Below are 124871 nucleotides of genomic sequence, written 5' to 3' on the forward strand. Positions count from 1 at the left end.
AGCGGATGATAAAATTGTGTCACACATTTGTTAGATAGGTTTTCATCCCTGGGATAAAAATATCCAACAAGAATGACATAGAGAAGGAAAAGTTTAGTTGGGTTCATAGTTTCAGATGTTCAGTCCATTGTCCACTGACCATTGCTCTGGGCCTGAGGTGAGGCAGAAAATCATGGTGGAAGGGTGTGGCAGAGTATATCTCCTCACCTCATGGCAGCCTGGCAGCAGAGACAGTGGGAGGAACCAGGGACAAAATATATGATCCCAAAGGCAAAATATATAATCCCCAGTGAAACACTCCAGGCATACTCCACCTGCCCATCTGCCTATAGTTATCACCCAGTTATCCTTTCAAATTATTAATCATTTAATTACGTCATTACTCATAATCTAATCATTTCCCACATTAACAGAGGAGTTTTGAGTGACACCTCAGAGGCAAACCATAACAGTCATATAGATGTCCACAGTAGAGTTCTAATCTCTGAAAGGATCAAGTCAATTGTTGATCAACCCTGAATCTCTTTCTGATGGAAATTCTACCATGACATGTCAGATTTATAATCGCCATTTAAAGTTGACCTTTTTATCTCAAAATACAAGAGAACATGGACATGGCCTCCAGCCTGTTCCTAGCAAATATATTATAAAATATAATACATCAGATCATAGATCCCTTCAAGACTAATATAGTGGTGGTGTCTTACCACGTTTGATATTTTCAGGTAGAGGTAAATTGATTCCAGCCACACTACTGTGGTCCTTGAGGTTCATCTATGTCATATATTCTGGTTTCTATACAATTTTCAATGTAACAAATTGCACTTTCTATTGAAATTTTTGCTATAATCAATTATGAACTTAGTCTACCTTAGATCTCCTCCTGATCCACACACCTTAATAAAACAGAGGAAATAATCTTGGGGTGTAATGCCTCAAGGATTTACTGAGGCATATTCCTACTCTTCATGAAAACCTAAAGGACTTTAAATTTCCATGGGATTCTATTAACAAAATATGTGGACGACATTTTGTTGTGTATAAAGATGAAGCGATTTGTTATACTTTGGATCTTAAATGTCTTCCAAAACTTCCTGTCTTAAAATCTTGGTATCCATGGCTGAGACTGTGGCTCAGTGGTAGAGTGTTCGTCTAGCACATGTGAGGCCCTGGGTTCGATCCTCAGCACCACATAAAAATAAATAAATAAAAATAATACTAAAAAAACTGAACAACTGAAAAATAAATATTTTAAAAAAAAATCTTGGTCTTCAACCCAGTTGTGTTCCGAGGTAGGGCCTTTGGGAGGTGTTTGATTCATAAGAGTTCTGACCTCATGAATGGAGTAACCCATTTATTGATTCATAACTTGATGCAAGTGGTGTAAAGTTTAGGAGGTAAAACCTAGTTGGAGGAAGTTTGTCATTGAGGGAAGGCCCTATAGGATATATTTTGTCATCTCCCCCTTTCCTCTATCTCTCTTTGTTTCCTGGCTCCCATGAGCTGAGCAGCTTTGCTTCACCACATACTCCCTGCAATGATGTTTGCCTCACCACAAGTCTAAATCAATGCAGGCAGTCAACCATGGATTGAAATCACCAAAAGCATGAGCCAAAATAAATATTTCCTCCTTTTAAGTTGATCTGCTCAGATATTTTGTCATGGTGACAGAAAGCGGACTCACGTACCATGCATCTGATCAATGTTTTAGCTCAGAAGGAACCTAAGGCTTCCAAACAGAAGTTATAATTTTGTCAAAATAAAGTATTTTGTCAAAAATGCATATCTAGTATATGATTTATCTCATAAATCCTTTACTTCTAACATATAATATGTCAGAAATATAAAAAAGAACATTTTTAGATCAATAAAAGAAATAATTAATAGGATTTCTAGGTTTCACTGTGTTGGTCAGCTTTGCATCACTGTGACCAAAATACTGACAAGAAAAACTTACAGGAGTAAAGTTACTTTGGCTCATAGCTTCAGAGGATTAAGTTTGTTGTTGGTTGGTTTCATCATTCTGGCCCTGTAGTTAGGCAGAACATTATAGGAAGAAGACAAGATGGAAGAAAGCTTCTCCTCTCTTGACAGACAGAAAGCAGAGAAAGAGAGATAGGAAGAATTAAGGGAGAAATATAGGCCCCTGTGCCATGCCCCCAGTGACTTATTTTATCCAGCCATGTCCCACCTGCCTACAGTTTTCACCATCTCCCAGCAGTCCATTCAAATTATATTCTACTTTCTCCATTACCTTTCCTTCTCTTATTTTAAAATAATATTCTTTTTAATTTGTCATAAGATTATTCCTTAAACAATTGCCCCATTGTTTTAGTGTTAATTCTATAATTAAATATATTAAATATGTATCATAAATTATTTGCCAAAGTTCCATTAGTTATTTATTAGTTAGACAAATTTCATATTCTAGAAGATTCCTCATGTTTTTCTACACTCTTGGTAACTGAACAACCACCTGCATTTTCATTCCTGGAGTTTCTTGGAATGCTACCCCTCTGACATGTACATTCTTCTTGAGAAATAAGATTCTCAAAGACATGAGTCATATGTGATTTTAGTTGCATTCCTTTGATGTTGATATTTTGTTTAAGGTTGCATGGAAGAATTTAGATTCAGGTGTTTATTAATATCAAAATACAATGATTCTTTTCAAATTTATATCATAACTCACAATATAATTGTTAACTAATCAAAAGATCTCTACTGTGTAATACATTTTCAGTAATAGATCAAAGAATGTGGTTGAATAGCTTTCTCTTATATTAGCTGTATATATTTCAAGAAATCATTCATGTTCTTTATATTTGTGGTACTGTTCTACTATAAATGAAAATATCTGATATTATACATTATTTTTTACCAATTTTATTAACATATATTCATATTCCTTGGCATTTACAATTTGGTTTTAGTTTATTCACAGATAAACATTGGCACAATCAAACAAAATTTGGTTCTGGATATTGAAACCAGAGCCTTATATATGCCAAGCAGGTGCTCTACCACTGAGCTACACCTTCAGTTGTCATAATCTAATTTCAGGGTATTTTTGCAACCCCCAAAGAAATCCAGTAGCTATTAGGATTACCGTTTTCCCTCCATGCCTCAGCCCTAGGTAACCCCTAATCTATCTTTCATCTCTATAGATTTGCCTATTGGGGGTATTTCATATAAGTGGAATCAAATGCTATGGAAACATTTGTGGCTGGGTTCTTTAAGTGATCATACTGTTGTGACTGTTCATTCATGTTGTATCATAAATCAGTCTTCATTCTCTTTTATTGCCAAATAATATTCCATTAAATGTACATAACAAGCTTTGTTGATCTATTCATCATTTGGTGGACATTTTTGTTGTTTCCACATTGTAGCTAACATAAGTTCATAAGCTGCTATGAATATTTGAACACAAATCTTTGTGTGCATATATTTTAATTTCTCTTATGTAAATAACTAAGAGTGGAATTACCAAGTCATATAGTATTTCTACATTTAACAATTTGAGGCACTCTCAAATTGTTTTCCAAAGGATCTGCACCATTTCACAACATCATCAGCAGTTTAGAAGGATTCTAATTACTGCATTTTGACACCAATCATTACTATTGTCTATCTTTTTGGTTATAGTTAATCAAAAGTAGATGGGAAGCAGTCTTTTATTGTAGTTTGGATATGCATTTAGCTAATGTGGTTTAACTATTTTTCATGTGTTTATTGGCCATTTGTATATCACCTTTGTAAAAATATCTATTTGGATCCTTTGTCCATTATCAATTGGGTTATGTTTATTATTGAGTTGAAAGTTAGTTACATATTATAGATACAAATCTAGTTTGAGACATATGGTTTGCAAATATTTTCTCTTATTCTGTACTTTACCATTCACTTTCCTGATGCTATGCTTTGAAGTGCAAGAGTTTTAAAATTTCATAAAATAACCAGATGCAGTGGCACACACCAGTGATACCAGATACTAGGGAGGCAGAGGTATAAGAATCACAAGTTCAAGACCAGCCTCACCAACTTAGATACTCTCTCAATTTTTAAAAAAAAATTAATTAATTTTAAGGGTTGTGGTTGTAGCTCAGTGGTACTACACCCCAGGGTTTGATCTCCAGTACCACAGAAATTGATTAAGAGCAATGTATACTTTTTTATGACATGTGTTTTTCCTATTTTATCTAAGAAACAATTATCTAACATAAGTTCATGAAGATATAGCATGCATGAATTCCTTGTACAATTGTTCTGTTACATTGCATATACTTTGGCTACTATGAAGTACCTAAGAGTGTGGTTTCCTAAAGGAATTTTACCAATAGTTTTTCCTCTGTAAAAATGGCTAGTAGCTAGATTTACACAGTGTTATGTTTAGGTAATAGGTGTCACCCAAGTGCTCTTATGTGGTATAGTGCAAGAAAATTTAGAGTTGAAATGATTGGAATATGAAAGTTTTAACCTGATCTATGGATTAATTCACTGATCAGGGTGGTACAGTTACAGGTTGGTAACTGTAGGCAGGTAGAATGTGACTGGAAGAAGTAGGTCACTGGGGATATACTTTTGGGTTTTATATGTTGTCTCTGATGAGTGAAGCTCTATCTGTTCCTTGTTGTCACGTCCTGAGCTGCTTTCCTCTGCCCCACCTCAGGCCCAGATCAGTGGAGTCAGCTATTTTTGCTCTGGGGCCTTCAAAACCACAAGACTCTCCTCTAATTGTTCCCATTGGTTGGAATGTTGGAAATGCTGACTAAAACACACAGTTATTAGCAATAGCATATCTTTTTCTGCTTTTCCTAGGATAAGTATAAACTTGAATACCATTTTTATAAAAATCTGTTCTCAACATTTAGAGAACTAATAAATTCTATTCCACAAAACATTATTTTTTATTTGTTTTAGGAAAACTCAGTTGGTTTAATAAGAAGATGACTATGAACATGGCACAAAAGTCTCAGTAAATTCAATCCATTATTTTCTTAATTCTCATAATGGACAGCATCCTAGGGGTTTGAAATTAATAGATCACTTGTCCAATAAAAATCTAATTTTTTCAGTTATTTATCATTGTAGTTTCTAATTTCATTTTTCTTCATCTTTTCAATTTTTTAGTACTCAGGCAAAATTTTCACTACCCTGTTTCCTTTTTCCAAGCACATAATGACTAATAATCTATATTTATAATGGATTATTGATCACTGCTTTTTTCCCTTATAGTTACTGGTCTGTTTCACCTCTGTTTATAAGAAAAGGGTTGTTTATTCTCATTTCTCTAATTCTTCATTAACAATTTCCCCTTTTATATCTCTGAGTAACCAATCACTATTAAGAATATAATGGAATTTTTGCAAATATATTAATTTTATTTCAAATTAATGAAAAATATGGACAAACTATTTCTTTTCATTTTCCTTCTGCAGTGCTATTCAGAATAGCAAAGAAATGGATATTATCTATGTGTTCATCAACTGAAGAATAAAGAAAATATGGTGTGATTATATAATGAAATACTGTTCAACCATTCAGATAATTCATTCAGACAACGCAATCCTGTCATATGTTATTGCCGCAGTCTGGCTGGGCACAAATCACGAGCCACTGAAGCAGGAACAAACTTTATTTCTGAGCAGCCTGACTGCAGCATGTTATAACATGGATGAAACTGGAAATCATTATGTTAAGTTAAATAAGTCAACATAAATAGACAAGTACAGCTTGAGCTCACTCATATATGGGATTTAAAAAAGTTGATCTCACTGGAAGTTGAGAGTGAAATGGGTGTTACCAGAGGCTGAGAAGAGTGAGGAAAAAGGAGGGATGGGGAATGGTTGATGAATAGTTACTATTACTATAGAAATAAGAAGTTCTGATATACTATTTCTCAGTATTGTGACTATAGAAAACAATAATGTATACATATTGTAAAAAGCTAGAAAAAAGAATTTTTGGTGTTTTCACCATAATGGAGTGATAGATATTTGAGGAGGTAGATATGTTCAACCTGATTCAAATAGCACACAACATATTCATTTATGGAACCATGTTGTGGTATTTTATTAGTATACACAATTTTTATGTTTTATGTACCAGTTAAAATAAATTTTATTTAAACAAAAATTAAATTAATAAATAAATTTTTCTTAGATCATATTTGTAAGAATCAGAAGCCTACTCAAGTTTGTTCAACAATATTAAAAACATAAAACCCAGTTGCAGAGCATAATAGTTATAGGACTTTGTTTTTGTGATTTAAGGCTCATCTCCTCTTTTTTCCTAAATTGAAGGACATTAATGGCAAAAATATTAAACCTTTCTTCCTTCATTACAGTGAAGGAAAATTATGTATATTTCCAAGAACTTGAGGGAAGATTTTTTTATTTACTATTTCAGGGCTTCAGATGTAGCTCAGTAGTAGAATCCTTGCCTAGTATACAAGAGGCCCTGGGTCTGATACCCAGTGCTGTAAAAAAGAAGAAGTATAAAGAGGATATATAGAAGGAGAAGGAGAAGAAGAGGAGGGAGAAAGGGGAGAAAACAAAAGGAGATCACATAAGCACCACAGCCCAGAGAAGACTCACCTGCATAGGGCATACAATCTGAGTAGGAACCTTGTTCAATAGTGCATCAAGGTGTTACAATCCAAAATGATTACAAGACTTATGACTTTTTGTCATTACCTATCTGAAGCTCAGAGATAGCTTTAAACAGAAGAAACAGATTTCGGAATCTACTTTACAGTGTTACTAGTTGAAGTCATAGGTAGGATGAAATTATCCAGTGTATGAAGTTAAAAAAAAAGTAAAGCACTGTGAAGTAGATTCCTTTATTCTTTCTCTCTTTCTTCTGTACTGACAGAACCAAGTTTTTCTTTTTTAATATGGAAATATCACTGTTTCAGTTACAGACTTAATTTCTTACCCTACCTTCCTATTAAGTTTAGACATGTAACTAGGTTCTGGCCAACTGAATCTGAGCAGCAGCAGTTATGTCTTGAACTGTTGAGTTCCCTTAATGTAGAGAGTGAATTCTTCTTGTTCCCCTTTTCTCCTTCCTGCTTATTGGAAAACAAGTGTAATGACTGGAACTGTAGAAACCATTTTGAACCAGGTTGTAGATGTATATGTTGAAGATGCAAGAACAAGAAGATAAGAGGGGGTTTGGGTTCCCCCAAATCAGGAAGTCTTCATATAATCCCTGAACTGCCCATGTGAGAAGGAAATATATAATAAATTATTATTGATGTGTAGAATTTTCTGTTCCATTTAACTCAACCTAACCAAGAAATAGTGAATGGGAAAACAAGAAGTTCCCCAGAGAGAATGCAACAGCAACCAGTTTAAGTTTACTGAGAGATTTAAAATAGCCACCATATAGAAGAGAATGAGCTATGAAAGTTCAACTAAATTGAGTGACAATGTAAGTTTATTTTTTTAGGTGGTAAAATGAAGCTGTTTCAATGAGGCTGAGTAGTTGAGTTTATTGATAAAAAATGACTGAAGAGATGTACCACAGAGTCTATGCTGGTTAGAAAAGATATTAAGATGAGCGTTGCCAATAGTAGAAAACAAGGAAAGATGTTTTAAGGCTTTTAAAGATGTATAAAAAGCCTTTGGTAATCTTCCTTTTAAAACCAAGTACATACTTCCCCTCCTCCTGAATATGGGGTTTATTTGTGACTCACTGCTAATGAATAGAAGAATGTGGCTGAAGTGAAAACATGTGACATTAAGATTGGGACATAAAGGGCAAATTAGCTTCCTCATTGTTCTTTCTCTCCTATCACTCATTCTGGAGGAAACTAATTATCATGTCATGAAAATAATTTCCTATGGAAAGATTTACATGGTAAATAACTGATGTCTCCTTCCAATAATGTTGAGTGAACAAACTTGGAAGTGCATCCTACAGATCTAATCCAACTTCTGATAACTGTAGCTCTAACCAGTGCATTGTGCATAGTGCATTGACTATAGCTTCATGAAATCCCAAGAGGAAAAGTTGTCCATCTGAGTCATCCCACAAAACTATGAGATAATAATGTTTGTTTTTTATATTGCTATATTTGAGATAAATTGTCATAGATAGCTTGTACAGACATTATGGCCTAAATATCTAAAGAAAACCAAAGAATATGTGTGGGTCAAATAATTCAAAAAATAATAATTGAAGTCAGATAAAAAGAATGTTTAAATTTAAATTTTCAGAGGTTATTAGGTCTTCTAATGAAAACACAGTTAAAGATATGGTCATCATTGTGTATGGTAAAGTGAAGTGGGGAGTTAAAGTCATTTAACTTAATGTATACAAAATTATACTGAAGTTGCCCAAGATCACCAAATAAAATTAAATATGGGCCCTTATAAAAGCTTAGAATGTCAATGCTAGAACCAACAGACCATTGGAAACCATGGATTCCATCTGAGTGAACCTGTTTATTATCTCAAAATGTGACTAAAAGAATACCCATCATTAGTTTGAGTCCATCCCATTTATTGATTCTTGATTTTAATTCTTGCACCAAAGGAGTCTTATTAAGGAAGTTGGGGCCTAATCCTATATGATGGAGATTAGGGCCTACGTTTTCTTCTATTAGATGCAGGGTCACTGGTTGTATTCCTAAGTCCTTGATCCATTTTGAGTTGAGTTTTGTGCATAGTGAGAGATAGGGGTTTAATTTCATTTAGTTGCATAAGGATTTCCAGTTTTCCCAGCACTAGTTATGGATTTCCAGTTTTCCTAGCACTAGTTGTTAAAGAGGCTATCTTTTCGCCAATGCATGTTTTTGGCACCTTTGTCTAATATAAGATAATTGTAATTTTGTGGGTTAATCTCTGTGTCTTCTATTCTGTAACATTGGTCTATCAGTCTGTTTTGGTGCAAATGCCATGTCATTTTTGTTACTATTGCTCTGTAGTATAGTTTAAGGTCTGGTATAGTGATGCCACCTGCTTCACTCTTCCTGCTAAGGATTGCTTTAGCTATTCTGCTTCCAGATGCATTTCATGATTGCTTTTTCTATTTCTATTAGGAATGTCAAAAAGTTTCTTCTCAGCAAAAGAAACAATCTGTGAGGTGAATAGAGAGCCTACATCTTGGTAGCAGATCTTTATCCCTCACAAATCAGATAGAGCACTGATCTCTAGGGTATATAAAGAACTCAAAAAGTGAAGCAAAAAAAAATACAAATAACCCAATCAATAAATGGGCCAAGGACCTAAACAGACATTTCTCAGAAGATGATATACAATCAATCAACAAATATATGAAAAATGTTCATCATCACTAGCAATTAAAGAAATGCAAATCAAAACCACTCTAAGATTTCACCTCACTCCAGTCAGAATGCCAGCTATCATGAATAAAAAGAACAATAAGTGTTGGCAAGGATGTGGGGAAAAAGGTACACTCATACACTGCTGGTGGGACTGCAAATTGGTGCAGCCAATATGGAAAGCAGTATGGAGATTCCTTGGGAAACTGGGAATGGAACCACCATTTGACTCAGGGATCCTCTTCTCGGTCTATACCCAAAGGACGTAAAAACAGCATACTACAGGGACACAGCCACATCAATGTTTATAGGAGCACAATTCACAATAGCTAAACTGTGGAACCAACCTAGAAGCCCTTCAATAGATAAACGGATAAAAAAATGTGGCATATATACACACCGGAATATTACTCAGCAATAAAAGAGAACAAAATCATGGCATTTGCAGGTAAATGGATGGAGTTAGAGAAGATAATGCTAAGTGAATTTAGCCAATCCCAAAATAACCAAATGCCAAATGTTTTATTTGATATAAGAGGCTGATTCACAGTGGGATAGGGAGAGGGAGCATGGAAGGAATAGACAAACTCTAGATAGGGCAGAGGGGTCGGAGGGGAAGGGAGGGGGCATGGGGTTATTAATAATGTGATGATCATTATTATCCAAAGTACATGTATGAAGACATGGATTGGTGTGAATGTACTTTGTATACAACCAGAGATATGAAAAATTGTGCTCTATATGTGTAATAAGAATTGTAATGCATTCCGCTGTCATATATAAATAAATAAAAAGTCTGATCCTTGAAGAGGTTCTTTGTCCTCCTAAAGTAACTTTCCTCTCAACTCAGTCATACTCTATACTATTTGTCAGTATTTAAAATTATCTTGTTTCTTTATTGAAAAATGTATGCTTAAGTTCCCCCATAGTAGAGATTGTGTCTGTTTTGTAGAACAATGCCAATTAGTAGTGTATCATGGGCAGAACTGGGAGTATTCATATCTGAGTGAAGGCAATAAAAGGAAGCAGTATGTGTAGAGAATTTTTCAAAAATATAATAAAAAATCATTCTGGGTGCTGGGATTGTGGCTCAGCAGTAGAGCACTTGCCTAGCACAGGCAGGGCCCAGGATCGATCCTCAGCACCACATAAAAGTAAAGGTATTGTGCTGTGTCCATCTACACCTAAAAAATGAATATTTAAAAAAATCATTCTATTTTTTATTATCACTATTCCTTGGTGATTCTAAACAAATGTCAGTGATAAAATAATCCTTCCTTCCCTTACACCTTCTTTTTGTCTAAGTTCTAGAGAATTTTTGTGGATAGAGTTGAGTTTTAATTATATATATATATATATATATATATATATATATATATATATATATATATATATATATAAAACCTTAAAAGTAACAAATTTTATGATTTTTTAGCAGACATGTCACTCTTCATAAAGATTGGAGAATCCCCAGTTAAATATGCAGTTGGTCTCTAGCACATATTGATCAAACTACATGCATTCATGTAGAGAATAATTTCACAAAATTTATGATTGCTCAAGCTCATCTTTGGTGTAATTTTTGTCTCCATTCCCTGTGATACTACATATCCCTGCATTTTACCAGTAGATAACTAAGTAAACAATGATAGCACAGTGATTGTAAAAGACAGAGAAACAGAACCTAGGTTCCTTCAGTTATGCCATATTATGTGATCACTTGGAATGACTTGTGTTTAAGATTTAAAAGAGTAAGTCAGAAGATGACAGAATAGAGTCAACCAGCATTATTCTGTTTCTCCACAGGATAGAAACAAAGAAACAGAGGAGGTGAGTGGCTATGGGTGACCACAGAAATTGACAGCAGAGAAAATGGATCCTGGTGAAATCCAGAGTATAGGAAGAATAACAAAGCAAGAGAAGAAGAATATTCCAGCATCTGGCATTTGGTACCTCAGTCAGGAAAAGGGTACACTTCCCTCCAGGAGAGTAAAAGTGAATGAGAAAGAATCATAGTGTGATTCAGAAGGCTGTACACACAAGCAGCTTAAATAAATAAGTGAACCGGATCCTACACAGCAAGCTAGGTTTAGGAAAACTTTTCATTGCATCTTTCATATACTTTTATAGTGCTGTAGCCAGGAGCCATACTAAGAACAGTATTATTGTTTGAGACTATATTGCTGTGAGATGGGAGGTCAGAAAACCCAGCATAATCACATCTCAGGGTCCAGATGGAATCCCCGCTACATTGACTGCACAGACCACAGCCACAGGAGACACTCTTGGCTTGAGCAAATGTCTCTAACAATCCATTAAGAGTTTTATGTTGCAGAGAACACAGGCTGAAATGAGAAGGGAAGAGGAGGGCACTGCCTTCTGGAATCAGTTGTTAAAATGAACCTGCCCTCTGTGACTGGGTGCAACATGAGTAGCTTATGGTTTCACATGGAGGCCAGGTCTGAATGTGGTGGGTTGAGGGTAATAGCCTGTTTGGTTCCCACAAACCCACTCTAACACAGAGCTTAGTGGTTCAGTTCCTCTCCCTGCCTTCAGAAACTTCCACTTGTGACAAGGCAGAGTCTAAAAATCTCTGGAGTGAATATAGGTCTGAAATGGGTCACATTATACCCAAATTCAATTGGCCTGAAGATCTTGTGAACTGCAGCCCTACCACTTGCCACACTACTCAGTGCACACATTAAAAACCTCTGGAGAGAATATATCCCTGGTATGCCTAATATTTTGCGTTTATGTGTTGGGCAAGGAATGCCTGGCGTGGCCTACATTACACCTCAGCTAGTTTGTCAGGTACTTGTAGGAATTTCAACAAATTGTAGCTGTGACCCACTACCTACTTCCCCATACCTATGAGATTCCAACTTTAGAAAGACATGGAGAGAAAATTAGACTGGTATAGGCTGTAATCAGCCTACTTCTTGTGGTTCTGATCACCTTGGCTAGGAAGAAATCTTGACTGATTATTTTATTCGTCTATTCTTTCATTTTTATTGTTATCTGATTTTAATTTTTCCTGTTATTTTCATTTAATTTTTTTTCAATTTGATACTTCTTCCCATTTTCCTTTTTTGTTTCACTTTTTATCATTTTATTCTTTGTCCTCCTTATTATTTTTTAACTATTCTTTTAATTTTCTCTCTTTTCTTCTGGTGCTAGGGATCCATCCCAGGATTTCATGCACATTTGGCAGACACTCAATCTTTGAGCTATACTCCCACATCAGTGGAAAGTTAAACCCAGTCCTGCTCAAACCCTGACAGATACTTCTGATTAAAGAAAAGTGGGGATATAAATGCCCAGCTGTTGATCCATAACCAAATGGGCACAACTAGGGGTAAGCTGAGATCAGGACCCTGGGCAGGCACACTACAATAACTGCAAAGAGAAAAACACAATAGATGCAGACACTACATCTGTGTGGGTTCTCTGTATCAACTGCAGCCATACTTGGTCTGATTGCATAGTGCTGGTTTTCCAGGAAGGGAAATGTGATTCTATACACTGACCCACCCCATAAGGCACCTAGATCCACACCAGTCTCCAATTGGAGGATAATAATTTTAAGCCCTGTTTCATGGCTAAAGCAACCATCATCAGAATTACTTTCAAGTAACAGCTACTATCAGCAGTGCCTATGGAAATCTCTAATTCCTGATAGAGACTCACACTTCCATAATAGGAGTAACTACAGAGGGTGCATTTCACATAATCTGTTGCTTACAAAACATCTGCCTGAATTACCAGAGTGTCTTCATCTTGCAAGGTTTGTAGAGACCTAAGGTTTCTCAGACACCAGTAGGATAGATTCTGTGCCCTAATCCATGAATTGCAACAAAAAAATAATGACATGGAGATTAAACAACTGAGTCAAATTGAAAATAAACTCAGTAATACACAACAAACTGATATCCTGAGTCATAATTGAGGTAGAAAGCCACATACTGTGAAAGACACAGCATAATAATGGAGAAGTTATCCATCTCAACATATGCATAAATATCAACATAAAAACACAAGGAATATGAAACAACAAAGTAGTATGTCACTTCATCAAGTTCATAATACTACAGTAACAGAGTCTAAAGATTTTGAAATGGATTAAATTCAAAATAATTCAAAAGAATAATTTTTGAAAAGTTCAATGGAATCCAAGGGAATACAAAGAATCATTTGAATCAATTGAGGATGACAATGCAGGATATTAATGAAAAATTCACTAAAGAGAGATTTTGACAAATAATCAACCATAAATGTTAAAAATAAGGAGTTTGATTAGACAGATAAAAATATCAGTTGAAGATCTCAATATCAGACCAAATCAAGCAGAAAAATAGAGTATCAGGGCTGGAAGAAAACTCTGCCATATTATCACACTCAATAGAAATTTTTAAAAATAAGAATGCAGAGAACACTATCTCTGGAACACCATTAATAAATTAAATGTCTAGATAAACACTGAACAGATGGAGAAGAACAACATGCTGAGGCAGAAAAAAATTATTGAGTAAAATAACAGAAGAAGCTTTCCAAAATTGTGGGAAAGATATGGACCTCCAGGTGTAGGAGGCATTTAGAAGCTCAAATAGGCATAACTAGAAAAAGAACCTTTTCACAACATATTACACTTAAATTGCCAAAAGCAATAAAGATATAAAGATGTTAAAAGTTGAAACAAAGAAGTGTCAAATCACATTTGCAGACAAACCCATTAGACTAACCACAGAGTTGTTAGAAGAAATTTTGAGGACCAGGTGGGCATATAATAATGTAGTACAAGATCTGACACAAAATTACTAACTGAGATTATTATAATCATGAAGGTTATTCTTCACTATTGAGGGTAAATAAAAATCGCCCAAGATAAACATAAACTTAGAGAATTCAAGACCACTAGGCCAGAATTAAAGAAGATGACAAAAGGAATCTTAAACTTGGGAAAGGAAGAAAGATAAACACTATCATGAGAACACATGAAAGAAAAATATTAGAAAAGGAGGCATGCAAATGAAAAATAGGAAATAATCAAAAGAATCAAACATTAATGCAGTAAACCATCAAAATCCTAAAATGATAAAGAGAGGAAGAGACATACGCCTAATAATTAAAGAAACCAGAAGAAAATCAACAAAATGACAGGAACAAGCACACACCTTTCAAAAATAACTCTAAAAGTAAATTGAAAGTAAATTGTCTTAATTATCCAGTTAGAAGACAAAGACTGTATGAATGGATTAAAAAATAACACCCACCCATATATTGAATATAAGAAATTTATGTCCTGTGCAAAGATATACACAGCCTGAAATCGAAAGGATGGAAAACGATATTCCAAGGAAATGGAATCTGAAAGCAAGGAGGAATAGGTATAGTTACATCTGACAATAGACTTTAAAACAAAATTGTTTAAAAGAAATAAAGAAGGTCACAATGTTTTGATAAAGGGAAGAATAAAACCAAGAAGACAGATCAATTATAAATATATATGCACTGAACATCAGAACACCCAACTTTGTAAAACAAATGCTACTAGACTAAAGTGGGAAAGAGGATCCAATATAATAATAGTGGGTTATTCAAATCACACATTTACCAATATGCAAATCATCCAGATAAAACATCAATAAAGAAATGTCAGAAACAAATTATACTACAGATAAAATGAACTATATTGGTGTCTACAGAATATTCCCTTCAACAGTTTCAGAATACACATTCTTTTCATGAACACATGAAACTTTTTGAAAAGTAGACCATATGTTAGACCTAAAAACAAGTTTATTTATTTTTTAATTGTAGATCCTGGGGTTGAATCCAGGGGCTCATGCATGTTAGGCAACTGCTCTATCACTAAACTATATATTCAGTCCATCAAAACAAATATTAATAGTCTCAAAAATATCTTGCAACTTATTAGATCACAATGGAATGAAATTAGAAATCAACAAGAGAAACTATAAAAATTATTCAAATACATGGAGAGAAAGTAAAGTAAAAGTGATACTAAGAGAAAGATTTCTAGAAATGAGTGCCCACATTAAAAAAAATCTAATGATGCATCTCAAGGTCTTAGAAAAAAAAATGACAAAAATCCTACAAAATCAAGATGAGGAAAGAAATAACAAAGACATAGCAGAACTAAATGAAAGAGAATAAAAAGTACAATTCAAAGGATAAATGAAAGAAGTAATTGTTTCTTTGAAAAAATAAACAAAATTAACAGACCTTTAGCTAAACTAACTAGAAGACAGAAAAGATCCAAATACATAAAATGTCAGGTGAAAAAGGAGACATTCCAACAGATATCACTGAGATTCAAAGAATTATTAGGGAACATTTTGAATAACTATATGCCAAAAAATTGGAGAAATCTAGAAATGACTGACAATTTCTGGACATGTATGACATAAAAAACTGAACCAAGAGGATAAAAAAACTAAAAACATTGGTAAGAATTAATGAAATTGAAGCAGTGACAAAAAAAAAAAATCTCCCAATAAAAAAGCACAGAACTGTAGGAATTCACTGATAAATTTTACCAGATTTTTTATTTATTTATTTATTTTTAGGTGTAGATGGACACAACAGAATGCCTTTATTTTTATGTGGTGCTGAGGATCGAACCCGGGCCCCACCCATGCTAGGAACAAGCTCTAATGCTGAGCCACAATCCCAGCCCCTTAACAGATTTTTAAAGAGCTAACACCAATGCTTCTCAAAATATTTTACAAAATAGAAAGGGAAGGAAACCTTTCCAAATCATTGTGCAAAGTCAATATTATGCTGCTACCACAATCTGAAAAGGAGAAAGAAAGAAAGAAAGAAATTAATAAAAAAGGAAAGAAAACTATTGTTCAATACCCTGATAAATAGATGCGAAATCCTGAACAAAATTCTTGCAAATAGAATTTAAAAGCACATTAGTAAAATCACACAACAAGAACAAGTTGTTTACATTCCAGTGGTGAAGTTCAATGTATAGAAATCAATAATTGTAATATAGCACATAAATATAATAAAGGATGAATATCACATGCTCATTTCAATGGATGCAGAAAAATCTTTAATAAAATCCAACATCCCTTCATGATAAAGCCTTGAATAACATGGGTATAGAGTGATCATATAAAGGTAATAAAGAGTATATATGACAAACCCAAAGCCAACATCATACTAAATGAAGAAAACCTGAAAGCATTTCCTCTAAGACCAGAAACAGGACAAGGGTGTCCACTGTCACTACTTTTATTCAATATAATACTAGGAATTTTAGCACAATTGATTAAAGAGAAAGAAATAAATTGGATACAAATAAGAAAGACAAAATCAAATCATCACTGTTTGCAGATGATGATTCTATACATAGAAAGAATATTTAGGAATGATAACAAAATTAGTGAAGTAGCAGAATATAAAAATCAACATAAGGTCTGGGGTTGTGACACAGTGGTAGAGTGCTTGCCTGGCACATGTTAGGCAGTGGGTTCGATACTCAGCACCACATAAAAATACATAAACAAGATAAAGGTATTGTGCCCATCTACAACTAAAATATATTTAAGTAATCAACATAAAAATCAGTATCGTTTCTATATACCATTAGTGAATTCACTAAGAAATAATTCATAAAAGCAATCTCATCCCCAATACACACACACACACACACACACAAATACCTAGTAATAATCCTAACTATGGATGTGAGAGGTCTCTACAATGAAAATTAGAAAATACTGAAAGAAGAAAGTGAAGAAAACAATAGAAGTTGGAACCACCTCCCACACTCATGGACTGGAAGAATTAATATAAGTTGAACTATCTATCTACCCTGAACTATCTACTGATTCAATGCAATTCCCATCAAAATACTAATGACATTCCTTACATATAGGAATAGAATATTACATATAGGAAAAGAAATAGCCATCTTAAAATTGATATGGAAACCTAAAAGATATAGAATAGTCAAAGCAATCCTAAGCAAAAATGAGAAATGTTGGAGACATCAAAATATTTGATTTAAAAACATACTACAGAGTCATATTTAAATAACAGCATAGCATTGGCATAAAAATATACAGGAAGGATAATTGAACAGAATAGAGGACTCAGAAATAAACCCACACATCTTCAAGCAAATGATTTTTGATAAAGGTGCCAAAAACATACATTGGAGAAAGGATAGCCTCATCAACAAATGGTGCTGGCAAAACTTAATATTCACATGTAGAGATTGAAACTATACCCCTAACTTCCACTCTGTACAAAATTAACTAAAAATGAACCTCAGACTTTAATGTAAAACCTGAAACTTTGAAACTAGTGGAAGAAATTATAGGGGAAACATTTCAAGATATTGACACAGGCAATTATTTTCTGGATAGAACTCAAGTAGCTCAGTAAACAAAAATAAGAATTGACACATGGGATTACATCAAATTAAAAAGTTCTTCATAGCCAAGGAAACAATCAACAGAATGGCATAAAATCTTTGCCAGCTATTTATTTAACAAACGATTAATATCCAGAATATATAAAGTACCCCTAAAACTTCTTGGGAAAACCAACTCATCTAATTAATAAGTGGGAATATGATCTCAGTAGACACCTGACAAAGAGAGAGTTCAAATGAACAATAAATATATGAAAAATGATTAATATCTTTAGTCGTTAGGGAAATGGAAATTAAAACTGCTTTGAGATTCCACTTCACACCATTAAAATAGCTATTATCAAAACATCAAAAACAGGGGCTGGGATTGTGGCTCAGAGTAGAGGGCTAACCTAGCATGCATGAGGCCCTGGGTTCGATCCTCAGCACCACATAAAAAAAATAAAATAAAGATATGTGTTCACATATAAGTAAAAAATAAATATTAAAAAAACCATCAAAAACAAACAAAACAAATGCAGTTGAGATTGTGAGGGAAAAAGAACCTTTATATGCTGTTAGTAAAAATGTAAATTAGTACAGCCACTATAGAAAACCATTAAAAATTAAAAATAGGGCAACTTTATGATCCAGATATACTACTCCTGTTTATATATTCAAAGGAAATTAAGTAATCATATAAAAGAGATATTTGCATACCCATGTTTAATCTGGCACTAATCACAATAGCCAATATATAGAATCAGTCTATTTGCCTATCAACAGATGAATGGATAAAAAAAATGGTACACACACACATGTAATGTATTATTCAACCATAATGAAGAATGAAATCATGTCATTTATAGGAAAATGAATGAAATTGGAAGACATTCTGTTAAGTAAAATTAATCAAATGTAGAAAGACAAGTATCACATATTTTTCTCTCATATTTTGAAGCTAAAAAAGATGATCTGCTAAAATCAGCATACTATAGGGATACAGCAACATCAATATTTATAGCGGCATAATTCAAAATAGTCAAGATATGTGATTAGGTACCTGTCAGCAGATAAATGGTTAAATAAAATATTGTATATATACACAATGGAGAATTACTGAGTCATAAAGAAGAATGGAATTATAGCTTTTGCTTGTAAATGGATGGAACTGGAGATTATCATGCTAAGTGAAATGAGCTAGACCCAAAAAGTCAAGAGTTAAAAGTTGTCTCTAATATTCAGAAGCTAGACCAAAATAAGGAAGGAAGGAAGAAATGAATAAAGGAAGAAAAGAAAGGGGGGAGGGAGAGAGAGAAAGAAAGGGAGAACATGGGGCAATTCCATGAAAATAGAAGAGAGATCAGTGGAGTAGAGGGAGGATAATAGACAGGAAAAGGGAAGAATTGTGGAATGCATCTGACCAAACTTTTCTATATACATATATGATAATACCACAGTGAATCTCACTCTTCTGTATATCCACAAGGCACTAATTAAAAAAAAAACTATAAGTAAATAGAAAGATCAGTAAAATAAAGGGAAGAGAACTGGGACAGGGAAGAGAAGAGGGAAAGAGGAAGTACTGGGAACTGAAGGAGAGCAAATTATTTTTCACAATACTATAACTATGTTATAGTATATATAACTAATATTACATATAACTAAATGAAATAATAAAAAGTGCAGAAAAATAGATGATGTGAGTGCACCCTCATTCATTAGGAATTTGGGGGAACTTGGGTTGCTGGTGAGGGGGTAGGAAAAGGGTGAATGGACACAATCAAAGCTTGTTATGTGCACAGACAGAAATGTCACAGTGAAACCCCTTGGTTTCTACATTTAATATATGCTAATAATTATATTAATAAACAAGTTTTTAAAAATATTTAAAACAATGTAAATTTAGAAGTGTAATATTTTTGTTGGAAAGTGAAACTTTTATTTCATAAGTGAAAAATTTTACTGAATTTGAATTTTTCTATTGTAAATTTTTAATGAGATTTATCAGAAAAAATATTTGAAAAAATAGTCAGCCTTGAAAAGTACTCAGAGAAAAAATAAGTTTTAAATGTTCCTTTAAAGATTGGGATACAGAAATTGTGAACAAAACCATTTACTAGCACTAACATAATGTAAAGAAATGAATGCTTAAATTCTAAGAAATCAATTTTTACAGAAAAATAGGATAAATGAGAGAAGATTCTTGTTTGATATTAGAAGAAATAAGAAGGACTGTAGTTTAATATTTTTGTCGTTTACATCAAGAATTGGACCTTTTTTCTAAGCAATCAATCAAATGATGTCAAAGTTTCATTCAGACATTTTCAATGATTTTGAGGGTAGCAGGAAATTAGGTTTATTCAAAACCAGCTTTGAAGGTAAATGCAGATTTTTTGTCTCAAATCATTTTTGAGAATTTGAGGTTGAGAAAAGCTTTAATAAGGGAAAAGAAGGCAAAGTGAGACAAAAGGCAGTAAATATGCATATGGAGATTCAGTTAGCTATAGAACCTGTCTCAATTTCCAGGGCATCTGCCCTCAGTAGGAGTAAGATTTTATTGTAAGTATGAGGAAGTTCTGAAGATAAAACAATTGGGAGCTTTAATTTCAAAGGGGCTGTTTCAAATCCTTCAGAGAAACAAGATATTAAGTAGTTGCCCTTATTTTCAGAGGGGGATCTGTTTCAACCTCCCCACACCAACCTCATTTAGTTTATCCCTCAACCTTTTGTTTTTGTTTTGTTTTATTTTGTTAGTACCAGTGATTGAACCCAGGGGTGTTCAACCACTGCTGAGCTAACATCCCCAGAGTTTTTTAAATTATGATACAGGGCCTCACTAAATTGCTGAAGCTGGCTTTGAAATTGTGATCCTCCTGCCTTCGTCTCTCAGAGCCACTGGAATTACAGGTATGTGCCACTGCATCTGCCTCATCCCTCAGTCTTGATGGAGCTGGGGCTCCATATCATATGACTGACCATTGTTGCATATGTGTACATATCCCATTAAGGAACTTTAATAAAAGGAGTCAGATGCTTATTGCTGAAGGAGGCACAGTCTGAAGAAATAGTAGCTCTATTAAGGTGAAGGATTTTAGTGTTATGTCCTTTAAGAACTCTCTTTCCATAGCCTTCCAACTGTTTATTTTTGGTGTGTATGACAAATGGCTCCATGTATATTCGCTCCCATCTTTGAGTGTTTTTCTCTGAAGATATTTCTGATTATTTTCTAAGCACATTATTTGCCCCATACCATAGGAACTTGTCCAATGACTCAGGAGACTGAATCAGAAGTATCCTAAGTTCAAAGCCACCCTCAGCAACTAGCAATGTTCTCAATTACTTGGTCAGACCCTGATATAACTTTAAACACTATTTATATCTTATTTTTCTTTAAGAATTTAACCTTTTTTAATGTGGTGTTGAGGCCCATGTGCCAGCACTCTAACACTGAGCTACAACCCCAGGCCAGCAGCCTGTAAATCTTACATTTGCATTTAGTTGAGACCAAATATAAAACTGAGATCTCAAATACTCAGACCAAGAAGCACATGAAGTATTTCATTTCCATAAACAGTTCATGGAGCATGCCTATAATCCTAGTGACTAGGAATATTCAGCAGGAGGATTGATAGTTGAAAGCCAGCCTGGGAAATGTAGCAAGACTTTTAATTTTTTTTTCTACTTCAGTTAAAATGCAAATTCCTTTGGGTTAAAGACTCTCTATTCACAGCAGTCTATCAGTATTGGTTTCAAAGGTTCAGTACATGGTCAGCTTACTCCATAGCTCTGGGTCCAAAATGAGGCATAACACCATGGCAGAAGGCATGGTGGCAGAGGAAAGCACCTCAGAACATTGCAACCAGGAAACAAAGCTTGCTGATTTTTAAAGAAGAAAAACTTCTGAAGTTGTTACCAAGCATGACAGAATTTCTGATTAATTTCTGGTGAAGAAATTTTGTTAGAAATTTTCCATTGTGGAAAATTTGAATGACTTCATATCTGATTCTGAAGAAACAATAATATGGGTGGTATTGTAATTCCTGGAGTTTGGAGATAACAGTTTTTTTTTTTTAATGAATCATTCACAAACTCATTCAAAAATTTTTTTTTCCATTTTTTATACCGGGGACGGAACACAAGGGCACTCTATCACTTAGGTACATCCCCAACACTTTTCTGTTTTTTTGTTTTGTTTTCATTTTATTATTTGTTTGGTACTGGGGACTGAACCCAGGGGCATTTGATCACTCTGCTACAGTCCCATCCCTTTTTATCATTTTTAAAAAATTTTGAGATAGGTTTTTGCTAAGTTATTTAGGGCCTCACTAATTTGCTGAAGCTGGCCTTGAACTTGAGAACTTCCAGGGCTGCTGAGATTATAGGTGAGTGCTATCACTCTCAGCTCATCAAAATTTTAAGACTTTTATTATTTGTATATCTGTTCCTTAATGGGAAGAAACTTTACTGATTTAAAATTTATAAAAAAGTGTTCATCAATCAACAGTCAAGTATGAACAAAAATAAATTAACAAAGCTATCTAAAGTATTAAATATTCATAAATATTAAAATTTGATGAAGTCATTAGCAAATATGCAGATGTTAATGCTCAAAAACATAACTGTACTATTATTATTCATTACTCTGGTAGAATGTATATAGATAGATATAAGGGGTTTTTTTTTCTCCTGTAAAATGCATTAATGCAATTTTAAAAATTATTATCTTTCCTGTATTCTTGGTGTTGTACTACTTGCTTTATTGTGTGTTTTATTTTTGTATTGTCTTTTTATTACATGTGAATATATGTACATATATACATGAAGTTTAATAAAAGAAAATTTTAACTCTGAATTTTTGTGGCCATTGTTATTAATTTAAATCATTATTTCTTTTTTTTAAAAATATTTTATTTAGTTGTAGATGGACACAATACCTTTATATATTTATTTATTTTTATGTGGTGCTGAGGATCGAACCCAGTGGGTCATACATACTAGGCAAGCGCTCTACCACTGAGCCACAGCCCCAAGCCTCATCATTATTTCTTAAAATAATTTTGTCATGTGGAAGAACATCTATTAAAAAAATAATCTTCTTTAAATACAAATGTTCTAGATACACCACTAAGCTTGGTATATAGTTTGTACCTAATAAATATTTGTTAAACAAATGAATTAACTAATTAACATTGAAGATATTGATGGACACATTATAAGTATATTATTTTCTCAGAATAATTCACAGGAGATTTTAGAGAGACCTTGCCCCTATTGAGAATGTTGTACCACCCATAGTATTGTCTCCTGACAATACCCAACTCATCCTTTCAGAATGTAACAGCTCATGTCACACATTGCTCAAAATCCTCCAATGACTTCCCATGTAACTCAGAATAAAATTCAAGATCCTTATGGTGACACAAGTCCATATGTAGTATGCTTTTTTTCTCTACTTCTGAATTCATTACTTAAGTCAGGCTGACCTTTTTCTTTCTTTCTTTTTTTTTAAGAGAGAGACAGAATTTTATATATATATATATATTTTAGTTTTGGGCGGACACAACATCTTTGTTTGTATGTGGTGCTGATGACCCAACCCGGGCCGCACGCATGCCAGGCGAGCGCGCTACCGCTTGAGCCACATCCCCAGCCCAGGCTGACCTTTTTCATTGCTATTCTGTCTGCAGGGAATACTCTTTCCTAAATTCCTTCCAGAATTTTTCCAAATCACCTTATCAGAGATTCTTTATCTAATCTATATAAATCAGCAAACACTCATTCCATCTGCATATTGTTTTATTTTCTTCTGTAGCATTTGGCACTATGTGGTGTTTGTTTTTCTTTCGCTCCTGTAAGCATATGCTTCCTGAGAAGCCACTAAGTTTGGATCTGTACTCTGAAGACCTGCCTGGCATAGAGTTGGTGCTCAGTGAACATGCTCATGTATGGGAAACATAACATGTTCTTCATATGACTATATAGTTATTTTTAAGGCATTGGAGTTGGATATTAAGTTCATGTCTAAAAACTCATGTATGCCTGAAAACAAAAATAACGAAAAGCTCTGCACTCAAGGAAACAATTTTCAACTGGGCTATGGAGAATTCTGAAAGGCTTTATTTGGGATCTGGGTGGTCAATTGCAAGGATAAAACTTATCTCTGAAAGACAGGTCACAATCTAATTGCATCAGCTGCCAAAGCGTTGGTCTGAGGGCGGAGAAAGGGCGGGAGCCTGCTAGAAAAGGGCGTAGCGGGGCGCGGTTCTCGCGAGAGAAGTCTAGTTGAACTGCTTTGTCCCTCTGCGTTCTCCGTATGAAAACTGGAGCCGAGAGGGCCCTAGAGATGGCGGTCGTTAGGGTGAGTGAGAATAAACTTGCTTAGTTTCCTTTTACTTTTTCTTCCTTTTTTTGTTTTCTTTTTTTAGTGCCGGCAACATTCTAGTAACTCTAGAAAGTCTCCTTCTAACTTCCGAAGGGAGTCCCGCAGAAAGCAGCGGGGTGGAGGCGTGGGCGCGAAAGACTTGGTAACATTAACATTTGAAAGTTCAAGACACCTGCCTCTCCAGAGTTTCCGCAGCCCTGGACACAGCACTCTCCTTAGTTCCCAGTGGTTGATAGTTTATACAGCAGCATGGTACATTCTGGGAGACCGCTGGGTGAAATTGGCCAGGCAACGAGCTGCTTGCAATAAAGAGAAAACAATCCTTGGCAGTTGTCTGGGCGCCCATAGCGTAGTCTCATGACTCTGTAGAGTTTGTTCAAATATTATTTGAGGTTAAAACATAAAACAGTCCAGTACAGAGATGCCCCAGAGTCTGGCAGAGTGCAAGTTTATACATGGTGTTGTTAATCTCAGTGTTCTAATAACAAATCTATTTCTTTTGAGTTTTATAGTGAGAAAAGTGCTTTTACTTAGGAATCCGAGCACAGGAAGTGACGCAGCTGGCTGCAGTTCCCTACGAAGGTTTCATTAAAGGTTTCAAATATTTACGTAGCGTATTTCCAGTGTAAAATATTTTTGCTAGACTTGAAGATACAAATACACATAACTAAGTTCAGCCGAACCTGATTTTTAAGTCAGCCTAGTATCCATCCTGATTTACCATTCTCACTTCATTTCTGCAGTTCTAGCACTCATACTTCATCTGAATTATCACAACATCCTCCTAACTGAATTCTGCCTCTGGTCTGGCTCTTGTGGAATCCATTTTCCCCAGTGCTGCCAGAGTACTTCTACCAAAATGCAAATCTGAATATGCTCCTCTGCTAAAAAGTCTTTATGGATACTTTTTTACCAGCCTTGTGGGGTCAAATCACACTCCTATGTCTAGAATATCTCACCCTGCCTTGACTTTCCAGCTTCATCTCCAGACATTTGGAAAACTTCCTTTTTTTCAATACTGAACTACTTGCTTCATCCCTCCTTGTCATTTTTATCTCCTCTTTTCTGCTGGCTCTTAAGTGTCCTTTTCCATCCTCATCCAATTACTTTCTACTCATAGGTCATGTATTCATTTGACAGATATTTGTGAGCAGCCTCCCCATTTGCTATGCACAAAATGCCTTTTATAAGAGAGTGTCTCTGTTCTCCCCAGCATAGTTTAAATATTTCCTCTCTGTGCTCTCAGAGACTCTCAGCATACTCCTGCCATAGTATTTCTTACACTACAAAAGTAGACTATTTACCTGTCTTTTCTACTGTCCTAAACGAAAATTTCTTACAGACAATAGTTATAGCATGTTAGTCTTTATATTCTCAATAGCCAGCACAGGTCAGGTTTATATTGCATATTCAAAAGTTATACATGATTTAATAAGTACTTGGCAAAGAGAATAAAAGAGACTAAACAGTGGAGATGCAACATAGTACAAATGACTATGATTTCAGAGTAAGGGAAATGCCTTACATCAAGAGAAGTATAAGGTGCTCTTAAGGTTCAAAGGAGAAAAAGTTCACACAGAGTTTGAGTAGAATATAAAATGGCTTCATGGAGGAGGTTCATAGACAGAAGGAATGGTCAGGGGTTATCAGAGCAAATCAGAAAAGTGTTCTATTAGTGAAAGCTAGAGAAAGAAAGTCTTTCAATTTGATCATTAGTTCATGACCAGGCCCTGTGCTAAAACACTTTATATGTTAATTCATTTATTCTCAAGACAACTTTATGTGGTAGAGATTTATCTTTTTTTACAGATAAAAAACTAATGTTTAGAGTAGTCAAATGGCCAAAGTCATAATGCTAATAAGAGCTGAAGTGAGATGAAAAGGTATTAGAGTAATAGAGATCCTAGATTGTAGGAAGTTAAAGAAAGGATAAGAGATGGAGAAATGGTATTCATTTAGCACCCAATTTGGCTATTTGCTTTACATGTATTTTCAGTTTAATCTATTTGATGGCCCTAAGAAAGGGTCATTAACCCATTTTAAAGATGAAAAACTGATGCTTAGGAAAAGTGCTTGTTGCAGGTCTTATAGCTGATAAGTGGAAGAGCCAGACCCAAACACAAGGTTTTTTGGCTTCAAAGTCTTCCTGCTACTCCCTGCTTTATATGGAAACAAAATGTATATTTAGAGAAGTTTAGTGGTTAAAGGAAGGAAAGAAATTTGGGATGGGGGAGCAAATTCCAGATGAGTCTTATAGTTAAAAACAGGAGACTTGTTGCAAATTTGAAGACGAGGACAATGTGCCAAGAGCTAGTGTAGATTGCAAGATAATAACATTAATCACTGCCATTATGTTATTTAACATTTAATATAAGGTATATATTTCACTAATCACATTCCTGTGACTTTCTCATTTATATTTCACAGTGGCCCATTGATTATATACTGTTACTTATCATCTTTAGTTTTTTTTTTTTTTTGGTAGTTGTAGATGGACAGAATGCCTTTATTTATTTTTATGTGGTGCTAAGGATTGGACCCAGTGCCTCACACATGCTAGGCAAGCACTCTGCCACTGAGCTACAGCCCTAGCCCCCTTTTTAAGTAAAATAATGGTGTCACATTTGTAAAAAAAAAAAAAAAAAATTAAAAAAAAATCTTTTTAGTTATGATTTGATGCCAGAATATACCTTGACATTATCACAAAAGCATGGAACCCAACCCTCTCCAATACATTACCCAACACTTCACTCCCAAACGAAGTGTTGGGCCTTCATTTTCTTCTAGTAGGTGCAGGGTTTCTAGTCTAATGTCCTTGATCCATATTGAATTAACTTCTGTGCAGGGTGAGAGGTAGGGGTGAAATTTCATTCTTCTACATATGGATTTCCAGTTTTCCCAGCACCATTTGTTAAAAAGGTTATCTTTTCTCCAACATATGCTTTTGGAACCTTTGCCTAGTATCAGATAACTGTACTTACATGTCTGTGTCCTCTGTTGTCTTCATTAGTCTTCATGCCTGTTTTGGTGACAATTCTATGCTGATTTTGTTACTGTAGCTCTATAGTGTAATTTGGGGTCTGGTATTCTGATTACCCTGCTTGACTTTTTAAAAAATATTTTTAGTTATAGATGCACACAATGCCTTTATTTTATTTATTTATTTTTATATGGTGCTGAGGATCAAACCCAGTGCCTCACATAAGCTAGGAAAGTGCTCCACCACTGAACCACAACCCAGCCTTACTGCTTCACTTTTCTCACTAAGGATTGCATTGGCTATTCTGGTTCTCTTATCCACATGAATTTCATAATTGCCTTTTCTAGTTCTTTGAAGAATGTCATTGGAATATTGATGGGAATTGCATTGAATCTGCATAGTGCTTTTGATAATATGGCCATTTTGATAATATTCATTCTGCCTATCTAAGAACATGGGAGGTCTATCCACCTTGTAAGGTCTCCTTCAATTGCTTTCTTTAAAGTTCTATAGTTTTCATTGTAGAGGTTCTTCACATCTTTTGTTAGATTGATTCCCAAGTAATTTATTTTTTGAGGTATTGTAAATGGGATAGTTTTCCTAATTTTTCTTTCAGCAGATTCATCATTGGAAAACAAGAACACAATTGATTTATGGGTGTTGATTTTATATCCTACTTTGGAAAATTCATTTATGAGCTCTAGAAGTCTTTTAGTGGATTTTTTTTTTTTTTTGGTTCTTCTAAATTGAGAATCATGTCATCAGCAAACAGATTATTTAAGCTCTTTTCCTATTTTTATCCCTTTAATGTCTTTCTTTTGCCTGATTCCTCCAGCTAGAGTTTCAAAGAATATGTTGAGTAGGAGTGATGGAAGTGGGAATCCTTGTCTTGTTGCTTTCTTTAGAAGAAATAATTTTGTTTTTTGACCACTCAGTATAATGTTAGCCTTGAATTTGTTACATATAGCTTTTCCAATGTTGATGTAAGTTACTTCTATCCCAAGTTTTTCTATTGTTGTGTAATCATGAATGGGTACTGTAATTTTTCTAATATTTTATGTATCTATTGAGGTAATCATGTAATTCTTTTCCTAAAGTTAGTTATGTGGTGAATTACATTTGGTTTCTGCATGTTGAACCCAACTTGCATCCCTAAAATGAAAAACACTTTATCCTGATGCACTTTTTAATGTGCTTTTGAATGCTGTTTGCCAATATTTTAACAGGTATGGAAACTAAAACTTAAAATGGTTAAGTAACTTCCTTAGTAGTAAGTGGTAGAAGTAGATCTGAAGTAGTATGATCTAAATCCAGAAGCTGCACTCAACTTTATTTCATAAAGAGGTGGTAAATTTGAAAGGACAGATGGAGGGATTACCCCTGGCCAAAAGGATCCTTGGCTTTGTAGGCCAGGATAGGTAGATCAAAGGTGAAGAAAATAACAGAAAGATTTAAAAGAACAGAGAAGGGAAATGGGAGACCTCATGTTGGATGTCTGTGTCTTCCCAGTGTAAGTTCATCTAAGAAAGGAAAAGTAGAACGTGTCTTTAGGAGTTCAAGAATGGAAAAGGCTTGGATATGGCATTGTAGGCAATTTATTAAGGCTCAGTAGACATCAAATAAAATACTTGCATAGAAGTGAGGGCCTAGCTGATGTTATCTTTACTGTTGTGACTTTCTCCAGAACTACGCAATCCCAAAAAAGCAAAAGGAGAAAATGGGTATGCACAAGTGCTGAGTGTTGGCAAGGTAGGAGTAATAAATGACCTGGGGAATTTATCCAAATTGTTGTCCAGACTGAATAAAGATACAAATGAAAAAGGATCGAAATGATGGCCTAGAGTACTAGGAGATTATCAGACATAGCGAGAAAGATGAACAAGCTCCAAGAACAAGGGAGATGCAAATGGCATTTAATTTTAGTGGGAAATTTTCAAGTACTGAAGATCTTGGAAATGAAAGCATATCTAAATTGTAGGGTAAGGTGCTACCAGTGGTGCATGCTTGTAATCCCAGTGGCTTGGGAGGCTGAAGCAGGAGGGTCATGAGTTCGAAGCCAGCCCCAGCAATGAGAGGTGCTAAGCAACTCAGTGAGACTATGTCTCTAAATAAATTACAAAATAGGGCTGGGGATGTGGTTCAGTGGTTGAGTGCCCCTGAGTTCAATCCCCTGTACCAAAACAAAAAAAGAAAAGAAAAGAAATGGCTAAGGTTTGTTCAGCTCTTGGGGTTGAAGAAGCTTAAGGAAGCATCTGTGATCCAAACTTCAACTTATAGTTGGACATCAGCAAGATGGCAGAATATGACTCTCCAGTGTTTATCCTTCCACAGATATATCAATTCAAACAATTGTCCATGTATGAAAGTAACTTCATAAGTGCTTTGGGAACCAGGTGAATTAAGACAAATTTAAGAGGGTGGAAGGTCAGTTTTACAACACCTACAAAATCCCTTCTCCAACTCAAGGCAATACGAGGAGAGAGATACCCTCTGCTTGTGCTATAGTGTGGATCCTAAATGTCCTCTAAAAGCCCATGTGCTTTGTTGCCATCCTGTGGTGCTATTGAAAGGTGGTTAAACTTTTAGGAGATGGGCCAAGATAGGCCAAGTAGGTCATGTGTGGTGTACTCTTGATGGATATATTGGGACCTTGGACCCTTTCTTTTGTCTTTATGTCTGTTATGAGGTGACAGACTTTCTTTTCCACAAGCTCTAGCCATGATATACTTGGCTACCATAGACCCAAAGCAGCAGGACCAAGCAAACTTAGACTAAAACCTCTGAAACTGTCTATCATCTTTTTTTATTCATTCAAATTGAAGTCTTTCTCATTCTTGGTATGCTGTGTAGTTTTCAGTTAATACCTGTAAGTTTCGGGTATTGTGTTATAGAGCTCTGTATCTTATTCAACACTTCTGATTCCTGGTAAAGAAAAGAACAGTAGTGCCTTGTTAATTCCAGTAGTTTATAAGTCAAAGGTTCCTTCCAACCTCTATTGACATACCTGAACAAGGATGGCGTTTAAGAGGCCTACTGGCAGGCCTCTGATCTTACTACCCTGGCTTGGAGGGGTAGGGGTATTTCCTTACCGCTCCCCTCATGGCTTCCATTAATAACACAAGGCTGGGTGGGAGGCTTTTTACCACCAATAGTGGTGAAAATTTTGACTATCCACTAAGTCTTCTCTGGTACCCTAGTGGGGAGTTGGAAGAATGCTTCATTACCACTGAGAGTTCATAGATGCCCAGGCCCCCTATATGGTTTATACTGACATATTGTGGGATAGGACTCATTACTGCCTTGTAGAGATAAAAGTCTCAGATTCTCTAAATTCTCTAACATGAACCTAGATTCATGGGGAGTGTTAGAATACCTTGTTTCAGTCTTCCCAGGATGGATATCTCTGCTTTCCACTCAACCTTTGCTTGTGGAGGTGACTGTATGCTTTCAATTTTGTCTGTTGTATCTGGCTATAGTAGAGTTGAAGTTTTCAGTCTTGCTAGGGTGCTTCTTTCCTGGTCTTTTGGCTATAAAGAATAGATTTTTTCTTGGGTATTTGTGAACACTGATTGCCATTTCAATGTTACTGGCTTCTCCAGCACCCAACCCAAGATATATGGGACAAATAGAAACCCAGGGACCTTTTAGCGACCAGGGAAGCCAAGGCAGGAGGATTGTAAATTCAAGGTCAGCCTCAGAAACTTAATGAGACCCTGTCACAAAAAATAAAAGGGTTGGGGATATGGCTTAGTGGTTAAGCACCCCTGGCTTCAATCCCTGGCACCACAAAAAAAAAAGAAACAAAACCCTAGGACTTCATTGCCACACCATTCCTCAGATATCGAGGTCCCTTTCTGGTCCATCTTCTTTTCTCCAATTTTCAGTGTCTACATAAATTTGTTTTCTCTCTAATGTTCTGGGTTTTGAGCTATAATGAATGGGAAGAATTGGAAAAATATATTGACTGCATATTTTCAGAAGTAGAAATCCTCCATCATGTCTGTCTTTTTTTTTTATAATAATTCTGTTTATTTGGAAGCAAGGACAGTTTTCCACTACAGTCTGTTTATCATATAATGTAACTTTTAAAGGGTAAAAAGGAAGATCTCTATTTCTGGAGTTTTTTTCAAATCCTGAATTTCTTCTCAATCTATAATGAACCAAACACAAGATCAACACTTCTTATTGGAACTATTTTACTTATTTGAGGTTTTTTTTTCAGATCCTGAATTTCTTCTAAATCTACAATGAAATAGCCATGGGATTTGGAACATTGCTTCTGAGATAGACCCATTTGCCAATGAGAAAATCCAGTTCCAACTGGGGAAATTTAATGAGTCTCAGCCTTTTCAATTTAACATTATACCTACCTTGTAGAAAAATAAATCCAAGTATCCATCTGGTTTGAAGGAAAAGAGTTATTTATGACTTTATAAAAAAATGGAACTATGTAATGTAAAATTCCAAAAAAGTCAAATGGTGCTACATAAGACATTTTTGTTTCTTTTTCTTAGGAGAAAGAAGTTATATGGAAACTTCCATGTTTTCTTCTACTCCTCTATGTATAAAGTTGAAGGCAGGTCATGTTATAGGGTACATCACACCTTCTTAACTAAAAAAACTACTCATGCTACTTTTCTTTCAGCTTTGGCCACATAGAAAACATAATATCCTCTATGACTCCACAAAACAGAATGAATAAAACTGTAACACAGCAGCCTCTCATTTACGAAGGTGAATAGGGTTGCATCACTGGACTCAAACTGGATTGTTTGCTTTTTACCATTCTTTCAACTAAATGTAAGCATGCATTTAGCTGCTATACAATCTGGTGCTTCCGCAGAAGAATGAAAAAATTTAAAATAGTAAATGTTCCAAGGCTTGAAAAAATAAAAAAAACAGTCTCTTTCTCTAGAACAATCCCTCCTTTCATCCAAACGTGGATTTACACATGTAAAAATATGCATTTGTACAGGATCTTCTTAGGTATATCATATATGAAATCAATCTTGTTTTTTGTCTTTATGCTTTTTATCACATCAAAGGCTTAACTGCAAAACTGGATCTTTGTTTCTGTCCAGTAAATCTATGTCACAAGATGAACCAGAATTTAGAGATATATGTAACTTTCTAACATCTCTTTATTTTCAAATTACAACAAATATTTGGAATTTACTGCTGCTGTCTCAAATGTGCTTATCATAATAGTGGCTAAAACTGGAAGACTTTATTTTTTTAAAAAAACCCTTGAAGTCATCTTTACTTGTCAGTTATTAGTCTTCTTGTTTGTAGCAAAAGGCAAAGAATTTTTAAAAAATCATGATTTAATCATCTATTTCAAATTAAACAGCCTTCAGCTTGTAAAATAATTCTTGATAATGAAGCAATAATTCTTGATAATTGCAACAGAAGACTCATATCAGTTTCTTTTTTCTTCCTGGAGAAGTCAGCAGGATAACTGCATCCTGAGGGCTGATTTCTGTGTTAAATCTGAAAGGGGGAACAAAAGAAAAGTAGTCTTTTCCATTCCAAATCATTGAGGAAATGTATATAAAAGTGTCCATATTTCAGTAGGGAAAGTGGCCAGATAAAAGAAGCAGGACTAGCCTCTATAGAAGATAACAGAAATACCTGCCATGTCCTGAGTCCATAATTTTGTTTTGAGGTGAATATAAAAGCACCTAAATATCAGGAAATTGTTTGATGTCCTGTGTGATAAGTATTCTTGACTGGTCCAGTAGAGCAATTGGCTTACTGCCTGCCCTCGCCCCCACCCAAGGCCCAAATGGCCAGATGGCCAAGGAGCTTCTCACTCTGCCATCTTCACTTCTCACATCTCCCCTCCATCATGTCTTTTTAGCATCCTTTTCTTGTAATATTTGTCTGAGTCCCACCCTAGAGGGTTATGTAATCCTTGAGAGTAGGAGCAACCTTTTTTTTATATTTGTATCCCACATGCCTAAATACATCACCTGCCTAGAGCATAATGTTTAGGAAGTATTTGTTGAATAAGTTAAAACTTTGAATAACTTTAGACCTCTCATCCATAAGAAGTAATAGCTTTGTTAAAGAATAATGAATTAAATTAATAGTTCAGAATATGTTTAAATCTTGAGGGCTAATGATATAACTCAGTTGGTAGAGTGCTTGCCTCACATGCACAAGGCCCTGGGGTCAATCCCCAGCACCACACACACACACAAATCTTGAATTATTCTGGGCTTTTGTAGATTGACTCACTCATATTCTTTGTAGGTAAATTTTTCCAGTTGTTTGGAAAAAAATTTTGGGGGTTACTAGAGATTGAACTCAGGAATGGGCACTCGACCACTGAGCCACATCCCCAGCCCTATTTTGTATTTTATTTAGAGACAGGGTCTTGCTGAGTTGCTTAATCAGCCTTTTGCTGAGGCTGGCTTTGAACTTGTGATCCTCCTGCCTCAACCTCCCAAGCCACTGGGATTACAGGCGTGCACCACTTCACTGGCCCCTGGAAAACCTGAAAATGGGGCTATACTCTATCTCTGCCCTGCAGGTAGAATAGATCAATTCGTTCTTTGTGTCACCACAGTACATACCTCTTTTATGCTGCTTAGAACTATATATTACATATATTTTTATGTTTTTATTGCTGAATAAACTGAGATGTTCCTTAGAAACACAGACCATGTTTCATTCACTTTTGTAACTCAGACTTTGGAAATATAGTATATAGCAGACACTAATATTTGTTGAATGAATGAATGAGTGCATTCTGTGATGCCACTATAAACAAGTATAGAATTTAGATTTGAATATTTGTATTTAAATGTATTTAGAAGGAAAGTTTACTGTAATTACAGATTTTAAAATATATTAATTTCTAAAACCAGGATAATATTAAAGTGTAATATACCTATTTTTTTTCAAAATTCCATTTGAATAGTTTACTTTTTAAAATGGCTTTTGCTAGTGTTTTAAAATTTGAGCATTTATTTCATATTAATCAATAATGTATTTGTAGGAAGAAACATTAGAGCAAATAATTACAATTTTCTAAAAATAATGAAATACATCAAATCACAGATGTAAGAAGCAAAGAGAAAACCACCTAGAATATACTACACACATCACACACACACACACACACACACACACACACACACATCCTATTCCACACTACACATTTTGTTCAAACTGATGGAAAAAAAAATAAGTCTAGAAAACATCCACAAGAAAAAGATGCATTACATAAAGGGGTGCAGAAATGAAAAATACAGCATGCTTTCAGAAACACAAGTCAGAAAATGTATCTAAAGGAGAGTATTCTTTGTAATTGTGCTGTAACTAAGGGTTGTTAAATTGTACTTCTTTTTTTTTAATTTTTAGATGTATGGAACTTTATTTTTTTCATTTATTTATATGTGGTGCTGAGAATCAAACCCAGTGCCTCACACATGCTAGGTAAGCACTCTACCACTGAGCCACAGCATCAGCCCCAAATTGTACTTCTTACTTGCTTTTCTTTTGAACAGTTGAGGTATCTTTCAAAACAAAAATAAACTCCAATACCAAAATCTCCACTTATGCTAGTAGAGGAAATATTTGACTACGATCTATACTGTATTTTATATAATATTTACACTAATGTTTGGCTTCAAATAGTGGCATACAGTTACTTCTTTAGGATTTTATCTTTGATATTATTTTAAGATAAGTGTTTGATTTATCCTGAATTGGCTATCTCTGGTATTCATTTATATGCAAGAATTCTTTATTGTATTAAGACTGAATTATCTAAAGATTCTAGCTCTATGAAAGGCTTCTTCTGTTCAATAATTTAATGATACTGGTTAAATAACAAGTACAGTAAGGATGCAAACATTTTACAATATAACTTTTGCTCTAAGGAAACAAAGTTTTGTTTCTAAAGAGGACATAAACTTATGAAAGGGATGATGTTTTAAAATCATGTCCATTTTAATACTATAATATATACCAAAAAACTTAGCAATTCGAGTGAGAAGAGATGTATATATTATAAAACAGTAAGGCCTCATAAACCTTGAATTCTGACATTTAATTTATCAGTATTGAAGTGTAGTTAGCTTGTCAGATATGGCTTGGGGTTGAACATTGTTATGATATATTCCAGGAATTTAAGGCTGTTAGGCTGGCTAAATCAGAAAGGTTAATTTGGGTTTACTGATAGAAGCTGAGATTGAATTAGAAAAGGTAAGATTATAGAGTGCTAACATAAATTTGAATTTAACTTCAGGGCAGTGGGAAACCCTTGAAACAAATCCAAAATAATATATGTTTTTTTAAAAATTTAATGTAAAGTGGAGCAGACATACAAAAGGATATTAAAAATAATACAGTGAACACTTAAAACACAGTTGAAACTTCTTTTGTACCCCTCTAACCATGACTATTCCTCTTGCTTCCTGAACTACTGCATAACTACTTTCCTGACGTTGGTATTGAACATTGCCATGCATGTATATAGGCTTTTACCATATGTATGCATATTCTAAATTTTATATACTACTTTTTTGTGTGCTTTTATGTAAGTTTTATTTATGCTGCATATATTCTTCTGCTACTTATTATCAGCATTGTTCATGATTTTCATTCGTGTCTACATGTATAGCTCTTGTTTATTCATTTTTACTGCTGCTAGGTATCCCATTTTAAAAATATGCTATATTTATTTTTCTGTTAATGGATATTATGATCACTTTACCCATCATTTTCTCTATTATTTTTTTAATTTTCCCCATCATTTCTCTATTATAAATAATGTTGTTGTGAATGATCATATACATGTCTTCTTGGACTCCTGTGAGAGTTTCCCTGCTTTACAATAATATAATGGCTACAGACTTTGGGCACATTACTTAACATGTCTAAACTTCAGCTTTATCTGAATAATTAAAATAGATTAATACTTTTTTTCCAGGATTTTAAATTAGAATGTACTAAATAGGTAATACAAATGTATATAGCACTGTGTTATTGCTATTCAATAATTGCTAGCTGTTGTTGTTATTCTGTTGTAGAAGAATCATCATATTCCCAGCACCTCTGGTATTTCAGTATTACTAATCTACAGACCTCTTTAAGCCTCACATCCTTCATGCCAGTAGACTGAAAACCTATTTCTCATAATAATGACCATCAGTAATCTCAAGCAAATAGAATAGAAATTTGTTGCATATTATTATAAATTTGTATTAAATATTTATTCACAGCCTTATTTCTTTCTAAAATTATTCTAATTTCATTTAGACACTGAGTAGTTTTTAATGATATTTTTCATGACAGAAATTATCTTTAAATTGTGGTATATACTGTATTTATTTGGTTTTCATACTCCTTATGTATAAAATGTTATCCTTTCTCTCTGTCATTTAAGCACTAAGCTAGAAATTTGAATGCAGGTGTTACTGCAGAAATGGTTTACTCAAAAACTATTCTGTGAAGCGTAAAATAGTCTTCATGGCTTAAGAACAGTTTCCTTAAGAATAATCCAAATTGAAATAGGTAAAATTCTAGTAGAGTATGAATGAGAGTCCCATTTTCTTTGATCTTTGCACAAAAGCCTAACTGATAACAGTGTAAATTAAGGCTTAATATAGTCTCAAAGCTTCAAGAATTGAGATGCTAAAAGGCTTTACAGTTTGGTGAAAATTTTACTCCTATAGCTTTTCTATAGGTTGTGTTTGATGTCAGCATTTCAGTTCTCTGAAGTAGACTGTTTGAAATACTGATGTGAAAGGCCCAAATTGTACAGGTACATTTCTGTAATTTGATTATTATAGTTTGATTATTTGTTCTTCTGTACCACTGTCTTTTCCAAGAGTTTTGCAAGAAAATATAGGTATGGTTTTTTAAAAATATCTTCTTTCAACAGAGTATCAGCTTTTCCTGTACCAGTATAATAAATAATACTGTGGCTGAAAGACTCAGCTGTTCCCTGTAGATTTAATGATAGTTTATTCTCTTAGAGATGATTCACCTACTCATTATTTTCTGAAGAAAATAAGCATGCTGATCTATAGAGGTCCTGTGTTAGTGACTCATTGGTGATTACTCTAAAACAGGGCAGCCTGTGTAAGACTTTTATGTTGCTGTCAAGAAATAGCTCTTAGGCTATATCTCCAAAGTGAAGCAATAATACCTTTTACTATTTCCAATTTCAGCCAGAAAAAAATACAGTAGTATCTCTTTTAAAACAGAAGATGTGCTTAGTGGCATTTGGTATTACCAGAAACTTTATTATCCTTGGAAAATAGTCTTGGAGACAGAGTAGTGCAGCCCAGAAGTCAGAAAAGAGGATCAATATGGGTTTTCATGTGGAAGAGAAGCTGGACCTTCTCTGTATGACCCAAAGTTGTGTAACTAGAACAGTGAAAATTATATGGACATTTTTCAGGTCATTCTACTGAAGAACTTTTTCATAGAGATATTTAAAAAGGAGGGGGGGGGGGAATGATCTATTGATACAGCTTCCTGGTACTGAAAAAGGTCACAGACTGTTAGCGTATTTTGGAAAGGATTTTAGCATCAGATGATCTTTAAGGTTCCACTGCATTCAGAGATTGAAATTCTCATACTAAGAAGGTGATATGTTTCATATACAACACTTTTAAAACCAGTCTCTTTCGACATCTGTTGTTAAATTTAACAATTGTTATTCAAGAGCAATTCTTGATCTTTCAGAAAAATTTTTGTTCCCCCTATCCTTACTTGATACTTAGAAAAGTCTTAAAACGTCATTAGTTGTATAGTTATGCCCATATATAGTTTGTTACAGTCCTCCCTCTTCTGATAAAGCAGCTATTAGGAAAAAGAAAGAAAAAGTACAGGTAAAATAAGGATTAAAAAACTATTTGGGGGCTGGTGTTGTAGCTTAGTGGTACAGCACTTGCCTCGCAGGTGTGAGGCACTGGATTCAGTCTTAGCACCACATAAAAACAAATAAAGGTATTTAGTCCATATACAACTAAAAAAATTAAAAAAAAAAAACAATTGGAACAAATGGTTGTGGGAAAAATTAAATGATGGGAGAAAGAAGAAAGTACAAAAAGTGGGAGGAAGATGTAAGAAGGAGGAACAAAAAAAGTAATTAATAATAGGTAAGCTGACTTTCCTTTAGCAAGGATGGCAGACTACAAATTTCCTCTGTCCCTTACCCAAATCCAGTGATCCAGAGTTTATAAATAGCTCTGGGGTGATGATACCTTGTAAGTAGCTCATCTAATACAAGTTCCACACTGGAATGGAAACTTCTTTTCATACATTTTCACCTCCCTCCACTACTGGATATTTTGGACTCCACAAAAATAAGGCCTTTTAAAAAATGACTTAAGCTATCATGATATAAATCAATAATTTTCCCTAGGAAATTCATTAATCAAAATATTGTTGGCCATTCTTATTAAATGTACATCAATTTAGATCTAAGGTAGTATTTTTAAGTGTATATTTAATACAACATAATAATAACCATGTTGATTTCACCAAGAGATTTTGTCATTTCATATATAAAGTAGAATGCTGTTTTCAGTTGAAAGAATCAGGCAGGCTTGTTGGCCACTTAGAAGTGGTCTTCAGAAAGTTGAAATTTGGGCAAGGAATGTTCTGAAACTACTTTAAACCCTATAGTTTATCTGGGCACAGTGGTGCATGCCTGTAATCCCAACAGCTTGGGAGTCTGAGGCAGGAGAATCATAGGTTCAAAGCCAGTCTCAGCAACTTGGCAAGGCCATGAGCAACTTAGAGAGACCATATCTCAAAATAAAATATAAAAATTGGCTGGGGATGTGGCTCAGTGGTTAAGTGCCCCTGGGTTCAATCCCTGGTACTACTACTACTACTGATGAGGATGATAATAACAACAACAACAATAAATAAAATAAAATTTAAAAATAGTTTTTTGGAACCTCAGATGTTTCAGAGAGTCTAGGAGCCTGTGAGCATATGCAAAACTCTCAGTGTAAGTACATTTTGGGAGAAGATAGTTCATAGTTTTTATTAGATTTTCAAAAAGGTTAAATCACTGAATCAGTTTTAGAATTTTAGATTAACCTTAGGACACTTAGCTGTTTGCCTCCATGAATGCTTGGCACATAGGCATTTAATAAATGTTACATAAAGAAAGTTACTAGAGGGCTGAGGCTATAGCTCAGTGGTAGAGCCCCCTCCTCGCACGTGTGAAGCACTGAGTTCAATCCTCAGCGCCACATAAAAATAAAGATATTGTGTCCATCTACAACTAAAAAAATATTTTTAAAAAAGAAACTAACTAGACTCTATTTATACTGTTATTTAACAGAGATTATTTAATCACTTTGTTTGAGATCCTTAGACCTCCAAAGTCCTTTGGATATGAAGAGATAAAAGATTGCTTCTACATTTTAGTGGCAAATAGGTCGCATATATTGAAGTATATATATTTGTATATATTTATAAATTCATGTATATTTGTGTAAAATATATATATATATATATATATATATATATATATATATATATATATATACATAAATAAAATTAAATACCAGATTAGCACATCACACAAAGAATATTAATATGACTTCAGAGTTGGCTTTGAGTGATATAGTGGAATGTAAACTAGACTTTCAGTAAAGGACAGGACTTAGGTAAATGTGCTACTATCTACTATGTGACAGGTATTTTTAGGTACAGGATTGGGGGGTTGTTTTAATAGGGAAAATTAAATTTGAGTGAAGGCACTGAACAGATAATATGTTTGAAACGTTTAGGTTCTAAGAAAACTAATTTGGCTAGAGTCAGAGGGTATAGGGAAGGTAGTGGAAGAACAAAGGACTATTTTAGAAAGATCAATTCAACTTCCCTGTGTAGTTTCTTTAATCCTATTTTATTTTATTTTTTTAGAGAGACAGAGATAATATTTTAATATTTATTTTTTAGTTTTCAGCGGACATAACATCTTTATTTGTATGAGGTGCTAAGGATCGAATCCAGCGCCCCGCGCATGCCAGGCGAGCACGCTACCGCTTGAGCCACATCCTCAGCCCTTTAATCCTATTTTAAAAATTTATAACATTTAAATTTTTCACCAAAGACAGCTTGAAAAATCATCTTATTGGAGTTTTACTATATTTTCAAGTAAATAGAATACTTTTAATATTCCTCTCCTACAACTCCACAAGGTAAATATTTTTTCTTGTATATAATGCACAGATGTATAAAAGTGTGTGTTATATACGGAGAAAAATGGGGGGGGGCATTAGGTGTTTTTTTAAGGCATCCAGTTACTGATTTTGACAGTATTTTTTGTCTCACCCTGATTACCATAAACTGATTGTAGTTGAATTATACAAATCTATTGTGTCATTTCTGGATGATTTTTAGATGATTATTTGTGTAACTCTACTACCTACATGTATTTTTATTTTAATTTTTCTTCTCCTTGTATTTTTATTTATCTAAAATATATTTTTGACATTTTTTAGGTGTTAGTAATAATTATGTCACAATTTTAATTGCAAAATAATTTCCTTAATAGAACCTAATTAATATACTTGGTGCCTGAAATAGTTTACCATTAATGATCTATAATTTCATAATACAGCCACAGTGAGCTGCACAGTTATTTGTTCAACTTAATTTTGGCCTTTTAAATACCAGAGCTTTACATTTGAGGAAAATTGCATTTCAAGAGTACCTTCTAATTTCCATCCATCTTTGAACCAGAACTGAAGACATGAATATATATTGGGCCCAAATGGATGTTGAACCCAGCAAAAAAACTTTAAAAATGTTGTCTTACAAAGGTTGATAATGGGGCTGGGGTATGGCTCAAGTAGTAGCACGCTTGCCTGGCATGTGTGAGGCATTGGGTTTGATCCTCAGCACCACATAAAAATAAAATAAAGATATTGTGTCCACCTAAAGCTAAAAATAAATATTATTAAAAAAAGTTTGGTAGTGTGATTTGCTTTTGTCCCATGAATGTGAAATTATATATATATATATATATATATATATATATATATATATATATATATACACACACACACACACACACACACACACACACACATACACATACATACAATTTCTTGGCTTTGTGGGCAGTGTGATGTGCTCAGTTAATAAGAGGCAGCATTTTTACAAGAATTTTCTGTCCTTCCAAAGTCTTTTTTCAAACAAAGATGTCAGTTCTGGACTAGGGAAGCTGTGAATGAATTCATAATTTGGCATTTTTCATGTCAAATAAGCCAACAAATGATTTCTCTGATAATTTTTTGTAGACTTTAGGTGACCATTGGTAAATTAAAATAATTCGTATTTCATAATCCTGTGTTTTGTACTGTATCAATAAACATCAGATGAGAGATCTCTGTTTGAGATATAAGCCTATAGAATATTATAACATGATGCATACACAGAAGAGTAATCTTTGAAATGTAAGGGTTGAAAAATAAGACCACATGTATAGATTGAGATAAATGACAGAACCCAAAAAGTACAAAATGGTTTTAATCAGTGTGTTTAATCATTTTCTTAAGCTAGGGTAGTGATCTATCTGATTGACAAGGTTTATCTTGACTTGACAGTAGAAATTATACTTTGTTGGAATTAGATGAGACTGGAGTTGTGGCCTTGGGCCAGGAGACTGAGGATGAAGTAATGGTGATGATTGTAACAACAAGTATATATTGAGCTATTTCTCTGTGTTAGTTGCTATGAGATAGGTGATATTACACATGTGGAAATTGATCATCCATCTGATCACTTGCTCAAAGCGATATCATAAATAGTAGAGATAGAATTTGAATCAAGGTCTATCTAACTTTAAAAATCTGTCTTTTTTTTCACTACTTTACCAAGGAGATGGTAAAGGCCTGGTTTAGATTGGTGGTCCTGAAAGCACCTTGTGCCTACCTATATCATAGCACTTATCACTCCGGTGTTTTTTGTGTTATGTACTGTCCTATTAGAATATGAATCTGAGAACATGAATCATATCTTAATCATCTTTATAATGCCAGCACCTAATATAATAACCAGGTACTTTATAAAGTTTGTGGAATGAAAGAATAGAAAGTCAGTAGCCAGGTTTGGTGGCACATGTCTGTAATCCCAGGTGCTCCGGAGGCTGAGACAGGAGGATCATGAGTTTAAAGCCAGCCTCAGCAACAATGAGGTGCTAAGTAACTCAGAGAGACCCTGTCTCTAAATAAAATACCAAAATAGAAAGTAAGGAGTACTATACTCCTTTTATATAGTATGTTAACTCACACTACAGTGATGCAACCACATCAATAGTTATAGCAGCTCAATTCACAATAGCCAAGCTAGGTGCCCTTCAATAAGTGATTGGATAAAGAAAATGTGGTATATATACACAATGAAATATTACTCAACCATAAAGAACAATGAGATTATGGCATTTGCCAGTAAATGGATGGATCTAGAGACTGTCATGGTAAGTGAAATAAGCCAGTCCCAAAAAACCAAAGGCCAAATATTCTCTCTGATATGTGGATGCTAAACTATAACAAGGGAGGGTAGGTAGGTTAAGTATACAAAGTCATGGGATTAGACAAAGGGGGATGAAGGGAAGGGAGTGGAAATGGGATTAGGAAAGATGGTAGATCGAATCGGACATAACTTTCCTATGCTTATATATGGATACACAACCAGTCTAACTCCACTTCATGTACATCTAAAAGAATGGGATCAAAATTGGAATAAGTTGCACTCCATGAAGGTATAATATGTCAAAATATACCCTACTGTCATGTATATCTAAAATCAATAAACAAAAACAAAATATGATTATACATATACCAAATGGAAATACCTATTTGTGTTCACCATGTAAAGGAATGTTTACAACAGCATTTTGTGCAAACTGGAAACAATTCGAATGCATATCAGTAATTAAAGAATAAATAAAAAGGCTCTATTTTTTAAAAAGAAAGGTATAAACAAGAAATGTAAACAGTGAGCTACTTTATTTTGGTACTTGAGAGTAAAGTCACAGTAGAATATTGAAGTCTGTAATACTTGAGTGCTTCCTTCTGCTTCTGCCATTTATCTGTATTTCTGATAACCTGTCCTTATTCCTTTAACTGAAACTACTGTTGTAAGATTTTAATGGGATGTATCTTTAAATGTCATAGAATCTTAAAATTTTTATTATGGAAGATTCCACACATTTTCACATAAAAGTTTAGAGAACAACATGAAATATAATATGACATATTATGTTAACTTTAAGAAGTATCGAATCTTGGCCAATCTTATTTCATCTATACTGTAAAGCCTGAATACTTTTGAAGCAATTTCCAGACATATTTTATCTGTTAAATATCAATGTGTATGTCTTAACATATTGGAACACTTACCAAAAAAAACCTACAAAATTATGATACCTAGTAATTAGCAATAATTCCTTAATTCCAAATATCCATTAATATCCAATTAATTTTCATATATGTTTGAATATATCATAATATTTAAATGTTTATTTTTGATCCCAGAACCAAATAGTTTCTACACTTTGTAATTTACTAAAATTAAATCTCTCACCTCATTTCTCTCTCTCTATTTGCTGAATACTTTAGGTCTTAACATTTGCCCTATAGAGTTTCTGAACTTTGAGTGTACTTATTGGATAATCATGGAGTCTTTTCATGAGGTTCTCTGTTTCCCATATTTCCTTTGTCATGATTTCAACTGATAATTCTGATGAAAATTTAGAACTACAAGTTTGTGTTTTAACTTCATCAATCTTATACATTTCTGTCCTGTTTCACATACTGAAAATCACAGTCTTTAAAATATAAAAAATAATTTTATCCTATTCTTCCAAATACACAGAGCAGTTTCATAATAAAATGCTAGCACTATTGCTAACAATATGCTTATTAAAATAGAAAGCTTTTTCTATTTTTGCTGTTCTCTTTATCCATTTGGACTGCCCATTGGGGATGGACAATTAGGTGTTTGATTTCAAATTCATTTTGAATTGTTGCTAGTTGTGTGTCATTGCCTCCTCGTGGTGTGTTTATTTCATTATCATTTTAGTTTTTTATTGTTTATTTTTTAAATTTTAATTTTGCTTTTTAGTAATCAGCAGACTCGATATAATAAAATAATTTTGCTACACAATGATATATCTTAAAGAACAACTAATGATTATGACTGATTTTAGATTTCTTAGATTACTCATTGTTACAAATCAAGTAACAAAAATTCTTATAGAACTTTAAACTTCAGTTCTACTAGTAAAGAAGAGAAAATCCACGAATACCTACCAGGCCTTTAAGTGATGAGTTGTTAATATAGCTTAAAGGAAGCATTGTTATATGAAATTAAAGTAACTGACAAAAATCAATTACAGTCATCCCACATTATTTATTGATCATGTATTTGTGAATTTGCCTACTCACTAAAATATAATTGTGACTCTGAAATCAGTACTCTTGGGGCTTTATTGATTATTTATGGACATGCACAAAGTGGCAAAACATTTTATTTGAGTCCTCTACTGTAAGTTTTTAGCTGAGGTCCAACAAGGCAATGCTCTCCCTTCTTGTTTCAGCTGTCATATTGTGAACACGTGTCCTTTTAGTGGTCTTTTTTTTTTTTTTTTTGGTGATTTTCTAGTTAATATGGCTTCCAAACATAGGTATGAAGTCCTGCCCAGTGTTAAGTGCAAGAAAGCTGTGCTATGCCTTATGGAGAAAATATATATGTTGATTGGGTTCCTTCACACATGAGTTATAGTGCTGTTGGCCATGAGTTCAATGTTAATGTGTCAATAAAATATATCAATAAGGTGTCTTGAAACAGAAACAAACATGAAACAAATTTATCTATTGGTTGGTTTATGAAAATTTAGCCAAAAGAAGCTATCCTATATTTTCCACAGAAGCAGTGGTTCATAGCTACTTGATAGAATATAGGTATTGCAAATAACAAAAATCAACCATATTTTGATTATAGCGCACTTGAAAGGGATAAGTCCTATGGGAGAGGGAGAATTACATGGTGTTTACATTCAGCTTTGCTATTTTTAAATTTCTGGTGTGAAAGAATTCTTTTCTAGGACGAGTTATTTTTTGGATAGAGCCAATTTTTATCTCTCATAGATCTTAAACAAGTCATTTATAATTTTGACTTGACAAATCATTATTTTGCAGTTATAAATAGTTTTAAATCAAACTGTATTACCTCTGCTCAATTTTAATGATATTTGATTAATGGCAGCCCTGTGAGCCCATAAGTCTATACAATACCCCAAACTTGGATACTTTAAAAAATCTTACTTGACTTTACAAATCAGAAATTGGCTTTTTTTTCTTTAATGGGCCAATGGTAAATGTTTTAGGCTTTGTAGGAAATAACCTCCTCTTGAAAAGATGTAAGTATGCTAATTTGCCTCTGATTTCCTTCTTTTTTATTGGAATTTTAAGTGTTTACGGGATATAGTATGATAATTTCATACATGTCTACAGTATGTAATGATTCGGTAATAATTTCCTACCACTAAATATACATGAAAAGAAAAATGGGGAGTAAGCCCAGCCACTTATCATCTTTACTCATCAATCAGAAGGAATGGAGGGGCTAGGGTTGTGGCTCAGTGGTAGAGCACTTGCCTAGCATGTATGAGCACTGGGTTCAATTCTCGGCACCACATATAAATAAATAAAATAAAGGTCCATTGACAACTAATTTTTTTTTAGAGAGAGAGAGAGAGAGAGAATTTTAATATTTATTTTTTTTTTTTAGTTTTCGGCGGACACAACATCTTTGTTTGTATGTGGTGCTGAGGATGGAACCCGGGCTGCACGCATGCCAGGCGAGCGCGCTACCGCTTGAGCCACATCCCCAGCCCCTAAAAAAATTTTTTTAAAAAGGAATGGGAAACTAAAATTAATTGCTTATTTACTAAATACAAGACATTTTGTATAATTCCTTATATAATTTTCATGATAATCCTAAACAGAAAGGCATGCCCATTTCTTTTCATACATACAATCTAAGGCTCAATTAAGATAAAACTGCCCACTAGGATTTTCTGTGATGATGGAATTATTTTATATATTATGGTTGTTGAGTAGATGGAATAGGGCTAATGTAACTGAATTTTATTTTACTTAATTGTAATTTCAACTTAAATAATTATGTGTGGGTCATGATTACCATACTGAGCAGTGTAACTTGAGGAGCATAAGTAGCATACTCAGATTTACACAATAAATTCCATAACTATAATGCAGAAACAAGTTTTGTGCAACTCCTAAGCTTGTGTTTTTACATTATGCCACTCTGCCTCATCAATAAAAGTTATTTGTGAAGATGGTAAAATGGAATGGATGGAACTTACCCCACTAAATAGAAATTATATATAAGATACCTAGGTACTTTACTAGGTACATTAACTTTTAATCTACTATCTCAGTAAATTAGTATGCTGGGACACATGATTATAATTATCAATCAATACTCAAGAAAATATTTCATAATCTACACATTATTATTGTCATATTATAAAGTAACATAACTATACTTTGAAGACATTAAGATGTAGAAAAAAATTTCAGATGTTGTCATATTTCAGAAATGTTTTTCTTATATCTAGGGAATAGTGTCTTCAAAAGGAAGTTAAGATCTAGACATCTAGATGTTTTAAGAGTTGATATTTTTCAAATATTTAGTTTTTATTCATAATTTCTCAGGTTCATAGGTAAACATGCATTGGTTTTAATATTTTTAGATTTTTAAAAAATATTTAATTTTTAATTGTAGTTGGACACAATACCTTTATTTTATTTATTTTTATGTGGTGGTAAAGATCAAACCTAGGGCCTCACATGTGCTAGATGAGCGTTCTACCACTGAGCCACAACCCCAGCCTTATTTTTGGATCTTTCAAAAGTCAATGCAAACAAAACAGAAAAAGAAATAAAATGAATCATTTTTGCCTTTGTTTTTTTACAAAAACAACAACCACCATTCAAAAAGATATATACAAGAAACAACAAACTCCTTTCAGTGTATACAGTGGAGCCAAAATGGTTTCAGTATGGAGCCAGTCACAGGGAATGAAGTTGGCTAAGACTTTGGAAATAGGAGAGCCTGGAAAGACAGGAAGGGAGCCCATGAGATTCCTAAACCAGTGTTACTTTCTTGCCCCACCCCCAGTGTTTGGAGCTTTATTAGGTCACTAATGAATACAGTGCTGACCACAAGTGTGTGTGAGTTGTGGCCCTTCAAACCTACTTAATGGATAAAGAATAGGGCAGTTCTTAAATGACTGATCAGTTAGTCTTCAGACAAGGATACTGGACTGAGATTGGAACACCCATCCAACACAGCTTACCTTTCACATGTTCCTGGGAGGATTTAGGGTCCCAGACCTGGGAAGGCAGCTGAAAACACCATCTAGAATTCTCCAACTACATGGATAACTTTTCTTGCCATTTCAAGCAGGCTGTTTTGGAGCTTGGGTTCTGTTCTTGCACTTGCTGTTCTTCTTGCTGTTGAGGTGCAAGTATCACATGTACTCTTGAAAGTCACATTGATGCTCTTATTTATTGCCGACCACTCTGTTCTTCCATTCAGATTTCTGTTCTCAGTGGGGGCGAGTGGAGAAGAGAAGGTCATCTTCATCTAGGCTGAGCTGCATCTGTGGGGAGGGGAGGGTCTTAAGCTCCAACTACACCTTTGAGATGTTGGCCTCCAAAATATTCGTGTTTTCCCTTCCCCACCCATTTGATCTTGCTGGAGCCTGCTTCAGCCTGGGAAGGTTCCAGGAGCATCCTGGGCTGGCTGGGGAGGGCTGAGTGTCTGTTTAAGGAAACTGGGGATGTTTGCAAAGCTGTGCTCCTAACAGCTGCCTCTGACCAAGCCTGGTATTGCCCACCCAGTGACGTGAGCGGGAGTACCAGTGCAGTTGCACAGTTGCTGCTGCACATTGCTAGCCCTGCAAATGCTTTTGCTGTGAAAGTGGATTGCCCCTTTCAGGTCTTGAATCTTTTTCTGCAGGACATATTGCAGGAGACACTAGGGGCTCATGCTTGGGGACACTGTGGTGGCCCTCCACACCTTGTAAGGAGCTTATCAGGGTTGTGGGGCTGGATGAAAAGAAATTGCTTAAGTGATGCTGGCTGTAGTCTCTCGGTAGCCTGTGAGACTATCAACTCTACTGACTAGCAGAATATTTCTAGCAACACTGCTATACATGGCTCTGGAAATATACCCTAGAGCCCACTTCCACTCAGTGCAGATGGTAGCCTATGTTTTCAAGCTAATGTGGCCACCAGACACCCTCCAGTGCTACCACCACTACCACCCATGGAGTTGCTGCCACTTGTCATGAGGGGTCGGGGAATGATCCTCCACCTAGTGTAGATCTGTAGCCTGCTTGGCCGGGGGGACTCCAAAATTAGGCTGCTTTCTGCCATATAGAAACCAGTGGGGTAGGCACTGCTAAAGGTCTTGGAAAATGAATGGGTGACAGAATTTCTTCATTTTCACCTGAGTTGATGGGATGGAAAACCAGGCAGAATTTCTTGCACTGTTTATGGAGGAAAGCCTCTGTCCATAGCTCTCCACTCAGGGCTGCTGAGATCCATCTTACCTTGCAAGAAGCCAGCCCCAGTCAAGTCACTGACAAATTGCATCTCTATTGGAAGTGGAGGACTTGCTCCACCCATCACCCTTACCTCCAAGTCTAGGTGTTGGGAATATGGAAGAAGAACGGCTAGTGTGGAACTCAACTGAAGTGGACACCTTTGCTGTAGGTCTGTCTGGCTGAGGTCAAAGGAAGAAATGTTCCGATTGCCATTGCCAGTGCCCCAGGAGCCATAGCTGGCCAGGTAGTTCAAATGTGAATTTCCAAATTACAGTAGGGACAGGGACAGGCCCTTCCCCTTCCCCTTTGCCATAGGCATTAGAAACATCTTTTTAAAGTACAGGAGGTTCTTGAATTCTTTGTCCATGACCACAGGTGACATTCTCTGTGGCTGCTTCATTTTCTGCAGCAAATGGGGGCAGGGGGTGGGGGGGTGACAAGAGCAAGAAGTCAGTCTTAAATATATCCCTATTGCACATGAGCAGGGGGGTGAGGGGAAAGTGGCATGAAGTGTCTGCCCTAGAACAAAGGAGCATGCAAGGGTTTTGTGTGGGCCACAGCTTCATCCCCCTTCCCCACATGGACCATGTTTGGCCAGCAGGGGCACAGACCCTGCTGTGTGTAGTTCCTGGGGTGAGGCTGCCTAGGTCAGGTCTTGCTCATCACCCACCCACCATACTGGCAGCCAACCGCCCATCTCATCTTCCAGCTGAGGGAGTCAAGTTTCCTGTTTTAATATTTTTACTGATATCTGACTTAGGTATATAACAGAAATCTTGTAATTTTATTGGTGAATACCAACTGTGTATACACAACGGAATATTATTCAGCATTAAAAGAGAATAAAATCATGGCATTTGCAGGTAAATGGATGGAGTTGGAGAATAAAATGCTAAGCGAAGTTAGCCAATCCAAAAAAAAAAACAATTACCAAATGTTTTCTCTGATTTAAGGATGCTAAAAAAAAAAAAAAAGGATGCTGATTTATAATAGGGTTGGGGGTGGGGGGAATAGGAGGATTAGATGAACTCTAATTGATATATGCAAATTGTGTACTTCTATGATATACATGTTGTATTTATACATGTATGCAATGATTAAATCAAATTAAATAATATAACCATCACTTTACAGATGTCTTATTTTTCACATGGTGACAACATTTTAAATCTACTTTCTTGGCAATTTCAAATGTGCTATTTTTTAAATTTAGTTTTTAGGTGGACACAACATCTTTATTTTATTTTTTACGTGGTGCTGAGGATGGAACCCAGTGCCTCATGCAAGCTAGGCGAGCGCACTACCACTTGAGCCACATCCCCAGCTCAATTACTACACATAATAGTTATAGTCACCATGCTATACAATAGATTTCCAGAAATTATGCTTCTGGTCTAACTGAAAATTTGTATCTCTATCAACATCGTTATGTTTTCAGTATTGATTTTTTTCTTAGAATTGCTTTGGCTATTATTGTTATTTTATTCTTCTATGTGAATATTAGGTCTGTTTTTTCCAGTTCTATGAAGAATGACATTTGCATTTTAATGGTGATTGCACTGACTCTGTAGATCACTTTTGATAATAAAGCCATTTTAACAATATTCTACCTATCCATGAAATATAGGAGGTCTTTCCATATCCTAAAGTCTACCCCAATTTTTTCCTCACTCTTCTATAATTTTCACCATAGAGGTCCTTCACCTCTTGATATTATTTCAAAGTATTTTTGGTGGTTGATATTATAAATGGAATTCTTTTAATTTTTTTGTCAACGGACCTTTCATTTATTGACATGCGATGGGGAGAATAGAACTCAGTGCCCCACACGTGCTAGGCAAGCACTCTGCCCCTGAGCCACAACCCCATCCCTATAAATGGAATTTTTAAATTTAGTTCACTGTGAGTTCATTATTGATATAAAGAGATATTGATTTTTGTGTTGATTTTGTAACTTAACCACTTTACTCAATTTGTTTATTAGGTCTACATGTCTTCTGGTGAAATGTTTAGGATCTTCTAAGTATAGGATAACATCTGCAAGTAGGAATAATTTGTCTTCTTCCTTGCCCATTTGTATTCCATTTATTTCCTTCTGTTGACTAATTGCCTGGATAAAATTTCAAATATGTATTGAATAGGAGTGGTGAGGATGCACATTCTTGTCTTATTCTTTATTTTAGAGGAACTATTTTCATTTTTCCCTATTCAATATGATATTGGCTTTTAATTTGCCATGTATAGTTTTTTTTATATTGAGGTAAATTCCTTCTATCCCCAGTTTCTTCAGGGTTTTTCTTATGAAAGGGTGCTGTATTTCATTGAAGGCTTTCACCTCATCTATTGAGATGATCATGTGAGTCTTGCCCTTGATTCTCTTCATGTGGTGTGTTATGTTTATTGATTTGGATATGATGAACCAGTTTTGCATTGCTGGGATGAAGCCAACTTGATCATTATGTATAATCTTGTTATTATGTTGTCAAATACAATTTGATAATATTCTATTAAGGAATTTTGCAGGGTTGTTGCAAAGATTTTATCAAGAATATTGGAGTTTTCTTTCATTGAGGTATCCTTATCTGGGTTTGGTGTCAGTGATACTGGCTTTGTAAAATAAATTTGGAAAAGTTCCATCCATTTCTATTTCATAGAATAATTTGAGGAGCATTGGCCTCAGTTCTTCTTTAAAGGTCTGGAAGAATTCAACCAAGATACCATCTGGTCCAGGGGCTTATTTTGTTGGAAGGATTTATATTACTGCTTCAATCTCATTGATTGTTCTTGGTCTGTTTATAATTTACATCCTTGTTTCAATTTTGATAGGTTATTGATGTCTAGAAATTTATCTATTCTTCTAGATTTGACAAATTCATGGATTATAAATTTTCAAAATAGTCCCTAATTATCCTCTGCATTTCAGTGATATCTGTTGTGATATCTTCTTTTTTCCATCTCTATTTTTTTTTAATTTGGCTCTTCTCTCTCTTTTTTTACAGTTAATGGTTTGGCTAAGGAATTATCAATCTTGCATATCTTTTCAAAGCACCAACTATTTTTTTCAAATTGATCCTTTGTATTCTTTTATTCTCTATTTCATTAATTTTGGCTTTGATCTCAATTATTTCCTTTCTTTTACTGATTTCAAATCAGTTTGTTTTTGTTTTTCTAAGATGTAGAGATGTGTCATTGGGTTGTTTATTTGTATCTTTCTAAGTTTTTCATGTAGGCACTCATAATTACAGATGATCTTATAATTTCCTTAATATTAAGTGTCCTTGAAATTTGCAGATATTGTATCTTCATTCTCTCTTGATTTTAAGAATTTTTAAAATTTCTCCCAATATTTTTTCTAAGATCCTTCACCTTCACAAGTGTATTGTTCAACCTTTATGTTTATATAATTTCTGAAGTTTGTCTTGATGTTGATACTAATTTAATTTCACTATAATCTGATAAGATGCATGTAACTATTTCAACATTTTATATTTGAGAAGTCTAGCTTTGTGTCTAAAATGTGGTCTATTTTGGAGTAAGTTTTATTAGAAACAGAGAACAACCTGTTAGGTGAAATATTCTGTGGATATCCATTAAGTCCATTTGATTTTTAGTATGCTTTAGGTCTGAACCATCTTTGTTTTTTTTTTTTTTAATATTTATTTTTTAGTTCTCGGCAGACACAACATCTTTATTTTATTTTTATGTGGTGCTGAGGATCGAACCGAGTGCCCTGTGCATGCCAGGCGAGCGCACTACCACTTGAGCCACATCCCCAGCTCCACTGAACCATCTTTGTTGATTTGATGTCTTCATGACCTATTTATTGGTAACAAAAGTGTTTTGAAATAACCCAGTATAATTGTTTTGGGATCTGGGCCTTTATGTCAAGTAGTGTTTGTTTTATGTAACTGAGTGCATCAATATTTGGGACATAAATATTTACTATCATTATATTTTCCCATTTAATTATTCCATTTATAATATGTAGGGAGATTAATAAGTATCTTTCTCTGATTAATTTTGGATTGAATTTTGCTTCATGAGACAAAAGAGTAGACTCTCTTATTTGCTTTCAGTCTCCATTTGCATTGAGTATAATTTTGCATTCTTTCCCTTTAAGCCTATGGATGTCTTTGCCTGTGAGATATGTATATTGCAGGCAATACATGGGTGAATCTTGTTTTTTCTTAAATACAAATTATCAATCTATGCCTTTGAATTGGAGAATTGAGACCATTTACATTCAGTGTAATGATAGGGATGTCTTTATTATTTTAGTGATTTTGATTTATTCAGAGTGTTTTATTTAACCTAAATCTTACTGCATAAGTATTCTTCTAAAGAGACTTATTCTTTCCTGAGCACTCTTGTTTGTTTTTTAATCTCCTTCCATATGTGGGATTTATTTAAATATCTTCTGTAATGCTGACTTAGTATTCAAGAATTATTTTGTCTGTGCTTGTCTTGGATGACTTTCATTTCTCCTTTGATACTGAAGGATAACTCTGCTGCATTATGGAAATCTTGGTTGATAGTTTTTTTTGAGGGTTTCTTCTAAGAAATGTATGTGTAAAAATCATATAGTAGTCTGTACAAATAACAATAAGTGTTGGCAAGGATGTGGGGAAAAAGGTACACTCATACATTGCTGGTGAGATTCAAAATTGTTGCAGCCAACATGGAAAGCAGTGTGGAGATTTCTTAGAAAACTTGGAATGGAACTGCCATTTGACCCAGCTATCCCACTCCTCGGTCTATACCCAAAGGACTTAAAAACAGCATACTACGGGGATGCAGCCAAATCAGCGTTTATAGCAGCATAATTTACAATAGGAAAATTGTGGAACCAACCTAGATGCCCTTCATCAGATGAATAGATAAAGAAAATGTGGTATATATAAACAGTGGAATATTTCTCAGCATTAAAAGAGAATAAAATAATGGCATTTGCAGATAAATGGATGGAGTTGGAGAGTTACCATAATTGCTAAGTGAAGTAAGCAAATCCCCAAAACAAAAAATGCTAAATGTTTTCTCTGATATGAGGATGCTGATCCATAATGGAGATGAGGGGAGCATGGGAGGAATGGACAAACTTTAGATAAGGCAAAGTAGAGGGAGGGAATGGGAGGGGCATGAGGGTAGGAAAGATGGTGGAATGAGATGGACATCATTACACTAAATATATGTATGAAGACATGAATGGCATGACTCTGCTTTGTGTACAACAAGAGATATGAAAAATTGTGCTCTATATGTGTAATATGAATTGTAATGCATTCTGCTGTAATAGATAACAAATTAAAATTAAAGAAAAGAATCAGTGAGTAATATCCACAGCTTACTGTTTTGTAAATTAGGATACATAAAATGCTATTAGGACAAAATATTATGGTATCCAGTACCATATCAACAGTACAAAATGTATTCAAGTATTCTTGAATGTATTTCAAGAGTACAAAAAATATGTTGGTAACACTTGGTATTCATGAGTAGCCACATTTTGGGTAGATGAGGCTATATCTAATTAAAGCCTGAACTAAGGTAAAATTTTTCAAAAGAATATTTGTAATGACAATTCAAACTAGAAGGATAAAGATAATGGTAGTCATTTAGTGAGCTTTCAAAAAGTGCAGCTTCTATATTGATTGTTTTACATGCTACATTTCATTTAGCACTCATTGCAAGTGATTAAACATTAGTCCTATTTCACATAATGAAATTAAAAACTACAGGAATTAAAGAATTGCAGGTATATACTTTTCTGAGATTTTACTTCATATGTATCACCTTTTTTCAGTGTTGATAGAAAAATTTAGACAAGAGCATGCTAGGCAAGTGTATTAGATTTATGTCACTATCTCAAAATACCTGTTGAAAATCAACTTAAAAGAAGGAAAACTTTATTTTGGCTCAGGTTTCCTTCACTTGACCCAGTTGCCTTCAGACCCATGACAAAGGAAAGCTGCTCACTATGTGGTGGCCAGGAAGCAAATAGAGAGAAACTGTAAGGGACAATTGTCTGAATATACACTTCAAGGGCAGACTTCCAATGACCTTCCTCAACTAGACCCACCTCTCAATTGTTGCACGACCTCCCAATTGTTACAAAAGTGGGCAACCAAACTTTTAGCACATGGTGTTATGGTTTGTATGTGAGGGGTCTTCCCAAATCTCCCTAATTAATGCAGGAATTTTCATAGGTGAATTACTTGAATTTTCAGAGCTATAACTAATCAGTCCATCGTAATTTAAATGACTAGGTGATAATTGTAGACAGGTAAAGTGTGGCTGGAGAAGATGGGTTACTAGGACATAACCTGGAAGGGTACATCTTCCCTGTGGCCCCCTCCCCTATCTCACTCTGCTTCCTGACTCCATCATGAGCTGAGCAGCTTTCCTCACCTTGGGCCCAGAGCAATGAAGTTGGTAATTTGTGGACTGAGAGGTCTGAAATCATGAGCCTAAATAAACTTTTCCTCCTCTAAAAAACAAAAAAAGAAATCAAAAGTGATATATTTTGGAAGGCAGGAATTCTTAATATATTTATTTATTTATTTATTTTAGGGAGAGAGAGAGAAAATTTTTTAATATATATTTCTTAGTTTTCGGTGGACACAACATCTTTGTTTGTATGTGGCGCTCAGGATCGAACCCAGGCCGCATGCATGCCAGGCAAGCGCGCTACCGCTTGAGCCACATCCCCAGCCCTCTTAATATATTTAAGGGAAAACAATAGTGTTCCTGAGATGTCCCCCATATTTATTAAGAAATGGAAGCTGAGTAGATTTTCAAATTAAAAGTGCTTTTTAATATTTCTTTCTCAGATGGGAAAGCTGACAACCATGCCAGCAGGTCTCATGTATGCATCTGTAAGTGTACGTGTGTCCAGGGAAGAGGAATACAAAAAGAAGCTAATGAGACCAGACCAGGTAAATTGCCTACAAAAGTTTATGGACCTTACATAATGTAAAGACAATGCAAAATCTCTGTGGTCGTTGTGGTGATGGTTGTTGTTTCATTTACCTTCATAATAAATGTATTTGAAATCTGTTAGGTCTGTTTGATAAGTTGAAAGAAATAATATCTCTAAATAGTATATTTAACACAAACATCAAAAACTCTAACTTCAGTGAAAAGTATTTGGTGATTTTTCTTAATGAATAATTTATATTACTACAAGGTCTCATACCTTCTAAGCAGCATGACTTTTCTTTCTTGAAAAACTTATATAGATATATCCAGTATTACAATGTCTCTCAATCATTATATCAGTTTTAGAAGGGATACTAGATGTTTTCTAGTTCAGTCTCCTGTATGGCATTATAATCCCCTCTACAGTAGTCACACTCAGTGGCCACTTATCTTCTATATGTATAAATCTCTGCATAAAAGAATCTAAGGAACACGTTCCATTTTCTGGATGCTCTCATTCGACTTAAAGTCTGTTAGTCAGCTTTCTGTCACTGTGATCAAAATATCTGACAAGAACAACTTGAGGGTTGGGGTTGTGGCTCAGTGATAGAGTGCTCGCCTAGCAAGCACAAGGCACCGGGTTCAATCCTCAGCACCACATAAATGTAAAATAAAGATATTGTATCCACCTAAAAGCTTAAGAATAAATATTTTTTTAAAAAGAACAACTTGAGGAAATTTTTATTTTAATGTCACATTTCACAGGTCTCAATCCATGGTCAGCCAACTCCATTGGTCTGGGCTGGAGGTAAGGCAGGACATCACGGCAGAAAGGCACAGTATACTAATGCTGTCACCTCATGGCATCCCGGAAGCAGAGAGACCAAAGGACCAGAGACAATATATAATGGCCAAAGACAGGCCTGCAGTGGCCTGTGTCCTCTAACCACCTCACATCTGCCTAAAGTTATCACCCTGTAATCCATGCAGATTATTAATCCTTTAAATGGATTAATCCACTGTTGATGTTACAGTTCTCATCATTACCTAGAAACCCCACCTCTGAACCTTTCTTCATTGAGGATCATGCTTTTTAATATAATATGAGCTTTTTAGGGAAAATTTCTAAATCTAAATCATAATAAGGTTCTTCCTTATGTCAAATATAAACCTGCCACTTAATAATTACTACCATTGGTGCTGTATCTCATTATTTGACATTGTAAATAAAACATCTCATTTCTCTTCCGAAAAGAGATGTCAGTTTTATCTTAAATGATTTTGTGTCTTAGCCTGTCATCTTTGTGATAAATACCTGAGGAAAGGTTGATTTTGGTTCATGGTTTCAGAGGTTTTAGTCTGGTCAACAGACTCCATTGCTTTGGACCTGAGATGAGACATAACATCATGGTAGAAGGGCATAGCAGAGGAAAGCTGCTTGGCTCATGACTGTTGGAAAGCTTAGAGAGAGAAAAAGGGGCCAGGGTCAGATATTGTCCCCAAGGGCAAGCCACCATGACCTTTTGTCTCCAAACATGCCCTCCTTGCCTACAGTTCCCCCCACCTCCTGGTAGTCCATTAAACTGTCAAAGGTTTAATTCACTGATGAGGTCAGAGTTTCTACTCTAATTGCTTCCCCAAAGCCATACATCTGCACATTGCTTCATTGGAGATCAAGCCTTCAACACATGACTCTTTGGGTGATACTTTATATCCATACCATAACATTTTGCTTCCTAGATGAAAATATTAATTGCTTTAATTATTCCTCATTTCATAGCTTTTAGTTCCTTCATTGTCATTATCACTCTATGCCACACATGTTCTGGATGGTTAATGTTTTCTTTAGATATATTTTGACTACTGCAGGATAGAATCAAACATTTTCTCCTGTTGTAGTATTACATTTGTATTAATGCTGCCTAAGATCATACTATTTTTATATTTATTTTTGTTTGGAATTCTCAAAATCACTGTTCTCTTAAATAGACTTTGACCATGACATAGTGAATTGCAGTTTTCTAAGTCACTAACCTTTTCACATAGGCTGCTGGTAAGCTGTGTCATGTCCCATTCTATACTTACACTTTTGGATTTATTTGCCCTAGTTGCCAGGTGTATGATGCCTCTCTAAATTTCATCTTGTTGATCTGGCCCACCATACTTACTTGTTGAGCTTTTGATGTGATTATGGATTCTGTTCACTACTATGCTATTTATATCTACCTGTCTGAAGTCACACCTAAGATTTGTCTACGTACTTAGTGATGTATTCATAAGTCATACAGGTCTGAGTCTGAACTCTGACTCTACCAATAAACTGCTAGATGATATTGGGTAGAAATCTTAATGGTGACATAAATATTCTGTTGTATAAATGTATCACTATCAAATGCAAAAATTTCATAGATTTTTGGAAATTGAGAGTGCTTCCAGTAATTTTGCTATTATACCATGCTTATTTAACCACTTGCTAACTAAATCTTTGTATACATCTGTAATTGTTTCCTTATGATGAATTTCTAGAAGCAGAAGTATAGGAATGGTGGCACAAAAACTGATATATTGGCAAGCTAATGTGCAAAACTGAGATATTCACATATTACAGAAAAATAAAAGATTTCCTGAGTTCCCTTCGAGTTTGTGTAAAGTTCCCTTTGAGTTTGGTTTTAAGCATTGAGTAAAGTGTTATTATTTTTCATTAGCAGTCTTGGATAGATTCTCTACTCTACCTACTTGCTGACTCTCAGTTTTCTTTCTCTTTATTAATCTCAGAAGGATGATATTTTTAAACCTTACTTGACACTCCCATATTTGGGCAGCTCAAAAATCTAAGTAGGAAGATAAATAACTGACGTTTGTTCCTAATAGCTAAATTCACATATTTCTGAATTTTAAAGTAAATAAGTGCATCTTTACTATATTATGGATATATGGGGTTGTAGCTCACAGTGTTTTCCTAGCACATGTGAGGCACTGGGTTCGATGCTCAGCATCACATAAAAATAAATAAATACAATAAAGGTACTGTGTCTTTGTATAACTAAAAATATTTTTTAAAGTATCAGTATGCTCCTGCCTTATTAAGTGCCATATAGTGAACATAAATAAATCCCCCTTTATTAGAAAACTCTTCAGGACCACAGAGTAATCATTTTTGACCTTGAAAATTGCAGTATTCAGGTCAGTAAAATGACTGGTAATTAGGCTGCATTAGGTAGCCAGACACATACATAAATGGACACTTTTTTTAAAATCCCTCTGACATGAGCTTTACTTATTTTCTTGCCATTTGCTTCTTTTCACCAAGAAATAACTGAGAAAAATATTGATTTGAAGTTTCTAGTTACTTTGGTTCAATTTAATTTAAAACGTGGTTTTATAGCTTACTGGATCTAATCATGATTTCTAACTGAGTACAAATAGATTGTGTTTATACAGTAAGTGGCATTTAAGGCCAAGGCCTCCAATTTATAGTGAGAATATTCTCTCAGTAGAAACTGTAGTAACATGATACTGGCTGCTTCTTAAAATTCTAACAATAGAAATGATATCCTTTTATATAAACCTTTCAACTATGCTTGAATGCCCATGTCTAAGAAGAAAATATTATAAAGCACTGGTTCTTAATCATTCTTACCCCTTTGAGAATCTGATGAAAAATTTAAATGTACTTCCTAGAAAATGCATATATAAAATTTTGCTTACAACAGACCACAAATAAAAAACTTTTTTCTTTAAACTCTTTATCTAATGTATGCTGGGATATAAATTAAGGATCAGGAGATTACCATGAAGATAGGGAAAAGAATAAGAACAATGTTTAATAATGTTTGGAATTGAAGAATGTAAAAGTATACAGGGGCCATGATGGACATTTAAGTAAATAATTTTGCCCACTCTAACACCAGTACATCCACATACACAGTCTCTTTCTAGGGAAGAAGGAAACTTTCCTTACCTGTAACATACCTGCTTTTTATATATAATATGTATTTTAATATAAAATATGCATGTCTGACCCTCCTATTCATACATAGTTGCCAACTTGGTTAATTTAAATCCCAACATTAGTCTGGAAAGAGAAACATTAACTCTTTAGTCCTAGTATGGGTAATAAAGGGCCATTTAATGGTAACACAAGACTTTTCAACCTACTACTGGAAATTTTGTGAAGCTGATACTGTCCATTTGTCTTTATTTTAATGTTTTGAATTTATAGGCAAAATTGTATTTACCTCATACAACATGATATTTTGACATATATATATATCTATCTATCTCATGGAATGCCTAAATCTGATTGTTAACATATTTATTATCTACCGTAATTATGATTTTTTTTAATGATGAGAACTCTTTACACCAACTCTCTGAGCATTTTTAAGAATATAACATATTATTAGCTATTATGTTTGTTCTTGGTACAGGATGAAATCCAATGACATTAATCATCTAGTTCCCTTGATGTTGATTTGTAAACTTGGTTCTCCCCAATTATATCTTCACCCAATTTCAAAGGAAGATGCTATACTCTGAACATAAAAGCAAAAATTTTTTTTTTTTACTTTTATAAAGTAAGATTTTACCTTAAATTTTTTCATCATTCTATTATGTTTATATTTGGTTTTATTGAATATTGACTAGCATTAAAAGCCTATTCATATAATATATGAAAGGTATAAGAACCAGCAGTACTAGTATGATAATGAATAACCATGTACCTACCACCCAATTTCAATGAAAAACAAAACAGTATCCCCTGGGTACCTATCCTGGTTCATTCAGGTATAACCACTACTCTGAATTCTTACTATTCCCTTCTTTTATAATTTTACCTTATATGTTTGCATGGCTAAACAATTTGGGAATTTTTGGTTTTACATGTTTGACTGTATATTGATAGAAACATGCCTACATGCCATTTATGCATCTTTGCTTATTTTTTTATTTTTGCTTAACATACTCCTGAAATTAGTCCATATTTTTCCATATGACTCTTATTTTTCTATTTTCTCTAATTTTTAATATTCCAGTGTATGGATATATTCCAATTTACACATTTTTGTGTTCATGGACATTTAGGTTGTTTAAAGATTTTTACAATTATAGTTTTGCTATGAATAATAATATATATATACCCCTAAGTATGTAAGTATGGTAGTTGCTTCTATATATACCTAGAATTAGAGCCACTGGGTCAAACTATATGTGGTATCACTTAATTTCTGGCCTCTTGGGTCCCTAGTCTGACTAACCTTTTTACCACATCATCTCTGTATTTAAGATGGAAATTTTATCAACAATCTTAGTTGTTTTTAGGAGGAAGATGGATAAGTATTCCTATTCTCTACTATGCAGGAAAAGGCAATCCAGTTATTTTATGTTCTTGACATGAACATTTTTCTGCCTTCAGCTCCCCATATATACTGCACCACCTCTCCAATCTAAATATGTTGAAGAGCAGCCTGGTCATTTACAGATGGCCTTTGCATCCATCCGCACTACAACTGGTCATTACATTGGCTGGTGCAAGGTAAGTCTATTCTGATAAGTGGTTTTGTATTAACATTTCAGCTTAATTTCCAGTTATCTACTGATGTGTAAAAATCTACCCCTAAAACTTAGTAGCTTGAAACAGGAAGTGATATCTCTCATGCTTTTGTAGGTCAGGGATTTGATCAGAATTCAGACAGAGAATTCTTCTGTTGCATGTGATATTAACAGAGGCCATTTGTGGTATTTATCTGGCCAATGGGCTGATCTGGATTGTACAAGACAGCTTTATTTGCATCTCTGGATCCTTGACAAGGATGGATGGAAGATCTGTCATGATCTCTTAAGCATGATGGCCTCTAGGTAGACAACTTTACATGGCAAGTTCAGGACTCCTTATGACAAAGTGTTATTTACCTCCTACATGAAATTCTGAGATTACTTCTAAATTATTCCTTATTTAAGTGAGCAAAATATTGTTCACTTGAGGTTGGCAGCTATTAGGCCAAATAGAATTAATCAGACTTTGATGCTTTAGCCTTGAATAAGCAGTGTTCAGCAGCAGAATGGTGGAATAAGCTGATAGAACACTGATATTTCATTATCATCATATAAACATTGTATTTATATGAGCATCTCCAATGTGAGTTTCTTCATGATAATATTGGTATATTGTTTTCATCATTCTGACCTAATACCCATACAGTTTTTCCCAAATGTAGCCTGATTGTGAACCTTTGTGCTTTTTAGTTTCTAATCCATTCCTTTTAAACCGAAAATTCTAATGAGCTTAGGAAAAATAATGTGTCCTCATGTAAAATACCAAATCAATGAACACTGGTCATTCCAGATGATATTTCAAACATCTGATGAATATATGGAATTATTTTTTGAAAAATTTTCCTTGTCATATATTTCTAATGGTACTAGTTGTACTGCATTCTCTTAATACTTTGATCTCTGATGGAAATATCTTAAGTAATTATGGTCTGAATCATGCTCCCATGGCTATATGCCAATAGTCAGATGATTCAGATTTAAAATCTCCTGAGACCTAATTTTCTGTAGTGTTCTCAGATGTGTCTTCAGTGAGGTAAATTGTCCCTGAGAGGTCTTTAAATTGGTGTTGTAACTCTCAACCGTTTTAAGACGGAAAGAACATTTTGCTGTTGATATGCTAAAACAAATAGGTTGAAGAAAAACATTTTCAAATGTATTTAATCTTCAATATAAATAACTTTTACTCTTTAATTTTTCCATAAAAAACATAATCTATTTTTTAAAAAATTTTGTCTGCCCCAAATTGCATTCTGCATGAAACCTATAATCATGTAGACCAAATTCATACTTCTACTCTGTAGTGTTTTGAAATTTAGGTGGCAGTGCCCCCCTGTGGTACAAATGAATTCCTAAACTCAGCTAAGGAATTTTTCCTTAAGACTTATGGTTAAATGATTTCCAATCAACTGGTCAACAGGTATTTTAATGTTCAAAATGAAATTTTCTTAAGAAAGTCCATAAAGAGAAGTAGCACAGTAGCAGTTAGGTCTGTGTTGGTTTGCATAACCTTAAACCAGGATGAACAGGATGAATCTCTGCAAAGATCAATCTGAGACAAAATTACTAGATCAAGATCTCAATACCAATAACTTTTTTTTCCCATCTATTATAATTATCTCTGTTTTTATGATTTGAAAAATCTCCCTTGCTCTTGTTTTTAATCCCATGGTTTTGTAGCACCTAGTTCAGAGAAGGAGTTTGGTTTGTGTTTTCTGATTTATACAGCATGATTATGAGTAAGTCATTTTGTGACATCAATTTTATTCTAATGTAAATAGAGTAATACCCACCACACAATAAATATGTATAACAGTATTTTTTGCATTAAAACAAATTAGTTAAAAACAGGTAAAAGGAAAGGCTTGCTTTAAAGCTTTAATCCCTCCAGTGGGTTAATATGATTTTGTTGATGTAGAATTTATGTTCTTATTTAAAAATTAGATGGATACTAGTCAGAGTAGAATGATTTGTATCCTGAAGTAAATGCCTTATTTGTGTTTTCCTTATACTAATGCAAACTAAGAAAAAAAAAGATGATGAAGCTCTTTTGTTTAGGTTTTTCCCTGTTTTTGTTTTTTCTCTACAAATCATTCTGTTGTTGCTATTGTATCTTTGTTAATCAGATGTTGCTTCTATGCTGAAATATACCTCCCTTCATGTTTTATTCAAATTCCATTTATTTCTCTAGGCAATTATAAAAGAAGATTATAAATCTTTACATTTTTTTCAATATCTTTTCTGTGAACTGCTCTGATTAGTTTATAGACATTACTTTACCCACTTATATGAGGAAAATAGTAAACAGGTATTATTCATGTTAAATAGAATGAGAAGCAGAAAATGAAGAGAAGCTAAGTTAAGCAAGTATCTTCATTGTGAATGAATTAAAAGGCTGAATTTATATTTTGATGTAATGCTAAGTGAACTTTTTCATATAATATCAAAAATACGGGCTACTTGATCTGATTATCAGAAGCTTCAAAAATGTAGTTATCCTTTTATCTCCCTTTTATTCCCAGGGTGTTTATGTCTTTGTGAAAAATGGAATAATGGATACAGTACAGATTGGAAAAGGTAACTGAACCATCCATAATTGGAAATGTTCTATTATGTTTTTAATATGCAGTATTTAAATGTGAGAAAAATAAGCATGGTATCCTATTCCATTATTATGTTTTTACCAATTCAGAAGATATTCTATATTTTACTGATAATAATAACAAAGCAATAAATATCTACTATTTATTTAGCTATTATTATATACTAAATAATTATATAAAGTATTTTACATAATTTTTCTCATAATTCTGTGAGTGTTGGCATTATAAGTATAGTATTTATATTTTGCAGATGAAGATGCTGAGGTTGGAAAGATTAAGTAGGTTACCAAAGTCATACAGTTAGTAAGTGGAACTAGCCCCAGTCAAACAGATCTTTTTTAACTGTAAAGTCCACATTATGTTCTTAAAAAGTATAAATTAAAAATATTTCTTCATTGTTGCTAATTAGTTTTAAAAAATGTTATTTGCAGCTGTGTGTGTTTGTGCACACCTGTAATCCCAGTGCCTCAGGAGGCTGAGACAGGAAGATCACAAGTTTGAAGCCAGAGTGGGCAAGTTAGCAAGAGCCTCTGCAATTTAGTGAGACCCTGTTTCAAAATAAAAATAAATAAAAGGGACTTAGGGTGTAGGTTAGTAATAGAGTACCTCTGGATTCAATTCCCAGTACCAAATGAAAGTGTTATTTTCTATTAAAATGGATAGTATTTTGCTATCAATTGCTGGAAAGTGATAATAGTAGTCAACCTGCAATATATATAAGCTACTGTCAGAAATTAATTATATTTGACTCTTCAGCTCATTAATAGTGTTTTGGCAGCAGGTGTAGGTTTCTAATATTCTTGGCATATACCAGTTGTCAGAATAAATATTCATTAGACAGAGAGATCACCTAAAAATTTAAGTATCATCCTGAAGTTGATGACCTGTATTGGAATTTAATATGTTGAGAATTCAAAATTATTTCCCTCATTAATCTTGAGGAATATGACTAAATATATGCTTGTCAATAAATAACTAGGACAAAAGAGTATATTTCTAAACTATAATTTAAATATACAATAAGCCAAGACATCCAGATTTTTGTTTATTCTTCATCTGCTTTTTATCTTGCCTCACTTCTTTTACTGACCATTGGTTTTAACCAAGAGCAATGGCTGCTCTAAGGTTGTTGGGAAATAGTGGGAAGCAAGGTCTAGTCACCAAGCTCCTAGATATAATTATCTATTTCATTTCTTACTGGATCCTACCAATGCTTGAACAGATAAGGGATAGAAATCATGAATTTGTCTTAAAGTAATTCATATTAAGATGGCTGGGGTTGTGGCTCAGTGGTACAGCACTCGCCTAGCACGTGCAAGGCCCTGGGTTCTATCCTCAGCACCACATAAAAATAAATAAATAAAGATATTGTGTCCAACTACAACTAAAAAATAAATATTAAAACACAACAGACACTAGTATGGCAATATGTAAATCAATGGATGTGTAACTGATGTGATTCTGCAATCTGTATATGGGGTAAAAATGGGAGCTCATAACCCACTTGAATCAAAGTGTGAAATATGATATATCAAGAACTATGTAATGTTTTGAACAGCCAACAATAAAAAATTTAAAAAAAAAAGATGGACCCTCTAGCATTATATTTTACAGAAGAGTAATAACTGGGTGTATCATTAAGAAAATAAATACCATTCGAGTTTTTATTTTGTGACAGTAATTATTATCAAATTTTAGATCATTGCTCATACAAACATTTTGTACAATTCTTTTAAAGAGTGTTTAAACCATTCACTGTTACCTTATTGTCCACTATTAATAAGCTAATCTCTTAAACCTTTCTGTATAATACCTGTAGAGAATACCCAATTGTAGTCAGTCATTTATATTAATTTTTACCTGATTTCTTGAGATGCATATATCTATCTGAAGAATCCACCTCAAGATTTTCTTCCAAAAATGGGAGTGATTACAGTTGCAGGATTGGCAGGCCTTGTTTCAGCAAGAAAAGGTAGGTTTCGAAAATATGCTCTTTCAATGTCATTATATCAATTTAAATTTTACTTTGATGAGCAAACCTCATAGCCTTTATTGAATAATATTAGGATAGGTTGGTGTAGAAACTTTAGATTCCTTAATACACTATGTTTACTTTTATAAAGACTTATGAAATTTTTTCAGTCTCATTACAGGGAAATGCAGATGAGAACCACAGTGAGATACCATGGCACAAATATTAAAATGACCAAAGCGTATAAGACCAACAATATCAACAGTAATCAAGAATGGAGAGCAGCTAAAATTCTCATGCACTACTTGTAAAAGTACAAAATGATATAGCCAATATGAAAAATAGCTTCACAGCTTCTCATAATCTGAAACATATACTTCATATGCAACCTAGCAATTCTACTTCTGGGTATATACCCTGGAGAAATAAAAACCTGAAATTGATCAAATTATGCTATGTGCATGTAGGAATATACACAATGAATGCTACTTTTATGCTTAGCTATAATATAATAATTTAAAAAATTAAAATAAGGAAGATAATAGAGTAGAGAGAGGGGGTTATGGGGAGGGAGGATGGGAGGGAATGGAGAAGTATTGGGGATGAGTTGAAGCAAATTTTGTTATATGTATTTATGAATGTCAAGATGAAACCCATAGTTATGTGAAATTATAATGCACTGATAAAATCATTACAAAAGAAAAGGAAGAAGAGACATACCTGTGGTACCTATTAAATACTAACATTAATAAGACCTGATAAGTATCTGTACTATCTAGAATTATCTGTAGTCCATTAAATAGCCTCAGAAATTCATAAGCCCTGAAAATTTTATATAAAAAGTTATCTATGCAAATTTTATTGGGATTTTGTAAATACTCAAGAATCATGAACTATATATAAAAATATGAAATAAAACTAATGAAATAAAAATCATATGCAATAGTTCGTAGTGGCTCTGTTCATAATCATACAAATCTGGAAGTAATCTAGATGTTTGTCAACTTGTAAATGGCTAAAAAAAATTGTGGCATATCCTTACAAATGAATACTATTCAACAACAAAAGAGAAGGTGATCTTGCTATATCCAGCAATCCTGATAAGTCTAGGGGAAAGAAGACAGTCTACTTACATTTTTGTTTCGATGACATTCTTAAAACGAAAAACTATAGTGAGAGAAAACAGGTAATTGATTCCCAGGGGTTAGGAGTGAGGAAAGGTGCAATTACAAAAGGAGACAGCATGAGGTATTTTTTTAAGAATGGTAGAATTATTATGTATCTTAATTGTCATTATAATTACATGACTGTACATGTATTAATATTGATAGAAATGTACAAACTTGCTGTATAATCATTTTTAATAAAATGTTAAAATATATAGTTGTTTCTATTAAAATTGAATTTGACAGTTTTTCTTCTAGGTAGTTTTATTTTTTTAAGCATCTTAAGAATCTCTTAACGACCAAAAATGTTCTTGAGAGTTTTTTGTTAATATAAATATATACATTAACCACTCAAACCACTTTTGTTAATCATGACCTCCCATATTCTGGGGGTATGTTAAGGCTTTGAGATGATATGCTATATTGGATAAAATTTAATTTACTTTTAGTCTCTTCTAGACCAAAGTGGTTGGGACTGTTTAGCCAGCTCAGAATGGATCTTTGAAAGTAGACAATTTACCTCACTACTCTCATTCATTGTGAGACTTGATATGTTTTATTTCTTTGCCCCTTTTTGTACTCTGTGTTTCTACCAGCTTTGTCCTTCCTTAGCACTATACCACTTGTGTGAAGAGTCCCTAAGACCACCCCTAGATTTGGTAGTTAGCTAGAAAGACTTATAGGGTTCAGCATATGGTCATATTGCAGTGAAATGATACAGAGTAAAATCAGCAAAAGAAAAGGAAAAGGTACATAATGCAAAGTTTGTAAGAAACCAGGTATAAACTTTCATGAGTCCTTTCCTAGTGAAGTCATCCTGGGTGTGCTTAATTTCTTCAGTAATGAATTGTGACAATATGAATGAGATGTTGTCGACATGGGTTGAGTAACAACTATAAGCTGAGTGAACAAGGTTTAATTGAGGGATTGCTAAAGAAACAGTATCTACCTTCATGTACCAAAATTCCAAACTTCCAGAAGGAAAGCAGGTATTCAGCATAAATCACATCATTTGTACAGAGTTTAAAAAACTTGAGCCACTCTTATTTAGCAAATGTTTTGAATTGTTATAAGGAACTGGTTATTGGTTAAGTGCCCAGCTGCTAGCCAAGGGCCAACATTGCCTGCAGGGTTATCTAATGATAGTGGTCTCAAGCATCCTTTGTTAATTCTTTCTCCATACCATTAAATAATCCTATCTGATAATTACACAGTGAATTTTGTCTTTGACCATTTTTTGCCTCTAGATATGGATATTCCTCTCAGTAGGCATTAATGTGTTGCCTCCTTCCCTAAGCCTTATTAAGCTAGTGTAGTTCTCTGGTCAGTAGCCATTTTGGCCTCCTTCCATCCATTCTCTGTCCACATCCCATTTACTAAACATTGTCCCCAAACTAAAGTACTTGAGGTACAGCTCTGAACCATTCTGCAGTGTGGTATCATTTTGTGGTTGGTTTGTCCAAATGTATAATCCTAAAAGCAGCTTCAAGTACACCTACTTAGGTAACAGAGCTTTGTCCATATTTAGAAAAATTGCAGCATCCTAACTCTAACCCATATATCTCATTTCAGTAGACCCAACACTCTTCCTATATGTAATAATAATGCCTACATCCCATTTAACACGTGAACAACTTCTAATTGAATATGCATTACAAATTATTCAGTAGAAAATACCTTAAAACCAAGATCTCCATATGTAACAATAATATTGATAATTAATTTTATACATTTTATCTTTATTGATTATTTTAATTGTGTGTATATATATCTATTTCTGTGGTATAATGATCAAATCAGAGTGGGTAACATTTTCATCTCCTGAAACATTTGATTTTTTAATTAGCATACAATAATTTTACTTGTTTATGGGGTACAGTATGATATTACATTACTCCTATATTATGTACCGATCAAATCAGGATAATTAATGTCTCCATCTCATCATTTGTTTAGAGACTTCAAGCTCCTCTCTTCTGTTTTTTCCTAAAATATATAATAGGTTTTTATAAACTATAATTACCCTACTGTGCTATAGAATAGTAGAATATAATATGTTTATCTCTGTTCTGGCAACCACTATCCAAACTCCCTTCCCACTATCTGCTTCCCCCTAAATTTTGAAGGGAATTTTCCAAAATGCATTACTTAATTTCTCAGTAAGGAACTCATAACCTTCTTGTAAGAGAAATTGTTCCTTAGGTCATTCACCATGTTTCTGAATGTCAGCTAAAATAATGTAATGCATGTTTTTTAGACTTCACATTTCAACATACTAGTAAGTGGTGAAATAAATGTAGATCTAAGAACGCATTTTATTAAAAGATAAAATAGAGGAGAATAACAAAGATCACAGTTCTTTGTATTTAACATGGGTAAATATCATGAAATTTTTGTTTCTGTGAAGTGTATGTATGTGTGATATGACATAGGTCATAATGTAAAATTTATTTCTTAGTATGAGTCATAGTAAAAAATGTTTGAAATCTGTTATTTTCATCTAACTCTGTTAAGCTACAAATAGAGGTAAAAGGAAATCACTTAATGGCTTCTTAGTATAACACATAGGTAGTTTGTGATTGTATCTAGAATCCTTTTGTAATTATTGGAGTAGGAATATTGAACTTAAATTTATTTTTTTGCAGATTAGCTTATTATATCAAGTAAAGAGAGGACAAACCTAAGTTTTCTAATCTTTAAAATAGCACATCAAGGAAAAACCACCACCTACCAAGTTTAGGAGCAGCACAATTGCAGAAATTTGCTTGAGTCAAAGGAACTAAATTGTGAGATAATAGGACTATATAATCAACAATTAAGTAATAGAAACTGTAATAATACTGAGCAGGACTAAAAGAGCAAATTAATACATGTTTTAATTAACCTAGACCCTCTGTTCTCATATGGTATAATACAGTTTAAATCTCAAGAAAACCTACATAAGAAATACTGACTTCCCTCAAGCTCAGTCTATAATAGGCATGACTGTAAAAGGCTATGTTAATAATAAGTAAACCAGTCAGAGAAATATACTGTTTGTTTTACCTTTTCCTAAAGTACAATGTTGCTTGTAAATATTACCAGATGCTTTTTACCTTAGTCTTTGTTCATATGCCAGATAAGATGTTTCTTTGTTTCTTTAATTTTTAATGCATTATTATAATACATAATATTGGGGTTCATTTTGATATAATTATGCAAGCATTTTATGTAATTTACTTTAATTCTATTCCCAGGACTTCCCCTTTTCCTTCACTTTTCCCTTGCCCTGTTCCCTTTCCTCTATTCTACTGGTCTTTCTTCTATCAGAGCTTTTTTTTTTAATTAGTGCCTTGTGAAATTCACTATGGTATATTCATATATATTGTTATGTGTGGATGCAAGGTGTCCCCCAAAAGCTCATGTGTGAGACAATGCAAGAATATCTGGATGAGAAATAATTGGGTTATAGCCTAAAACTAGTCAATGAATTAATCCCTGATGAGAATAACTGGTAAATGGGGGCAGGTGGGATATGGCTGGAAGAAATGGTTCATTGAGGGCGTGGCTATGGGTTATATATTTTGTGTCTGGGGAATGAACTTTTTCTCTCTCTGCTTCTTGACCATCATATGAGCTGGTTTGCTCTGCTACAGTCTCCTGCCATGGTGTTCTGCCTCACCTCGAACCCCAAGGAATGGAGCCAGCCTTCTATGGACTGAGACCTCTGAAACCATGAGCCCTCAAATACACTTTTCTTCCCCTAAAATTGTTTTGTTCAAATATTTTAGTAGCAGTAGCGCAAAAGCTGACTAAAACATATGTACGTAGGATACTTTGGTCAGTTTCATCCCACTGTCAAGTAGGGATTGAAGAAACTGTTTGAGAAAATAAAAAAAGTACTTACCCCAACTTAAAGTCCTATTATATAATTGCCTAACTATATTTACGGAATTCAAGAACCCAGCCAAGCATTTAAGATACACATTATTTTGAATAAACTGTCTGGTGGACCCAAGCTTTAGCTTACAGTGGTGGATTTCCAACTTTTCTGCAGAACCTAGAGTTTCCTGAAAGTGTTTAGGGGTGAATAGAGACAAATGAATAAGCCACACAAACAAGGTGCAATACTTAGCTTCTCACTCCTGGTTTAATCAGAGCAGCTTCAAGTTTACAAGTTTTTTGTGTTAAAGTTCCTAGTGAGAGTCTGTATGGAAATTTTTTAGAAAGGGTTTTGCTCTCAAAAATGGTTTGAAAAATGACTCTTAGATGCTTAGCCTAGATCAGTGACATGAAGGAGTTATATACCTTTTAAAGTCCTTAGCTGATTACTTAGTTGAGTCATTCAACTTCCTATGAACTTAATCAAAAAAAAAAGAACATATGAGATAGTTAATTTAACTTTAATATGGTGTCACCAACTCAGTAGTTGATTAATTCTTTATATTGTCGTCCTTTGTTAGATATTTGAAAAAGCGTGGTTATAACTTTGTTTCTTAGGACATGAAAAGCTACCTAGCTTCAAAACAGAAGAAAATCAATTCCTTTTGTTTAGGAAATTATCAGTATTAAAATGAGAACACTTTTCTTAATTGGACATAACAACTAAAGGGCATTCATTAATTGATTTGAGATCCTTAAGGGCATTTTAGATATCACTTTGATTGGTATTATTATCTAAATAGCAATTTAAAAGAGGATGATAGCTTAAGGTGAGCAAAGGAAATGTTATAGTATAAGTTATAGTATAAGTAAAAGATTCAGGTCTCTTGTGGCATCTATTTGGAATTTAATATACCTTTTTGAATTTTATAGGTTCTGGGTTTAAGAAGGTTGTTTATCCACTAGGAATGGCTACTTTAGGAGCAACTGTTTGCTACCCAGTTCAGTCAGTAATAATTGCAAAGGTAAGTTCTTTTTAAGTAATACCAACCTTTCATGATTTTTTTTGAAACTCTCAGTGTGACAATATTTAAATTTTGTATAATACCTGCAACATTTAATTTTGGGAGATATATAGTTGGTATCAAGTTATGTAGGCAAAATTACATTAGTACCTCGGCCTGGTAAATGTCATTCTTAATTACATAATCATCACAAATAGTATGAATTTGTTTAAATATAGTTCAACAACATAAATGCAGGTTTGAGGATTACATTCAGAGACATTGAATTAGAATTTATAAGCAGAAATACTGCTCCATTGATGCTATATAAGATTCAGGTTTTTAAAAAATATTTTTAGTTGTTGATGGACCTTTATTTTATTTACTTATCTATATGCAGTGTTGAGATTTGAACCCAGTGCTTCACATGTGTGAGGCAAGCGCTCTACTGCTGAGCTACAACTCCAGCACCAAGATTCAGTTTTTTAGTAACAGAAAAGTATGCTTTTTAGCAGCTATTCATTTGAGAAGATTAACATAATGCAAGAAATAATCAATTGATAGATTACAGAGTCTTTGGAATATTAAATGGTCATATACAAAATGAATTTTGAAAACACCTAGAACAAAGAAACATCTTTCAAAAATGCTTATTAGAGTTGTTTCATGATTTTCTTGTGAGCTTACCTATAAATCTAAAGATTATATTAATGATTTGAATAGTTTTTTGTTAGTATTTTATTTTTTAACGCATGTTCAGATTGAGAAGGAGAATTTGGGGCTATGCATTTTTTCCTCCTTTTCTTCCTCCATTAATTATCAACATTTAACATTTTCCTCTCACACTTGATGCATAGAGAAGGACTTTATGTATTTATATTTTCATTTGTACATCTCTTTAATTATTGATATAGATAAAACTGTCTATTCAGTATTTTGAAAATGTCAATGATATCATGTACTACATAATTTATAATATGATTGAGCTATAAAAGTTTATAGCAAAGGAAGAGAGCATTAAATCTAGTTACACTTGAGAGACAGCATTGATTAATAAAAACATAAATTCATTTTTAAAACTCCCTCATAAGATTTTATGTTGGAATTAGCCACTAAAATGAATACCATGTTGATGTTCAAAGAAAACTTTGAGGACATTTAATTCAGTGTCCATATTTTCTCCTTTGCTGAATAGGAAAGCATGTCAGTGAATTTTTAGTCACTGACTTGCCCAGGATTACACTCAGTTGCAGATGCCCTAGTTTCCTCTCCATTAATGTTCCCAGTGGACGATGCCACCATGGATTGTATATTTTCTATTTAATTGCTTTGTATTCTTTGTTTGAGCAAAATGATACCTATCCATCTCCTTAAATAATACAAGCATTATAGAAAGGAAAGTTTATCAGAAAACTAACCACTCATATTACTTCTGTCCATAAAATAACAGTATCAAAATTTGACAGAATATACCTAGACATCTTTCCATGCATCAAAAAGATAGAAAAAATTGATGGGTGAATGCACAGAAAACTGTGAGCATAGTATGCATCTTTTTTGTTTTTAAAAAAGTATGATATTAAGGGGCTGGGGTTGTGGCTCAGTGGTAGAGCGCTTGTCTAGCATGTGTGAGGCACTGGGTTTGATCCTCAGCACCACATAAAAATAAATTAAAAAATAAAGGTCCATCAACAACTAAAAAAATATTTTAAAAAGAAAGATTATTAAATATAAAGATATAAAATATTACAAAGGAAAAATAAAATAATTGCTGAACTTCAAATAAAAGTTTGTTTAATATAAGAGATGTTGATATTAATTCCCTAAAAATTCTTCTAGGATAAATAATGATTGTTACTTAAATTCCTAGAGCTGAAATGCTTGCTATTCCTTTGTCACATGACAATATTATGTGTAACATTTGGCAGAATATATTATAGAGAGAACATGATTTCTTAATCTGAGATCCATGGTGGACTTGAGTCTATTACTCACTTCCCCATCCAAATTTTCATAAAAATTAGTATATACAATAGAAATCTTCCTATTTGATATTATCAGGATCAGTAGTTAACAATTGACAATACTACAGCATGTAATTGTAAAAAAGATCTAAAAATATGTATCTGAAATTTTATTTCAAATTAAAGCATACATAGTCATTTTTCTCCATTTTAAAGGATGACTTTGAGTATCAGTGTCCTTGATGAAGATATATCTTTCTTACAAATGTGTCATATCTACAAATTTCTGTTTACATTCATTGAAAATAAAAATCACACTTAAAACAGGTTTAAAGTATATAAATGCTGAATTATGTTAAATTTTATCATTTTTCCAAGCGTTTTACAACTATCTTATTAACCTTTAATTTCATAGGATTCAATTTTTAATAGCCCTTTACTTTGAATCTTTATAAAACTTCAAAGTTAATTTTCCTACAGACTATTTTTTTAATTTTTTAGTTGTAGACAGACACAATACCTTCATTTTATCCATTCATTTTTATGTGGTGCTGAGAATCAAACCCAGTGCCTCATACATCCTGGGCAAGTGCTCTACCACTGAGCCACAACCCCAGCCCCAAACTAATTTTTTTCACACTACTTTTACCATATTATGTCACATATAAATTGTTTAGTTACAAGTAAAACTGATGAACAAATTTGGAGTAAAAAGCTATGTATTCTTGGTAAGCAGACAAACCAAGTACAAAAGATGTACATTGGAATATTGGAAAATAGTATTGATGAATATTCAGGATTCTATGAGTATCATTTACTATAAATTAAAAAATATATATTTGGTTAATTTGGAAAGCCTTTTTAAAAGGATGTCAGGTAAGAGCTTTTCTACTCTTTTTTTTTTTTTCCCCAGAAGGAAAGGGCCCATAACTTCCAAGAGATTATTCATGGTATCTGTGATTTTAAAAGGTTAAAAAAAAAAAAAAAAAAACAAGGGGGAGAAATGAATTACAGTAGATGGGGTAGAGAGAGAAGATGGGAGGGGAGGGAATGGGGGATAGTAGAAGATAGGAAAGGCAGCAGAATACAACAGACACTAGTATAGCAATGTGTAAAACAGTGGATGTGTAACCGATGTGATTCTGCAATCTGTATACGGGGTAAAAATGGGAGTTCATAACCCACTTGAATCAAAGTGTGAAATATGATATGTCAAGAACTATGTAATGTTTTGAACAACCAACAATAAAAATTAAAGGAAAAAAAAGTTAAGAAATAATAGTCCAGAAAATCCTTTGAAAATCAAATGTGTTTTTTGAGTTATTTACCATATTTTATTTTTTTAAACATTTTATTTTTAAATACATGGCAGCAGAATGCATTACAATTCTTAATATACATATAGAGCAAAATTTTTCATATCTCTGTATGTTATTTTCCATCTTGAAAATATACTTCAAGGTGGGATTATTCTTTGCTTTTCATACTTTTCCTCATAATTCATTTATTTTCCTCTATGAAGATTTACAAGTAGTCTCTCTTTGAAAACTATAAAATATCTAGGACTAAACTTACTACATAATTTTTTTCAAGTCTATTTAAAAAATTATGAAACATAATTGAAGGGCATTTTAAGTTATAATTAATTGAGCAACAGTGAATATATGAAAGGTGTGCAATAGGCATATTTCATATATGTGTGTATATGTATGTGTGTGTATATATGTATGGTTTTATATAGTGATTAACATAACCAATTAACACAGCCATCACTAACCAATGCTGCACTTTATATCCCCAGAAATTGTTCATCATATAACTGAAAATTTCTACCTTTGATAAACATTTCTGCTACCCCCTCTCCTTAGAGTTCTGTTTCTATTATCTGTTCTATTCTGGTACATATACAAAAAAGTGTCTTGAAGAAATATCTGTGCCTGCATGCTTATTGCAACATTATTCATAATAGACAAGATTTGAAATAACCTCAGTGGATGAATGAATACAGAAACTGTGATACGTAGATAAAGATGAAATGTTGTTTAGCCACAAAAAAAGTAGGAATCATGCCACTTGAGATATCATAGATCAACCTGAAGGACATTATGCTAAGTGAAATAAGCCAGACACAGAAAGACAAATACTTTGTCAATTATATGTGACATTATATGTTTTAAAATCTTCAATATGTTTATAGATATGTATCTTATTTCTTGACGAAAAGAATAAACATTGAAATATGTCAAATATTCTAAATCTAGAAATTTAATTCAATTCTTACAGAAGCCCTTGATTAAAATGGAGGGTAACATTCAACCAGCATTTGTTGTCCATCTACAATGTATTGTTCACTATACTAGGTTAAAATATAGATGATAAAATATATCAAGAGAATGAAGAAAATGTGCAAAAATTATATTAATTTTTTCTGTACAAGGGAGTGGAATTTGGTATGTGGTAAGAGTATATTTTCAGATCAGTGTGTAAACAAAGGATGGAATATACAAGAAATGTGTTGGGATAGTTGACTGTTCAAAAAAAATAATTAAGAATGTTATCAGCTATGATGTAAAAATAAATTTCTAAATGTTCTAAGTGGAATAAAAATCTAATCATAAAATAAAATGCTACTTAAAAGGATGAAAAGGGGAATGCTTATATCATTATGTCATAGGAAAGGTCTTAAGAAAAACAGACTAGAAGCCATGAAAGAAAAAATTTACATATTTGTCTACATCAAAAGAATTAAATTACTATGACACAATATACTATATACAAAGTTAACAAATAAAATGAAAAAGTGGGAAAACTATTTGTAATATATATTTGACAAAGAACGAGTAGTCTTCATGTATTAAGTGCTCCTATAAATCCATGAGAAAAAGACGAATGCTTTCTTGGAAAATGGAAAACGTACATGAAGGGATAATCCACAAAAAGTAAATAAATGGCATGATTTTATGAAAGATGATAGATTTTATCAGCACTCAAATAACTGCAAACTTATCTGCTCATATAGATATTGTTTTCTTGGATAGTTAGTGTGTAGTGTGTGATGTGCTGGGCATTGAACCCAAGAGCCTCATGTATGCTAAGCAAGCACTCTACACTGAGTTACATCCATATTCATAGATAGTTGACTTTTAGCCTTGCAACTTGAAAAAGATGTAAAAGATTCATAATACTACTGATGATGAATAGGGTAAGAAAACAGAACTGTGTTCTTGGAGTGTAAATTGCTACAGTATATTGCTGACTTTCTGGGTGTTAGTGTGGTAATATTATCAAAAATTAAATGTTTGTACTCATTTCTTTAGAAATTTCATGTCCAGGAATTTATTCTAAGGAAATACCACAAGGGAATATGATCCCAATTATATGTGTAAGGATACTAGTTTCAGCATTGCTTATAATTTCCTCCCTCTCCTAAAAAGGGAGGTGGCCCATGTGCCTGTCAGCAGGGGATTTTTTAAAAAGGAGCTGTATTGCATTTATTCTAGAATACTATACTATAGAACTATTTTAAAAATAGACCTATTTGTGTATAAATTAATATGGACATATTGTTAAATCTTTTAAAAAGGTAAATCTCAGAAAAGTATATGTATTTCAATCCTATTTGTATTTAAAAATGACAACAAAGTTTACATGTGTAATTTATTTTAATTTTATTTTTATTGGTTCTTTTTAGTTATACATGATGGCAGAATTCATTTTGATACAATTTTACAAGCATGGGATATATCTTATTCTAGTTAGAATCCCATTCTTATGATGTACATTGTGGTGGCATTCACTGTGTTGTTTTCACATATGTACATGGGGAAATTATGTCAGATTCATTCCACTGTCTTTCTTTTCCTTATGTCTCTTCCCTTTCCTCCATTCCCCATTATCTAATCTACTGTACTTCTACTCTACCCCTCACCCCACCCCCTTATTGTGGGTTAGCTTCCACGTATCAAAGAAAACATTAGACCTTTGGATTTGGGGGACTGACTGACTTTACTTGGCATGATAGTCTCCAGATTCTTCCATTTGGTAGCAGATGTCATTAAGTCATTCTTCTTTATGGTGGAGTAATACTCTGTTTGTATTATACTACATTTTCTTTATCCACTCACCTGTTGAAGTGCATCTAGGTTGGTTCTATAGCTTAGCTATTATTAATTAAGCTTCTATAAACATTGATATGATTGTGACACTACAGTATTTTAAATCCTTTTGATATAAACCATAGAGTGTGATAATTCAGTCAAATGGTGGTTCTAGTCCAAGTTTTTTGAGAGTTCTCCATACTGCTTTCCAAAGTGGTTATAGCAATTTGCAGTCCCATAAGCAATGTATTAGAGTACCTTTTTTCCCTACATCCTCACCAACATTTATTGTTACTTGTATTTTTGATAATTGCCGTTCTGACTGGAAGTGAGATGGAATCTCAGTGTAACTATTTTAATTTGTATTTCTCTAATTGCTAGAGATGTTGAACATTTTTTCATATATTTGTTGACCATTTGTATTACTTCTTCTGTGAAGTGTCTGTTCAGTTTTTGATCTTTTTTTTGCTGGGGTGTGTGTGTGTGTGTGTGTGTGTGTGTGTGACGTTTTTTGAATTCTTTATATATCCTGGAAATGAATGTTTTCTCTGAGGTGTAGGTGACAAAGATTTTTCTCTTCATGTTCTTGATTGTTTCTTTTGCTGTGAAGAAGCTTTTTAATTTAATGCCATCACATTTATTGATTATTGATTTTATTTCTTATGCTTAAAGAGTATTGTTAAGGAAGTCATTTCCTGAGCCAATATGTTGGAGTGTTGGGCACATATTTTTTCTAGTAGATACATGGATTCTGGTCTAATACCTGGGTCCTTGATCCACTTTGAGTTTAGTTTTGTGCAGGGTGAGAAATAGGATTTAAATTTTATTCTTTTACATATGGATATCTAGTTTTCCCAGCACCATTTGTTGAAGAGGCTATCATTTCTCCAATGTATGATTTTGGCACCTTTGTCTAGTTTGAGGTCTTTTTGTGGGATTGTCTTTGTGTCTTCTATTCTGTTTCATTGGTCTTCTTGACTGTTTTGGTGCCAATACCATGCTGTTTGTTTTGTTTTCTTTTTAACTATAGTTCTATTGTATAATTTAAGGTCTGATATAGTGATGCCTCCTGTTTTTTCTTTTCTCTTTTGCTCTTTTTTTTGTTTTTATTTAATCTTTTTAGATATACATGACAGCAGAATGTATTTTGACATATTATACATACATGGAGTGTAACTTCCCATTCTTGTGGTTGTGCACAATGTAGAGTTACAATGGTCATGTGTTCATATATGAACATAGGAAAGTAACGTCCAATTCAGTCTACTGTCTTAAATATTCCCATCTCCCTTCCTTCCCTTCATTCCCCTTTGCCTAATCCAATTAACTTCTTTTTTAAACAATTGATTTACAAATGTTAACTTTATATCCTGATACTTTGCTGAATTCAGTTATGAGTTCTAAATATACAATCTACTTCTAAATATACAATCATGTCATCAGCAAACAGAGCTAATTGTATCACTTCTTTTCCTATCACATCCCTTTTATTTTATTCTTTTGCCTAGAAAAGAATTCTGACTATGTTAAAGAGAAGGGGTAAAAGTGGGCATCCCTGTCTTGTTCCTGTTTTGGAAGGAATGCTATCGGTTTTTCTCTATTTAAATGATGCTGGCCTTGGGTTTGTCATATACAGCTTTTACAATGTTGAGGAATGATTCCTTTCCTATTTTTCTAGTGCTTTAATCATGAATGAATGTTATATTTTATCGAATGCTTTTTCTTTATCTGTTGAAATAATCATGTGATTCTTGTCTTTAAGTTTATTGATGTGGTGAAAAATATTTACTAATTTCCATATATTGATCCAACCTCGCAACCCTGGAATGAAACCCACTTGGTTATGGTAAATTATCTTTTTAATGTGATTTTGTATTAAGTTTGTCAGTAATTTATTAATATTTTTTGCATCTATGTTTATCAAGGATATTGGTCTGAGGTTTTCTTTCTTAGATGTGTCTTTGTCTGCTTTGGGTATCAGGGTGATATTGGCTTAATGGAATGATTTTGGAAGGATTCCCTCCTTTTCTATTTCATGGAATAATTTGAGGAGGGTTGATATTAGTTCTTCTTTAAAGGTTCGGTAGAACTTGACTGAGAATCCATCTGGTCCTGGGCTTTTATTTGTTGGTAGGCTTTTGATGACTTCCTCAATCTCATTACTCGAAATTCATCTGTTTAAATTTTCTATATCCTCCTGGTTCAACATGGGCAAGTCTCATGTCTCTAGGAATTTATTGGTGTCTTCAAATGTTTTAGATCATTGGAGTATACATTTTCAAAGTAGCTTCTGATTATCATTTGTATTTCAGTAATGTCTGTGTTGATATTTCCATTTTCATCATGGATTTAGTAATTTGATTTTTTTCTCTTTCTCTCAGTTAGCTTGGCTAAGGGCTTATCAATTTTGTTCATTTTTTCAAAGAATTGACATTTGATTCATTAATTTTTTTGAATTTTTTAAAATCTCAATTTCATCGATTTCTGCTCTAATTTTAGTATTTTCTGTCATCTGCTGATTTGAGTGTTGGTTGGTTTGTTTTCTACAGCCTTGAGATTTAATATTAGATTATTTATTTGGTATCTTCTTATTCTATTAATGTATGAGCTCAATGCTATAAACTTTCCTCTTAGAATTGTCTTTATAGTGTCCCATAGATTTTGATATGTTTATCATTATTCTCATTTACCTCTAAGAATTTTTTTATTTCATCCCTGATTTCTTCTACTATCCATTCATCATTCAATAGTGAATTATTTAGTCTCCTGATATTGTAGTAATTTTTATTTTTTATCTTATCATTGATTCCTAATTTCATTCCATTTTATGATCTGATAGAATGCAAGGTATTGTATCTATTTTTGTATTTACTGAGAGTTGCTTTGCATTCTAAAACATAGTCTATTTTGGAAAATAATCCATATGCTACTGATAAGAAAGTGTATTCGGTCACTGATGGATGAGATATTCTATAAATATCCATTAAGTCTAAATTATTAATTGTTTTTTTTTTTAGTTCTGTGGTTTCTTTATTTAGATTTTGTTTAGATGATCTGTCTAGTGATACAAGAGACATGATAAAGTCACCCAATATTTTTGTGTTTTGGTCTATTTGATTTTTTGATATTGAGAAGTGTTTGTTTGATGTATGTAGATGCTTATTGTTTGGGGCATAAATACTTAAGACTGTTACTTCTTGTTGTGTTATGACTCCTTTAAGCAGTATTAAATGGCCTTCTTTTTCTCTTCTGATTAACTTTGGCTTGAAGTCCACTATGTCAGATATGAGAATAGAAACACCTGCTTGTTACAAGATCTGTGTGAATGATCCTTTTACCTTTAGTCTATGGATGTCTCCTGGAGATAGCATATTGTTGGGTCTTATTATCCTATGTATGTCAGTCATTTTCATAATAATGTGCCTTAGAATGGATCTGTTGAAATTTTGTGTATTTGGAGTCCTTTATGCCTCCTGCATTTGATTTTCCATTTCATTCTTAAGATTGGGGACATTTGTTGTTATTATTTCATTGAAAAGATTGTGTATTCCTTTAGTTTGTATTTCAGAACCTTCATCTATCCCTATGAATCTTATACTTGACCTCATAACATTATCCTGTATTTCTTAAAAATTCTCTTTATGGTCTCTTAGCATCTTTTCTCCATGATCAACTTTATTTTCAAGATTATATACTTTGCCTTCATTGCCTGAAAATCCATCTTTCAGATGGTCTAGTCTATTGGTGATGCTTTCCATTGAATTTTTAATTTGGTTTATTGATTCCTTCATTTCAAGAATTTCCAATTGATTTTTTTCAGAATTTCTGTTTCCTTATTAAAATGGTCTTTCACTTCTTATATTTTGTCTCTGATTTCTAACCTTACATCATCTTTTTATCTCATAGATCAGTTTAACTATAAACTTTCTAAATTCCTTCTCTGACATTTGTTCCACTGTGGTGTTGGTGGAGTCTGCTTTTGAGTCATTTTGGTTTGTTTGGGATGGTTCATTCCCTTGTATTTTCATATTTTTTGCATGTCTGCCCATATATCTGAAGCAGCAGAGCTTCTATTCTATTTGCCTTTAGTGATCCTGTAGGTTTCCTGTGCCTCACAGATGGTCAGGCAATAATTGCAACAACTGTGCATATGATATATAGCACTAAATTAAGTACTTAATTCCCATGTTGACACAAAGATAATTGACACAATAAACAGCACTGATAGGCTCAGCAATTTCTATAAGTAATGACAGCAAGTAATCATGAATTATCTGGCATAGAATCAAACAATAGGTTTTATTTGACTTCAATTGTATTAATTGTTGCTATAGCATTAGTGCTATGGTCTGGCATTTTATAAACAAATTAGTGTTAGGAAAAGTTAAAGAGAGTTAATTAAAAGAAAAGAAGAAAAGATGAGGGGGTAGAAAGTGTAGTCTCAAGATAAGTAGAGCAAATGTAGAGGCAACGTAGGATGTGTTGTTTATGAGGGGGGTAGAGAAAAATAGAAGTAAAAATTAAAGGAAGAGTGAAAGAAGAATAAAGTTTAGCTGTTAGTGAGAAAAAGAGAAACAAGGGAAAAAGAGTTGTGACACAGATAATAGAAAACCAAACCAAAATATATGAATCAAAAACTCTAACCCTCAAAAAACAGAGTAAGGAAAAATAACTACTTTCAAGAAGTGCTAGAAATGAGAAAGCAGAAACATATATGTATATTTATAAATGTCCCTCATGTATCAATCAGTACATAATTAAAAGGAAAAAAAAACAGTCAGTGAGATTATATGCTTGCTGTCTGTTCCAAACTGTCTCTCCATTTCTTAGCTTCCTTTCTCAGCGGGATGATGTGGGGAGATGTTGAAGATACTGTCGGCTTCACTTCCAGGTATAGATACCACTGGGTTCTATGAGATGAGTTTTTGGAAATGAAGCTCCCAAGGTTGGGGATCAGATCTAGTATTGCCCCAGGTGTTTGTTGCATGGGAAATTATTGAGCATTAATTAATCAACACACTTCTAGAATTATAGCCCACTAATCTCCCCAGGGCTCCACTCATTGGAAGGAGAAGTCAGTCCTTTACTGGTTCTTTTATTTTTGGATACTGCCTTTTCTGGCCTTCCAAGATCTGTCATTCCTGTCCTTTCAGATTCTTCAGCCACTGCCTCTAGTCCTGGGCATTCCTGGTCTTAAGGGAGGAGAAGAGGGTGAGGTCTCTAGCCTCTCTGACCTGTGTTACCCCTCAGGCAAAATGCTCTCTATGCCTGAAATTCTCCTGATTTGCTAGACTCAGTTGAGATCAGGAAGCTGACTTCTGCTGGATTCATGTACAGGACTCAGCCCTGAACTCAAGGATCTAAGTTCCCTGTATGAGTTGGGTTTGCTGTAGCACCATGTCCAAAAATGTCTCCAGCTTGACTCCCTGTGCATAGCAGACAGACTCAGGTGACTTGTGTACACCAGTTTAATGAGCTGAATAGCCTGTGGGTGAGCCCAAGGCGGGCTGACCCTCCCATCCTGGGATTCTCCCCACCAAGTCTGTCTGCTGCACATTTTACTCTTTTCCAAACTTGTATAATAATTTCCCCTGCTCCCACTCAGCTCCAATTCTGTTCTTTATTCTTGTCTGATATACCAAAAATTTACTAGTCTTCAAGACTCTCTGTCCAATATTAAGTATCAGTGAAGTGCCTTTTTAACTCCCCTCAAAGAAAGCAGTGTTCTCGCTATTTGAGTCCAGTGTCATGGAGCTGTGGAAAAAGTCGTTTCCCACTAAACCACTATCTTGTTCCTTGTGCAGTTTATTTTCAAATTTAGTTTAAAACATCACCGAGATTGTAGTGTATAATCTATTTTGTTATCCCCCACTTTTTTCCCAATTCAGTGGTTCATCATGGACTTCTGTCCATGTAGGACATACAGTTCCACCTCATTTTGGTAGATCTATAAAATGTTAACATGTCATTTGTTTTAAAATACTGTGGGTATGCTTGTGTGTATGTATTACCCCCCCCCTTAATTGCGGTTTGACTTTCACAGTTTCAATCAACTACCATCCAAAAATATTAAGTGAAAAATTCCATAAATAAAAAATTCATGAGTTTTAAATTGTGCTCTATAATGAGTGGTGTCATGAAATCTTGCAGTACACTCCCCAGGGCAAGAATACTACCTTTGTTCAATGTGTCACAGGAAAGCAGGGAGCTGAAACTCCAGACCTCAGTTCTTGTGTTCCAATGAAAGAAAATGTAAAGTCATACACCAAAAGTCATATAAGAGAACTTTATTATAATTGAAAGTGAGGTGAATGTAAAGTAAAAGCAAAGTGAGCCCTCTCTCTCAAGAGAGAGAGAGAGAGGGGCTATCTCTGGGCAGAGAATGACAAAGGAGACAGTGCTGTCTCAAAATTTATTACTATTTGATGTTTACCCAGAGAACTGGGGAATACCTTCTTTACTCTCTGCCAATCAGGTGTTTAACTCCTCCTTCATGGTGGGTGATAGAATTTTCAACCTTAGTTGGCTACTCTGGAACTCTCAAGGTAGCCATCCTATTTAGGTTTCCTTAATGTATAAGTCAATCCCATGTTAATCTTGAGCACTGGGGTCAGTAACTGATCAGAAGTTACCTTAGTGCATCTGTGCTAATAAAGGAATCTTCCTTCCCAGACAAATGGAACTAACTTCACATCAACCTCAGTGGACCCTGTCAAAAGTTAGTCCCATTAATACTTTTCTCTTGATGTGTTTTCCCATAAGCTCATTCGCTTCGCTTTATTTTCTACAAATTAACTACAACCATTTGCTTTCTTGTCTACTTTGTAAGTAGTTTTTATAAAAGACCCTCAAGTGGGCTTGGGTTGTGGCTCAATGGTAGAGCACTTGCCCTGCACTTGTGAGGCACTGGGTTCAATCCTCAGCACCACATAAAAATGAATGAATGAATGAATTAAAGGTATTGTGTCCATTTATACAACTAAATTTCTTTTTTAAGAAAAGACCCTAAAGTGATTTAAACTATACTTGTGACCTTGACATGCATTTACCAGCTACTGCCTAACATTCCCCACTCAAGGACTAAAGCCCCTGAATCATCCAGAGAATAAGGGGTGATAAAGTCAAATTGGTAGCTACTTTCTGCTGATTAGGGGCATAGGCCTATAGGGTAGGTATCTCTAATCCTTGCTATCTGTCAGTGAAATGCTTCAGATTATGAGTAAGTTCTGTCAAAGGGGCCATGGTAATTCTCTGGTTTGGTAAAAACAGATTGTAAAGCCGTCTGGGAGGTGGACGGCCTATGAACAAAACAAGAACACATAAGTATTGGGAAAAGATTGATACAACAATAAACATAGTAACATCTAAATTTACCGATGATATGATAATGACTATAGGTATCAGCAGTTTCTTCCACCATCAAGTGTCAGAAAACTATGAGCTAAAAACTTGACCCCATGATGAAGCAGGTGAGGACATAACATCTCTTTGAAAATTAAATATTTAAGGATTTTAGTTACATTGTCAGAGTGGTCAGGAATGTAAACACAACATTCTGTCTGGATAATGGCACAAATGCTACCCTGATCTGTAGTGAGATCATCCAAAGCCATCCGGTTTTGTAATACAGCTTTTTTTCATGACAGCCACCTCTATGTTAAGGAGAGAAATACATCTGTCAGTGTCATAAAGAGCTTTTGATTATAACTGGTCAGACTTCCATGTTCCAGATTATATCTTATAGACCAGTCTGAGGGATAAATATCAGAGTTAGAAAATCAAACCATTGAAAAATAGAGTAAGCTCAGCTATGTAGGAGGTTAGGAAAATCTGTGGGTCTCGAATTGACTCAGAACAAACTTGTGACTGTGACAGTGTCTTTTTTTTGTATTTATCAGACACTCCTGTATAAGAATACTTATTAATAACTTCCCAGTTTTACTTTTGAGAGGACTGACATAAATTTATATCTTAAGCTACATTTAAAAATTATCTTTTCTTTTAAATGTCCATGTGTGGCTATATTTTGGTTATACTCTCCTGCAAGTTGTTTAAGACCAAGTTGGTAAAAAATTGACCCTTTTCCTATCTGCTGTTTAGAGTCAGCTGAGATTTGATAGGAGTTGCTTTTACAAGCTTACAAGAATACTCTTGGCTTCTTTATCTTTCTCCTATGAGTTGTGCTATTTGCCAGGATGATTCAGAGTCTTGCTGACCACATATGGCTTCCCTTGGAAGCATTAGGGATATATCCCTTCCCAATGACCCTCGTTTTTGCACTGTGTACACTGGTTGACTTCCTGTTTTCTAGAGTCTCCACAATCCCCCTGATCAAGAGGTCAGGTAACTCACCAGAGTTTCAGGACTTTTAGAGAAGTCCCATCATTCCTTAAATTCCAGCTGACCTTAAAGGACAACAGCCAAAATATTGACTTGAGTTTTCCTTGGCCCTTTTACTTCCTTGACTTTGGTCTCCAAGCTTTAGTTTTAAGCATTCAACAGGCCACTTTCAACATTCTTGAAATGGGAGTAATGGGTTCATGCCCATACTGGAAGTCCGCATTATATGCTATCTTTCCTATAGGAGATAATTAATTGTCTTAAATTAACTCAGATTGTTCTGTTAAAAGTAGTACTGTGAAATACTAACGGGTAACAGTTATAAATTTTTACAAGCTAAACAAAAAATGAAGCTAAAAGAGCAACAACATAGTTAGTTTGTATAATAACTATAAACTAAGAAACATAATCTCTATAGTAGTACTAAAGTATATTTGATATCTATTTAGCCTCTCAAAAGACCCATTAATTTATGAACTTAATTACTTATGAAAACTTGTTTCAAGTTTTATTTTCTTTTAAAACACTCTTGTAACCTTAAATACCTTTTATACTTTACCAAAATGTTTATGTAATTTTGTATTGAATCCTTTGTTTATTTTGCGATCACAGGTATCTTTATAACAAACATATATCTTTTGAAAACAACTTTAAATAAATTTAATTCTGACCTACTTTAGAGCCCTCTTAACATGAAGTAAGGTGAATGGCAAAGTCTTAACTCAATTATCACAAATAGACTTATTATTTTATATATAAATATATATCATTTATATAACAATGAAACATTGATGTATTAAAGCAAACAGATGCAAGCTATGTTTTTAAATGGCAATGTGGTCTTTTTCTGTAAGGTACAATGTATAAAAGAGAGCACTTACTGGTTACGTTGCCTGTAAACCTAAATAAACTTTTATTTTATAAATTTTACAAGGCTTAGACAAACATATTTAGTTCTCAGATGTATACATATCTCTAGTTGCATATATTTAGAATGTTAACTATATTGCAATTACTTAAAATGCCAGTTGTTTGTTAACCAATTATGAAGTAATCATTTAAAAGATTTCAAAGCCTTTAAAAACCCAAATTCCTTTAAGACTTAAATTCCCCTACATAATAAAGCCTAGCAGATACAACAGATCACCTTGATAAGAGCGATAAATGTTTTAAGAAAACCTTAATGTTCTTAAATAGAGAATTAGACTTTGTTTTATATTAATATATTAACAGTTGACCTTAGGGGGGGAAAACCCCTAAGTTTAACTAACTGTGCTGCTTATAGACAACTTAATCACACACAAACTTTTTAGATTTATCTTCTATGAACCTTTTGTAGTTTACATAGACATTTCACAACCAGTTCTTATCTTTAATTTTGTCCTCATTTTATCTTGAAGTTTAGGACAAAAATAATACCTATACTACCATATACTTTTTTCATCCAGAAATATTTTCTTTCCCCTTTCATTTTTCTTACCATAATATATTTTCATACCTATAACTTTCTTACATTTCTTTCTTAATTACTGACCTTTTAAGTTTAGATTTTAAAACAACCTTTAAAATTTATGAATTTATACAAAATACATTATAATGAAATAAAATACTTTTTTCCTTATAGATTTTTTATTAACACTAGCTTGTTATTCAGTGGCCAGTTATTCAAGGGTTAACCCTCAAATACACTAGAAAAAGAAAGAGACTTCTTTTAAAGAGTCCTAAGCAGGAAAAATAAACCGTGGTAATGGTGGGAGTAAATCTGCTCAATGAAGGATAAGTGATCAGCTCAATCTTTCACATCAGCATCCAGAATGGCAGATAGAATTTATTCCTAATGTTCATAATTTCACAGGGTCTATTTTAGTTTGTAAATGGCTAAATCTGACAGGAATACATGAAAGTAGAATTTTATCCCTCAATCATCTTGTTTTTAGTGAAGACCCAGAAATAAAGCAATCTGAAACTCTTTCTATTGACTAATAATTTATTAAAACACATTTATAAATGCTTAACTTATTTATGTTAAATCAGATTTACTAATTTTTAACTTAGGTTACCAATGAAAACCAAGTCTAGTTAACATTTTAAGCCATCTTTTTTCAGTTGAAAAAGAAAAACCTAGGGCTAGGGATGCGGCTCAAGCGGTAGCGCGCTCGCCTGGCATGCGTGCGGCCCGGGTTCAATCCTCAGCACCATATACAAACAAAGATGTTGTGTCCGCCGAAAACTAAAAAATAAATGTTAAAAAATTCTCTCTCTCTCTCTCTCTCTCTCTTAAAAAAAAGAAAAACCTAAAAGCAATGGATATTACACTTAAAATATTTGATAGAAAACAACACTCTTCATTGACTGATCACCTAGAGAAAAAAATGTGTGGGTTAGTGATTTAAATGCATATTTATTTTTATCTCTAATCATTTTAAGTCACAGGAACTGAAAGTTATTTGGATCCATTTTTAAAAATTCATGAGTGCTCATTTATCAATATGCCAGTTGTGGTACCATGTACATGATACACAGACACAAGTGCACATGCAGATACAATATAAAAAAAGATGTGTGCACACCTAGAAATAAAGATCAACAGGAAACCAAGATTTTATAGCTTTTTTCCAGGTATGACTTTCAAAGGTAGGATACAAAAAAAAAACCTATAAAGGTTTCTTAAACAGACTGTCATATTTAGCCATTTACAAACTAAAATAGACCCTGTGAAATTATGAACATTAGGAATAAATTCTATCTGCCATTCTGGATGCTGATGTGAAAGGTTCAGCTGATCACTTATCCTTCATCAAGAAGATTTACTCCCACCATTACCAGGGTTTATTTTTCCTGCTTAGGACTCTTTAAAAGAAGTCTCTTTCTTTTTCTAGTGTATTTGAGGGTTAACCCTTGAATAACTGGCCACTGAATAAAAACAGCAGAAAGAAAAACAGAGGACAATAAAATTAAGTTAGAAAAAAGCAAGACTAATTTGTTCACGAGAGAAGATGAATTTATCATTTAAAAAACTTGAGCTCAGAAAAAGACAAAGACAAAAAAAATGGCATGGCCATAAATCTCTAGAAAAGGAGCACATAGAACTGCTTTATCAAACCAGAGTGCACTTTTGGATCAGATTAGATTCAGCCCAAATATTTAAAGAATGTGGGAGCCTGTGAAGTCCTCAGAAAAAGGTTTTTAAGAAAAAGAAAACTTGTTCTTTTAGGATCTTTCCATTTTTCTTCCCTGTGACCATCTGGAGAGAAGAGAAAATCATTTAAGGAGGAACTTATTGAAAGAGCATAATCCCAACGTATAAAAAGAGAAAACAGTGTTGTATGTACCACAGCAGCTTGCATTTAAAAGTGACACTTTTTTTTTCTTCTGGTCTCAAATCAGTTTGGGCACTTGCTCATGCAACTTACATTCCAGATTGATATCAGAAAGGCAGCTAAGAAGCAAGGAAAGCTGCCATTTTCATCATAAGAGAAAAATTGCCTATACATATGGCACTTTTGATTATTATTTTCCTAGTCCCCTGGTAATTTTTTAATCTCCTTCCATGAGATAGATACTACCTAACCAATGTATATGCTATAACACTACCCACTTGTTAGTCACTTTAGTCACTTGGTGGCCATCTAGGTTAGCAAGTCAGCCGTCACAATACCTCACTACTTGTGTTCAAGTAATTCCTATTTTACTTAATGATGATCTCAAAACAGAAGAGAAGTGGTGTTGGCACTACTTAGATGGAATAGAGAACTTCCACATAACTTCTATATTATAATTGTTCTGCTTTACTAATTTTTGTTAATATCTTACACACACACACACATATATATACACACATACATATATATATATACACACATACATATATATATATACACACACACACATACATACACACACACACATTATACATTTATATTAGTTATATATATAAGGTTCAGTGGCAAGCATCCACTAGAGATCTTGGAACATATCCCCCACAGATAAGGAGGCAATTGTGTGTGTGTGTGTGTGTGTGTGTGTATAATATACATAATAATAAAAATTCAGGAAGAATATCTATATAACTGTTAACAAAGTTTATATTGGGAGAGGAAGAAGACTTTCTTTATCCCAATATATTGATTAATTTTATAAGTGTAGTTTATACTTAGTGAAAATAGGAGAAACTTTTCTACTTGAGGAAGAAAAAGATAGCTTTAAAAAAACATGTTTGTAGAAAGTGTAATCCTGGAAATCTCCCAATGAAAAATCAATAACTCTTGGGCTAGGGTTGTGGCTCAGTGATAGAGTGCTTGCCTAGCCTGTGTGAGGCACTGGGTTTGATCCTCAGCACCACATAAAAATAAATAAACAAAGTTATTTAAAAAGATCAATAATTCTTGAATTTACTTTAGCCACAAGGAACAAAAGGATGAAAAAGGAATAAGAAGGAACCCAAAAGAGATTTTCAAAGGGAAACTACTGTGAATGCAAGTAACAGCAACTTTAGGAATTCCAGCCTCTGCTTTAGTGTATTTGTATTTTATCTTTCTACCCAAAATATTATTTTTCTCTGGAGAAATTAGTTACTTTCTTAGTGAATGGAGAAAGTGCCATAAAAATTTAAGAAAAGCATCAACTTTAAAGTCTCAAAATCTCATATTTCCATTCAACTGTTTATTATTTCAAATTATTTTCCCCAAACTTATATAAATAGACATAGTTTTCACTTAACATAAGGTTTCCCAAGATCAACCACATTGGTACAAATGGCAGGACACAGAAATACAAAGTTGTATGGCATCACTGATGGAATCTAGAGTAGTTCAACTTATAGAAGCAGATCGTAAAATAGTGGTTGCCAAAGGTTCAGGGGTTAAAGGAAATGGGGAGATGTTGGTTAAAAGACAATCTTTCAGTTATGATAAAGTTCTGGAGACCTATGTATAGCAAGTCAATTATAGAATAATAATGTATAGAATACTTGAAATTTCTTGAGGGAGTGTATCCTAAGGGTTCTCAAAACATACCACATACACACACACATGAACACATGTACACATGCACACATCAGCGCATGTATGGAGGCTGTGTGAGGGAATTGGCTAATTAGCTTAACTACAAGAATCATTATAAAAGGATATAGCAAAACACTATGTTGTTTATCTTAAATAGATATAATTTTGGTTTGTCAATTACACCTCAGTAAAACTGGAAAAATATTTTTAACACAGTAAAATAGGTCTAGGGATCTCACTTTGTGGAGTATGCAACTGCTATGCACAAAGTCTTGGTTTCAATCCCCATTGTTGCAAAAAATAATAATAAAATACACATAATTTACAATTAACATGTTATAGTATATATGCAAATTCTACATTTATTAGCCTCTTATATAAGAAAAAAATTTTCATATAAGATTTGGAAAATGGTGCTTTGTTATATGATTTAGAGCTTTATATTTTTCCTATTGATTTCTTTCTAACCTAGATGTTTATATAAAATACCTGATATTAATTTTAAAATATTTTTATTTTAACTTTTAAAACTATATAGTTTTTAACTCATTTTTTGTTTAAATTAGGTAACTGGCAAAAAGGCATATGCTACCAGCCAGCAAATTTATGAAGCATTTAAATCCTTATGGACAAAAAGCAACAAAAAAGAATCACTCCCTGAACCTAAGGAAAGAAATAAGGTAGAGTTTAAAAGGGACCAACAAGTTAGATACAAGCTTTGTTTGGGTTGGTATTGGCTTATAATGGGGGTATTGGACAGAGGTAAATGATATAATAAAAGTAGATAAAGGAATCATAGTAAATTGATATACTATATTTCTTTAAGATATTTTATTTTCTTAGTAAACTGATCTACTTATGATGGAAAAATCTTTTTTGGTAAACAGCTAAGCAACCCTGATGAAATACCTGAAAAAACAACTCATATCCAGAAACATTCAGTGCTTTTGCCAACAGAACTCACCTCTGAAACAAAGACCAAATCAGAATCCATCTCAGGTTTGTTTGGAATAATTCAATTTCATTTCCTTTCTTTAATTAAATAATTTTGTAGCATTATAATTAGTCTGAACTTATGTGTTTTTCTCATACAATTTTTTTTCTCTCTCATACGTGTAGTTTGTATTTCTTTTTAGGTTGTGGGTACCTGTCTTTTTTTAAAATCACCCCTTAGTTTATAATACAGATCATTGTACGTGGGTGTATAGAATAGCGCTGACAGGTTGATTGCATAAAGCATTTTAATATCACGTTATAAATGTGAGCCATTTTGTCAGGAGAAGGAAAATGTACCTTTCTGGATTCCCTCAGTATACAGGTATGAGTCATGCCTACATAAAGAATTATTAGTTTCTATTCTTGTGTTACTTGCCTGTCAGTCTTTGTCAATCTTAAGTTTCTACCACATCTATTTTTATTAAGTTTAGGTGCCAAGAGAAATTATAGCATCAAATAATATAAGTGGTATCAATTACAATACTTATAACTTTGCTAGTATTCAATATTGGCAAATATAAATATAAAAAAATATTAAAAAAACAGTTTCCAATAACTGGTTTGTATATCTGTTTATCTGTGTGTATAATGTGAATGATTCAACCCACAAAGATGTCTCATTGCTAATAAAATATGACCCAAGTCAGAGGTGGAGAAGTAGAAAATACCAGTAATATCTGCACTTTATCAAGCATGTACTGTAATGCAAAGTGTTGTAAGTATATTGTTATTTAATCCTCACCCACAAATAAAAACAAAACAAAACTCTAATGTAGCAGTAATTATTCCCATTGGTTGATGAAAAGATGAGAATGAGGGAGCTTAAATATCTTGTTACAATAAATACAGCTTTTAAGTAGCAGAGTTGTGTTTTTAGCCTAGATTTTCTTGACAACAAAAACTAGACTCTTTCCATTGTATATGGTTTTTCTAATTTTAAACCAGAATTTTTAGTTTCTAATTTCAGCCCCCTCCTTACACTTAGTCTTTTTTTGTTATTTTTTTAAAGACAGAGAGGAGAGAGAGAGAGAGAATTTTTTAACATTTATTTTTTAGTTTTTTTTCGGCGGACACAACATCTTTGTCTGTATGTGGTGCTGAGGATCGAACCCAGGCCGCACACATGCCGGGCGAGCACGCTACCGCTTGAGCCACATCCCCAGCCCACACTTAATCTTTATAAAAACTGTCACCAAATAACAAACCTGATTTGAGGGTTTTTTTTTTTAATTTTCTTCTATTGACACTCCTTTCTATTCAAGATTAAGTTTTAGTATTTAGACTTTCCAGCCCACAGCCAACCATATTCCCAAAGCATGTAATGTATCCAATTATATTTTAAATGGCTGTCTATTCCAAGTATCCTGGTAAAGATGAAACATACTATAACTTAAAAGTGGGACCAAAATCATACCTAGCTAGTATCTTCTTTTTACTTATCTAAACTCTGTAATCCTTTAACTATCTTTTTGCCAGTGTAGTATATGATAAGCATTCTTAGGAGATATGCAGAGGGAGAGAGTGATGCCAGTGCTATTCATTCTTGTTATATATGTCTCAGTTCAGGCTGGTATAAAAAGAACTACCACAGACCATGTTGCTTATGACATAAATTTCTCACATTCTAGTAGATGAAAATTCAAGACCAGGTTGCCAGCATAGTCAGGTTCTTGTGAATGCCCTCTTCTGTTGATTTGTAGTATTCTCTCTGCCATTTGAGGATACTACAAGTCAACTGCCTACAAAACAGAGGGAAGCAAGCTTTTAGAACCCTTAAAAGGACATTAATTCTATTCTTGAGGGCTCCACCCTCAACATCTCATCTAATCCTAATTACCTCCCAAAGACATCACCTCCCAATACTATCACGTTAGTGGTTAGGGTTTCAACATGTGGAATTTGGGAGACAAAAAATATTCAGTCATTAATAATAATCAACTCTGAAATACAGAGTTGATTATCCCACCCTTGACATTGACCATTTCTACATTTCACATGTAATCCCAAAGTTCTGTAATATGGGAAAAAAATAGTGACTATGATTATAGATTTGGAATAAGACTTCAATCTGAATGCCAAATGCAGCATTTAATAGTTCTTTTATTTGGGGCAAGTTACCTATCACTTCTAGCCTCAGTCTCCTCATCCATGAAAGAGGGAAAATAATAGATCTCACATGGCTTTTGTGACTATTAAATGAGATATTGCATATAAAGCACCAAGCATAATGTCAGGCACATACTAAGGTCTCAATGAGTAGTAAAGGATATCATCAGCTGGGCATGGTAGCGCATGCCTGTACTCCCAGTGGCTTGGGAGGCTGAGGCAGGAGGATTCTGAGTTCAAAGCCAGCCTCAGCAACTTAGTGAGGCCCTAAGCACCTCAGTGACACCCTTTCTCTAAATAAAATAGAAGGGCGAGGGATGTGGTTCAGTGGTTAAGTGTTCTGTGTTCCATTTCTGGTAATAATAATAATAATAAGAAGAAGAAGAAGAAGAAGAGGAAGAAGTAGTAGTAGTAGTAGTAGTAGTAGTAGTAGTAGTAGTCATCATTATCTTTGGCTTAGAGTAATTAGCTATTTTGCCATTAAACAAATTTTCATTGACTATACTTTATTGATCACTAGCTAGTGAGCCCAGCTATGGCTAACACTTAACACCTACAGAACAGATTGAGTGTGTACTGATTGTATTATTATTTCTCTGAATATGGTTTTGATTGTTTCCTACCATCCCTTACATGTTTAATGTGGAAATTATACTTATTTGGGAATCACAAATTTGGAAAGTTGATATCATGGACATCTTCAAGTAATGAAAGCAGAATGAAATATTCCATAGTCTTACAGGATATTGTCCCTTAAAGCAGCAGTTGACAGCCTATGACACATGTACCAGATGTGACTCCCTGCCTGTTTTTGTATATTCTACAAATTAAGACTGCTTTATATGTTTTCAATTGCTGAAAAAAAAAAATCAAAAGAATACTATTTCATGACAAGTGAAAATTACGTGAAATTCAAATTTATGAGTATTGGTGCATTAAAGTTTCAATAATACAGACACATTCATTTATGTATTTTCTATAGTGGCTTTCACAATACAGTAACATTTTTGAGTTTTAGTGAGGTGAATATTTGACAAGACTTTGGACAAGCAATAAATTAAGTAAGTGGGTAAAAGTGCTAGAGGACTTAGTTGATTTATGGATATTAGTAAGCAGATTCGACACATAAAGACATAATATTATTTGTCATATGCCTACTGATAGTATGTTAGCTTGAGAAAGGAGAAAATTATTTCATCTCACTATTTTCTTGTACTGAGCAATAATTTCCACAAGGTGGCAGTAAGGATATTTGAGAAAGTCTTTTTAGCAGGTTCTTAACCATTTATGTGCTGAAATTTCTTCTCAAAATGTTTTCAAAAGAAATAATAGAATACGTAAAATATACTGTAATATGTGATCTTTTTAAAATAGATTGAACAATATCTAATAATAGGTTCAGTAGTACCACAGTTTTCAAGTAGTTGTGTGAAGATTTCTTAGATGATCTGCAACTGTAATGTGATATGAAAACATCTGTGATTTTTATTGGTGACAAAATGCAAGGCACTGCTAATGCTATTATGGCTTTTTTAAGCATATGTTCATTATTGAAGAAGAAAATATCTATTTTCAGACATTAGTGAACATAAATAAAAATTTTCCCCATCCCATTTAATAGATCACATGAGTCCTAACATACACTCTCCAAAGGGACACCACCTTAAGAATTCCTGATCTACAGAGAACTGTATTACTATTATGGATAATGGTTACATATTATCTGGTTATTTTTTGAATATATTTGATGATTAAGTTATCAAGTTTCTCACATTACAAAATAGAAAATATTCCTAAAAAGATGAAAGTGAGAGAAATCAATTATTCTAATCTGTTTCTCCCCTTTGTTTTTGTTATAAAACTGAAATTTAATTATCCTATAGAAAACAATGTGTGGTTCCCAAATGTAATAAAATAATTTTAAAACAAATAACATTTTGGAAAAAAATTCCTTTAAATAAAACAGTGCTCAGAAGAAACATTATGTAGTTACTATGCCCAAGGTATTATATGCAATGCTATGTACCCATTGTCCTACTTAATACTAAAAATAATTATATGAGATTGTTATTACTCTAATACCATTTTACAAAATATACAAGGTTGTTGTGTTTGGGTTAAACAAACTTGGACTCAGTCCTGGTTGTATTACATTTTCAGTTGAGTGACATTATTCAAGTTACTTAACCTCTCTAAATTAAACTTTCCTTATATGTAAAAGAATAATACAGTTATGTATTGTTTAACTGTAGGGATCTACTCTGAGATATGTGACATTAGATGATTTTACCATTTTGTGAAAAATCATAGAGTGTACTTATATAAACCTAGGTGGTATAGGTCAATACTTGACATGTCCTCTTGATACAATCAAGGGATATGGTAAGTACAAGACAAATGAGACTACTACTGCCATAACATGTCATACTGTTTTACAGTAAACACTTTTATGAGCTTGTTTTAAAATAATGATTAAAAGTATAGCATATTAACTAAATAGCATTATTATCAAGTATTTATTACATATGATCTTATATAGTTATAATTCTATTTGGCCACCAGGAAGTAGGTTTGTTTACATCAGCATCACCACAAATGTGTATAATATGTTGTACTTTGATGTCACTAAGTAAAAGAAAATTTTTACCTACACTATAATATTAGGGAACCACCATTGTAATGTGGTTCACCATTTATCAATATGTCATTATATGTGGATGTATAAAAATAGCATCCACCTCATGATGATTTTATGAGACAGTACATGAAAATAACTTAGCATTTTGCATAGTACATGATAAGCTTGTTATAATCACTGTTGATCCACATATTGTCAAATCCAGGAGTTCTGGCTCCAACTAATGCAATATATCAATAATATTTATTCAGGTTATACTCCCTCGACCTTAAAATAGTCTCTTCATTTGACCTGTGGGATATCATTTACTATTGGTTCTCTTACCTCACTGACTATCTTTTCTTTCAGTCTTCTCTGTGACATTCTCCTAATTTTCTTAACCTTAAAAAGCTGGAGTATCCAAAGGGATCCTGCCTTGAACTTCTCTGATTATGGATGATCTCATGCAGTCCCATAGTTTTAAATGCTATATATAGGATATGACTATAAAATTTATAAGCCAGTCAAGGCCTCCTTTGAACTCAATAGATTCATAGGTCTATCTGCCTATACAACATTTTTACTCAGATGTTTAGTAAGAGAAATCAAGTTTAACACATCTAAGAATACATTTCATTAGTTTTCCTTCAAACCTGCTTCTCTCACACTTTTTTTCCTATTTCAGTCAATGTCAACTCCATTCTTCCAGTTTCTCAAGATAAATAAGCCTCTCTCACATAATATATTCAATCCATTTGGGAAACTCTGTCCATTCTATCTCTAGAATCTAATTCCTTTCACCACCTCCATTGCTATCACCCTATTTAAAGACCTCAGCATTTTTCCTGGAGCACTGCATTTGCTTCCTGACTGATCTCCTTCCCTGTACCCTTTTTCCCCATGGTCTCTGAAAGCTGAAAGTGATCTTGTTAAAAACATAAGACTGTGTCACTCCTTTACTTAAAATTGTCCTCTAGTTTTTCATCTCATTTAAAATGAAAGGTAAAAACCTTACCATGGCTCTTTGTGACCCAGCCTGATCATGTCTCCTTTCAATCAGGGTCCCCTACCCACACACATACATCTTTTCTACTAGTCTACCTGTCTTGGTTCTTCAGACATGTTTTGGGTCCATTATGTTTGCTGTCAGCTCATCCTGGAAAATATTTTTGCTGATATAGTCAAGGCACACATCCTGAGTTTTTGGCTCATGTATCTTTTCAGAAGACTTTCACTAGCCAACCTATAAAATGTCAAATCACCCAGATATTCCATGTTTCTCCCTGCTTTATTTTTCTGCATAGCACTCACCACCATGATATATGCTTTATATAAGTAATTGTCTGTCTCACTCAACTTGAATGTTATATCCATGTCAGTAGAGATTTTTATCTGTATTGTTCATTACTATATTCACAGTCCCCAAAATTAATTTTCTAAATGACTATTTTTTTTTTCATTTTAATATTCCTCAGGTGCTACACAATTTATACCTGACCCCAGACTTATGGATCATGGGCAGTCTCATCCGGAAGATGTAGATATGTACAGCACTAGAAGCTGAAATAGACTACATAAAGAGACTGCATAGAGAACTACAAGATGTGTGAAGTTGCAAATAATGATGAAAAAAATCATATAATGGGTAACCGATGTGTAGAGTATAACTTTAATTCAGTTTTTCCTTGACATCTTAAAATGTACAGTTTGACCAATCATATAAATGATTAAAACTCAAAATCTGAATGAAATTAAAACAATATTAAATGACTGAATGAAACAACCCAGAAGTATGAGGATGCATTTGATGACTTGTAAGGGCTTTTATTAGAAAGCAAACCACAGTGAAGGTATGATTACCAATGAGACTAAAATCTGAAAATATGTGCATATATAATGTCAGTTAAATTAGAATGGTGTGTAGAAGGATGTGCTCTTCCTCTCTTTTTCATTTCTGAGACATGGAATAAAATATCCATATTTTATGGCACATTTGTTTGGCTTTTTCTTTTTGTTTTATTAAGGCTAAATCCCTTTAAATATCTGAAAACATCTCTGTTTAAAAGGACCATGTCCTTCATGGGCCCCCTAATGCTACTTAGCAGTTCTTCCACTGGCCCCTATGCAGTTTACTTCTCTGTTCTTGAGAAGTATTAAAAACATTTTATTCTTCTCAAGCCTCTTATACCTATTAAAGTTGACTGCTTTTCCTGTTTCATAGAGCATAAAATATATTAGACATAACCATTCCCAACTACTTCATATCTACCTTGTAGACTTAATCCTTTTCAGCCACGAATCCCCCTTTCCTAAAACTGATGCTATTATTGGTATCCCTAATCTCATTCCTTCCTGTCTTTAACTAGAATGACATGCCATTCTGTTGAATTGTCAGTCTTTGGTTTTTCTTTCCTCTTATTTCTTTTCCTCAACCTCTAAAAATCTTTAGCTCTTCTTTATCCAAAAGCAACAATTACCAAGGCCAAACACCTTTTCTTAACTCTATCTTTTCTCTCAAGCTTTCTTCTGTTGAGCTCCTTTCTGTGATTTCCATACTTCTTTAATGAGTAATTAATGTCCCTTTCTAAATTCCCTACTTTCAATTTTTTTCTATAACTTAAAAGATCCTGGACTCTGTACCAAAATGAATTTTTATACAACTAGACTTTACCACTCAATCCTTGAAACTCACTCCTCCCTTCGCTTCTTGTTATTACCACTTCGCCTTTTGCTCTGTATTATTCTTTTCTTGCTCTGAATTCCTTAAATGTTAAGGCTTCTCAATCTGCATCCCTTCTGAGCTTTTCTCATTCTATATGCCCTCTCATTTTCATTCAACCAATTTCCCTGGCTTCATTCATATGTTTAGCCCTCATATTTCTCCAGTGTTGTAGACCTATAATTTCTAATTATTTATTAGTTTGTAGACCCATATTTCTAATAAGTTTTAGTTATATTCACCTAACATCCCATAGATATCCCAGTGTCAGTATACCTAAAAGCAAATTGTGTCTGTCTCCTTTTGCTTATTTCTTATTTATCAAATTTGTTCTACCTTTGTATTTTCTAATCCTATTATTGCTGCTATTTAGATCTTCATCATTGCTTTCTTGGGTTATCAGAGTAGGTTCCTGGTTTATATGCTCACTATTAATCTGTTCTGCTTGCAAGTTAACAAGCTAGCAGTAGCTTAAACAAATATCTATTTAAAGCCTGGAATTAGGCAATTATAGAATTGGCACAATAGCTCATTAGTAACCATCCTATCTTCCTTCTCACTATTTACCATAATACTAATATATGTTCTATTGTATTCATGACAACCACTTGCTTAATGAACATGACTTGTAACTTATTCCTCTGTATTTTCTGCCTTTGTGAATGTTTCCTATTAGAATGCTGTTCTGTTTCATCTTGCTCCACATTCTAACTCTGTACCCATCCTCCAAATCCAATTCCAGTGTCCTCTTTCTTAATTCTCCAAGGTAGGATTTCAATGTTCTTTTTCTGCATTCCCTTGTACTTGGTATTTATAAATAAAATAGCTCACCACATTTATTATAATTAGTATTTTCTCATGGACAAGGATTCTTGTGTGTGTGGCTGAATTATTCTTCTGTGCCCATGAAATGCCTAATACATAGAACTCTCATGTGCTGCCATGCTGTTTGTTTCTGGTTACAGGATAACAATAATTATAATTTAGTAAAGAGCTTATACTCTACCAGGAAAGAAAGAAACATACAAATAACCATGTTATATAAGATATCTGCCCTAATATGTACAACCAAAGAGCTATAGATGCTCAGAGATGGAATGTAGTTCTGTGATAATATGAAGGAGGTAGTGGTGCTAAAAGCTTAAAGCTTCTCAAATTAAAGATTCAATTCATTTGCTAATTTTTCATAAGTAAGTGCTTCAGGATTTAGGACCAGTATGTGAAATGACTATTTTAATCTGAGATCTGTTTCTATTCAAAAGTACCTATATTTCATCAAATATAAAACACATCATAGACCTTTAAAAAGAAAAAAAAAACTTGCCAGTTGATCATAATGCTATCCCAATTTCAAATATGTTAAAATGTGAAAGAATTAGCATTATAAATTTGGCGAACTATAGTAGGTAATTGATAAACAGGCCAAAGCCAAGTATAAATGCTTGTGAAATTACTTTTCATTTGGATTATCAGCACTGCTTGTATCCATTAGTATATTAGTTTGGATAAGGGAGAGATAATTATATCTGCAAAATCTATTTCAAAGTAAAAGATCTGCTCAAACAAGAATATTATCATTTGTTGTATTTTACAACATTCAGTGTCAAACTGCTGTTCGACTCAGGTGACATTCAGATGTTGGAGCCTATGTTGGAATGAGTTGTTATGAGGCCTCTTTCATTCTTCCTCTGCCATGTCCATGAGTTCTTCTCTGTTAAACCTGAACAAATGCCACCCCTCCTCAGAGGAAAGGTCTAAAGCCCCTCGACTTGTGTAGTACTCAATAGAAGCTTGGTTCCAAATGACAACAAGAAAGTGCATGCAGTTACATTGACTCATGATGGCTATCTGTTTAAAAACAATAAACAAAGATTACTTTTATTTAAAATATAGTCTTAATTAACACAATTGTTTCATTGAAGTTCTATATGAAAGACATTATATGTGCATAATATTTGGAAATAAGAATACAGTCATTATCTTTTGGATTTCTCTATAGCTATAAAAAGAAAAAGAAGTTCCACTTTTCTAAGTATTAAGATCCCTGTCTTTAAAAGCCCAAATTTGATTGCAAAGTCTTTATTCTACAGATAAAGTTACCTAACAGCACACATGTTCTCATATATATATTTCTAAAATGAAAAAGGTTATTTGTTTTATATTGTTGTCATTCACATTGCAGACCTATTTTGTGAATAAAGTTGCCATCTAATCTCCATCTTGATTACAAAAAAAGGTATATAGTATGTTTGTGGATTACACAGAAATCAATTTTAATTAAATATAACTCATGTAACTTATGAGTATTTGATTTGAAAATCCAGTTTAATTTAGATAAAAATGTGAAGCACATTAGGTTTATGTTTAAGTAGTGAAATTAAATTTCCTAATTTATGCCCTGTTGAGTAATATTTGAAGAAGAAAAGGAAAATGTATAGAACATCAGTACAAATTATAATACATACCTGACTTAGCCTCTTTAGCATTTGAGCTCCAATACCTAGGCCTGTTAAATAGATAATGCCAAAGAAAACCATAAGATGAAAAATTCCACTTACCTTGTTATTTGCTTTAGTTTAAAAAGAATAAAATATAAAACCCTGTATCAGGTTGTTATATATTCTTAAGAGTGTATGTTAAAACTCAACTCATAAACACATATGTCCTTTCTTCCTAAATGGAATGTAGTACCAAAGACAATAGAAAATAGTTTGGGTTTATTTTAAAGATCAATGAAGAAGGAAACAAGTCTCTGTCACTATTGTCTTATAATAGGACTCTGCCACTATTGTTTTATAACATGCCATTTTTCTAATCTATGAATACTAAAAACCAACCTAAAATTTAAAGCATTTTTAAAAATAAAAGCATAGCTATGATAGCATGGCTTATTAAAACATTAATACACACTAATAAAATGGTTTTCTAATTTGTGATTGAATCTTAACTGCGCTAGCATAGTGATCAGGCTTGTGAAATAGAAATGAGTTGCATAGCAAAGCCAGCATATTTATACTAAATCCTGTCTCTGTTCCACAAATTAATATATGCCTTTTTAGTTTCTAAATTATTTTTAAGTAACATAATCCTAATTTTACCTCGGTATTCTTGGATGACATAAAAATCCTCTAGGTAAAGTAACTTGCCAATCCAGGGGTCGTACGTGAAGTAGTACATGGCAAATCCAACGGCCATTTTTCCTAAGAAGAGAGAAGAGGGGTCACTAACAGGTTAATGCTTTGAATTTTAGACTCATAGTGGGGTAGGTGGGGAGCATGGGAAGAATAGATGAACTCTAGATAGGGCAGAGGGGAGGGAGGGTAAGGGAGGGAACAGGGGATTAGCAAGGATGGTGGAATGTGATGGACATCATTATCCAAAGTACATGTATAAAGACATGAATTGGTGTGAATATACTTTATATACAACCAAAGATATGAAAAATTGTGCTGCATGCATGTAATTAGAATTGTAATGCATTCTGCTGTCATTTATTTTTTAAAAAAAAATCAATAAAAAGGAAATATCTTTTCCCCAAAATAGAATATTTTGGTGTTTGTTTTAACAATTAAAGTAATAGATGCTCATGGGATAAAATATCAAACAGTATATAAATGTATAATACAGAAAGTTTAATTCACCTACAATAACAATCTTTAAGAGATAAGCACTCTTTTATATAGTTTGCATGTTCTTCCAAAATTTTAAATAGCTATGCAAACATGTACATAGCATATGTTTTCTTTTTTAAAACATAAAATAGGTTTATACATATGTACTTATTAATGGTGTAGTAGTATGTGCTATGTAATTGTACTTTGTTTTCAGAACATAGAAATATGCTTCAGGTAAAATTAGAAAAGGAAGATTTACTTTACCTGATGGTTTTTGATGATTTTTTACTTCAGCAATCAGACAGTAGAAAAGGGGATTCTCCCCAAAGCCATCTCTCAGTAAATCTGAAATATCAATTTACATACAAAGAAAGGTTATAGCTGAGGGGGGAGTAAAAAGCTCCAGGAATTTGACTTTTCATCGGGATGGAAATTATGATGTGAATATTTTGGAGCTCTGGAGATTATTTGAACACTTTCAGCTGCTAAGAGACAGCCTGAATGGTAAACTGCAGTTAATTTAGGGGGAATTCAGCCTTCAGTGTGGTGGCAGCTGCCTGGCCTTCACTACTCCTGTCCCATCCCATGGCAGGCAGCTGTGGGGCGGGCAACCTGTATTTATGGAGCAGATTGCTGTAGGGTGGGTGGCCAGTGTTTTCATTTAAAAAATGTAGATGTTTTATGTTGTTTTGTTAAAAAAAAGAAGCATTTCATTCTATTTTTTTTTAATTTTTAGTTGTTGATGGACATTTATTATATTTTATTTATAAGTGTGAGAATCGAACGCATTGCCTCACACATGCCAGGAAAGTGCCTCACCACTAAGCTACAACCCCAGCCCTGATGTTTTGTGTTCTAACTCTGGGCTGCCACTCTGACCACTTAGGTGAGGACTTAAGGTTGGTTGCCATTGTTCTATCCCCCATGATCTGAAGTGGTTTACAGGAAATTTAAAAGAGTAATACCTGTTTTGTTGGACATTGAAAACAAAACACAAAGGGGAATTTAGAAAGCCATCATGAGTGACTAAGGAAAGATGTGCTTGAACAAAACCTAAGATCATAATAAATTTTCAACTCAGGCTGATCCCTGACAGGGACAGCCTACAGCAATCAAGAAACAAGCAAATCCTACGAATCAAAGTGCTTCACTAAAAATATCAATTAAATACAAAGGGAAATGAGAAATAAGAAATAGCTATATAACTTATGGCATGTAAAAAATTGACAGAAGACAATTTTATCAGTTGTCTTTTCTTAATTTTTGCAGTGTTAGGGATCAAGCCTGGGCCTCACTCATGCTAAGCAAGCACCATACCACTGAGTTATACTCCATGCCCTCAGTAATTACTTAAAATGTAAAAGGATAAAATACTCCAATCAAAACACAAAGATTAGCAAAATGAATAAAATTTTTAAAAGACATGATCCAACTATATGTTAGTTATCTACAAGTAACACATATTAGATTCAAAGATAAAAATAGGTTGAAAATGCAAGTCTCAAACCACGAATAGAATGAGATAGGTTATGTTAGTGGGCACATGAAATGAATAAAGCCATAATAAGTTATGTTAACTTTGATATATTATGTAGACATTTTATTCCCAAGTACTTTCCCATTCTGTCTTTGTCAAATGTGTACAGATAGAATTGTAAACGTATTTTCCTTTCTAGGTTTTCCAGGTTTTAAAATAAACTCACCAGAAATTACATATTAAAGCAAAAAAATAGGTTGAAAATGGAATAATGGAAAAAGATAATTTTGTGTAAATAACCAAAAGAGCTGAGGTGGCTATATTAACATCAGGCAAAATAGAGTTTAAGTCCAAAATTATTTTCAGAGGCCAGGCATGGTGGCACACACCTGTAATCCCAGCAAGTTAGAGGGATGAGGCAGGAAAATCCCAAGTTCATAGCCAGCCCCAGCAACTTAAAAGACCCTGACTCAAAATATTTAAAAGAAAATGAAAAGGGCTGGGGATGTAGCCAGTGGTTGAGCACCCCAGGTTCAGTCCCCAGCACCAAAACCAAAACAAAAAATATCTGTAAGAGGCAAGAATAAAGGGGTCAATTCACCAAGTATACATAGCAATTATAAACATGCAGCAAATACTACAGCTTCAAAATATATGAAGAAAACACTGACAGAACTGAAGGAGGATATATACAGTAATATAAAAGTTGGGGGCTTCAATACCCCATTTTCAATAATGTATAAAATAAGTTGAATAAGGCAATAGATGACATGAAAAACACCATAAACCTATTGAAATTAGCAGACATAAAGAATGCTCTACCTATAAACAGCATCATCATTTTTTTCAAGTGTAGATGGAACTTCTCCAGGGTATGCCATATATTAGAATATAAACCAAGTGTTGATACATTTTTTTTAAAAAAATTGAAATCATACACAGTATCTTTTCCAATTACAGTGTACTGAATCTAGAAAAAATAGAAATTTCCAAATATGTGAAAATTAAACCACTCTTGTAAACAATCAAATCACAAAGGAAATAAGAGGACAAAGAGAAATAAATGAAAATGAAAACAGAACAAATTAGAATGCAGTGAAAGCAGTGCTCACAGGGAAACATCTTTATATGACATTATAAAAACAAATAAGATCTCAATAATCTAATAGTATGCCTCAAGGAACTAGATAAAGAGGAGCAAACACCAAAGCTTGCAGAATAAAGGTAATAAAAATTAGCAGAAATAAATAAAACAGAAACAATGGAGGAAATTGATGAAATAAAAAATTGGTCACTGGAAAATATCAATAAAATTGACAACTAGATTTAAAAAGAAGAAAATGAGGTTACAAATATTAAAATAAGGAATGAAAAAGAGGAAATTTCCACATTAAATTGGAGGTATACCCTTGCTGTATATGTTACCTGTCCACTGGTCACTTAGCAGATGTCTTGGTAGTAAGATCAGTTTCTTTGGTAATGCAGTGCTTATGTTCACATAACCCTTTGTTTTACTAAATAATGGCTACAAAACACAACAGAAATGATGCTGAGAATGTATTGTCACATTGTAATGATTATTCTACCTTATTATTGTTAATCTTTTACTATGCCTAATTTATAAACTAAACTTCATCATACATGTGTAAAAGGGAAATACAGTATATCTAGGATTTTGTATTATCTATTGTTTCCGGCATCATATTGAGGGTCTTGAAACATATTGACTGTGGATAAGGTGGAGACTACACTGAAAACTATAATTTTTAGTGAAAGAAATTAAAGAAGACCTAATTGAAGGAAGCTCATATTTATAGATAGAGTACTTAACATTGTTAGGTCAATATTAGTTAAAGTGATTTATGTATTCAACACAGTCTCTCAAAATTGCAAAATTCTTTTGCGTAGAGGGCCCCAAATAGCCAAAACAACTTTTAAAACTAAAGCACATTGGAAGATTCACCATTCCTGACTTTGAAAATTTCTAAAAAGTTATAGTACTTACAAAAGGACAGATAGGCAAATGTAACAGATTATACAGCCCCCAAATAAACACATAATCTGGTCAATTGATTTCTTTTTATTTTTTTTTAGTTGTAGGCACACACAATCCCATTTGTTTATTTGTTTGTTTATTTATTCTTATGTGGTGCTGAGGATTGAACCCCGTGCCTCACACGTGCTAGGCAAGCACTCTACCACTGAACCACACTGCCAGCACTGGTCAATTGATTTCTGAGAAGATGCCAAGATCATTCATTAAGGGAAGGACTGTCTTCAACAAATGGTGCTGGGGAAGCTGCATATTTACATGCAAAATAGCAAAGTTGAACAGTTACTTCATGCCATGTACAAAATTTCATTTGAAATGTATCAAAACCTCAATGTAAGTGCTAAAACTATAAAAATTTTGGAAAAATTTGCATATATTTTAAACTACAGTTTACTAAATCAAGGAAGATCATCAAGACATTGAATCTAGCAATGATTTCTTAGCTATGATACCAAAAGCACAAGGCAACAACAAAAAAATAGACAATTTGGCCATCATAAAATTAAAAAATTGTGTATGATAGGATAATATCAAAGGAGGTAAAAATCACAAAATGGAAGAAAATATTTGGAAATATTATAAAGAGGAATATTAAGAATTCATGCAACACAATTCAAAAATGGGTAAAAGACATGAATAGACATTTCTCAAAGAAGATATCAAAGGAACAATGAGCACATGCCAAGATGCTTGCTCTCATAAAAGAGCACACACAAACCAAAAGCACAATGAGATATCACTTTGTACCCATTAGAATGATCATTATCCCAAAACAAAACAAAAACCAGAAAAAAATAAATTGTTGGTGAGTATGTGGAGAATTTGAAACCCTGAGTGTTGCTGATGGGAATATAAAATGGTGCAGCTACTGTGGAAAACATTTTGAAGGTCCCTCAAAAAAAAAAAAAAAGAATTACCACATGATCCAGAAATGCTACTTCTAGCTATGTATATTCCCAAATAAATTGGCAGCAGGAGCCCAGATAGTACTTGCAAAAGGACAGAGAGACAAAGAGAACAGACTATGAAGCCCCAAAATAAACACATATCTGGTCAATTGATTGAAACATTGTGCATTAATGTTTCATGGCAACATTATTCACAATAGTCAAAAGGTGGAAACAACCCAAATGATAACAAAATGTGGTTTATACAGACAATGGAATGTTATTCAGTCTTAAAATGGAATGAAATTCTTATACAGACTACAACTTGATGAAAATTGAAAACATTATGCTAAGTGAAATAATCCTGACATATAAAGACAAATGTTATATGCTTCCAGTTGTATGGGAGCACCTAGATGAGGCAAACTAATAGAGACAAAAATAGATTAGAAGCTACAAGAGGTTAGAGGGGAAGGATAACAGCAATAGAAAGTTTTCATGGTTAAAGATTTTCAGTTTGACAAATGCTGGAGATGAATAGCCATAATGGTTGTGCAACATTATGAATTATTTAATATCAGGAATTGTACACCTAGGAATGGTAAAAAGATAATTTGCATATATTTAACTACATTTTACAAAATTTTATAGTAGAGGTAAAAATAGAGAAAATATCAAGTATTTTACCAGCAACTACAAAAATACACAAGGACTAAGATTAAAAAAAAAAAGGACTGAGGATATTATAAAATAACTGCCATTCAAAGGAATACTGAATCCTAAGACTGGAAGATGTAGTATATGAAGTATTTTATTATTGCTCTTTTGTTTAAGATTAACTTTTATAACTAGTTGTGGTGGCACATACCTGTGATCCCAGTGGCTAGGAAGGCTGAGACAGAAGAATAGAAAATTCAAAGCCAGCTTCAGCGATTTAATGAAGCCCCAAACAACTAATGAGACACTGTCTCAAAAAGGGGGGGAGGGTTGGGGATATGGGTTACTTGTTAAGCACCCCTAGATTCAATTCCTAGTACTCCCCCACAAAATTGATGAACTGTTATACATTACCCTGACCAAGTAGTATTTTCCCAAACCACAATGAAATAGTGTTATATCTAAACATAGTAATACTGTTTTAGTTTGACCACTGCTTTCATAAGTGTCCATTACTTTCAACTTTGTGTTTCTTAGTGTTTCCTTTAAACCAACAAAATTACTATTTAGTTAACATTCTAATGATGTTTATTAGCAAGTGTAAAAACAGAAGAATTTTCACATGAGATGACATCCATGATCTATGCAGCTCAGGGTTCTATTTTTCACCAAATCTCCTAAGGTTGGTTAGTTAAGGCATGGCACAAAAGCTCCCACAAGCCATTCTAACATCCTTCTGAATTCAAATATCCTTTTGAATCTGTCACACAGTATTACGGTGAAACCTATTATCTCCTTGGTATAATGTTCTCAATTTATTACATGTATTCTCAAGTATTTATCTTCAGGGAGTTATCCTTCATTATGCTCTTTTATGGTTTAGTAAATAACACTTTAGTCTTTTCCATTTGTAATTTATATACTTTAATCATCTTTTAATCTTCCTGTTTATTATCTTAAAGTTATAATTCATAATAAATCACTAACTTATCCCATTAGTATTGCGTGCTATCAAATGTGTTAAATCCTTTGAAAATATTTTAAATCATTTTGCTTTTGTCCATTTCATTGCATCAAGCTCCTTCCAACATACTGAGTTTTAAATTATATTCTTTTTTTGACCAATATTTCTTCTTGTTCTGTGTTTTGAAAACCAGTTGAAGTCTATTGCACCTGTACAGGTGTTAGTGCTGTTAAATATCAGTCTTATGCTAAAAATGGTGCATTGGTAAAACTATTAAATTTATGTCATGTGCATGGATAGTTTACTAATGGCATCATTTTATGTACCAATGACAGCAACTTCCATAGTCCTGTGTGCATTCATTCATGTTTACTTTTCTTGCTCTAAAAATACCACAAAACATCTTACCCATTGCTGTTAACTTCACTGCATCTAACATATTTTCACAGGCAGCCAATTCCTGTCAAAGTAGAGAAAACCTTCAGTTTATGATTCAGTAATGAATTCTCAATGTGATAGTCATCATGGAGTTTGTATTGAACATTTATGGACACGATGTCCTGGGAAGTTTTAAAAGTGATTCAAACTTAAATCCAGTTGTCTAAAAACTAAAAATCTAAAACATCAATGCAACATAATAATAAAGACATAGATAGAATAGATAGATGATAGATTGATATAGATATAATAGAGTCAATGCCTCACACATAAAGGTCACAATTTTGTGACACAAAGGTCACAAAATTAGCTTGTAGACTTTACAGAAAAGTTGATCATGTGTTTGCCTATGAGGTGTTTTTGCCAGATTAACTTTAGACTTTTTTTTTTTTTTTTGGTACGATGGACTGAATCTAGGGGTGCTTAACCACTAAGCCACATCCTTAGTCCTTTATATTTATTTTTTATCTTGAACAGGGTCTCATTGATTTCCTTAATGCCTTGTTAATTTGCTGAGGGTAGCCAAAAACTTACAATTCTCCTGCCTCAGCCTCCTGGGATTATAGCCATGTGCTACATGCCCAGCAACTTTAGATGTTTTAATGTGGCTATTTGCTATTATCATTTTTGCATATTCAAATTCTTTTCTTCATGATTTGTATCTCATGCTTGGGAAGTTATAAAAATAGATACTCTTGTTTTCTTTATTATTATTATTATTATTTATTAATTATATCATTATTATTATTTATTATTCATTATATAGAATGATGGGTTTCATTCAGGTATATTGATACATGTATACAACATTATTTAGTAAATTTCACTTCATAGTAATTCCCCTTCCTTCCTCTCTCCGCCTGATCCTCTTTCTCTATGCTAAAGGTGTTCCTTCCACTTTCATGATGTCCCTTTATTTTCTTTTGTTTTTCCCACACACACTCCGTGTGTGTGTGTGTGTGTGTGTGTGTGTGTGTGAGTTTGTGTGTATCTCACATTTTTTATTCATTTTTCTGTTGATGGACACCAAGTCTGTTTCCATAACTTGACTATTGTGAATTATGCTATATTAACATGGTTATGCATGTTTCTATAGAGTATGCTGACTTCCTTTTGGAAAAACACAAAGGAATACTATAGCTCAAGAAACTAAAATCTACCATGTGGATATTTTTAGGCTGAATAAATGAGGTAGAATATCACCTTTATCTTTTTCCCCCACTTGTCCTAATGCCATTCATTGAATAACCATCTTTTATTCACTTACTTGAAATCTCCCTTTTATCATATACCATATTATCATATATAATAAAGAGTACTTCTCTATTAGGTTCCACTGATCCAACTATGCACCAATGATCATAGTATTTTAATTACTTACAGCTTTATAATATCTGGTAGGGATCATATACCCTCATTACTCTTCACTTTGGGGTTTCTTTTCATGTGTAAACTTGAGGATGTTGACTGAATTGCGTGGAATTTATAATGGAAAAGGGCTTTAAAATATGTAAGTAGAATGTTTATATACTTACATACTTAAGTAGGATAGCAAAGGTGTTATGGCTTAGATATTAGGTATTCTCGAAAAGTTCATATGTGAAACAATGCAAAAAAGTTCAGAGGTGAAATGATTGAGCTATGACAACCTTAACCTAATCAGTGCATTAGTCCACTTGACTGGATTAACTGGAGAGCTGGGGGTGCAGCTCAGTTTGTAGAGTGCTTGCCTTGAATGTACAAGAACCTAGGTTCAATCCCCAGTACCACAAAAAAAAAAAAATTAAAAAAAGAATGGATTTACTGGGTAACTATATGCAGGTAGGGTGTGTGGCTGACGGAGGTGGGTCTCTGAGGGCATGACTTTTAGGTATATATTTTTCCCAGGAGAACATTCTCCTTCTCTCTTTGCTTCCTGGTGTGTTATCCTGAGATGGCTTTCCTCGGTGTAATCCTTCCTTCAGCCAGATGTTTTTGCACACCTGTGGCCTACAGTAATAGAGTTGGCCATTTATGGACTTAGACCTATGAAACCATGAGTTCTAAATAAACTTTTCCTCCTCTAAAATTGTTCTTGTCAGGTCTTATGGTCACAGCTGTGAAAAAAGCTGACTGAAACAAGAGGCCAGATTATGTAGAGCCTTAGTAAGAAGTTTGAATTTTTGTACTCAATAGAAGCAGAAGCCAAATTGGGTTTTGAACATTTTGGCTTCTATCTGGAGAATGGACTTGGCAGAGAGTTCAATGATTATTTGCATCCATCCCTCCCATATTACCCTTTAAATTCCTTTAGGGCAGAGACAGTAATTCAATAATCTCTATATCTTTTAAAGCACTTAGTACATGATCTTCAATATTTATATTATAAACAAAATGAAATATTAATACTACTCAGAAGTCATCTATGTATCACCAATGGACCAAAACCACACTTTGAAAACCACTAAAATAAAAGATTCTAGATGGAAAGTCTGGTAAGCAAGAAGTTATGTCTGTTGATGACATGACTAGATCCCTAGATAATGTTGTGATGTGGTTAAGATTAAAATGGTTGCATACAGAAGATATTTTGAGGAATTTTTGTGGCAGTACAATAAATAAAACCTACAATACATTCAGCAAAGAAATTACTATGATGGCAAACTCTAAACTCCTTTGCAAGAAGAGAATGTTTTGCATATTTAACAATGAGCAGGAGTTAAGGGAAAAAAAACATATATAAAGAACATAAAGCTCAAAAGTATTTACTATACATATTTCTGTGATGCATAAAAAATATTTAGTTTTTCTATTTTTCTACAGTGAACTACACATTAAATAACTCCCAATAAACTTCTCGTGTATTTTCAGAATATGAGGCAAATTAAAATATAAATATAGTAAGGAACTTCACAGATACAGGTTCATTTCAGTGGGGAGTCTAGCGGTGTGTTTTCATCCAGCAATGGCAATGAAAAATTGTTGGGAAACTAAGAAATGCATTTTGTCCAAGTAGAGAGCTTCACTGTCATTCAATAATAAATTTATTAATTGCCAAACAGATGTCAGATTCAGTAGCCACAAACTATTTTCTACTATGTGGAAAAATGTGGATCCTACCTGGAATAACTAACCTGTTGGGCATAGTATTTTGATTCCATGAAGACTAATGCCATTTAAGAGAAATGATGTCAAAACTTATGAGGATTAAAATATATAATGAAAACCTTGGAAAATTACATAAATAAGTTCTTACTAACCTATGACAGGGCCTAACATCACTTCAACAAATGGATTTCACTACAAAACTGTGGATATTTATTTTGGTCATTAGGAAATATGGTAGACACACAAAAGTCATCTATAAAAAATGGAATTATATTTGTAGATAAATTGATGGAATTAGAGACTCATTATGTTAAGCAAAATAGGCCAGACACAAAAAGACAAGTGTCACATTTCTTCTCAACTTCTCATGTGTAGAAACTACAAAAAAGGACCTGAAAGTAGTTAGGTAGTAGGGAAAGGAAAGAGGACAAGGAATGAGGGGAGAAAAGGAAGCACAAGAAAGAGTAGTGTGTAATAGAAGGGGTGGATACAATCAAAGCAAAATATGCATGCATGAAAATGCCACAGTCAAACCCATTAATTTGTACAATTTTGTGAATAATAAGTGAAAAGAAATATAAACATTACTCTCTAATCAGAGGGAATATAAACGTGGCTACTGCTTTTTATATATCTTTATATAGAATTGTTTTGGTTGTTCATCACATAAACTATTGCCTTCAGTGCTGCAGAACTTCAGCACAAAACTATGGCTATTAGATTGCTCCCTTTACTACACTGGAATAATTTAAAGGAAAGCCATTTAAATAAACGTTTACATAAGAAATTTTCAAATCAACTCCTTGATTCTGGGAGTTGTGTGTTGATGGACTTCTGGTATCAACTGTCTCAAATTGTATGGAAAATCTGTTGGGTGAGAATATTGTTTTTTTAGGAACTCAATCATCAAATTCTACAATCAGGTATAATCTTAGAAGAAACAAAATTACCTACACCAAAAGCTTAGTCATTAATATCTGAAATCCTGTCATTTATTTCTTTATGCATTTTCTCTTCTCTGAAATTTAATGTTAAAATTTCCCCCAGGAGAGGCAACATATTCAGTCTCTAAATTAACAATGACTCTGAGCCCCTTACTATATGACACCGTAATTTACATGTAATTATATTCTTATTGAATCATTGCAACAATCTTTTTGATAGAAAATTATTATATAATATTGACTTTATATGTGGAAAAATTAAGATTAGAGAGATTTAGTGACTTCCAGAATGTTGTACATGTATCATAATTAGCCATGCCAGGACTCAAACCCCGACTATGCCTTCCTTGCTCTCTTGCAGCCCTACACTAATGCAATGAAGATCCAAGGAATTAGGAGAGACAGGCTTACTTTAATCAGCCGCAGAATTTCTGGGCAGTCTCGAGCCTCTGCAGGTCTTATTCGGAAAGAATTCATGCTTGATTTCCTTGTGGGTGATTTAGCCTTTTCGAATTTGCTCATACCTGACTGGATCCTGCCTGATTGATTCCTGACTAATTGGACTGGCCCTGGTTGACTGGAAATTTGTTGGCTCCTGCCTGGTTGGCTTATGCCTGAAAAGCTCATGCCTGGTTGGCTCATATCTGGTTGGCTTATTCCTGATTGGCTGGTGCCTGGTTGGCTTTTGTATGGTTGCCATGTGCCTGTTTGGTTCATGACTGGTTGGCTTGGGAATTGTTGGCTTATATCTGGTTGCCACGTGCTTCGTTGGTCCTGGAATAGTTGCCTGGTGTCTGCTTGCTTCATGCCTGGTTGCCACATGCCTGGTTGATTTTTGTCCAGTAGATTCATACCTGGTTGGTTCATGCCTGGTTGCCACACGCCTGCTTGTTTCAGGCCTGGTTGGATTGTGTCCAGTAGATTCATTCCTGGTTGATTTGGGCCTGTTTGCCTCCTACCTGGTTGACTCAAGCTTGGATGAAAGATGGCTGGTTGTTTCATGCCTGATTGGTTTATGTCCAATAGATTCATGCCTGGTTGGCTTGGGTCTGGTTCTCTCACACCTGGTTGGCTTATGCTTCGTTGCAACAGGCTTAGTGGTCTTAGGGCTGGGTCTCTCATACCTTGTTGGCTCATGCTTGATTGCAACATGCCTGGTTGGTTTGTGTCCAGTAGATTCATGCCTGGTTGACTTGGGCCTGGTTCTCTCACACCTGGTTGGCTTATGTTTCTTTGCAATATGCCTAGTTGTCTTGGGACTGGTTCTCTCATACCTGGTTGACTCATGCTTGATTGTAACATGGCTGGTTGTCTCATGCCTGATTGGTTTGTGTCCAGTAGATTCATACCTGGTTGGCTTGGGCCTGGTTCTCTCATACCTGGTTGACTCATGCTTCGTTGCATCATGCCTGGTTGGTTTGTGTCAAATAGATTCATGCCTGGTTGGCTTGGGCCTGGTTCTCTAATACATGGTTGGCATGTGCTTGGTTGCCACATTCCTGGTTGTTTCATGCTTGGTTGGTTTATATCCAGTAGATTCATGCCTAGTTGTCTTGGGCCTGGTTGCCTCATACATGTTGGGCTCATGCTTGGTTGCCACATGTCTGGTTGATTTGTGTTTAGTAAATTCATGTGTGATAACTTCACGCCTGGTTGGCTGAAACTTGATTTTTTCCCGCCTGGTTGGTTCACATCATGTAGGCTTGTTTTTGGTTGGTTCCCAACTAATTGGTTCATGTTAAGTAAGCTTGTGCCTAGCTGGCTTATTCCTGTTTGGTTCATGTTTGATAAGCTTGATTGTTTCATACCTGATTGATTCGTGCACAGTTGATTGTTGCCTGGTTGGCTGAAGATGAGTTGGCCAAAGGCTGGTTGATGTTTGACTGTTTGGCAGATGACTAGCTGGCAATAATTATCCTGATGGAACAGGATCTCTTAAGCACAGTGCTACAGTGAGAGGCTGTGAGCTTCTTCTAGTTTTTCTTCACTTGCCTTATGCTTCAAGATACGCCTCTTAGAAATTAGAGAGAGTTACCTAAGGAAGGTTATTGATGCCTCAGATTTATTGGAGATGTATTCACCAGTGATCACAGCTACAAGCTTGGCTGGGTTTAAGCTTGGCATTTGGCATTTCCCTACCAGCCAGCTGGAAGGGGAAGAAGAAAATGAACCTAGGGAATGTTACCACCTTACCAACCTATATAGTTACTTTATCAAAATGATGTCATAATGATGACATCACAATGCCCATATCTACACACCTACAGTGGCCCCACCCACTTATGGTGGGGGCAGGGTGGGAAGAAGGGTGAATCCCACTTGAGTACTACTTTATTTTCTCCTCTAAAATTTTGAGAGGGTGATGGCAGAGGTGAGGACTTTTAGAGTATGTTCCCAGCTATCTCTTCAAGAAGTCTGCTATTCTGAACAACCAATTTAAAGACACTTGTTCCCACCCACCTCACTTTCCCTATGTGTCCAAGTCCTTATAGAATATCCTATTTCTGTTATGATTTTCACATATAGTAGAAACTAGAATGCTTAAAGGAGTTGTCCCAATGAGATGCTCAAGACCTGAATGCAAAAAAAAAAAAATATTTCTTTCAAAATAACATAGCTACAGCTACTATTTATTATTTTATGACCTGGACTCAGTGTGCACCACTTGCATATTCTAATTTAATCTTATAACAATGCTATTAATCCCCACTCTGAGGAAACTGTCTCAAGAGACTTAGCAGACTTTCGAAGGCCTCATGATAGTAGTCAGGATAAATTTAGATTCAAGTCTATTTGACTCCCTGTCCAGGATTTTTGCCAGATACACCATCCTTCCTCTTACACTGTACTCATTCTCCTCCCCATATCTCTGACATCACATATAGTGTCATTTTACCTCTCATCCTCCTCAGGCCCAGTATTCCTTCCATCATTTTATCTGCTGACTTATTTCTTAATAATGTATTTTATGAAACTAGTCTTAATACTGTTTTAGTTGACTTTTTATTCATACATACCATGGGACTCAGTTGAGCCTATCCTAAGTCTCACACTGTGCTAAGTTATTTATATATGCATTCTTTCAGTTACTCATGACAGTAACTGTGTGATATATACATATTTCCTTCCATTTTATTAAACAAACCAGAACTTTAAAATATTTATGGATTTTTGCAAGTATAGTAAATGTCAGAATGGGAGTAGGATCCAATGCCATCCTATAGATGGAAGATTTAAATTAAAACCAGAAAGCCCAATCACCATTAGGCCCATGCTGTCTATAAATTGTACCTAGAAAGTCCATCTTCTTAACATGACAGGTAAACCAAATCATATCACAGAACTATTCCAAGCCTAATACAAATTAGATGTAGGTATGTTAGTGACTTTGTTCCACATATTTGTAATAAAAAATGAGATCTAAATTTAATTGTGCTTCCTGTGGTGTCAGACAAAATTCTAAGGAACACTTTACTTGTATTTACTCACTTAATCCTACCAACAATCTAACAGGTAGGCAATATTATTATCTCCATTTTGCATGTAAAGAAACTAAGATTCAGAGATATTAAGTAGCTTGACAAAGATATCAAAACTTAAAATCCAGAAAAAATAAGGAAAACACAGTTTTTTTTTGTTTTGTTTTTTACTGAAATGCCAGGAAAGAGACAAAGTGATTTTGCTGTTTGCTTTACAAAATCAAACAATTTGCAGAATTTATTATGGGGATGGATGATGTTGGCTTTTGCTGTATTAGAGGAAGAGGCAATTTTATTTGTTAAATTTCCAGTTGATGCTTTTAAAAAATATAATTAGAAATGTAGTTTAGCAATCTAAGACTGATTAAGGAGTTTCTTTTGCATTTGACTCTTGAAATTTTACATCAGTTTAAGACCACTTACATATTTGTTTTTTGAATTTGGGGTTTTTTCCCTCTTTAAAGAATATTGGGTTTGAATATTGTGAAACTGAACACAATTTAAGGGAACATGTCTAAAAATATATATTATTGCTTAAAGTTTCTTATTAGTGCAACTTATACTATCTTGGAAACTTAGAATAAGACTGCATTCATCAGCATTCAAAAATCCACTGTTATGATAAGCATATGCTAATAAATAATAAACTTCAGTAATCAATCTTTGCCACAAAGTGGCAGTGTTAACCAGTTTAAGAACTAAATCCCTAAATGATAAATAGTGTAAGCTTATGTTTCATGGAAGTATATATATTACTAATATTAGAGGTTTCCTTCACTTACAAATAGTAAGAGCAAATTTCTAAAAAATAAGATTTTAAACTTAACATGTTATTTTATTAAAGATCTAGTCTAGGTAGTGAGTTTTATATGCTAACACATGACAAATTCTATTTCTAAAAGTTCAAAATGTATATAAAAATGTATATATTTGTACTTTACTAAAATAGTTTGAATTAATATAACATATAAAACCACAAACATATATCTAAAAATATTGATATTTTTATGCATTTAAACTCTAATAATTACCATCTATATAATCCGCTTTTCTGAAGATGTTATGTAAAATACAGTGGAGTATTCTAAAATCTGACTCCAGCTTGGCTGCATCTAAACAAGTACTTACAATTGAAAAGGCATATGTATAGTTTTTATCTATGACAAGCAGAGTTTGAATTCGTGGAACTCTCCCTCTAACTCAGAGACAATATTTTTCTCCTCTCCTTTTGAAGTTCATGTGCTTTTATCCCACTCCTGTTAAATGCAAACAGGAGAGGAGAAAGGGGAAAGGGTAAGGTTGAGTTTGGAGGGGGACTTAAAGCAAGAAGCCAGATTGGAGCAGAACTGAAAAATGAGATATTTTCTGAAATGAAAACTTAAGGTACTTTGAAGACATTAATCAATCAGCATTGCTTGTTTTTAAAGTAATATTTGTTATATCTTATTTTATTAAGAAATGTGTGCTTATTGTAGAAAATTTGGAAAGTATTTTTGATAAGCAGTTACCTCTGTACTTTGCTCTAATTAGAAAGGAGCATACCTAATATTTGATTTTTTTTTTCATTTCCAGATATCATTATCAAATTTCCAAAGAAAGGAAAATCCGTGTCTTTGCTTTTGCTGTATTTTTGCTTAGCTAAAGGTGCACATCCAGGATAGATGTTTTTGTTCAGAAAAGTTTCCCCAACGGTAACAATTTCTGAGAGGCAAGATGGGTCCAGAGCAGAGGCTGAGATCCAGGGTGAGAATGAAATTGCTTTGCATATTAAAAAAAAGAAGTTGGATTTTTTTTTCAGACAACAGTCTGCAGAAAGAGTCTAAATAGCTCAGAAATTAGGAAAAGAGGGGTTAAATGGAAGGGATGAGTCCTTGCCTTGAGGACATAACCCAACAAAACTGTGGTAGGCAAGGTGAAATCTGGGCACAAAAGAGCCAGTGAAAGTTTATCTGTCAGATGTATTCAGTTTTAATTTTTTTTTTTCCTATTTGGACATCTATGGAAATATGCTTACCTTATCACCAATACTTTAATTGAAGTCACTTACCACACACTAACTTTATATTCAGGGTTGTATTTGGGCTGAGATACTGGAAAAGGAAAATAACTGCAGAAGTTGACCTCAGGGATTGGGAAAATTGACTATAAGTTGGGCTGGTTTGTGAACAGGTATATAAGAAAGTAGTTACCCTGGAAAAGAAGGACTGTGTAATGTGTACAGATAGTCTGGATACCTAGAGTTCAAGCTCAAGAGATTTGATCATTATGGGACTCCAGAAGACTGGGCAACATTTGAGTTATGTAAAAAATGCATAAAATAGAAATTAAAATGCTTAGAATCCTAACTGGATTTATATTTCAATGACTATTCCTATGAATTTGTTTGAATAAATAAGAATTTTTTTGAGAGAGGGAGAGAGAGAGAGAGAATTTTAATATTTATTTTTTAGTTTTCAGCAGACACAGCATCTTTGTTTGTATGTGGTGCTGATCATCGAACCCAGGCCGCACGCATGCCAGGCAAGAGCGCTACTGCTTCAGCCACATCCCCAGCCCCAAGAATTTTTAAATAAAATCGACATCATAGTAACTATGTTTTTGCTTAATAACATTCTTTTTATAGAAATATGTTAAGGATTTTATTAGTGCTTTATAGCTATACATAATACTGTGGTTCATTTAAAAAAAATTATTTGTTCTTTTTAGATATACATGACAGTAGAGTGTATTTTTTAAATTTTTAGTTGTAGCTGAACACAATACCTTTATTTTGTTCATTATTTTTTATGTGATGCTGAAGATCAAACCAAGTGCCTCATATGTGTGAAGCAAGTGCTCTGCCACTAAACCACAACCCCAGCCCAGTAGAGTATATTTTGACATATCATACATTCATGGAGTATAACTTATTCTAATAAGAATCCCATTCTTGTGTTTGTACATGATGTGGAGTTTCACTGGTGGTGTATTCATATAAGACCATAGATAAGTTATGTCTGATTCATTCTACTGTCTTTCCAATTCCCACCCCCTCCCTTCCCTTAATTCCCCTTTGTCTAATCCAGTGAACTTCTGTCCCCCCTCCTTATTATAAGTGAGAATCCAAATATCAGAGAGAACATTAAGCCTTTGGGTTTTTGAGTTTGGCTTGTTTCACTTCCCATGATAGTCTCCAGATCCGACCATTTACTGGCAAGTGCCATAATTTTATTTTTCTTTATGGTTGAGTAATATTCCATTGTGTAAAATATACCACATTTTCTTTATCCCTTCATCTGTTGAAGGGCACCTAGGTTGGTTCCATAGCTTAACTATTGTGAATTGAGCTGCTATAAATTGATGTGGCTGCATCACAGTAGTACACTGATTTCAAGTCCTTTGGGTATAAACCAAGGAGTGGGGTAACTGGGTCAAATGTGGTTCCATTCCACATATTTTTTTTTGAGAGAGAGAGAGAGAGAATTTTTTAATATTTATTTATTTATTTATTTATTTTAGTTTTCGGTAGACACAACAGCTTTATTTTTTTTTATGTGGTTCTGAGGATCGAACCCAGCATCCCACACATGCCAGGCAAGCACACTACCGCTTGAGCCACATCCCCAGCCCCCATTCCACATTTTTTTTAAGGAATCTCCATACTGATCTAAGGATATATACATGGAATATAATTTGCTCCATTTTGGTTCCCATTATTTTCTCTTTTCCTTCTCTCATACTACCATCGATTTCCCTTCCTCTACTATCCTTCCATTTGTTTGTTGTTTTATTAATTGGTGCTTTATAGATAAACATAAAGATGTCATTCACTGTGATATATTCATATCAGTACATAGCATAATTTAGACAATTTCATTTGCAGTTACTCCCTTTTCCCATCCTTCCTCTCTCCCCATCTATCCCCTTCCTTGAATTCACTGACTTCCCTTTATTTTCATAGGATCAACCCCATTTTCCCTCTTATTTGGCTCTAACTTTTTTGATAGTATGGCCATTTTGACAATATTTATCATGGCAACCCAAAAACATGGGAGGTCATTACATCTTCTAATGTCTTTGGTTTTTTTTTTTTTTTTTTGGTGTTCCATAGTTTTCATAATAGGGGGGGGGATGTGTTTCCCAGCTTGTTAGATTTATTCCCAAATGTTTTATTTTTTAGAGCACCGTGAAGAGGATTTTCTCTCTGATTTCTGTCTGAGCAGGTTCAATATTGGAGTATAGGAAAGCCATTGCTTTTCATATGTTGATTTTAGCAGAATTGTTTATCAGCTCTAAAATTGTGATAGAATTTTTTGGATATTCAAGATATAGGACCATGTCATTAATAAACAGAAATAATTTGACTTCTTCCCTTCTCATCTGTATCCCTTTATTTTCCTTCTCTTACCTAATTGCTCTGGCTAGAGATTCAAGAACCATATATTTTTAAATTTTTTATTTATTTATTTTTGCATTACAATTCTTAATACACCATTATACCATAATTTATCATATCTCTGATTATATATAAGGTATGTTGACATCAAATTCACATCTTCATACATGTATTTTGTATAATGATGAGGGTCTCCTATATTTAATAGGAGTGGAAAGATCGGGCATTCTTGTTCCTGATTTTAGAGGAAATGCTTTCAGTTTTTCTCATTCAGTATGATGTTGACTTGGGGTTTCTCATAATCTTTACATGTTGGGGTAAATTTCTTCTATACCTAGTTTCTCCAGCATTTTGTTGTTGTTATTATTGGGGGTTGAACTCAGGGGTGCTTTAGCTCTGATCTGCATCCTTGTCACTTTTTATTTTGAGACAGGATTTTGTAACTTGTCTAGGGCCTCATGAAGTTGCCAAAGCAGGCCTCAAATTTGCAATCCTTCTGCCTCAGACTCTTGACTCATTTAGATTAGAGGTTTGCACCACCACACCCAGCTAGCTCTCCAGCATTTATAATATGAATGAATGCTGGATTTTATCAAAGGGCTTTTCTGAATCTACTGAGATGATTGTGTGATTCTCCTCCATTGTATTTATGTGGTATTGATTTGCATATGTTGAAGCAACTTTGCATCCCTGGGATTAAACCCACTTAACCATGGAACTATGTTCCTAATACTTTTTTTTTTTTTTTGGTACCAAGGAGTGGACTCAGGGGCACTCACCCACTGACCCACATCCCCAGCCCTATTTTGTATTTTATTTTGACACAGGGTCTCATCTGAGTTGCTTAGTGCCTTGCTTTTACTGAGGCTGGCTTTGAACTCATGATCCTCCTGTCTCAACCTCCCAAGCTGCTGCTGGGACTACAGGAGTGTGCCACCGCACTGGGCCATACTGAGTTTTTGAATGCCACTTCAGATATTTTATTAAGGATTTTTCCATCTAGGTTCATTAGGGATTTTGGCCCAGTGTTTTCTTTCCTTGATGTATCTTTGTCTGGTTTTAGCATCAGGGTGATTCTGGCTCCAAAGAATGAATTTTTAAGTGTTGCTGAGAAACTGATGTGACTCCATTTTTGAGAAACCAGCCTCTACCTTAGAGCAAAGCCTGTCCAAGTAAGGGGCCTAGGCAGATAGCCACCCTGCTGAGTTGTTTGTCTGTAAATAACAGGAGAGAGGCAACCCCCCTTAACCACCAATCAGCATGAGACAGGGAAAATACCTGGGATGTCATATGACCCCCCAGTAGTTTATGGTGGTTGATAACATATTAGGAAACCATGTAGCTTAGCACATACACCCCCTCACAGATTAAACCAATCAGTTCAAAGGAATCCCCCTCTTGTACTAACCAATCACCCTTATCTAACTTGTTCCCACCAGTGAATGTGCTAATCAATTTTAAGAGTTGTTTGTTTTTCCCATAGTATGAAATGATTTGCTGTGTGAATGTTGTGACACATAGAGTATCCCCCAAAACCTATAAAATCTTACTGAACAAAGGACCGGGGGACTCACTCCTTGGGACCCCTGCATTGGAAATGGGTTGTGAGTCCAGGCTCCAGCTTGCAATAAAGACTCTTGTGTGATTGCATCAGATTCAGCTCCTGGAGGTCTATTGGATTCCCAGGAATCTGGCATTACATTGCCTATTTCATGCAATAACTGGAAGAGGATTGGCATTACTTTAGTTCTTTAAAAGTCTGGTGGAACTCAGCTGAGCAACTCTCTGGTTTGGGGCTTTTCTTTGTTGTAAACGTTTTTATTATCATTTCAATCTCATTGCTTGATATTAATCTATTTAGGTTTTCTCTATCCTCATGTTTCAATTTGGATAGCTCATATGTTTTTAGAAATTTGTCAATATCTTCTACAGTTTCCAGTTTATTGGAGTTTAAATTTTTAAAAGATTTCCCAATGATTCTCTGGATTTCAAAATTTATCCATGGTGATATCTCCTTCTTTATCTCAATTTTTGTTGAGCTTGGTCTTCTCTTTCTTTTGATTAGTTTGGCTAAGGATTCATCAATTGTGTTTATCTTTTCAAAGAACCAACTCTTTGTTGCATCCATCCTTTATATTGATTTTTTTTATTCTCAATTTCATTAACTATATAGCTCTGATATTAATTATTTCTTGTATTCTACTTATTTTAGAATTATTTGTTCTTGCTTTTCTAAGGCCTTGGATTATAACATTAGATTATTTATTGAGAAATTTTTGGTTTTTTTTTAAATGTAGCCACTCAGTGCCCTAAACTTTCGTCATAGAACTGCCTTCATACTGTCTCAGTGATTATGTATATTGTATTCTCATTTGTTTCTAAGATTTTTTTATTTCTTCCTATGACTACAAATTTTTCTGTGACTCATTCATCATTCAAAAGTGTATTATTTAATCTCCAAGTGTTAAAATGTTTTCTGTTTATCTTGCCAGTGATTTCTAATTTCATTAAGATCTGATCAGATTCAAGAAATTATCTATATTTTTGGTATTCACTAAGACTTACTTTGTATCCTAAAATATGGTGTATTTTAGAAAATTTTCCATGTGCAGCTGAAAGACTGAATTCAGTTGCTGATATATGAAATATTCACTAGATGCCTGGATCTAATATTCATTTTTCCTTTCTTCTATGTGAAATATTTTATTGAGTATGTTTGTAGTGCTAGCTTAGTGGTGTTGAATTCTTTTAGTTTCTGTTTATCATAGAAGGTTTATATTTCTTCTTTAAGGATAGTTTTTCTGGATATAGCAATCTTGGTTGGCACCTGTTTGTTTCAGGGTGTGATATGCATTATTTCAAGTGCTCCTGAATTTTAGAGTATAGGCTGAGAAATCATTTGAAATATTAATTATTTTACATCTAAATGTAGCCAACCATTTTTATTTTGCAGCTTTTAAAATTCTATTCTTGTTCTGTATATTAGGCATTTTAAATAAAATGTGTCTTGGAGAGGATCTGTTATGATCTTATCTATTCATGATTCTTAATGCCTCTTTTGTTTGGATATCCATCATATTCCTAAGGTTTGGAAAACTTTCTGACATTATTTCATTGAAAAGGTTGTACATTCCTTTATTTTGTATATCCATGTTTTCATCTATGCCAATGATATTTAGATTTGATCTGTTAAAATTGTAACAGATTTCTTGACTATTCTGATCATGATCTCTTTAACATCTTTATTTTCAAGATCATATACTTTGTCTTTGAGGCTGAGAATTTGTATTCTTTATGTTCTAATCT

General features: G+C 33.8%; 2 protein-coding genes across 2 annotated transcripts; one reads left to right on the top strand and one right to left on the bottom strand.

The window, feature by feature from the left end:
* The first annotated feature begins 23960 nt into the window (after window positions 1–23960).
* Window positions 23961–98861, top strand: Apool (apolipoprotein O like). Its single transcript, XM_027932468.2, has 9 exons — window positions 23961–24042; window positions 55502–55606; window positions 61006–61125; window positions 63665–63719; window positions 65619–65717; window positions 71678–71769; window positions 91719–91832; window positions 92040–92151; window positions 98347–98861. Exons 1-9 carry the CDS (start codon window positions 23998–24000, stop codon window positions 98433–98435), a joined length of 831 nt encoding a protein of 276 aa, XP_027788269.1. The 5' UTR covers window positions 23961–23997; the 3' UTR covers window positions 98436–98861.
* A 2406-nt stretch (window positions 98862–101267) lies between these two features.
* Window positions 101268–115493, bottom strand: Satl1 (spermidine/spermine N1-acetyl transferase like 1). The gene is made up of 6 exons (XM_027933594.3): window positions 114123–115493; window positions 109651–109702; window positions 103469–103549; window positions 102689–102790; window positions 102056–102096; window positions 101268–101438 (listed from the first exon to the last, which is right to left on the bottom strand). Exons 1-6 carry the CDS (start codon window positions 115491–115493, stop codon window positions 101268–101270), a joined length of 1818 nt encoding a protein of 605 aa, XP_027789395.1.
* Window positions 115494–124871: the final 9378 nt, after the last annotated feature.

This window comes from Marmota flaviventris, chromosome X (genome assembly GCF_047511675.1).
Source record: "Marmota flaviventris isolate mMarFla1 chromosome X, mMarFla1.hap1, whole genome shotgun sequence".
Lineage (NCBI taxonomy): Eukaryota > Metazoa > Chordata > Mammalia > Rodentia > Sciuridae > Marmota > Marmota flaviventris.

Coding starts and splice junctions, on each gene's coding strand:
- Satl1 (XM_027933594.3), bottom strand. CDS start 115,493: ATGAACCAAACAGGAATAAGCCAGCTAGGCACAAGCTTACTTAACATG. Junction 102,791..103,468: donor AAATCATCAAAAACCATCAG/GTAAAGTAAATC, acceptor CTCTCTTCTTAG/GAAAAATGGCCGTTGGATTT. Junction 101,439..102,055: donor TGCTAAAGAGGCTAAGTCAG/GTATGTATTATA, acceptor GTTTTTAAACAG/ATAGCCATCATGAGTCAATG.
- Apool (XM_027932468.2), top strand. CDS start 23,998: ATGAAAACTGGAGCCGAGAGGGCCCTAGAGATGGCGGTCGTTAGG. Junction 55,607..61,005: donor AGCTAATGAGACCAGACCAG/GTAAATTGCCTA, acceptor TTCTGCCTTCAG/CTCCCCATATATACTGCACC. Junction 91,833..92,039: donor AACCTAAGGAAAGAAATAAG/GTAGAGTTTAAA, acceptor TTTGGTAAACAG/CTAAGCAACCCTGATGAAAT.